The following is a 144179-nucleotide window of genomic DNA, read 5'->3' as shown; positions in this document are numbered from 1 at the left end:
CCCAACTCTGTCCTTGGCTGGTTGTGTGAATGTGAGTTTGGCTCCCGAGCTCTCCTCTCTCAGCTCCAGAGCTGAAGCTGTGCCCATAAGGACAATGCACCTCCTATTCATCGAGCAGGTGCCATGCAAGGCTGTGTGCTAAGCACTTGCTGTGCATTCTATTAATATCATGGAACCCAACCACTCTATGCATTGGGTATTATTATCCTCACCGATGAGAAAATCAAGGCTCAAAGAAGCTGAGTAACTCGCCCAAGGTCACATGGCCGGCACGTGCTGGAGCTCAGATTCTAACCCAGAACAGGAGTAAGGGACGTCTGCAGGTCCAGGCAGCAGAAACTAATGAAAAGTTCCTTCAGGGCATAGTACCAGATATGAATCAGCCCCAACTGATTTTTTTTAACTTTTACTTTTTTTTTTTTTTTTTGTATTTTTAAAATTTCGGTAAAATATACCATTTTAACCATTTTTAAACGTACAATTCAGTGGCATTAAGTACATTCACTATGTTGTACAACCATCACCACTACCCATTTCCAGAACTTTTTCATCCACCCAAACAGAAACTGTACTCATTAAAGGATAATTCCCTTTTCCCCGCTCCCCGCAAACCCCTGGTAACCACTCTTCCACTTTCTGTCCCTATGAATTTGACTATTCTGGATACCTCATATAGGTGGGATCATATACTATCTGTCCTTTTGTGTCTGGCTTATTTCACTGCTGACGGAAAAGAAGACAAACTCTGTAAAATAATTTAAGGAGGTTTATTCTGAGCCAAATTTGAGTTTTGAGGACCATGAACCCGAGCCACGCCCAAGAAGCCTTGAGCAAGTGGACTCACTGTGGCTGGGTTACAGTTTGGTTTTATACATCTCAGGGGACAGGAATTACAGGTAAAGTCATAAATCAATCCATGGAAGGCATACATTGGTTTGGCCCAAAAAGGTGGGGGCAAAGCAGGGGCTTACAAGTCATAGGTGGATTTAAGCGTTCTTTAGTTGATAATTGGCTGAGTTAGGCTTTGTCCAAAAGACTAGGAATCAGCGGGAAGGAACGCTTGACTTAAGATAAGGGTCTTTTATCTTTTATGTGATGCTATACTGGAATCCGGTTGGGAAGTAAACCACATCATAAAAACCTGTTTACTGAGATTTTATCATTTGTAGATGTGACTCACCAGACCCTCTTAAAAAGGAACTTTTTGGGGCAAAGAAAAAGATCAGAGTTCAGTCCTTATCACTTAGCATGTTTTTAAGGTTTACCCATGTTGTAGCATGCATCAGAATTTCATTGTTTTTTAAGGCTGAATAATGTTCTATTGTATGTATATAGCACACTTTGTTTATTCATTCAGTGGTTAATGAACATTTGGGTCACTCTCACCTTTTGGCTATTATGAATAATGCTGCTATGAACCTGGGTATACACATATCTGTTTAAATCCCTGCTTTCAAGTCTTTTGTGTACGTACCCTAGAAGTAGAATTGCTGGACCACGGTAAGCCCCAGTTGTTTTAAATTACTGTCTCTCTATGCAAAAGTCAAATTCTAGGAAGAGTGTCTGATTGGCTTTACTCAAGTCACATGACCACCCTTTGGCCCGGAAAGGGTGGGGCATGTTGGTGGATAACCCCACAGGATAATCCAATCGGGGAAGGGTGTTCCTCAAAGCAAAATTGGGGTGCTATCACCAGCAGAAGTGTTGGTTGTTGAGGGCAGCCTAAACCCACAGTTGTTACTACATCTGTGAAACTGGGAACAATAGCTAACTTCTCTGTGCCATGAGTTGTACAGTTCCCATGAAATTATGTATATGGTGAGACTTTGAAAAATGTGAGATACTTTTATATAGAAGGTTCTCATGAGACCACAGAACGTCCGCTAGAGAGAAAGGAGCTAGTCGTGGTGCCAGGATGCAGCTGGAGGAAGCTGCCACCTCTCAGATGTAATAACCAAGCCTCATGACCAGCTTCTCCCTTGGCCATGGTTGTTCAATCTACTAGTTCCGTCTCTGGACACCATCCCTAAGCCAGGTCTTTGAGTCTCCAGAATAAGACCGCTTTGCCTTCAAGAAGATAAATGAGTAATTATTTCTATAACAGTGAAGTGTGACGGCTTCTGGAACACAGGCAAGCACGAGGCATTCTGGTGCCGAAGAGGTGGGAGAAGGAGTCTTTGATCACTCATTTACTCAACAAGTGTTGAGGGAGGGACCACTATGTGCTTTGCACTGTTAGATGCAGGAGATGTACAGTGAACGACGCAGACACAATCTCTTCCTGCAGAGCTGGCCGTCTAACCTGAGCCTCCACCACCCTAACCAGGACTCTGCACCTTACTGTGAAAGTCCACGAAGCGCCACCTCCTTCATTAAGCCTGTTCTGGCTTCCCTTGCCCACACCGACCATTTTAAACCTCTAAAGCTGGGTTAGTCCAGGTCTCTGAGAAGTAAATACCAACTCAAGATTAAACGTGAGAGGATTTTATTAGGGAAAATGCCTACATGAGAGAAAAAGGAGAGGGAGCCAGAAAGACTGGGAGAGCCGTCAGACCGCCATGCAAGTCTGACCCCACATGAAGGACAGACGAAGGGCAGGTTGGGTGAAAGAATCCCAGGCTGCCATGCGGTTTAAGGGAGGTTAGGCAAGGCTGTTGGGGAGTCCACGGCCAAAGGCAGCTGTCAGAGGAGTTCACTGTCTCCCAGGCAGCAGCCTGCCCTAGTAACCCTGCTGAGCTCAGTCACAGGCTGGGGGGTAGCCTACGGGGAGTGTGGCTCAGCAGTGACGGATTTCAGAACACAGCAGATGGAGCCCATAGTTATTAATACTTACACTTCCTACTGCTTCCCCAAAGCACTGGACTCTACACATGATACCTTCAATTTGATGCTCATGCAAAGATTACTTTTTAAAAATTATTTATTTATTTTTAAAGAAAAAGTAGAAACAGGGTCTCACTCTGTTGCCCAGGCTGGTCTCAAACTTCTGGCCTCAAGTGATCCTCCTGCCTTGGTCTCTCAAAGTGCTGGGATTTTAGGCGTGAGCCACCGGGCCTGGTGGCAAAGATTGCTTTTCTGCACTCATGAATTTTTTTAGGTGTATCTTGACCTGTCACCTGGCCTGTGAGCTGCTCAAGGCAAGGGTGCCACCATAATCCCTCATCCATCCAACCACCTGCCTATCGATCCATCCATCCATTTATCTTCTTCTGGATGTATTTACTTGAGCACCTGCTGTCCTGGGCACTAGGGGCATGGAGTGAACGAGGTGACCCTCAGAGAGCTTGCGGCCCAGGGAGCAGAGAGGCACATAGTAAGCAATCATGCAGTAAACAGGGAGTTTCTAGGCAAAAGTCAAGTGAGTTTCTATTTCCCCTTCACACCACTTACACTTCTCCGCGCAGCAAGAGGGGGTTTTCTCTGAAAGGGCAGCCGTGTCCGGGGGACAGCTCCTGCCCTGTGGACGTGAGTCAGCCCGGGCTCGGGAAGAATACTCAGCCTCGAGGACTGGCAGCGATGACACAGCCCCTGGATTCTCCCGGGGACTACATGCCACTTCCCTGAGACAAGAGAACACACGGGCAGCCTCTCCGCAAAGGAGAAACGCCCTCAGCACTTCCCCACGGCCACCGTCAGCCGGGAGCACGCCTGAGCTCCTTCCTCCCCGGGCTTAGTGTGCTCCATGAAATGCTAAAAATCCAGTCGCTTTCAAGCGTGGTCTCCTCTGTCTCCCCACGGAGAAGTAAATTAAAATACGCAGAATGCGTGTTGGGCTGGTCACCAAGAGAAAGAAGGCAAACTGGGCAGCAATTAGGGTATCGTTTTCCTCTTCGCCAAGTTCAGCTCTGAGCCAAGCGCATTCCACGCAGACACAGTGGGTCCCCACCGCAGCCCAGTTACGATCCCCATTCTACAGAGGAGGAAACTGAGGCTCAGAGATGGAAAGGAACTTGCTCAAGGTCATACCACTGATAAGTGGTAGGGTGAGGACCTGACCCCCAAAACGTTTTGCCCCCAGAGCTTGTGCTCTTAACCCCCCACCAAACTGCCCATGAGTTGCCTCCGAGGGGGGCTTCTCTTTCTACTTTGCAGGTGGAGGGCGACCCCAGCTATGGGTGAGGAGTCAGGGCTTGTAACCAGGGTATAGAATCTGGGCCGGGCTCCTTGCCCACTGTCACGTGGAGGGTGGTCAGCTGGTCTTCACCCACAGCACTTCCTGGGTCCACAGCTGTGGAGCCAACGGCAGAATTGGGGTGCTGATACCAACAGAAGTTGTTAGGGCAAATGTGAGTTCAAAACCATGGAGAACTATTACCTCGTTTTATTTTAAAATCTGAGGGGCTAGAGAAGGACAAGAGAACAACCATCACTGCTGTGTCAAAAAGGAAACTGAGGCACAGAGAGTTTGGCTGGCTTGCCCAGGGCCACGCAATTTATCAGGCTCTGCAGCTGAGTTGATGGAGTTCTTTCCTGCTCTCCTGCGGACGCCCAGTGCTCTCTTGAAGAACCGGAAGTTCAGTAATACTAGCATGTTAATAACGATGATGAGAACTATTAAATACTTATTGCTTTTGTTATTAGCTAGCAAAGTATGAAATACTTATCATGGGCTGGCACAGCGTCGACACGTGCCCTGTGTAAGAGTTCACGGTGTTTCCTCTTCCAAGGGTGTATGGCATTAAAGGGGGTTCAAAGCCGTGGGAGCAGAAGTGCTCCAGTGGTAGAATTTCAGGCATTGGATGGGACGGGTGCTTTTACGCCACGGAGTCACCACCTTCTGTGACTATATCCAGGTCTCACAGCTCAGGCTCTGTCGGACAGACCCTCAGGAGAAATGTGAAGGAGGCTTTTGAGAAAGCTTGGCAGGGTCTGGCTTTCACGTAGTCATTCTGAGCAGCTTTTGTAAGCAAACCCACCTTCCGGTTGCTTTGGCTTCTGTCCTGTCCGTGGGCTTTCCTGATCCTTGAGTGAACGATCCCATTTCGGGCCACCAGCCGTGGGAGGCCTGGGTCAGCCTGCCGAGTCCCCCCTCCCGGCCTGGCTTCCGGAGAAGGCCCGTGTGCCCTGGCATGTGTTTACAACCCGCTGCCTCCGGCCCCTGGTTCCCGATTCTCACAGTGTGAGTGAGCTTAAGAGGAAAAGAAGAGGCCAGAAGATGGGCCCCAGAGACGGGGGGCAAGGAGCATTTGGGGATGAGAAGGACATGTGAGCACGGCAAGGACAAGGGAGCCTGGCGGGGCCAGACCCAAGCTGGGCCCTGCTGGGTCCATTAGTCTCAGGGCAGCCCAGGCCCGAGAGGCCAGGGCTCGGCTGCCAGCAGCCCCACGTGGACAGCCTCCTCTTGCTCACGACGTTCCTGGTGTTAGCCTAGCTCCACCCAGCCCACTCCCGCTCCCTCGGGCTCTGAGTTCAGTGGTGGTGCTATTCACGAGCAGACTTCTGTTTTCTTGTCAAAGCCAAAAAAAGACATCAGGCTGTCAGAGAGACTTTTCCAACACTCATTCTGGCTGGGTGGAGGGTGCCAGGAAGAGTATTTCATTTCTTTGCTCCACGAGGAACTGGCCAAACACAGGATTTTAATTCGTTTTGGGGGTGGGAAAATAGGGTCCTCTCTAAACGGGGGGCAGATCACCCACAAAGCCCCTACCCCATTGCCTCTAAAGAACAGGACAGCTTTGAGTCAGCTACCAACATGTCATTGTGCATCGAGCACCTGTGTGTGTGTGGCTGGGGTTGGAGCAGCAGGGATTCCACTAGCGACAGTAACTGACATTTATTAAGTGCTCATTGCCTCCTGGTCTGCTGCATCTTTACACAAATCACCTCATTTAATCCTCACCGCAGGAGGAAGGCAATGTCAGCATTCCCATTTTACAGATGGGGGAACCGGGCCGGTAAGCGGCGGAACTGGATTTGAATTCTGGTGTCACTTCGGAGTCTGAGCTCTTCGCCACAAACCAGCACCCTCACAGTGGAGTCCGGGAAGCAGCTGCCTAGGAATTTGCCAGGATGCTTGATAAAAATACAGCATCCGGGGCCTGCCCAGGCTTATAGAATCAGGACCTCACGGAATGGGGCCGGCAGCTGCCGCTGGCAATCTTTCCAGGTTCTTATGTACATAAAGTTTGAAATCCCCTGCACTGGGCTGCACTGTCCACTCGGAGGGGCGGGGGAAGGCATTGGGGGCTGCCGGTGGAGCGTGAGGTGAGGAAGGCCCCAGTGGCAGAGGGTCCTGCACGAGGCGCTAGGGGTTGGGGATTGCTTCAGTGAGGAGGGTGGCTCTGGGAGAGCTCCCCGAGCCCCTGGCAGCTGTCCTCACACTCTGCCTGCATTAGCTGTGGCCTAACCATGGAGCTACCCAGCCCCAGGCCTGAGCTGTCCAGGCCCAGAGGACAGTCCTCACAGGGACAATGTCTCTATTGCCAGGACTGCGGCCAACTCATCCTAAGGACAACTCGGCTTCCAAAGCTCCCTAGTCCCTCCTTTGAGAAGCTGCCCGCAGAAGCCTCCTTTCTCTCCCCTTGCTGTAGAATTCACCTTGACTTGTCCCAATTCCCCACACTGCCCTGCTTACCAGATGACTAGCCCTGAGATGACGCTTTAGTTGAGCTAGTGACGGTGACCTCCTGGCTGGAGGTGCTGGGTGGTACTGCCTTCTTCTGAGGCACAGTTAGAAACAGAGAAGGGTGGCGTGTGGCCAGGTGCCAAGCAACCCACAGCAAACCAGGCAGGCCTTTCTGACTCACTGAGGCAGCAGCAGGTGGCCTTTGAGACACAGTGAGGCTGAACGATACCTCTTGGCCTGGAAATGCCAGCAAGCGGGGGTGGGGGCAGGCTGCTGCTAAGATCCGGGTTTGTGTGACCCCTCCACAGACTCCACAACCTGCTCCTGCCCCAACAGCGCCCTGGGAAACATGGGGGATCCACTTACAACCCACACACCCTGAGTCCCTGTGACTCAAACTGGCCCCTGACAGCAGCCCTCGATACTATGTTTAACCTGACATCCCCTGATCGGGTTGGGATGGGGACCAGATTTGCCTGGACAACTCCACTAATAGGGCTGGTCCCAAGCAGGAAGGAGACAGATCCTCTTTCCAGCACCTCTAAGAGTCTCTTCCCTGTGTGAACCCGAGAGAAAGAGGCTGGGTCTGCCCACGACGTGAGTGCCTGGCAGGTCATCCTCAAGCTGATCCACATCGTCACCCCTTTTCCTGACTTCCCTGCCAGCCCTGTTTTGTCTCGGGATGGCCCCAGCACCCCACATTGATAACATCTCCAGGCCAGGAGGGAAGGTCTCCCCGAGCCTGCGGAAGCAGCCGCATCTCCTCCCACCGGCCAGCTGAAGTCTCCCCCACCTCCACCCATCAGCCACCTGCCCCTCATGCCCCCCAGGATGGGGGCGATGCAGACCCAAGAGCGCTGGATGTGTTGGGCGATGGCTGATCCAGACGGCAAGTCCTGTTCCTTCTCCATCTGGCTTTCTCAGTGAACTTTCCACTGAACTCCTTCCAGCCCTGCCGGCAGCGCTCCTACCAGGAGGACCCGGTGCCAGGGAGAACAGGATAATTGCCTCTCGTGTTGTGCATGCAGAGCCTTCATTAACATGTTCCCCCGAGTGGCATTTGCAGCCCTCTGTCACAGCAGCCCGCCATTGAAAAGCACGAAATGCATCACCCTCAGATTCTCCACTGTCTTGAAAGAGCCAATTAGCCCTGTGTTTTTTGGCTCATTCGGAAAGTCACATAGTTGGCACTGTTGATATTTACAGAGAAGAGATTTCTCTATCGATTTGCTCACTCAGTGGCACATATAAGTGGCCTGGCTCCATCATCCTCCAGTTTTATCCTCTCTTGGGCACAAGGAAGCATTGCCCCTTGTCCAAGGAGACACATACGGGACAGAGAGGGGCGTATGCAGAATCAGAAGACCTGGATTTTAGCAATGGCCCTGCCAAGGGTTAGGAGTGTGACCTTGGCAAATCTATATGTTTCCAAATGTGCTCACAAGCCTTAGAGCTCATCTAGTCTACTGGTCATCTCACAGATAAGTGAATGGAGGCCGGGGCGGCCACTGGACTCACCCAAGGTCATAGAGCAAGTAGTGTTAAGATGGGACTGAAGCTTTCAGACTTTCTGCCTCCTGGATTGGGTGGGATTGGATGAAGGAGGGAGGCATTTTAGGAGGGCCAAAACTCGGTGACGGGATCACGCTTTCTGCGCACACAGAGAACTACGCAGGGGTGGCTTCTTCGCATCAGAGAGTCCAGGGCTTGGAGTGGGACGATTTTGCCCTTTAGGGGACATCTTCATCTTCGGTTGTCACAACGGGGTGGGCAAGAGGGAGGAAGGGGAAAAATTTCTTCTGGCATCTAGCCGCAGGAGGCCAGGATGCACAAGGCACAGGGCAGCCCCCACGACGGAGAATGGTCCCGTCCTAAACGGCAACAGTGCTCCGTTGAGACCCCGGTTGGAACAGCCCCTCCTCTGCTGCCAGTTTGCCCTGGAAGGGTTTGGGGTTTTTTTTCCTGCCAAACACAATGTTTTTAGTGAGACTCCCCAGAGTTTTAAACATTCTTGCTTCCTTCCTTTCAGCCGTAAAAGAACTGTCTTTTTGCTGATTTTGTTATTGATGCTGGTTTTTAAAATATGATTTTTTTCATGAATATACAAATCATCTGGCTCATTTCAGAGAACTTAGAAAATTCAGAAAGGCACACACAAAGATCAACCAGCCATCATCCTGTGGTATCTGGTATTTTTTCCACATGACCTAAGATTCACTGAACAAATCTGCTTTCTCCTGTCTCGTGGCTTTTCTCAACAATTCTCTCTGCATCCTGCCCCCTTGACTACCCGTCAAAAGTTCACCCATGAACAGTTACGTCGAACAGCCCCTCCCCCACAAAGCAGCGCAGATCGTTCAGGACCCGAGCTGGAAGCGAACTTTCCTGTCTCTGTGTTCTCATAGCACTTCGTATCTCACAGATGTCGATTTTGACACTTTTTTTTTTTTGTATTCCAGTTATGTGTAAATTCCTTGAGGGTAGGGATTTTGGTCTGTTAGATGTGCAATTCCCCTCCCCTTCTCTCCTCTCACCCACACGTATTCACACACACTCCGCACACACTCACGCCTTGGTGCAAGCACAGCACCCAAGCCGGGCTCCGTCCTCTCCTCTCCTGACATCACCACACTTACTCCCGACTAAACAACCGTCCTTCAGTTCTTAGTCACAGAGAACATTTCAATCAGCAGTGGCTTTTGTTGTTCCATCATTTGCCATTATTCTAGAGGTCTGACTATGTGAATTTTGAGGACATTTACTATTATAATAAAAATGAAAAGTTTTAACTTAAAGGGCTTCTGTGATGTGTCAGGCATTATTGGGATAGATGCTTATGGCAATTTTTTTATCCAATCAAAACTATGGGCCGGGCGCGGTGGCTCACGCCTGAATCCTAGCACTCTGGGAGGCCGAGGTGGGCGGATCGTTTGAGCTCAGGAGTTCGAGACCAGCCTGAGCAAGAGTGAGACCCCACCTCTACTAAAAATAGAAAGAAATTATATGGACAGCTAAAAATATATATAGAAAAAATTAGCCGGGCATGGTGGCGCATGCCTGTAGTCCCAGCTACTCGGGAGGCTGAGACAGGAGGATCGCTTGAGCTCAAGAGTTTGAGGTTGCTGTGAGCTAGGCTGACGCCACGGCACTCACTCTAGCCTGGGCAACAGAGTGAGACTCTGTCTCAAAAAAAAAAAACAAAAAAAAAAACTATGAAAGAGTTATAACTGATGCCTTTTTATAAATGTGAACACTGGGGCTTAGCATGGCGACCTAACCCACCCAGGGTCGTCCAACTAATGAGAGGAGGCATGGGATTTAACCCAGGAGTGCCTGGCTCCAAGACTGTGCACCTTCTTGAAGTTTCTCCAGCCCTATGGAATCCACCTGTCCCTGCCTGCCTCTGTTTCTTCAAGGAGAGCCAGCAGGTAGGTGCATCAGCGCCTGTGATCTGGGTGGCCCAGGCCAGGAAAGGGAGGTAATAGAGCCCAGCCCAGGTCTTTGGTGTGGGAACCTCTGGCCGCCTGTGGGAGCCACTATGGAGCTTCACGGACAACGAGTGTGCAATCCAAGGCCCCAGGAGGCCGAGCTTTGCTTCCCAATGCCCTGTACTAAATGAGCCACACAGGAGGCTGGTGAGGAGTGGCTCACCCCAAAGACACCTGTCTACTGGAGGGCCAGCATCCTCCTTCTCGGTGGCAGTAAGCTGACCAAGAGCTGACTGGAGAAGGGCAGGTCTGGGCTGAGCTCTGCCAGAGGAGAGCACATCCCTCCTTCCCAGCCAGGCATGGCCCTGCTCTCCAAGGTTCTGAAGTCATTTCCGATACTTGCGAAGGGTTCTCCCTTCTTTTGCGGTATGGAAGACTGAGTATAGGCTCTGGTTCATGTATAGCTGTGTCTCAGCCAGTTCTGCCCATGAAGTGACCTTGAGTAAGTCACTTGCCTTCTTGGAGCCTCAGCGTCTCCATCTGTAAATCGGGAAGAATGACACCCAACCTCAAAGTGCTGGGGTGAGGATTCAGTGGATGATGGAGAGAAACTGACGTGTTGCAGGGGTTCAAAAATCTCTCTCCTCCTTTCCGGTAGACACGGGAAGATGGTGGGAGGGCAGTTGGAAAACACATGGGAGAGGAAAGGGAGTTGGATGGGGATGCTGGGAGGGCAGGCGAGGAGCCGCCTGCTTCCACCTGGGGGCTGGCGGAGGCTCCCTCGGCTGGTCTCAGGCAGCCTCACTCAAACACACTCATTTGTGCTGATTCACCCGGCTGTCCTACACCTCTGTGTGGGCACAGGGTCAGCTTCACTCCATTTCCATGAGGCAGCGGAACCCAGTGGTTGGGAGAACAGGCTCCACCACTGTGTGGCCTCGGGCAAGTCGCTCAATCTTAGAGCCTCAGTCTTCTCATCTGTAAAATGGGGATGTTGATCTCTTGCTGGGTTGCCTGGATGACTACATTAGATTCTGCATGGGCTGTGCTTGGCTCAGAGTCTGGCATATAGGACGTGCTTCATCCAGGCTAGCTGCTATTCATTGCTGTTGTTATTGCTGTTACCAGCATTCCAAGCCACAGATTGTGTTCTTAACCCAGGCCGCCTGTGTTGGGGATGTGCCCATTGGGAGAGTGTGGCTGGTCCACCAGGCGTCCCTGGCCCCACGCCTGGTGGCCACATCACCCACCATGTGAGCCAGCTGGGCCAGCCTCACGGCTGAGGAACAGTAGCCCAGGTGTCCGTGGAGGCTGCATTCCAGCGACATTCCTCCTTGGCAGAAACGTCAAAACCAGAGGGAGACATTACTCAGGCAGGCTAGGAAGCCACTCCAGGCTGTCAGACCGGGGGCTCAGCAGGCAAACTTAACCTGCCCATGACGCAGTGTGCCGAGAAGCACCAACCCTGTGTTCCTGCAACTGTGCTGGCGGAGGGCCGGCCCGAAGACAGAGGCTCCTTCCTCCAGAATGTCCCAGGAACAGCGGCCCCACCTGCTCTTCCTCCTCCTTATGGGTGGGGGTAGGGGCTCAGCTGAGAGCCTGGCATCTCTTGGTGGAATGAGGACGCCTGGAGCCTCCCAGTTGTGATGGAAAGGGGGACAGAGGCCTGATCCTTCAGTCAGGGGACTTCCAGTGGCCGCCACTGTGGACTGACCTCACAGTAGGTCTGCAGGTCCCAAGCTGGAAGGACCCTGGAGGGGTCTCGGTGTAAGGGGAGGGGAGGCAGGCCTGAAAACAAAGCAGACCAAGGCCATGAACTGGCAGAAGAGCATCATGCCTAGGAGCACAGAACCTCCCCAAGGTCTAAGAGTCCTGCCACCAAGTAGCTGTGTGATCACTGGCAAGTCACTTAACCTCTGTGTCTCAGCTTCCTTATCTGTAAAAGTTTGGATAATATACCTGCCTTGTAGGGTGATTTTGATTTTAGGGTGATTTTGATTTTAGGGTGAAGACTAAGTGTGTTTTTTTTTTTTTTTTTTTTTTTTTTTTTTTTTTGAGACAGAGTCTCACTCTGTTGCCCGGGCTAGAGTGAGTGCCGTGGCATCAGCCTAGCTCACAGCAACCTCAAACTCCTGGGCTCAAGCGATCCTCCTGTCTCAGCCTCCCGAGTAGCTGGGACTACAGGCATGCACCACCATGCCCGGCTAATTTTTTTTTTTTTCTATATATATTTTTTAGCTGTCCATATAATTTCTTTCTATTTTTAGTAGAGATGGGGTCTCGCTCTTGCTCAGGCTGGTCTCGAACTCCTGAGCTCAAACGATCCGCCCACCTCGGCCTCCCAGAGAGCTAGGATTACAGGCGTGAGCCACCGCGCCCAGCCAAGACTAAGTGTGTTAACATTCAACTACCAGCACGAAGTGCCCGAGGTGCCATGGAGATGGAGTCAGGTGACCAGGAAGGAACAAAAACAGGAGAGGTCAATGCTGAGGGGCTCGTTATGGTGGTCAGTAAAGGCTCCCAAACGAAGCGATGCTTCAACCAATCTTGACATCAGAGTTGTTGGCCGTGGGTTGGGGAACAAAGGCCAGGAGAAGAGACAAAGGCTGGTGCACAGGGACAACGGGGACATTTGGATTCACCAGAGCCCAAGAGTGAGATGAGGAGAGAGGAGTCAGTGGGGAGGGGCATGGGGTGGACCCCAAAGGGCCTCAAAGGGTAAGAGGTGCCCAGGAAGACGGCGTGGGTTGGGAGGGGGGCTGGCAGGGGGCCACGTTTGGACAGGGGGTGGTTGCCAGAGTCCAGACCAGAGACCAGCAATGACGAGGGCTGCCCAGGTGACAAAATGCACAGGCCTCCCTGGCAGCCGAACGTGACCGTGAGGAGGAGGGGAGGCCTCAGATTGCTGCTCAGTCTGGCTGGCAGGACCCAGAGGCTGAGCTCGTTGGTGTTGGAGCCCTGCCATGTGTCAAGCGCTATGCTAAGTCATGTTCACTTAACCCTCAACACGCCTCCCTCAGGTGGGTGTTAAATTCCCCCACAAACAGGAAACTGAGGCCCAGAGAGTGTCAGTGACTTGCCCAAGTTCATACGGCCCGGAAGCGTAGGCCCCGGATCTCTGCCTTTTAGGTCTTCTCTGAGCTGCCTGTTTATCGTCACCTGTCTTCAGGCAAACTGAACCCGTGGGAGGACAGCTCCGCGCCTTCCCCCCGTGAGCGGGGCCCGGCAGAAACTCCGCTGTTGAGTCAGACGATACAAACCATATAAACCGACACTGCCTCATGTGCCTTATAGATATTTTCGTTTTTGCTTCTTTAACTCAGCCAAGAACTTCAAAGGAGCATCATTCCTGGAGGATTTGTTCATCGACGTGCCGCGGTCTGGCTGTGGAGCCCGTGAGCAGGAAGGAAATGGGCAGGTTCAGAGACCAAAACAGCTGTCCCCTGTGCTACTTGTAAAGTGGGGAAGCTGGGACTCCTGGGACAGGGCTTCCCCCTGACGTGAAGGGTTTGGCCACCTCTGGAATGGGCTGGAGCCTAGACCACCGGGCTAATCCATTTGGGGTGGGAGAAGGTGCCAGCAGGTGGCATTTCCACGCTGGGAAGGTGCTTTAGCAGCTTGGCCCTATAGCAGGGCCAGTGGCTGCGTCCTATCCCAGCTTTTCTCGACACCCTGGGAGGAGGAGGACAGTCCATGTGCCTGCCAGGTGCCACACCGCTGACACCTCTGAGACATGTATGTCATTGTCCCTGTGAGGATGAGAACCAAGAGCTCACAGACGTTAAGTCGACTGGCCTAGGTCACGCAGTGAGGACAGCATTGGTCTGACATTCCAACAGGTGTCAGGAGCCCACCACGGCCTCGTTCCAGTCCCGAGGTCTGCACGTGTGGCTCTTGTAAAAGTCTTTATTTGTCTGAAGCCCAGTTCCTCTCAGGTGTTGCTTTTTTCTGTTTCTTTTCTTTTCTTAGGCCTTGGGGGTTGGCAGGGGGGAGACCAAAGGTGGAGTTGTGCTATTTTGCAAACCGACTTGCCTTGCACGTCATCCAAACACCAAGTTCCGCTCTCAGAGGAAGTGAGAGGTGTCCAACTCGGTCATGCAGAACGCAGCTGGGCTGCCCGAAACGAAACGCAGCGGCTCCTCCGACGGAGGTGTCGTCCCTGGGCCGGTCCGGGGTTGAGTCAGAGCGGACGCCATGCCCACGTCAAAAATACCGGGCCATTGTCCCACGGAGGTGGGCTGCTGCTCACTCGGGTCATTTCCACCCCACTCCCTGGAATCCACATTAAAGGGAAAAAGAGAGAAGGGAAGGGGAGGAACAGAAACCAGGATGGCTCCAAGGAGAGCTGCCCAGCCCGAGCAGAGCCCGTGGGGGCACCGGGTGTCCGATGGCCGCAGGCGCAGCCGGTGGTCGTGCCCACTGGGTCATCTTCACCTTGGTTACATCCAGGACCCAGGAGCAAACTCCATTGTGTTGGCTCCAAAGACTTACAATTTGGGGCACTCCTTGAAAAAAAGGATATAAAATTATGGAAACAAAATTAAGTACAAAAAAGAATATTTAGAGGGAGGAGGAAGAGAATGCCAGCAAATTGCTGACACCCTACAGACTCGTCTCTTTCTTCAGAGATCTCTGAGGGCAGTTTACCAGAAATGCATACACAGCTACGCTTCCTGTCTGCAACCCGGCTCCCCTTCCCTGTGTAGACGCTCCCAGCACATCTGACACAATCTCAGGGTCAACTTTCCTGAAAGCTGTGGGCTTGCAGACATCACCCAGGGCAAGTGTCCCTAACCCTCTTGGGGTCCTGGTCCCCTTCGGGAATTGAAATGAGAGCTACGCAACCTTTCTCAAGGTCTCCTCAAGGACTCGGATCCACCTCTGACTCCCTCCTCTCCTGCCTTGGGACAGCGTTGCCTTTGGCACTGGACAGTTAGGGCCCCTCAGACAGTCTTTCTTGTGTCTTCTGGTCTCTTTCCCAGACATATTCTTTGTCTAGTGTCACTCAGAGGGGGCAGGAATGATGGCATTTAAACACAAACACAGGAAAAAAGACTGCTGCAGCGTCTGAGTATAAATGCAATGAGAAATGCAAAGGGGAGAAAGAGAGAGAAAGCAAATAACGTGCAAATCTCCTGAGAGAGAACTCGGGCTGCTTTACTTGGTACCTGGAGACCTGGGCCTGGGGAGATCCCAGGAAGAGCCCCTCCCTGTCCACTCATCTGACTTTCTCCCTTCCTGCCCACCTCGGGCTGGAGGCCTCCTGGTGCCCCAAGCTGTGTGCCCTGCAGGTGTGGCTCCTCCTGCCCGCATGGCTTCCCCTCCCCCACAGCGCTGCACAGCTGCTTCAACACTTCCTCTGACCCCCAACTAACTTAGATCTCCCGGGACCTGCCCCCTTGGCACCTGGCTTTTCTTTCTTGTAGCATACAAAGTCATTTACAGTTTTGTATTTCTTTGTATGAGGTCCGTGTGCCCCTACTAGAGATTGGGCTCCATGTGAGCAGGGTCTGGGCCCTTGGTGCCTCTGGCCGGGCACGTGGAGGCCCTCCACACTCACTCGCTGATTTAAATGAACGGTGGTATCGCGGGGTTTGAACAGGGGCACCTGGAATAAGTGCCCGTTGGCAAGCTCATTCCTGACATCCTGGCCAGGCCTGAGCACAGCTGGGAGCTTGCTTAAGCCTTTAGCTCGTGGGCACTTAGCTTGTGGGCACGAAGGGAAGGTGAGCAGGTGCCAGCAGCGCCCTCCTCGGAGCAGAGCCACCAGCCAGGCGGGCGCTGACCTCCAAGCAGGCTCGGTGTATCTCTAAGGTGGGTTCCGGATGCTCCCTGCTTTTCTCTTGGAGCTGGGAGGGTCCCCCAGCCCCTGTTCAGCCAGCTCACCAGCAATCGTGCCGGGGCTGTCAGGGGCTGTCAGCTGAGGTTGTGAGCAGACGGCCTAGACGGGCGTCCCCGGGGGGCTGCGCACACCGGGAATGAATAAGAAGCTCAGAGACAGTTCCCTCTCCTGCCTTCAGGCCTCGCCGCCAGGTAATGGAGCCGTCTTGAGAGGGCAGCCTGTTGTTCATAGCCAGGTATTTTTTCTTTCATTCCATTTAGTTTGGGTGTATTTTTTTTTCAATTCAACACCCACGACTCCGTGACTGATGCTGTGTGTGACCTCCCCCTTCTCAAGGGCCAGGGCGCCCTGATCAAGGGTTCTTTCTTCTTCCTCTGTTTCTTTTCGATATTGGCTTGGTGGGGCGGGAGGGGAGGATTTATGTGACAACAAAGCACTGAGGTACAACCTGTTTTTCTCCTCCCAGGCTCCTGCCTGGGGAGCAGGGGTTGTGGGTGGACATTCCCCTGTCGCAGCCAGTCTCTCTCCCCCTCTGGTCTCCCTGCACTGGGGGCGTGGAGGGGCAGGGGCTAGGGACAGGTGAATTCGCCCCAGCAGGTGGGCGCCTGCTCCGGCTTCCTCTTAAACACACTCCAGCAGAGCAGCCTCCTTCCTTCCTCCGACCTCAGATGAAATAATCGGTATGAAATTTTTTTTGTCTCCCGACAAGACACCAGATGCTAAATTTTCTTGTACCAATCACCTTTGCAGGGGGATGGGAAATAAGCCATGCTGGGATCTGTAGGCAGCTGAGTATAGCTGACTGGTGCTGGTGGGGGTGCCTCGGGGGCGGGGGTGCAATCGCCGCCCATCCTTCTCCTCCCCAGTTAGTCACAACGTGGCTCTGAGAGCCCGGCAGCCTTAGTGGACGTGAGCTGTCCTCGCGGCCGGCTGACTCGTCTCTCTGAGCATCATGACAGGGCCCAGCAGCCCCCCTCCCCGCCTTACTCAACCGGTGACTGTGCCTGAGATCACTGCATCATGGCTTTAGCACTTTGTCTGTGTGCCGGAAAAGCCTTTGCTCTGTCATAGCTTCCCTGACCTCCCAAGGCCAGTGCATCAAAAGAGTCACCATCCTGCCAATAGCGTTTCTGCTCCCAGGTGAGCGACAGGCATCACACGAGGTGTGTGGGCTGTCTGGAAAACGGTCAGGAAATTCCTAAGCAGAAAGAAACAGTTGGCTCTTTTTCCAGCATCCAGCACCGGGCCTTCGCAGCAGCAGGGCTCCATACATTCTTGTCGAAGGGATTACCACACGCCCAGGGCTCCTAAGGGTGTGAGATGCACACAGCCTCCTTGCTAGCTGTGCAAGCTCCTGCAGGCTACTTGATCTCTCTGTGTCCCTCTTTCCTCACCTATAAAATGGAGATGATGATGATAATAATAGTAATAAAAAATTGTTATGTGTAAAGCAATTAAAACACTGCCGGGCAAATAATAAGCACCATGTAAGTGCTTGCTCTTAGTATTAAAACGAGAAACATTGTCACGCCAAGGAATGGAATATTACTTTTAACCAGCAGCTGTGAATTTCCTTATCTTGTAGGCATTTGCCCCTCCCACCCCACAAGCTCCTCCCTGACGCATGGAACCATCTATGCGGGGTTGGCAAGCTTTTCCTGTAGAGGGTCAGACAGCAAATATTTTAGACTTTGCAGGTCACACAGTTTCTATCACAACCACTCAGCTCTGCAGTTGTAGTGTGAAAGCAGCCATAGACAATATGCAAATAAATGAGCCAGGCTATGTTCCAATAAAACTTTTTTTTTACAAAAATAGGAGCTGGGCCAGATTTAGCCTGCAGGTTGTAGTTTGCCAATCCCTGATCTATTGCGATTCATTTTACAAAGCTCTGCTTAATTCTCACCTCTTCTAAGAAGCTCACCCAGATCCCTGCTATGAGATTTTACTTTCCTCTCCCTGAACTTCCAAAGCAGCAGGTTTGGAGGGAGCTTAGTATCATGGAAAGAATATGCAGGAAATTTAGGTTTAAGCTCTGGCCCTGATGCATGACTTTGAGCGAAGTACTTAAAATCTCTAGAGCCTCAGTTTACCTATCTGCAAAACAGGTTTAAATTATTTTTCCTTTTACGGTAGTTTGAAGATCAAATAGACTAATGCACATGGACGTGACTTGCAAACTTGAAGGCACTACACGATGGAAGTGGATCTTCATGGTGCCCGCACAGTGCTTGGCACTTGGTCAGTGTTGGCTGCACTGAATCCCAACGGTGACAGGAAGTACAGATCTTCGTATGAGACATATAGGTACGTGTCTATATGTGTATTTATCTTCTTGGCTGGATGGAGAACTCCAGGGACACAGGCTGAGGGGAGAAAGGACAGCACTTTCTGGGGCAGGTTCTGCAGAATGCTTGTCTGCCTGAGATGTAGGTCAGGTCACACTGCAGCGGATCTGTACTGCCAGGCGGCAGTGAGGTGTCTACAGGCAAATATGGCTATAAATCTGGATTTGTTTCTCAAGGCTGATGTCACAAATAACCACTGGTTATCTTAAAGCAACAGAAATCTATTCTCTCACAGTCCTGGAGGCCAGAAGTGTGCAATCCAGATGTCAGCATGGCCAGGCTCCCTCCAAACATTCTAGAGTAGAACCTGTTTCCTGCCTCTTCTGGCTTCGGGTGGTGGCCGGCATGCCTTGACTTGTAGCCACGCTGTTCCAATTTCTGCCTCTGTCTCCACATCGCCTTCTGCACTTCTTTGTGTCTTTTCCCCTTCTGTCTCTTATGGAAACATTTGTCATTTGATTCACCACCCACCTGGGTGATCTTAGCGCAAGATTCTTAATTACATCTGCAAAGACCCTTTTTCCAAATAAGGTCACCTTCCCAGGTTCCAAGGATTTAGACATAGACGTACCTTTTAGGTACCACTATTCAACCCACTACAGTATCGTTATTTTCATCTGTCTATCTAAAGTATTTCCTATGCCATTGAATAGTCTTCCCAAAACATTGTTTTTGACAGCTAATATTCTATATTGCAGATATATCATAATTATCTGGATTCATTTTCCTCCTTCTAGACAGATTGCTCGTGATTTTCCACTTTTACAATAAGGATGCCTTGCGGGGGCTCTGGAGTCAAATATTCCCAGATCAAATCCTGGCTCTGCCATTTACCAAGGACGTGACCAGAGTCAAGTTTCATAAACCTTTCTGAGCCTCAGTCTTCTCATTTGTAAAATGGGTATCATAATACTTACCTCATGGGGTGATTCAGAGGATCAGAGGAAAGAATATATGTAATGTGGCCTGTGACAGTGTTTGGCACATGTAAGTGCTTAGCAAATTGCAGCCGCTCTTGTTTTATTAATGCTGATGATATCTTAGTTAATTTCCTTAGGATGGATTTGTGGAAGTGCTATTCCAAGATCAAGGGGTGTGGACAGCTTTAAGGCTCTAGGTTTGTACTGTCAAATTGTGTTCCAGAAAAAGCATCGGCAGAGACACTCAACCTTACCTGATCCTACAGAGTTTGACTACTGTCCCTGAGCTCTGACGGCCACCTTAATCAAGGCACAAGGACTTCATGAGTTATGGGATCAGGGTTAGGCTTTGAAAAGCTTGTGGTCTACTTGGGGCAACCAAACCGCATGCGTGAAACAAGGCAAACAAAAATAAATGGAATTCATGAAATCAGCAAATGTTTATTGAGTACCTCCTACGTGCCAGCTACTGTCCTAGATGATAAATGTTATACATTGGTGAACAAAACAGCAATGGTCTTTGCCCTCATGCAGCTTATAATCTATGGGTGAGAACTAGGTTGCAGGGTTTCATTCCCTCAGTGGAATTCAGGGAGAAGAGAGACCCGTGGAGACTTCAAGCAGGAAGGGGACCCAGAAATGGCCTTGAAAAAGGAGCAAGGACTAGAGGAGAGTGAGTGAGTGGGTGGGCCTGGAGGCTGTGACTCACTGCCCTGATGGCACACAGAGGGCAGGAGTGGACGAAGGGCTGGGGGCTCCAGCCTGGATGGCTGGGACAGCCTGGAGCACCAGCCCGGCAGGGGAGGCCATCGTTGTTTTGCTTTAGAAAATCAGAGACTCATAAGAGTTTCCGAGCAGGGAAAGGCCCATGAAAAGCATTTGGGAAGAGTGGAAAGGGCTGGAGAGGTCAAGCCTGGAGTCAGAAGACCAGCCACGCTTGGAAACTGCAATGTTTGAAGCTGTAAACCTCATCCCATTTCACAAGCAAGGGCATGATAGCATGACTTGGTGGCAGGGCTTGTGCTACCTGGCACATGGAGTCCTGAGCCCCTGTCCCATGTCCCCCTCCACCCACCATTTCCTCCTGATGCCTGACACTGAGCCCTCAGCAAGCTCCAAGCTTCTTTGAGCATTTGCCATGGCTTCCTGGGGCCCTGAGGGTGAACGGATGCTAGTTGTTCTGGTCCTGGGATGCATTAACTGGGTGTTTTATTATTAACTGTCCAGGCCATAGGTGTCCCCAAGCCTGTGACTCTTCTAGGAGTTTCTTCTGTTCCACTACGATGGGATCCACCCAAGGGCTGGTGGATACCTAGTGACTGACCAGCTCTGTGTCCCCTTTGGTGATTCACGTGCTGCTCTGGGAGGGATAGGGGTGCAGAGAAGGAGCAGGTCTTCTCCCCATTCCCCTCTGACCACCCCAGCATATGCCACTCAGTGCTGATGAGAGCTGGAGGAGGGAAGAGAATATGAGGGACCCTGAAGGGACTATGGGGAGACTCTGTGTGCTCAGGGAGCCCCTCTCCCACCCCAACCAAGGGGCCCACTCCTGAGTCACAGCCCAGGAGGTGGAAGTGAGAAGTTGGCTCATCCAGGGTCTTCACGAAACACAGAGAAGCTCTTCTCTAATTTCCTCCCATTCCTGTAAACTGAAGCTCACAGTCCACCCCCTACCCAGACAGACATGATGACTGTCTTGTGCAGGGACACAGGAAAGCACACTGAGGCCGCCGCATGTGACCATGCCCTGGGGCTTTCCTGAGCTTAGCTGCAATGGGGAAGGGGTGACTTCCACTGACCCTAAGCTCAGGGGACTCAAGTGAGTTGTCAGAGTTAGAGAGCAGCTCGAGAGCACCTGACGTCAGTGGTGCTCATGGTCCAGAGAAGGCTGGGATGTGCCGGGCCGCCCGCCAGGGGCCGGGGTCGGAGCAGGCTCAGCACCCGGCCCCACTGAGCCCAGGCTGGAGTCCCTCCCACTACTCTGCCAGGCCTCTGAAAGTTGGTCTGTCCTTCCCGAAGGTGATTTTCACCCATGGAAGTGGTTAGGCTTGGCACATCCCTCTTTTGGTTTAAAAATAGCAAAGTTCCTGAATAGGTCAGAAAAATCGATGGATCCATTTAATCCTCAAACAAAAACAATTCAGGTAAAACCACAAGGGTTTAAAACCCTGGGAAGGCTGCTCTCCCTGTGTAAGTGCCGGCACTGAGATGCAAGAAAAAGAAACTGAGGAAGTTCTCACCAAATGAACTTTATTTTGAGGGAAGTGGAGGAAGGAGTTAAAACCACATAAGGGAACATATGAGATTAGAGCCAAAGCATGTGAAGGCAGAGCCAAGATAGAGAAACTGAGTCCTGGTGACATCATTTGAATATCTGAATCGAGTCATACCTAAAGACAGCCCTCCCCACATGGACTTCTAAGCTACAGGAGACAGTACATTTCCAGTTTCCCCCTACGTCAGTGCGAATTAGGTGTTCTCAATCTTCTGCGTATCAGAAGATTCCAGTAGAATCTGTCCCATTATTTTACAGTTGCACCTTATTATATCTGTATAACGCTTTCAACTTTTTTTTTTTTTTTTTTTTGAGATAGAGTCTCACTTTGTTGCCCAGGCTAGACTGCCGTGGCATCAGCCTAGCTCACAGCAACCTCAAACTCCTGGGCTCAAGCGATCCTCCTGCCTCAGCCTCCCAAGTTGCTGGGACTACAGGCATGCGCCACCATGCCCGGCTAATTTTTCTCTATATATTTTTAGCTGTCCATATAATTTCTTTCTATTTTTAGTAGAGACGGGGTCTCGCTCTTGCTCAGGCTGGTCTCAAAGTCCTGAGCTCAAATGATCCACCCGCCTCGGCCTCCCAGAGTGCTAGGATTACAGGCGTGAGCCACCGCGCCCGGCCACTTTCAACTTCTTAAAGCGCTTTGACAATGTGTTATTGCATTTTATCCAGACCATTCTTTATGGGAGTTTTCCACTTGACCCCCGCCCCTGCCTGTGGTAAGCAACTCTTCCAAGTGACGCAGTCGTAGACAGAAGAGCTCCCATTTCCCAGCAGGCACCGTGGAAGACCACACTCCCTTGTCCAAATGTTCAACTTCCTTGTCCAAATGTTTAACTCTTTTCTTTTCTCCAAAGAAAGAGTTAAACATTTTAAAGACTACCCCAGGAAACTCAGTCTAGAGAAAGATGATTGAAACAGAGAGGTTCTTGTTCACCACAGCCTCATTTATAATAGCCAAAAATTAGAAAAACATCTGAAAGTGTCCATCCATTGGAACCTGCATGCACTAGAGTAGTATGAAGCCTTTAGCAAGGCAGAGCTACGTGTCCTTGTACGGCGCAACTGCAAGAATTATTAAGTGAAAACCGACATTGTGTCTAACATGCTATTGCTTGAGGTTTTAAGAAAGAAAAAGGCTGTGTATCCATGTAAGCCTGCATGTGCATAGACTGGCACAAACTGGTGACAATGTTACCTCTGAAGACAGGGATGAGAGCAAAAGAGAATTTTTTTCCACCATGTACCCCTTTTTATCTTTTCAATTTTGTACAATGTACATGTTTTACCTATTTTACAAGCTGATTAATTTTTTAAAAAAGAAATACAACAACTAACAACCACCAAAACATACCCATTTTAGTGTGAAGGCCTCGCAGAGCCCAGCCTCTGGGCTTTTACCCAGAGCTGGTCTGTGACTTGGCTCCTTCCAGAAGCGGGAGCTGGGGCTTGTTCTACCTGGAAGCTGATTTTGGAGGAGGGGGTGCATATTAGGAGTCAATTTCCGGGGCTCCTAGAAGGAAAAAAGCCACACAAGCTGCTGGAGCAATTAGGCAAAATGTAAATGAAGCCTTTGCAGGGGGTGGGGGCGGGGCAGGACACTGAGAGATGTGGTTAAGGTGGGGCCACAGGGACCTGCAGCTGGGAAGGGAGAGGCCGCTGGTTATTTTCTGGAGGAAAAGGCAGCTCCTCCGTGCTCTGTCTGTGCTTCCATGCAAAGTCTTACCATTTCCACTGTGCGTCTTCTACCCAGTCTTCCATCTGGGCTATGTCTTTGGAGAACAGGGCCGTGACTGCCTCATTGTCTAATGCTTCTAGGGGACATTATTTTGGGTGAGTATGGGACTTGAAAATCCTAGGTGGCAAAAACCATTAAACATGTACTAAGCTCATGGGCAGGGCACAAAGGAATGAAAGACACAAGACCCTGAGGATCCCGAGCCTGAGGAGGTGTCATGAGAACACAGGTCCACAGCGGGGAACAGGGGCAGGGGCTGGAGAAGTACTTTGAGAAGAGCAGGCACCCAGCCCACCAGGAGCAGAAGGGGCCGTAAGACTCAACCTGAACGGTCACCGCTGGTTTGTGACCCAGCAGGCCAAATACGCTCGGCAGCCACAGCAACGGCTACAGCAATGACTAGGGGCAAGGCCGGCAGCAGAGACCCTCTCTCACCCTCCATGACATCTGGGCACCAAGCAGGGGCAGGCTCTGTAGACAGGAATAACTCCAGCAGTAGGAAGTCACTGAATTTATGGAGAATCTGTCCCTGAGATGTCCTCAGATCCCATGGGGAAGCTAGACAGGACCAACGATATCTAAAGCTGTGGCTTGATGGTCTTTACTGCTGTTTACTGGTCCGTAATGTGACTATGACAGCCTCTATCTATCTGGTCCACTATTGGTGGACATTTGCCTTGTTCCCACTTTGCAGCCGTCACAAATCATGCTGCGGTGAACGCTCCCGTCCTCATCTCTGGGGTCGTGCCCTCACTGCTGTTGGGTCCTGGGACCAGTCCTGTTTGTGGAATGACTGTTCCCAGGTTCAGCTTTTTATATTCAGTTTTAGCAGATGCTGCCAAAGAGTGAAACGGCTTCGACTGGTTTATTTCCCCACCAGCACTTCCGAGAGCTTCTCATGCTCAGTGTCCTCACCAACATTTGGGATCCTGAGACTTTTTAGTTTTTGTTGATCTGTTGGCTCTGTGGCTTTTGTTGTGGTTTTAATATTCATTTCCTTGGTGATCGTGAGGTTGGATCCTTCTCACCTGTTCATCGAGCAATGAGATTTCCTCATGCAAAGTTTCTGTTCATGTTTTTTTTTGCCCATTTTTATTTGAACTGATTCTTATAACTCCCTTGACAATTAGTATGTTGCAAAATTTTGTGGCTTATTTTGTCATCTGTGTGTATCTTTTCATTATTAGAATTTCTTGATTTTAATGTTATCTATTTTTATTGCTTTTCAAACTATCTGTGGGTGATGGACCCATTTTTCCATTGGTGGCGGACCGATGTGTTTTAAGATAAAATAAGATCATTAAATAAATTAAAAATTTTAAATATGCTAAGACAATTGTCAAGGAAATCTTGCCAGTCCTTTTCTGTGATTTTGGCTTCTAATATTCTATTAGCTTTTCTGCAAGTGAAGCACCTGTATTGAGCCAGACACATTTAGACATTCAACAGGTGCTTTAGAATCTAGAATGGAGCGGATATAGAAATCATATTGGCCTGAATGCTGAAAATGAAGCATGAAAGAAGAGAAAATTGAGCTACCAGACATGAAAAAGAGGAACACTAGAAAACTAGGATAATGACAAAATGTTCTCAAAACAGAAAAGTCTGAGAACAACCAGATTAAGACTGGAATACACTCTACCCTAGCACATTTCTTGCCATATGAAATGGTCTACCAGAATCACAAGCAGGGAACACAGTGATCTTATTCATTGACATGTCATTATCCAGAATGCTTTATGGGTTCATCATTTTGAGGAAGAACTCTGCCAGCGTCAGAGTTTGGAAATGAAAGCAAATTAATTTTAGATATGGCAAGATCATCTACTCCACTTATTCATTAGATTCTTCATTAAAGTTTTGGTTTCATATAATCCAACATCAGTTAATTTGCCCAGATGGTATCTGAAGTACTCTCTGAACCTTCAAGCGCTGTGGGCGTTAACTCAGGGTGGCGTATTTCCAACGGGTCTCTTTTAAAAGTCATAGTACATGTTAACTTTTTGTTGAGCTCATTTCTAAATGGGCCACCCCTCTGGGCCAGCTCTTCCATAATCAAAGACAGAGACAGTCAGAGACAGAGTGTCAGGGAGACATGGGGGTAGAAAAAGAGAGTACACCACGCCAATTGTGTCTTTGTAAGAATTACCTGTTTGTTTTTCTTCATCTTCTTTCCACCAGGCTCTGATCTGGCAGATAAGTGGCATAAAATCATAATGGAAAGTGGTGAATCTTCCCTGACTCACTTCAATTTTCCGTGCCGTCCAACTTTCAGTTTGCTGGGCAGTTAAGGCCAAGGCATGGGAAATAACTCAGTCCACTAGCATTAGGGATGTTCAGGTTGTGCCTGAATGTTTGCATGTGTTGAATGTATGAGTATTGAGTCTGTGTGTGTGCACATTTGTATTGAGTTGTGTGTCTGTTGGGTGTGTGTATTGAGCATGTGTGCTGAGTGTGCGTGTTGAGTGTGTAAGTATATTAAATGTCCTGGTGTTGAGTGAGTCTATTAAGTGTGCATACATGTTGAATGTGTGTGTTGTGTGCGTGTGTGTTGAGTATGTGTATATGTGCGTGGGTGCCTGCAAGTGTGCCTGTGGTAGGGATGTGTGTGGCAAGGACACCAGGGGATTAAACATGCCTGCCTTAAGTCACACGTGTTGCATCCAAAGGAATCCAAAGGGCTGCTTCCAGAGTCTGATTTCTTTTGTGTGGTTTGCAACTTGTACAGATGAAAGAGCAGAGACCAGCCATTTGGAGATTAGTTTGAGTAGACTGGAGAAGCAGAGAGGACCAGGGCTGGTGTCTGTCCCCAGCCCGCACTGTGATCTGATGGTTGCTATCTTCTTAGTCATGTCTTTCTTCACTGAGGCCCACAGACCACTTTTGTCCCCTTTCTAGTTAAAAAGTAAACCTTAATTACCCAGAGACAATGGCTGGATGGGCCACAATTCACCAAGAAGATGAGTAGGGTAGGGTGGGGGTGGTGACCACAAATTAACCATCAAGAAATCACAGGCTCCTTGTCCAGGTACCTATGGAATGTGTACGGCCCGCAACTAGATGGAAAGCTCTTTGAGGCCTGGGACTTTCTCTTTGTTTCCCTTACAGCTCCCTTCCCCCCTTCTCACACTTGGCACTGGTGAGCTCTTAGCAATAACAATGGGAATAACTAACATCGAGCACCTGCTTGTGCCAAGCCTGGTGCTGAAGCTTCCCACCAGTTGACTGGTGCCATGTGACGCCCCCCGACCCCTGCAGACCTCTGCCTCCCCAGCTCTGTGCTCTGGCCATACCAGCCTTACCTTCTGTTTCTTGAACCCACTAAACTTGTCCCCATCTCAGGGCCATCACACATGCAGTTCCTTCTGCCTCCGAATGAATGCTCTTGGCATGGTCAACTCTGTCAAATGCTGCTGAAAGGCCAACTAAGTTCAGAACAGAGAAGTAATCACCAGACTCGGGCAACTCAAATACTCTGGCCATCTTGAAAGGTGTGGTCTCAGCGGCTTAGTGGAGAAACAGCCCCCGCTGCAGAGGGTAGAGGGGAGAATATAGAGTGAAGAAGCAGAGACAGTAACTACAAGGATTTTGCTGTGAAGGGAAGCAGAAAAATAAGGTGACAGCAGGTGACAGATGTGGGATCAAGGAGGGTTTTTTGTTTGTTTCCTTCTAAGGTAAGAGATAAGAGAGCAGGTCTGCATGGATTGTCTTAGTCTGTTTTGTGTTGCTGTAACAGAATACCTGAGGCTGGGTAATTTATAAAGAACAGAGATTTGTTTCTGACAGTTCTGAAGGCTGGGAAGTCCAAGGTCACATCTGGCAAGGTCCTTCTTGCCGCGTCTTCCCAAGGCAGAGCAGAAAGGCCAGAGACGAAGAGGGGGCCAAACTCGCTTGTATAACAAGCCCCCCTCTCTCCATAATGAATCCATTCCCGCGATAATGACATGAATCCCATCACTTCTTACTGGGCTCCACCTCCCAACACCATTGCATTGGGCATTAAATTTCCAACACATGAACTTTGGGGAACACATTCAAACCATAGCAGGATGGAAATGACACAGGTCTCTGGCACAGGGCCCAGACGCAAAGGAGAGAGAGGATAATTGCTGGGAAGACTCATTTTAAGAGGAACAAAATGAAAACGGGATATGATAAGAAAGTGTTGCAGGTTTTCCAGGCAATATTGAGTTTGTTCAGTAAATTTAATGCTCACAAAATCCTCTAAGGTACATATTGTTATTCTCCTTATTTTATTTTTATTTATTTATTTATTTATTTTTGAGACAGTCTCACTCTGTTGCCCGGGCTAGAGTGCCGTGGCGTCAGCCTAGCTCAAAGCAACCTCAAACTCCTGGGCTCAAGTGATCCTTCTGCCTCAGCCTCCCAAGTAGCTGGGACTACAGGCATGCGCCACCAAGCCTGGCTATTTTATATGTATATATAGATATATACATATTATATCTATATATATATTTAGTTGTCCAGCTAATTTCTTTCTATTTTTAGTAGAGACGGGGGTCTCGCTCTTGCGCAGGCTGGTCTCAAACTCCTGACCTCAAGCGATCCTCCCGCCTCGGCCTCCCAGAGTGCTAGGATTACACTGTGCTGGCCTATTCTCCTTATTTTAAAGGCGAGAAACCTAGGGACCAGAAATGTTAAGTAACTTGTCCAAGGTCACCCTGCAGGCAAATGGAGGAGTTAAAGTTCCAAGAGAGGTTCTGACTCCTGGTAAATTCTCACAACAGAGCATAAGATTACAAAGGACGAAAAGTCAGCTCATTAAGTCAAAGCAAAGCCTAAGGGTGTCAGGGACACACCTAAAATCTACGGCTCCCAATTCAGGTGCTACAGACATGGAATAGCTCCAGCGGTTTGTAAAAGGGGAAAAGTTTCGAGATCTTCTTTAGTTGCCAGAAAGTACATCTGCTGGCAATGTTCTAGTTCTCAGCTGGGAGGTGGACACTTGGGTGTTTCCCTTGAGCAACATCACTGAGCTCCATTTCAGTTTTGTACACTTTTCCGTATGTATGTTATATTTCACAATAAACGGTTTAAAAATAAACCTGAGCTGCCTTATCGACGGTAGATGATATGTGACCACTTTCCTTCAAAATATGGCCCACCTTAGCAGTTCCCAAACCTGAGCTGGGGGAATTTCCAAAATGAAGATTCCCACCTAAGAGCCAGGCACTCAGAATTCCCTGGCGCAGGACCAAGGAACGTCTATCATCAGAAAGCTCCCTGTGACGAGTTTGGGAACTGCCAGCCTCAAGAACAGTTCAGTTAAAATGGATGTTTTCTGCAATGTTGTTTCCTATGGCCTGTGGGGATGCTCGGAAGATGCCTCACGCAAGACCGAAGGTGGCTCATTCCACAGGGCTGTGTGTTCTCTTTCCTACCCTGCACTCTGAACTTGACCTCTCCTTCCCCTTCTGATATCTCCATTGCTTCACACCATGGAAATAAAATGCAGGCAAATACCAAGTGTTGTAAGAAAAACCCTTTAACTTAAACACCAAATGACCATAAAGCTGATTTGCATCTCTTCCTTCCTGTTAGCGTTCCTCTCTCTTGACACCTGCTGAAGGAAGATCTCGTGCCAGCCTAGGCAGAGAGCTTTATAGGGAGGTCAGAGGTATAGGGACTCGCACCTACGTGGGAGGGGACCAGCCTCGTGCCTGAAAATAACTGTAGCAGCAGCCAGGCCATCTACCTGCTAAGAGGGCCACAGCAGGACACTGGTCAGGGAAGAAGTTCTCCACACTCATCTTTAATCTAGAGCCAGCTGAAAAGCCACAGCAACCACGGCCACTCCTGGAAATGAAAGGCACGGGGCTCAGTTGTGGGATGACGTTTCAGGAGACTGTGGGAGCTGAGGCAAAGCCAGCCTGTGGTGCCCACATAGCCTCCCAGGTCCCCTAAAGAAGCCAGCTCTGAGAGGACCACTTTCCCTCATTCTCTAACCTAGAAAGAACACAATCAAAACACAGTTCCATTTGCTACCCTTCCCCGGAGAAAAAAAAAGGAGCAGGAGTTCCGGACTTGCTTTGCAATGTGAATCTCAGGAATGCATAAGAAACAGCAGTCGCAGCCCCTGAGCAAAGACACTCTATTGAAATTTGACTCATCCTTGGCAGTTTATTGTGTTTTTCCTCCTCTCCTTCTTGTGACACAGAGGAGTGAGGTGAGTAATGCTCTGCGCAGGGAGAGGAAAATAGATCCCCAAATGCCTTCCATTATGCTCAAGGCCTGTGTCACCAGCTGTGGCAGCAGGGGTGTGGTCACCGTCCATTAGCAGGGGGAGATTCAGAACATCTGACTCCCTCCCTCCCAGGCTATTTGTGGTTTCAAAAGCGTGACAAGCAGGACTGAAAACTGATAAACACAGAGGATCTGAAAGCCCTACTGGGGGGTCTTGTGAGAGCCAGAATGGTCAAGAGCCCTTGTCTGCAGGAGGTCCCAGGGCCACACAAAAGGAAAACAGTCAGACCTCCTTTCTGCCACCTGACATTGCCCGCCCCTTCCCCACAGGCATAAGAACCACTTCTTCTACATATGAGTAAAAATAGCTAATATTTTTTGAGTGCCTGCTACATGCCAGGCACTGAGCAAAGCATTTTCCATGGGTTATGTCATCTAATTTACATGCACATATGTACACACACACATACACATAGGTGCACACACACACCTTGAGGGGGTACTACCAGTATCTCCTTTTACAGATGAGGAAACTGAGGCTCAGGAAGGTCACGTAACGTGCCCAGGGTTACCCGGTTAATGGAGGACACAGGTGCAGGCAGTCTTCAGAAGACAGCTCCAAATAAACCCAGTATTAGAATATCTGCTTGGCTAAATGCAGTTATTTGAACCATGAACAAGAGAAATACAGGAAAATTTTTCTGTTGCTTCATTTATTGTGCTTTCTAGACTATCCAGGTCTTATCCTAGAGACAGGACTACTGAGCGAGAACCCCAGACTTCCTAGAAGCATTTTTGGTTATTTTCTAAAAGGAGGAAACAGGGACGTGGTCATGGCTTGAGTTGGTTGTTAAGAAGGCAGCAGCAGGGACAAATCACAGGTAATCATTGCGATGAAGTTTCTCCCTCCCTTACAGAAACATTAAAAAAAAAACAACATTAAAAACCTCCATCTTCCCCGTATGCAGTTAAAAAAAAATATTGAGTCCCAATATATCAGAAACATATTTTCCCCTTCTGGAATTGACCACGTTACCCTCCTACCCAGCTGGAATCATGCTAGGGAGAAAAATAAATGTTTGTCTCAATGGCATTTTCTTATTCAGCTAATTGATTTTTTAAAATAACAATAATGCTTGAACATCCAGCCACCTAATTACCAGCAGCTTTTTATTTGCACTATCATTAACTTCACAGCTGCCTTGTTGTGACAAGTGGTACCACAGAGACGTCGGCCGCAACTGTTACTTTCTGAAAGGAGGAACATGAACGAGGCCTGGCTCCCCCTTGGCCAAGGTCAGCGCGGGTTTCAGGCTGGCTTCAACAATGCCAGCGCCCGATTCCTGGTGGTGGAAACTGCATGTCGGACCATGCTGGGTGGACAGGACGGTGGGGAGCGTCTGGCTCAATCCTCTCCATTTACGGGTAAGGAAACTTGAGGTCCAGAGAGGTTAAGTGATTTGCCTAGGATCACACAGCTAGTCACTTGCAATGCTGGAATTAAAGCCCAGGCCTCCTGGTTCTCTGGGAGGCCAAGACAGGAGGATTGCTTGAGGTCAGCAGTTCGAGATCAGCCTCAGCAAAAGCAAGACCCCCATCTCTACTAAAAAATAGAAAAGAAATTAACCAGACAACTAAAAATATATATAGAAGAAATTAGCCGGGCATGGTGGTGCATGCCTGTAGTCCCAGCTATTCTGGAGGTTGAGGCAGGAGGATCGCTTGCACCCAGGAGTTTGAGGTTGCTGTGAAGTAGCCTGACGCCATAGAACTGTAGCCCAAGCAACAGAGCAAGACTCTATCTTAAAAAATAAAAATTAAAAAAAAAAATCTCAGATTTAACTTCCACTGGACCAACTTGGATCTTCTGCTGCCCACCCCTCCAACCAATCACTGTGTCTAGAGGGATGGAATATGCTAATTTGCCCAGCCAAGCCACTTGCCCACTCCTAGATGGGAGAGCGTGGTTGGGAGTTGGTTCAACTGAACCACATGGTTAAAGAGCAGAGGAGGGTGGTCCCCTAAAGAAAACTGCAGTGCTATTACTAGGCTAAGAGATGGAAGTTGGGGGAGAAAAAAGTTTATTCCAATTATCTATTTGTTTCGGGGAACGGAAGCATATTACTGAAACTTTTGCTGTAATTTTAGAGCTTAAGGATGAAAAATGGTTTGACTGCTCCCATCTCACAGCTCAGCCTAGTGACCTTATTCACCCATTGAACATTTATACAGCACCGACTGAGTATCATATCTCACACGGTCTGTAGGACACCTCCTATTCTGGGGGTCACCCTTTATCAGTTTCCTTTCTGTCATCTGGTACTGAGTGTTATTACTAAGGCTTGACTTCAGGATCTTAAAGCCAAAGTCCTGATCTCTTATTTCTCTGGTGTCCAGGCTTTAAGGTCCTGAGCATCTCCCTAGGTTTAGAGGTTTACCTTTGCCTGGCAACATTGTTAATCTTCCTGATTTTGCCCCATACTTCATTTTGCTGGATTACTCCCCTTCCTAGCCCACCGCTTGAAATTTGCTCTCTGGCCAGCCCCACTGAATCACCAGACCTGTTGCTACCCAGAGCCTGCCTTCATTGCAGTCATTCACTTGCCCAGTGACTCCTTCCTTACCCCCGTGATGAATGTACCCACCCTAGTTCGTGTTCACCTCCCTAGAGAAGTTATGGGATCATCCTATCACTTGTGCAAAGAATACATCTAAGGCAGCCTTAAAAGAGAGCCTATCCTATGCAAAAAATCTAACTAAGAAAGGCTATTCCCCAATTTAAGCTGGCACTGGACAATCTTTTTTTTTTTTTTTTTTCTTGAGACAGGATCTCGCTCTGTTGCCCAGACTGGAGTGCAGTGGCACCATCATAGCTCACTGCAGCCTTGTACTCCTGGGCTCAAGCAATCCTCCTGCCTCAACCTCCCAAAGTGCTGGGATTATTACAGGCATAAGCCACCATGCCTGCCTGCCACTGGACAATCTCTAAGTTGATGGCATCCTCCCTTTGCCTGATTTCATACAGACAGAAGACCTAGAGGATAAGCTGATTGCTACCTTTCGTGATTACCTTGCACAGACTCAGATATTGACATTCAGCAAGTCATCAGTTTCCCCTTCTTGCAATTTCATTCATTTATTAAAATCAAGTGTTCCTAATCCTTTTAGATTGGTACTCTTCACTTGGTCCTCTGTAATCACTTGTCTCATGTTCTGGGGCTGAGATCTGGGAGCGAGAGCACTGTAGTTTTCCCTCTGAGTCATAAACATGGGGACAAAGTATTCTTCATGATCCCACTTGTTATTTCCTTTTTCTCTAACTGCAGAAAGTCAGTCTGGTGGTCAGGTGAATTCCTAAGCAGTGCTCCTTTGGCACAAGTGTTCCCATTCTGAGCACTTACGTTGGTTGAACCTCTCTATTTGCATAAGTAGAAACATAAAGCTTCTTTCTCTAGAGCAGCTGCTAACCTGACCCACAGTGCAGTTTTATTCCCACCAGAATATAAGATCCATGAGGAAAGGGGCTCTGTTTAGCTACTACTTTATCTCCAGTACTCAGTATATCTAGGCACTCAAAGACTATGAATTTATCCATTCAACAAATGCTTATCGAAGCATTTACTACAGAGGTCATTGTGTCAGGTGATACTTGAGAGAGAAGGAATTAAAAACAAATGTAGCCAGGAGAATGTTTCAGCCAGAAGAAACAGAGCTGCCTTAAACGATCTGCCAGTGCCCGTAAGTAGAATTCCAAATTGAGATCAGCTCAGGTTTGCTCGATTGACCATCAAGGACCCAGGTTTTTTTCACAGCATCATCCTAAGACCTGTTCCCTCTGGGGAAGGGGGAGAGAGGAGGAAGAGACAGAGATCACTGAGTGGCTGTCACCAACAACAGGGGTAATGACAGGAGACAGTGAAGCTTCCTGCAAAAGCGAATAAGACCCTTCCTGGAAGACCGCAGCACTCCTCTTGGGTCTCTATGGCCAGAACTGGGTCACACACCCATTCCTGAATCACGGATTTAGCCTCAGACCAATCAGACCCTCACCTGACACTGAGGGTGAGGTTGGTTCCCCCTAAAGCAAAGGGGCTGTATGGAGAAGGGGCGGCCCTCTGAACAGAACCCCTGAGAAAGGGAGTAGGAGCTAGGGGCTGGGGTGGGGGTGCGGGGCGGCCATAGCATTCACCACAAACAGCAACTAGCCTTTGTCAGGAAAGGCAAATGCGATATGTGAACTCAGTTAATCCTTCCGGTGACAGTAAAGCAGTGGTTCTCCATCCAGGGGCAAGTCAGAGTCACCTCAGGAGTGATTCTGATCCCAAAGGCCTGGGGCAGTTCTCAAATGCCCATGGCTGACTGTGGCGCTCAGCCTACCCTGCCCACCGGGGCTGTGGGCCAAGCAGCGCCATCCCACAGGTGTGCAAAGAAGGATTCAGCACAGTCCCCGCTCTGGAAACTCTACACTAAATGTCAACGTTGTCAAGGTTAAGAGATTTTGACATACAAGCCAGAGGAGTTCGGGGGAAGAAAAGCCCCCCACAGGCAAGAATTTTGGGGAAGGAAGGTTACTAGGAGAGAGTGGGACCCCCAAAGACAAATAAGACTTGAGTGGGGAACCGGGAACAGCAACGCAGCCAGAAGGGCACAGCACGAGCCAGGTGGAGAAGGGTGGGACGCTTGCCAGATTCATGCGTCGCCTTTGTCGGAGGATGGGCTGATCTCTGGTCGTTACCGTGTTAGTTCACGGGAAAGAGAAGTTTTCTCATCATGAACTGACGACGGGAGAAACTAAGGTTTGTTTCCAGAAGTTGGTGAATCAGTGCTATCTGATATTCCTGATACTTTGCCGAAACTATTCACCAAGCTTCCTCTTTGAGCACAAAGGGGAATTTAAGAGGCAACATTGGGGCTTTCACATATTTATGTTTTTAAAATCAGATACACTGGGTGGAAAAACCCTGTGAGATCACCTCTGTGCTCTACCCAAGCCGTGCAAGGGATACACAATCATCTTGTTAGAGAAGGAGGCATTTCAATTCCTCATCAAAGCAAACAAAGATAAACCTGATTCAATCCAGCCAGGCTGCAAAAGTGATTAGGAGGAAGACTGGAAACAACCTGGAGAATATGGAGGACGTTTGTAAATTGGCCGGCAATTGTATTACATTTAAAGATTCAATTAGTGACAGATTCAGAATAGAGCTTCCTTTAGTGAGTCTGGTAACAACCAGGCAGAGGCTCGGTGGTTTGCTGATGGCATAGAAAGTGAGTCACCCGGCATTGGCTTGCTCAGCTGGGCTGGGACAAATGTCACCCACTCACTTTGATGGATACACCCCATGCATAGAAATATGTGGATAGGTATTGATTTTTTTGAACTCTACTCACTATTCTTGACAACTTGTTTTCCTCCTTTGGTTTACCTTGGGGTGCTATTTCTTCTGCTTCTAAATTGCTTAAAAAGCAATTCACTAAAAGTGAACTCTGAAGGTTCTGCCTCATGCTAAAGAAGTTTCTCAGGGGTGGAAAGAGAGTTGGCAACAGACATTCAATGTGTGGGCTGGGCTGGACACTGGAGGAATATTCCTCCCAGGTTTCAAGAGGGCTTGCCTATGTGATCTGTTAAGTGGATTCAGGTTGAGAACTCTGGGCTAGTCAAGAGGCACCTACAGAGAGCACTAGTGCAGTAGTTAGCTGCAGGAATGGAAATAAAATTTGTGCATACCTTTCAAGTAGGGGTCATAATGTAACCTTTATAAGAGAAGTGTTATCGAGACCATAGAAAAGATAGAAAGCAAAACACCAGGCCACAGAGGGGAGGACTAGCATAAGCCAGTGAGGGCAGAGGCAAGAGCCGGCTTGCCCAGTCTCCACCCCTGTGCTCAACCAGCCTCGGACGACAGAAGAGGGAGAGGAAGCCCGAGCAGGAATGTGCAAGAGGGCAGCTGATATGGGTGTGACATTGCGGCAGAGGCCTTCCTGCAAAGTTAAAGGTGACTTACATATGTTTGGCTGGGAGAACCAGAGCTTTCTGGTGGTCACATCTTTCCTGGTTTGAGCTGATCTCTAAGTTCATTGAGAATCATTTTTGTAGTGTCAACTCTGTAGTCTTCGCTTCAGGGTAGACCTGAAATCAATGATGCTGATGAGCTGCTTAAGAACCCTAGGGAATGAATGGTGGGCATGAGTACCATTCCACAAAAAAGGGGTATAAAAAGCAAAGAAGGGTAGTCTATTGCCTATAGCTGAGAGGAGGGCAAAACCAGCTTCACAGACAAAGATCACTCTCCCGGTTTAAGCTAGCTGTTGGTCTACTCATGCCCTAATGACCATACAAGGTTAGGGAGGTGAATCATTTAGTCCAACTCAACCCCTTGGTGGGAAAATAAGCCCAGCTGCCTCACAGCCTTTGGATCCCCTTACCTAAGCATGTATACAAAGTTCCTCTCCTTGGGCCTTTGCCTCAGGTTCTTTTCTGATGTTCTCACCTAGATATTTTTATTTGGAGAAGGTTTATGATGGCAAAAGAACTTGGTGGCTAAGAAATAGATAGGCTCTATATAGGTAATCAATTCAAACTCTGTTTCACTCAGGTGTTGCCGTGTTCTGGAGATCTACAGATGAATAAGACCTGATCCTAAAGGAAAATCAATGATGAGAGTACAGTGGAACACCAGATAGTAATATAATAGAGGCAAGTACACACAGGACACCACAGCACCACAAGGCAGGAGTGCAGGGGACATCCACTTCCATTGGGGAAAGGGGCCAGGGAAGTTTTCCAAGAGGAGGTAATGCTTGAGTTGAGAATGAAAGGATGAGTGCAGATTAGCCAGGGAAACAAGACAAGAGGAACCTTCCACAAAAAAAGATCAATATTGGCAAAGCCATGGTGGTGTGATACCTTGGAAACCTGCAAATAATTTGATATAACTCAGGCTGGACATGTTGGAAGGACCTGGATCTGGAGGGACCTTTTAGGTCAAGCTAAGGTGCACAACGTTAATTCCAAAGGGATAGAAAACCACTGGAAGATTTTAAATTGGGAAGTGACACAAATTGGGCTTAAAATAACCATTCTGGCAGCTGAAAGAGAAGAGAGCAGGATGATGGTCTAGGAGACTCGCAGGCTATAAATGAGCAGGGACTGAACTAAGACAGCAGCTGGGCGAGGGGAGAAGGGATTTGAGCTACATGATGGTATAAGAGATGGAGTCAGTGCCCCACTGAGGTAGCAAAGAAAGGAGAAGAATTAATTCAGAGGGATCTCAGGCTTCTCTCTTGTAGGAGAATGTGGCAGGTGGCATCATTCCTTGAAAAAGGAAATATAAGAGGAGGAGCAACTTTGAAGGGAAGAGGATAAATTCCACTTTGGATATGTGTGTGAAGTGCCTGTGGCTTCTTTTACGTTTAGCAGTTTGAATAAAATGTGTCCACGTATGGTTTCCTTTGTTTTTATCCTGCTTGGGATTTACTAAGATTCTTGAATCTGTAATTTTATGTCTTTCACCAAATTTAGAAAAGTTTTGGCTACTATTTTCTAAAAAATTTTCTGTATTATTTTCTCTTCATTGGGGATTACAAGTATATCTGTTAGAATTTTTGATGTTGACCCAGAGGTCAATGAGGCTTTATTAATTTTTCTGCAATCTTTTTTCTCCCTTATCTTCATTTCTGATCATTTCTATTGACTTATCTTCAAGTTCACTGACTTTTCATCTGCCATCTTCAATCTTCTGTTAAACTCACTGAGTGAATTGTTAATTTTAGATATTGTATTTTTTACTTCTAGAATTTTCTTTGAGTTCCTTTTTGTAGTTTCTTTTCCGAGGTATCCTCTGTTCATTCATTATGGGCATATTTTTATTTATTTCCTTGGGCAGAATTACAATGGCTAGTTTAAAATAATTGTATCTTAATTCCAATTTTTGCATCATCTTAGGTTTAATCTCTATTGATTGCCTTTTCTCTTGAATATGGGTCACATTTTTCTGATTGTACAGTAATTTTGAATTGTGACCTACAAATTATGAGTGATACATTGCAGATACTGGTTTCTATTATGTTCCTCTGAAAAGTTTTTAATTTTTTGTTTTACTGACCAGTTAACATAGCTAGACTAAAACTGTAAACGCTTTCTCCCATATGGTGTTAAGATATTGAAAATTCTGCTCACTTCTTTTATCATTAGCTAGGCTTCTTGACATCTGCCCCATATCTGCATAATTCAGAGGTCAGCTAGAGATTTGGAGAAAGTTTACACCCAGAGTTTGGGGCTTCTCTTCTGTGGTTCTCTCGTTTCTAGGATACCCACCACCACAACCATTTTCCAGTTGTGATAGCTGTGATAGCCTCAAGCTCTGTCTTTTAAGTCCTCAAATCAATTAATCAAAATTATGGATTTCTGTCCAAATTCTAACTATCCTAGCTTGGAGCTGACTGGGGCCTGCCCTCAGGCAAAAAGTCATTAAAAAACAAACAAACCAGGAAACTCATCCAGTGTTTGCTCCCTCTTCCACATGTCAACTCTTCTCTAGTTTCTAGTTTGGTCACTCTTCAATGCCTTTAGGTCATTTTTGTAATTTTAATTTTCATAATTGTCATTTGCAGAAGAGTTAATCCAATATGAACTACTCTGCTATTAACAGAGATGAAATTTCAGGTGCTCAATAAATATTTGTTGAATAAATTCAAGTACCCACTTTATATCTCTATGTTCATCTCTAATAGATACCATACACTTAATTTTCCCAACTGCCTTGACAGTTCCACTTCTATGCATAAAAGGCACTTCAAACTCAACATATCCAAATGGGAACACTCCTAACCTCAGAGTCTTTGTACTTTTGTTTCCTCTGCACGAAATGATCTTCCACCAGATATCTACGTGGTTCACAATTCTTACTCCCTCCAGGTCTCAGCCCCAGAGTCAACTTCAACGAGACTTTTCTGACCATTTGCTATAAAATGAATCCATGCCTTCCTTTTGCACTACTGCTCTCCCCTTGCTGTCCTTTATTCTTCCCCATGGTACTTATCACCATATAACTATTACAGATCTGATTTTTAAATTGTTGCTGTCTCCCTTTACTATAGCATAAGCTCCACGAGAGCAAGGCCTTTTCACTGCTTTATCTCTAGAAGTGAGAAAAGAGCCTCGCATGGAGTAGGTGTTCAATAAATTTTTGTTAAATGAATGTTGAAGCTACTTGAATCAAAAAGAGTGAGAAAACCTGGGTAAGGAAGAATCACTAACAATCACAGGCAGTGTGGTCGAACAAGAGCCTGTAAAATAGACAAAGGTCCCAGCGGCCAAAGGGAGAAAATCCAGGAGAGAATAATGTCACAGAAGCCACAAGAGGAGTTTCCATAGGGAAAATGTCAAATACTGCAAAGATCAGGTGAAGTGAGAACTGCAGAGTGGTTTTTCTGCTGTTAGGAGTTAGGAGGGTCTTGATGGCTTTGTGTGTGACAGTCATCTCTGTGATGACTGTCATCACAGTAGATGAGGAAGCCAGACCACAGTGAGATATGGAGTAGCAGCAAGTAGAAACACGGGTCAAAGGCTGGGAGAAAGGGCTAGAAGGGAAGCAAGGCTGAAGCTGCAGGAATGAGGGAATAAGGAGAGAGGAGTGTGGAGGAGATGAACTCAGCCCAGCTGGAGGGGTTTGCCTTAGGCACGAGGAAGGAGACTTCACTCTGACTCTGAGAGGCAAGAAAGGAGGGGATGAAAGCATTTGTTTGATGTACAGAATCAGGGCTGCTACAGATGGTTGCATTGGTTATGTCTTCTTGTGGACCGAACCCTGGCTGAGAGGGGCATTCTGCTCTCCAAGTCATAGCCCTGATGTGGGACTGTGTCCACCTGGAGGAAGAGGTACATTTTTACTACTGTAGCATCTAAGCCATGCCTTTGTGGCATCCCATTTGCTGAAGGGAGCAAGTGTCTTTTTCTACGATTTACAAAAGCGGCCTGTATAAAACTTACATATTTTTCAACAAATATACGGAGGATTCTTAGGGGATTTTGTTTTTCTCTTCCTCTTTTTAAACATATTAAACACTACATGTTCAAGAAATAAATATCATAGACACAGTGAAAAACCTGCTATAGCACCACCATTTGATCCCAGTGCCCTCTTTCTTCCCCAAAGATAACCACTGTCCTGAATGTGGTATTTTTCATTCCCATGCAGTCTTATACTTTTGCTACAACTATGTTCCCATAAACAATATAAAGTATAATATTTTTACATGACTTAAAAATTTATATAAATGGTCTCCTGCAGATATTACCCTGCAATTTACTTTTTTTTGCTTAACATTGTTTTTGAAATTTATCCATATTGATACATGTACCTCTAGTTCATTCATTTTCACTCATTTCATGAATATTTATTCAACATTCTATTGAACAAATATACCATACTTTTCCCTACATTTTCCTGTTGATGAACATGCAGACTGTTGTTTTAAAGCTTTTATTTTTAAAGTCAAAGCTGTGGCCTGGTGCTGTGGCTCATGCCTGTAATCCCAGCACTTTGGGAAGCCCAGACAGGAGGATCACTTGAGCCCAGGAGTTCAAGACCAGCCTGGGCAGCATAGTGAGACCCTCATCTCTACAAAAAGTTTAAAAATTAGCCGGGCATGGTGGCTCATGCCTATTGTCCCAGCTACTCGGGAGGCTGAGGCAGGAGGATCACTTGAGCCCAGGAGTTCAAGGCTACTATGAGTTATGATCACACCACTGTATTCCAGCCTGGGCAACAGAGGGAGACCTTGTCTCAAAAAATAAATAAATAAGTGGAAAAAAATTTTAAATAAAATCAAAGCTGTAAAAAGTTTTTATGTGTATCTTCATTACATATACAAGAACTTCTCTCAGAGTGGAATTGCTGGCTCCCAGGGTTACCCACCTTCAACCTGACTAGATAATGCCAACTGGCCCTCCAAAGTGGATGTAACATGTACTCCCATTAGTTGTGTATGAGTATTACCACTTTCTGATTTTATTTTCAGACTTTTAAATTTTATCCCGTCTGAGGGGCTTTAGTTTTTGTTGGTACATCCCCAATTATTCATAAGCTTGAGTATTTGTCTTTTTTTTTTTTGGCCATTTGGGGTTCTTTCTTTTGTAAATTTTTTGTTCATCTAACTACTTCTCTTCCTCTTTCTTCTACTTTTCATTTTTCCTTTGGGCCATTTGTCTGTTTTCTTAATGGTACATAGGGTTTTAAAAATTATTATGGTTACTAATTCTTTATTGTAAATATCTTTGATTTGTGGCTTGTCTTTAAATTTTTAATGATGTCTTTGGTTGTATACCTGATTTAAATTTTAATATATTTAATAGTTATACTTTTCAATTTTTTCAAGGATGAATCAGTTTTAGGTGTATGTGCTGGAGGCGGGGAAGGTTATGTAAGGAAATTCTTGCCAAATGACCTTCCTTTTCTTTGTAAAGTAAAAGGGGAACACAACTCTTACAGATTGCTGTAGAGTTCCTGAGCAACTTCCTCCTTCAGTCAACTTGCATTAACTGAGTCCACACCAAATGCCTAGACCTGGGATTTGGCTGGGGTGTGTTGGGGAGGGGGACGAGATAGGATTTAATACATGGAACCCTGCCTTACTAGAACTTAGCATCAGGAGACTAATAAGGGTTAGACTGTGTAACCCTGATACACTACAGTAGAAACTCAGAGGAAGGAGAGATCTGGGTAGGATTGAGTGATTATCTGTGGACTGGATTCTTCAGGTAAGACTGTTATGTCAACTTTCTTTACTTCCTATAAATTTAAGAATCACAGAGTCTTTAGTGCTACAAACAAATAAGGAAATGGAGGCCCACTGAAGCTAAGCTTTCACAGCTAGTGAGAGGCAGAATCCACACTAGAACTACAAATTCCCATCCAGTGTGCTGTCCTACCTGCCAAGAAAGAATATTGACATGTCTCCCTTTGATCATAAAATAGAGATCTGAGAGTGTATGAAAGAAAAACAGGTAAGTCAAAACAGAGTATCAACAACTCAAAAGAGCCCATGACCATTTAATCTGGGCTCACAAACTGTTAGAAGCAGTTAATACAGTCAAATCACTTTGTTTGTCTTATAAAGATACAGAGCAATATGTTACCTTCTATTTTTTCCTTCCAGATAAGACACGAAGAAGTAAAGTGACTTAGCCCAGGTCACTTTACAAGTCACAGCAAAAGAAAGTAAATTAACATGAGTTCTGTGCTCAATACCTTTATGACAAAAACCACAGATCAATGGCCACATATGTCTATACATCAATGCCACTTTCTTGTCTCGGTTATACGAATTTTGTTCTACTGATTGTCAGGTTAATTGACTCTACTTCATTTTGCCTGTGCAGAAAGCATCAAATTTAGGCAGCCACTCAGTAACACTGAAAAAATAAACCAGAGATACATTGATTAAATTGCTTATAATCAAGCTGCTATTACAGTCTTCATTTTTCCTATTTATATCCTTACCAGCACACGAGTGTAAAAATCACTTCCAACTGCCTGCAAGAGACATGCTGTAATTAGGATTAATCAAAAGTTCTTTCCAGTATGAAAATCCCAAAAACATTACCTCCTTATATCTTACTATAGTAATAAACTTACGAAGAAATTGATATCATATGCCCAAGTGTGAGAGAAATAACACTAATTGTAAGAAAGCTTTAGAATATTCACCAAAGTCAAATATAATGTTCACTGATGTTGAAAATCTGCTTCCTCTGTGTTTTCAAGGAGACCAAATTTAGTCCAACTCAACAGTCACATTATCAAGTATCTACTAGTGCCAGACACGTCTTGCCAGGTGTTGAAGATGCAAAGAAGAATAAAATGTGATTGTCACCCATTGGATATAATCCCTAGAAGAGCCCAGTTACAAACACCAATAGTCTAGTCCAACTCAACAGTCACATTATCAAGTATCTACTAGTGCCAGACACGTCTTGCCAGGTGTTGAAGATGCAAAGAAGAATAAAATGTGATTGTCACCCATTGGATATAATCCCTAGAAGAGCCCAGTTACAAACACCAATAGTCCAGGTTGCTCTTAATAGATGTAAAAACACTAAGGGAACAGAAGAGGGAAGCAAGGAGCTCTACCTGTGAGAGCTGGTAAGCTGACACCAATGCCCATATGAATGTGGTCTTTAAAGACATTCTTCCAGGTAGGGAAGTGGGAAAAGCATGTGATGTAGAGCAGATACTAGGAGCAAAGGCAGTGAGGCAGGTTTGTGTTTGGAGCGTGTAGCCAGTGCTAAGGCTGTGGCCATATCACCAATGGCCTCATGTGGTGGGCCAACAAGTTGGGATTTTAATATGTAGGTGTGGGCATGCTTAGATTGCTGTTTCCAGAAGATCAATCAGACAGCTGAGAGTTGAGGACACATCTCAGGAAAGGAATCCCATTCTTAGGCTATTGCATTAGGCCAAGTGAGGAATGATGACAGGCTGGTCTGCAGTACAGAAGATGAAGGAGAGGAAATATATCCAAAAGACTAGGGGGGATTTACAGTTACTTAAATGACTATACGGGAGGAAAGTGATTTCTTCAGCTGCAACTAGAAAAACAAATTAGGAAGAGCATCAGGGTCACAGAATACAAAAGAAGCCAAGGTCAGGCAAAAATATAAGTTAAAAATCTTTATAGTCAATCAGACATTTACTAACTGCAAAGAGGCTATTTTCAGGAAATATCATTTATTCCTCCTTTTCCCTCCCTTTTTATAAAATTCACTCTAATTCCTTTTGATGTATCAGAGTAAACTATCACCCATTGTGCCAAAAAATTCTGGAGTATTTTTCAACAAAGGAAATGTTTATTCTTTGTACCTAAGATGCTTCTACATACACAATCTCTCCTAGAGCATGAAATATATATATATCAGAAATCAATTTCAAACAAACATGATATCATCTGCAGGAAGTGCTGGGCATTTTTCCATTATTAAAACTAATGGAAGAAAATAAGATGAGAAGGTGATGTTTCACGGTTTCTAATATGGGTAGCTTCTGCAAGAGAGGAAGTGTCAGAGATACCAAAAACAGGGGTGACACCTGAGGCCTTCTTCCCTACTGTAGTGGCTGCTGGGGTGCTTTGCCCAGATTCCCCCTTTAGGACTGAGGTGCTCACTCTCATCAGGTGGGACTGCTGATGGCTGAATTGCTTTCAGCTGAATTGCTCTCAGCCCCTTTCACAAGGGCACCTCCCACCTATTGGCTGACCAATTGAAGATGGGTGAGTATAAAGCCCTGGCCCCTTGACTTGGCAACCCCAGCTGCAGAACGGCCATCCCAGCTCCAGAGCTCCTACAGGACTGACTGAGTCCGTGCTGCAACTGTGTGGCAGCTCACCTCCTGCCCTGTCCTGCCCGTCACCTCTCACAGGTAATGTTCCCAAGGGCACTCTCCAAAAAACCTCTTGCACAGAAACCTCAGAGTCCTTCCCCCAGGAAACCCAAACTACATAAACCTTCCAGGACCATAAAGAACCTTTCTTGAGCAGTAATTACAGAGGATGAGGGTGTCACTATAAAAGTACCTATTAACATATCTGGGTCTTGAACAAAATCAGCTACATTTTGTTCCTGCTTTTATGTTCCAAAACTAAAAACAAGAGATGCTGCAAACAGTACACAAGTGGTCTTCTAAAAGGCTTTGGACATAAAAGAATTTATAAAATTTATTAAAGAATCACAGCAAGGCCAGATAAAAACGTGTATATTAGAACCAAAACGGAAGCTGAGTTCAGGTAACTAACTTGTGGTTCTTCATTTGGATGCTGCAAGCCATAGCTTCTTTTGGTTATTTATTTTTCCGTATCTCTCCCCACCCTCATCCTCACACTCCTCCCAGTAGCTACTTAGCAATGTTCCTTCAATCTAAGGGTCCACCACTGGGGTAAAAACAAAAAAGAAAAATCAGACATCAAAAGATGCCTGTATCCTGACTGCCACCTAATGGAATCTTTGAGCATTAAACTTGTGTAGTTTTTTTTGGTTTTTATTTTGAACTGCTGACATTATATAAACAAAATGGCTAAAAGTGACCATATCCAGCTATGGGCCACTAGTCTTGACAGGGCAAAACTCTGGGGCTCATTTAGGTTCTGAAAAACAAGTTAATTGTCTCCTTTTTTTCCTCTCTATATTTGGGAACGTATATCCCCTGCCACCCATGCTTGTTTGGTTTACATAACCTTCAAAAAGAATGTTCTGTTACCCACTGTGCAATAAATTAACATGGAATATCTCACCCTTTTCTTCCTTTTTCTAAGATAAATAAGCTTTAGGCGACATGAATTTGGGAGTAGGAAATACTCAGATAAGGAGGGTATTTTCGGAGGCTGTGATGCAGATGAATCCAATTAACTCCAGCTTTAAACGGCTATCTTAAGTCCAATGCTGAAAGCCAAAAAGGGCCAAAGAATGAAAAAAAGGGCCTATCACCACATCAGAAGGCAAGGCCCAGTGGACTCTCTCCTGCTTGTGGGGAAGTCAAAGTAATTCTTTCACATGTTAATCATGCTTTCCTTCCTGGCCTTCAAAGAGTTCTTGGTGACTGCTTCAGCCTCCACTGCCCACATCTTTTCTGCTAAGACTTGATCCATCTGGCTTCCTACTGTTTTTGTTGTTGCTGTTGTTGTTTTTTTCTGACAATGCTTTTGTAATCTTCTATATTACTTCTGAGGTTGTTAAGCTACTGCTAACTCCTAGAGTTCCCTTCAACTATTGGTTGATCTTTCCCAAACACACACTCCTAAAACTATTCTAAAAGGTGTTCTAGCCAGTTTATGAATACATTGTATTATGAAAAATTTGAAACATAGAGAAGTTGAAAGCCTAGTACAATGAACACATTCTCCACCTGGATTCAATGATTTATCATTTTGTTGCCACATTTTTATTTTTCTAATGTATACATACGTAATTCATATATACATATATTAATATATGTGAATTTTGTAAAATTTTACATAATTTTTTTGGCCAAAAGCTTTGAAGGTAAGTTACAGATGTTATGGTACTTCGCCCTTGTAAATACTTGACCATAGGACATTCTCCTAAGTAACCATAAATAATTTTCACACCAATTAAAATTAATAAAACTCAGTATCATCTAATATCAAGTCCATATTCAAATTTCCCAGTGTCTCCCATTTTTTATAGCTTTATTTTTCTAAACCAGGATCCAATCACGATTTACCCATTGCACTTGACTGTGATATCTTCTTGTCTCTTAAGTCTAGAATAGTCTCCCACTCTTTTTAATGACACTGACCTTTTGAAAAATTTAGGCCAGTTTCTTTATAGAATGTCCCACATTCTGGACCTGATTCTTCGCTCACAGTCCTTTTACCTTTTCCTCTATGCCTGTATTTCCTGTATACTGGAAGGTGGGTCAAAAGGCTTGATTATATTCGGGTTAAGCATTTTTGGCAGGGTTCCTTCACAGGTGATGCTGTTAGTACTTCATGTTGCATCAAATCAAGAGGCATACAAAATCAGGTTGTTCCACAATTGGTGATGCTAAATTTGTTCCCTGGGTTAAGTTGGTGACTGATGAATTTCTTCATAGTAAGGCATAGTTTCCCTTTGTATTTATTAATCTGTGGTGTGTGATACTTTGTACGTATGTGTGACACTGACACTATGCAAACATTCTCCCTTTCCCTCCTCCTTCCTTTTACCAGATGAGTTCTAGCTTCTATTGATGATCCTTGTCTGAATCACTGGGGATTGATTACAAATGGTGATTTTTCTAATTTTATCATTCCATCTACATTTATTGGCTGGCATTCTCCTACAAAGAAAAACTCCCTTTTCCCACTCTGAGTTTGACTCTGGACTTAAAAATCTAAAAAAAACGCTTTGATAATCTATTATAGCTATTATTCTCTTTAGTGGCTAGTGGAGTACCCTCAGACTGGGTTCTGTGGGCTTTTCACTTGACCTTATTAATTTAGGGGAACTTCCTTGCTTTCTGGCAAGGTGTTTCAAGCTCAACTTTGTTCTTTTGTACTTTTTGGGCCTGAGACCCCAAATCAGCCATTTCTCAAAGAAATATCATTTCTTTTAGTGGGAAATGGTATTTAGATATCAAGATGTGGGCACCCTCTAGTGGGGTGACATTACTTCTAAGAAAGACATATATGAAAAATTCTAATTCAAATTTAACACCAGAGGGTTTCCCCCCATAACTTTTTATATTTGAATTTCTTTCCTTAGAGTTTCTACCGACAAATATACTTTTTTTAACCTATAATCTACCTGAGAGTTCAAAAACTACATTGCCAATAGCAGTACTAGCAATGTATCTGCGACATTTGAGGGGTTTTGTTTGCTTGCTTGTTTGTGTTCTTTTTTCCCCCCCCAGAATATATACCACTAAGAATGTATGGTTAGAGTACTATTAAGCACTTCTGAATACCTCTAAAGCACTATCATTTCTGATCTTTGCGTGTTAAGCCTTAGATTATAATCTTTTTCAAACTGAAGGAATTCTTGTTTTCTGCTTTCAGTGGTATGTTTTCTATTCTTTAGTGATACAGTTTCTGTTTTTTAGTGGTAAATGTAAAACACAAAATAGCTAAAAATGCACATCCTAAGACTTAGCAAGGCAATACAAATTTAAATAAACATGCATTTAAGACTGTTTTTCCATCAACTAAGCATCATCCCAGGATATATGTATTCAATGCACTGTATCCAGTACATTGAGATGAATGTCTCAATAAGCACAAAAAAAGCAAGTAGCTTGCTCTGTAGCAAATCTCCAGGCACCTAGTGTGACTAAAGAAAGTCAACAATTATTATGACTACACATCTCTAATTCATCACCTTAGGCATTTGTCGAGATAGAAAAAAAAGTGGGCAAATCTGGGGCTATTTATAATTGGGAAAGGATACAAGAAAAGCTAATCTAAAGAATTCAGTCTCCCAATTGACCAACGTGTATTAGTTTTATTGCATACTCTTGTGCTCTGCAGTGGGTTAACACATTTCCAAAGGCAGGAGCTATACTTCAGCTTTCTTTAGTAGTGAAAGGAAATAGCTGTATATTCTGATGACAATTTGGAGTCTTTAAATTTTATTCACTTAATGGGTTTAAATAAATATATACCAGTTTAAAGAACTACATGTTTTCGACACTGTTGTTTTTGGAGAATAAACATGATTAAGTTGGGATGCAAATGTTTCAAGAAAAATCAGACACTGAAAGTGGATTTTTGGCACTTCAAAAGAGGTAGTAAGTCAGAAAGCCTATATGAAGTATCACTCTTAATCAAAGCTTATAATTGTTTCAGTTTTGTCTTTAATGTCACATAAACTCATTGTGAAAATTAAATGAATATGTATAAAGTGCTTAGAATGGTTATCTGGCACATATAACTGTTATCTGTGAGAATTAAAATTCAATATAGCTTTTCTTTATAAATCAATGTTGCACAGAGATTAAAAACCTGAAAACAGAACTATCAAGATGGTATAGAAGTCAATACTGGAACTTATAATAAATATTTCCCTGTTTTCTGATCTATGGGGTTCAGGAAGAGTTCTCATTTGAGATTTTTACATAACTCTGAAGTTTACTTTATATTCAAGGAAGATCCTCCAGGCATCAGTTCTTAAAATACACAATTAGAATAAGAGCAGTTATCAAAAACTACATTTTATTTTAAACAAGTCTCTACTTTAAGGAAAAGTACATTCTTTCTGGTTTGTCTTCCCTCTTAATTCTGGCTACACACTGCTGCCCTCTGCAGCATTTTCAATCCTTGCAAGTTGACTGCCATCGGAATCACAGTCACAAACCTGACCTCGTTTCCACCTCTATAGGTAATGTGACCCACCATGAGAGCGATGTGTGTGTATGTAAAGAATGAAAGGGAAGGCTCCTTCAAAAGAAAACAAGAAATAAATAAAGCAAGATGTTGGCACAGTTCAAAAGAACCCATCTGAGAAGGCGGCCTTCTTATGGGTCCACCAACAAACCCTCAATCCCCCTGGGAGGGTTCCTTCCTGGCATTTTATATAGCCTCTTTGTATCTTAGGATTTTATTTTTCATAACAACACATGTAAAAAATTTTTAAAAACTGTAATAAAATTATATATAAAAAACAAAAAGGGTAAATCGTAAAAAGGGTAATCAATGAAAACATTTGGCTTCTACTTCAAACCTCTAGACAGATTTGTGTATCCGTCCAGAACTCGCTTATATTAGTACACACACTTAATGTGTGTAATACTTCAACATAAATAGAGGTATTCATACTACTCTGCTAATCATTCAAGACTGTAACTTGGAGATTGTTCCCTATCAGACGAGATTAGCCTAATTAACTTAATTAAAACCAAGTAGTTTTAACAAAATAGTTTTATTTATTTATTTTTTGGAGACACAGAGTCTCGCTCTGTTGCCCTGGCTAGAGTGCCGTGGCTACAAAAGTTTTAAATAAACCTCTCCAATAGGTTGTTTCTGCTACAATTTAATTAGATTCCTGTTGCTACTAAAGTTTTTAATTAATATGTAAAGCGGCAGTTCTCAAACTTGAGCGGACATCGGTTATCACCTGGAAAGCTTGTGGAAACAGATTGTTGAGCCCACTCCCGGAGTTTCTGGATTTAGAAGATCTGGGGCAGGGCTTGAGAATTGCATTTCCAATAAATTCCCAGGTGATGCTGAGGGTTCAGGGACCACACTTTGATAACCAACCACCGGTATAAAGGCTGCATTAAGCCCCGTTCCTCCCACCTCCCAGCAATGCTCGCCTAAGAAGGCACAAGCGACTAGTCGTCTGGAAACCTCAGGAAGGACCCAAAAGAAACGGCTCCTCGATGCAACCCGGAACCGAGGTAAAACGAACCTATGTTCCGCGCCCGACGCAGCCCGCCTACGCCACTTCCCTCCGACTACACCCGCCTTTTCCTCGTCCCCAACGTGAGTTAGGCGGACAGCTTAGAGGGCGCGAGGAATCACGTGAGTTTAGCGACATCTCGCGAGTATTTGTGTCTCTCGCGAGACTTCACCCACCTCTGTCTTTTCCTCCTTCCAGCGCCCGGCTTTCCTCCCCTCCCCCTCACCGCCGACCGAGTTTTTCCTTTTCAGACCGAGTCGCCTTGTTGTCGCGGAGGTTTTTTTTTTTTTTTTTTTACTGCTGCTGTTGCTGCTATCCACCGCCACCCCTGGGCTCTTGCCCTGACCCTTTCCCGCCGCCCTGCCCCCGACCCCACACAAGGTAACAAACCCCGTGGGGGAGAGAGTAAGGCCTCGCCGTGCCTCGGTCTCTCCCGAATTGAAGCCGAGGCCTGAGGCCGATTGGCCAGCCTCGTCGGAGAAGTCTGGGCGTCGGCAATAGAGTTAGGAGCCACCGTTTCCTCTCCCACCCAGAGTTGAGCCTTGGGGGGGGCCCCAGAGCCGTGGCAGCGAACTAGGCCAACCAGGGAATCCGTCGGGTGGGGTTGGGACACCCGCGGCGGTTCGGGGAAGAGCTAACTTGAGGGTTGTGGGGCTCCGGCAGTTTCCCTGGCAACTGATGTTTGAATTTCGAGGTCTGAAATAATTGTGCGAGTAGTGACGGGCTTTGAGGTGTTGGGGAACTGGAAGGAGGCAGGTTGGCTTGCTTTAACCCTTTGAGACCTTTCCAGATTCCAGGCTTTCGTTGAACGGAAATTTTAAGAAAGATAAGGATCCTCGGAAATCTTGTATGTTTGCTTATAAGTCATCAAAAAAGAGTTCGTATCTTATTTTCAGGAAAACTAGTGAGCTGGATTTGGCAAAAGGCATGTTCCTTTCTCAAATCGGAGCGTATTTGTGCTTGTTTTCTTTTACTGAAGAAACATGCATCGACAACTATTTAGGCGACTGGGTGAAAAATTTTTGTTCTGGAGAACTAAATGCGCTCTTAATTGAATAGTTCGAGTAGAGTTATGTAGTTAATTAAAAAAAATTCTCATTTGGCTTTTGGAAGTATGTGCTTAAAAATAAGATTTCCCCCCCCCCCCCAAAAGATTCAACTCTTAAAATAGACCAGTGCCTTTTAAAAAGAAGATATAACAGCCTTGATTATTGAGCCAAACACAGTGCCTTCCCTATAATAGGAGTTTAAAGAAAATTAGAAATTTCCCTTTCCCTCTTATCTCCTTTTCTGCTTTTCTCTTTATGTGGAATTTATCTCGCATGTTTATAATCCTCAGAATCAATCTATCATCTTGAAGTTTGTGGTTTAGCTCAAGTCTGAACTAAGAGTAAGGGTAATGGTGATCAATGAAACTGCAGTGTTAGGGATTGGAAGCAAAAATTAGTTAATTCAGGCAGATAGGGAAATTAGTTTTTATGGTTTGATTTTTGGTCCAGTTTTCATGGTCTTAACTCTTTTTATTTTCCCTAGATGTCAGAAGATTTAGCAAAGCAGCTAGCAAGCTACAAAGCTCAACTCCAGCAAGTTGAAGCAGCATTATCTGGAAATGGAGAAAATGAAGATTTGCTAAAATTGAAGAAAGATTTACAAGTAGGTATAGGTGGACAATTGTAGTTTTTCTGTGTTTTTTAAATGATTTATTGCATAGAATCTAGGCACCAAAGCACCATTTGGAGAGGGTACCCCTCCTGTGTGTGTGTTGCGTGCATGTGTCTGTTTTAGTGTTGTATGTGTATGCACATAGGCACTGTGGCTTGTAGGAGGATTGCTTCCTCTATGTATCATAAATGAGTGACACATTATAGAAGCACCCAAGATTTATATAAAGAATAATTTTAAAAATAAGAATTGGTTTTGGAAGTCTCTGTCAAATTCTCAAGAGAAGTACATACAACTCTACAATGAAAAGTGCTTTTATTTTGTAAGACCTGGCAAGAGAAATTTAGTTCAAAAGATATTACAACTAAGATTAAAAAAGAAAAGTATAACCATATTAAGATTCTTCTTAATGCCACAAGATTCTTTGAAAATGAAAATGTGGCTTTTCTTCCCAGAGTTGTGCCTTACACCTTGTATTGAAAAACATATTTCAGCAAATAAGAGGGCCAAGTTTAAAAAACAAACAAACAAACAAAAATCATAAAAATACCTTAAGAGGTACATGTTCTCTGCATAGATGTTTGAAGTTAAGGTTAGATTTTACTGTGTAGTTGTTGACAATTGTTGATGTGGTGAAAAGGAGATCTTAATTTGTCTGTCATGGGAGAGTTAGGTAGATATGAAATCTTTTTTTTAAAACCTGCACTGGAATTTCAAGACAAAAGCAGTGATAGTAAATATCTGTTGTTTCTTAGGATACCAAGTTTATTAAGAAAAACAGCATATATAATTTGTACATATTAATACATGGGACTTTTCATCTTAAGAACCTCCTTTAATTTCTGAGCCTGATTTTTTAAAAAGTTTTAAGGGTATTTTGATGATCTCTTTACTGATTTAGTATGAAACTCAAATCTGTGTTCTATCTAAATCCTTTCCCTCCCTTTATCATCCTGTTGTCCGTTAAAACTGTTAATATTTTAGGGATATTAGAACTGCAGACAAATGGAACTTAACTGAAATGGGGTCCAGATTTAGGATTCTGAAACTGCTTACCTGGGCATAATTAAGATGAGTTGAATATTTTCAAATTCTAGATTTAGGATAATATATTTTTTTTTTTTTTTTTTTTTTTTTTGAGACAGAGTCTCACTCTGTTGCCCAGGCTAGAGTGAGTGCCGTGGCGTCAGCCTAGCTCACAGCAACCTCAAACTCCTGAGCTCAAGCGATCCTCCTGTCTCAGCCTCCCAAGTAGCTGGGACTACAGGCATGCGCCACCATGCCCGGCTAATTTTTTCTATATATATTTTTAGCTGTCCATATGATTTCTTTCTATTTTTAGTAGAGATGGGGTCTCGCTCTTGCTCAGGCTGGTCTCGAACTCCTGAGCTCAAACGATCCGCCCACCTCGGCCTCCCAGAGTGCTAGGATTACAGGCGTGAGCCACCGCGCCCGGCCTAGGATAATATATTTTTAAAAACAAACTATCTGGGATAATTTCAATATGAGCAGGACCCCGTCTTCGATGTATAGAAGCTAGGTCTGTGGATTTCAGGGTGTCAGTCAATAAGAAAAAGGTGTTTGGGGGCAATTTCTCTCACAGGCCCTTCAGTAAAAATAACCCTATGGTTTGCTATCTGCCCGTTCATTTGATTTGCTTGTATGTTGTGAGTATACATTGAACGTGAGGCAATAGAGGCAAACTGACCTCTTCTATACTTATACTCTGTGAAATACTAACTTTCTGTTTGCCCCAACGAGAGATGTCCAGTCTACTTTTACCAACCTAAAAGCAGTCATTTTTTTCTTTGAAGAAAAGAAAAACATTGTGTGCCGATGTTCTGTATATTGCTTCCTGGGCAGTATATGTGGAACTGGTCGAGGCGGAATTGGGAGTGGAGTTTGAAATATTATCATCAGGTTTTTTTGATATTTCTAGAATAAATTGTCATTAGAGTCTGGGTAGAACTGCTTCACTGTTACATGATCTATACTGTGTGGAGAAACCGTCGTGGTAGACATTATAGTAAGCACCTAAAAGGCTTACCTTGTGTTCAGTTAATAATGACCTGGGAATCATGTAAAATGTCCTCTTTTCTATAACCATTTAGAACAGCACTATCAGATAGAACTTTCTGTGATGCTAGAAATGTTCTGTATCTGCTGTTCAGTACCATAGCCACAAGCCACATGTGGCTATTCAACACTTGAAATACAGGTCAGGTTACTGAGGAGCCGAGTTTTTAATTTGTTTAAATAACTATATGTGATGACCATGTTGGGTGCCAAAGATTTAGAAGGTTAAGTTCTAATACCTCTGGTAGTAATAATAACAGTGCCTTTCCTGACCACTTTTGATCAGTTTCTCTCCCTCTTATTCTATCATGAGGGAAAAAAAGTTTAATTTTGGTTACTAGGTTAGGTCCCCTTTGAACTGAAAACTACTCAAAGATGGAAGGCATCTTTTAAGATTAAGTAACATTCTGAAAAGTATTTGGCTGCATGCTTCCATTTAGTAATTGTCTCCGTTGAGGCTACAGTTAAAACTTCTATTTTGCTGTGGGTTTTTCCCTCCCTCCTTTTTTCTTCTCTGCTTTCTGGGAAGTATCTCATGCCATTGGTTTTTAATTCTGTCTGTCATGTTTAGTGAGAAGTCTGTTCAGCCTGATTGAGTTTGTGGCTTCCTCATTTTCATATTTTTGAACTATCATATGGTTCCTAATTCCTTGTGTTCTTTTGGAATTATATCCTTAACCTGGTTATTAATTTGTTTGCCATTTGATTTATGACAAAACGCTCTTTCTGTATTTTTTTCAATGACTTCATTTTGCCACTAAGGTTTCCATGTTTATTTCTTTTATGTACTGTTTTTCATATAGACTAAAGTTACTCAGCAGGCAGCAAATTAATCTACTGAAGTCCTAACTGCCTTTCTTTTTTCACTTAAAAAGTGGGTGTAGTAAAATCCAGGCTAGCTAGCTAACTAGCTCCCAGGGTAGTCTATGATAATCACAGAAATAGTGAATTTATTAGGCTGTTTTGCTGAATAAACTGGTTCTAAAGGAGGCAGGGGTCAAGTCACTTGTCTCATATATTACAGTGGCTCTCTGCATCCCCGAAACGCCTTCCTTCAGTAAGCAGAGTGCTTGAGTGCACCCCCTTTGACCTGCTGATATGTAGATCACAACACCTGATGCTTCCTGGAATTGCCGATTACTGTAACTGCTGCCCATCTGTCGATGAAGGAGCAGTTTCAGAACTCAGACTTGAGGGAGGAAAAGTAATTAATGGTATGTACCTTCAAGAAACCCCCTCATACATAAAATAGTTTTTCTAATACTTTGGTCCATGTGCACATGTGAAGAAAAAAAAAATTAGAAGGTTCTTCATAGTTTGGATAGTGGATGTAAAACTATAGTAAAGTTAAAGGATGCTAGGAGTAAATGGTCTGGACTTTTTTTTAAAGGGTCATGTCAACGCGGGGCTCTGAAAATTGTTTATAATATGCACAGCTTTTCAGGATTTTTTTTTTTTTTGATGAAAATGTATTTCCTTATGAAAATACAGTGGGAAAATGTTGTGTCCTAAAAGAAACAGAGTTCTGAATTTGAGACCTACAAATGCAGAATTCATGTTTGTGCTTTAATAGTTAAATGATCCCTAGGAAGATGAGGAAGTATTTAATGATAGGGATTGCGTGGGTTCTTGAGTCAAGCTTACTGGATTATATTCCTGGCCCTAAAAGTGATTAACTGAAAACAAGACTGGATAATTTACTCCTCTTCTCTGTATATTATGTAATGTATTTATGTGAAAGGTTCTTAGCTTTATTTGCAAAGGACTATCTAAAAAGTATTTAAATGGCTTACTTGGCAACTAATAAAACTTAGAGATGTTATTTCTACTGAATTTTTAACTCGAATCTGAGTCTTGTAGTACTTACCTTTCTCTAAGAGCTTATATTCCTTTTTTTAAGGCTCAGATACTAGTTTTTCAGAAGTAGCTAGGAAGATTTAGAATCTTTAGGAGAGAGGTAATATTTACTGGCTACTGAATCAGAACTACTATTAGAAAACTTGAGTGGGAACCAAAAGAATCTCAGTACACAGTTTAACTTTGCTAATTTTTCTCCCTAAACAGACAGTATGATGTTTTAAATGCAACAGTGGGGGAATAGGTATGCAAGATGTTAAATCAGATAAGATGAACTATAACATGGATCTTCGTTAGAGTAAAAAATACAGCAGATAGGTAGCAGAATCTATCTATGTACTATTTCTCTAATTTTTAAACCATCCCTATACCAAACATCTTTGAATGAAGCCAATTAAATATAAGCCTGAATTACAAAAAATATCTGCCACACAGAGGCATTGCCTGTCTGTGTTTTTTATTTTATTTTTTCCTTCTAAATGAAGCCTCATGTGCTTAATGTTAAGGTATGGTATATTTTAAATCTAACCTGGTAATTTTACCCAGATGGGGGGTGAGTTTTATAATGAATGACTAGGATGACTACTGGTTTCTTTTATATATATCTATAGTATTTTAGTAGAAATATGTATAAGTAGTAACATTTTTATTACTAATAGGGCTGCTTCAAGTGTTTTAAAAATGACGGAGTGGCCAGGCAGTTACTACTACTGCCAGGTAATTTCCTATGAAACAGTACAGTTGCGTAAAATATACATGACAATGATGAGAATAAAAGTGATCTCAAATCTAATTTAGTCCCTCATACTTGACTTTATTTCTTATCTTTAAAGAGATCTAGTCAGCTAAAATAGTTACTTAGAAATAATGCATGGTGTTGAAGCTCAAGTCTACTCTATTTCCATTAGTATTTGTGGTTAAGCTGAAAGGCAACTATATGGGCTTACATCACAGCTCTACCACTTACTAGTATAAAAGGTTGTATCTCGGTTTCTACATGGGGATAATCACAGTACTCTCTTAATTGTATTATGAACAGCAGATATATGTAGAGTACTTATGTGCTGTACAGTGTAAGAGCTGTTGTCATCAATAACAAAGAGTAGTTCACAATGTGAATTATAAAAATAATGTTCTGGTTTTTGTTTTTCATTTTTTAGGAAGTCATAGAACTAACCAAAGACCTTCTGTCAACTCAACCTTCTGAAACTCTTGCAAGTTCAGACAGTTTTGCTTCTACTCAGCCCACTCATTCATGGAAAGTAGGAGACAAGTGTATGGCAATCTGGAGTGAAGATGGACAGTAAGTGTAGAAAAAAAACTCTAACTATAACATGAAATAATAAAATACAATGGTAAGAAGTTTTTATTCAGTTTGAACTACTCTGTTTTAATCTTTCTACATAGGCAATATGATTTAGAGAGCCAGTTTGATTCTTGGATGGTTGCCATTGATACAATTTAGTTTGGCTTTAGATTAAGTTTAGAGGGAGAATAATGGCTTGGATACTAGAGGAAAGAAAAATGAAAGCAGAGGAAAATGAATGGTTATTTCTAAAATAATCTTAATTCTTTTCAAATTAAAAATTGAGTGGTTGATTATCTCAGATTTCTGTATCTTGCACACACTGAAATCATTCTTATAAGAAATAATCTTTTCTCAAAGAGATTAAAGAACATTGAGCAGATACATATGTAAGAGACTTTCTAACAATATTTTGATTAGAACTTCCTTTTTTGATAGCAGATGGCTAACTTCACTCCTTGTATTATCTTTGCCAAAAAGGCCATTTGATTATAGAAGTTTCATTTTAGACACATGTAATGATTGTATCACTACAGTATAAGTCTTGTAGGCTGAGTACTAAACCTTTACTCACCTGCTTACAGCCATGATATCTTTACAGGTGTTATGAAGCGGAGATTGAGGAGATAGATGAAGAAAATGGCACCGCTGCAATCACCTTTGCTGGTTATGGCAATGCTGAAGTGACTCCATTGTTGAACCTCAAGCCTGTAGAAGAAGGAAGGAAGGCAAAAGAGGATAGTGGCAACAAACCCATGTCAAAGTAAGTAACTGACTTTATTAGTATTTTAGGTGTGATCTTCCCCATTTGGGCACTTGAGATAGTCTGCAGAGAGAATCTAAGTAGGCTAGATTGAGGTGAGAAAGTTATAATACTGATTACCATTGTTGTGAAGATTAGTGATGATAGGGTTAACATTGTATGTGTATGCCTAGGTAAAGTGAAGACATTTTGGTTCACTCTTGGGGATTCAGTAAATATTAAGAGGATACTAAAAACATATTCCCAATATATTTTTATAAGCCAGGTGCTAGGGCTTACACCACAGTGAAGAAGACCAACTTGGGCCTTGTCCCAACTGAGTTTATTAAACATCTAGGGCAGAAAAGGCATCATTAAACAAGAGCTTTAATAATAAAGTATAAAAGTTAGGAAGGGGGGGGGTATATAATAGGTGCTTTAAGGGAACAAAGAAGGGGTACCGAAACTATATACTTTCATTATCAGGGTAGGTTTCTTTGAGAAAATGACAGTAAACTGAGATTTGAAAAGAATAGGAGTTAGCCAGGGTTAAAAACAATTAGAAGGCTTTGTGACATTGAGTGTTGTGTATATATATATATATATCTGGGTTTGCATCCTATCTTTATTATTAAAAAGCCTGTGACCTTGGACAAGCTGCTTCACATCTGTTTCCTTCTCTGTAGAATAAGGGGCAGTAGTTATGTACATTAACTAGGTTGTGAGGATTAAAGTGATAACATTAATAAAGCACATACACAGTTCTTGACATGTAGTAAAGGTTTAGTAAATACTGACTTTTTAGAAGGAGGAGGCATAAAAGTAACAGAAATCCCTGTGGTAAAAACTTGGGGGGCTGGAAGGTGGGTGGTTTGAGAAAGGCCAGAGAGGTAGAGTCCAGATTATAAGGAGCTGGTAAGCCACTGATAGCATTTTAAGTTGAAGGGATATGATGTGATCAGATTTGAGCTTTAGAATGATAGCTGACAAAAGAGAAGGCAGCTACTGGTATGATCCAGGTATACAATGATGGCAGCCTGAACTCAGGGAGTATCAGTGGGAATGGAGAAGTGTATGGTTTCGAATGGTTTTTAACAGGCCAAATTAACAGTATTTTTAGTCTTTGACTTCTGTGTAAAAAGCCATGCTTAGCTTCATGGTGGTGATATGGTACTGGGAGTCTAGATTTTGCCTTTCTTCAAGATCTCTTTTTTTTCCATCCTTCATTTGGTTAAAAGTCAGTGCTGAGCAGAAATTGAGAGTTTTATTTAGAATTTTTTGGAAACGTTTGGTTTTTTTGTTTTTATAAGAATTGTTAGCAATGATTTCCTTTTTTGCTGCTGTATTGCTCTAGGTGAAATAGTTTTATCTGCATTGAATCTCTTCATACACTGTTTCTAAACGCTGTACCTGCTAACTATATCTATTTGGAAATTGATAAAGGTTTAGATGTCCATCAATATTGAAATTCAGTTTATTCCTAAAACACAACCGGCAAAATCTATATAAAAGTCAAATAAAAATTTACATGGAAATATTTGACTTACATGTGTAATAGATTATAGTTATGTTTAAAAGCTTCCAATGATGCTACATATTTTCAAAAAGACATATTTTCTTAGTACTACATATTTTCTTAGTAGTGCTAGGTGATTGGCATTGATTTTAATGAGTTAGTACTTTTTATTCATGGAGAAAAATATGTTTATGGGGTTTTTTTTGTTTTTTTTTGTTTTTGTTTTTTTTTTTTTGGCACTTCTAATGTCTACAAAGAAGTCATCTTTTAAGTCTTAACAGTCGACATTTAGCTCTGTTTTTTGCACGCAGAAAAGAAATGATGGCTCAGCAACGGGAATATAAAAAGAAGAAGGCTTTGAAAAAAGCGCAGAGAATAAAAGAACTTGAGCAGGAAAGAGAGGACCAGAAGGTGAAATGGCAACAGTTCAACAACAGAGCCTATTCTAAAAACAAAAAAGGCCAGGTTGGTAAATCTTTTAATCACACTTTGTAAATTTGAAAAGTGCGACTGTCATTAAAATAACTTTAATATGAAAGGAGAAGTATACGGATTTTTAGAAGTACATGCTTAACCATATCTTAAATTCAGAATCGTCAATCCTCAATTTGGCTTATTAAAAAATAACCTGTTAGCCACTGTCTCTGCAATAAAAAATATGAATTGAGTTTATATCGGGAATTATAAAAAGTCTATGTTCTTCCTTCTACAAACTAAAATTCGAAAAATTATTTGCTACCTTACCACTTACAGGCAGTCTGCTGAACTCTACCTGCTTTATTAACATGCTTTTATGCTGGGCATCACTGGTAGATGTTATTTAAAAGAGCATTCAAGTTCCCTTGATACATTTATCTTTCTAAGCGTGTGTGTGTGTGTGTGTGTGTGTGTGTGGAGAGGGGATAGGTAGAAGATAACCGTAGCATTCATATAGGAAGTTCAGAATAAGGATAACTTGGATTTCAGCCGTATTTTAGTTTTCATTGCTGTCGAGATAGTTCCTAGAGTGGTGGACAAGACTTCTGGAAAGTAGCACTTCCTTTTCATAAAGATGTTTATTTTGTGACTAACAAGGGCCAACAGACAATTTAGGCATCATAACAGGCCCTATAGTAAACATCAATACAGCCAGGGTTTTAGGCATGCTAAAGTGGATAGCTTATAGCTAGATTTAGGATTGGAGTCTGCAAAACTAAAATTTTTAAGACACCTGAAGGCAAGTGAGGTTAATAGCATGTAGTGGTATTTTCCAGAACTTATAAGTTGGAGTAAATGGCTTCCAGCATGAGATCATTTCAGTAACCATTTTGACACTAAACAAACAAAGGCAGTGTGCTTTTCTTTTGTAAAATACTGAAACCAGAACATATTTTAACATAAAATTTGAAACTTTTACTTTTTCCAAAACTTAATCAGGAATGGTTTCTGTTTTCTTTCCTGTAGGTAAAGAGGAGTATTTTTGCTTCACCTGAGAGTGTAACGGGCAAAGTTGGAGTAGGAACTTGTGGAATTGCTGATAAACCTATGACACAATATCAGGATACTTCTAAATACAATGTTAGGCATTTGATGCCTCAATAATCAGAAAAACTGTTGGATTTCATCTCTGCAGGGCTTTACATTTACCTTTTTATCCTTATATTTTTCTAAAGGTAAATTATTTGTTAGGTGAGTAAGGAAGACACCGTTGTCATTGTTTGACTTCAATAGAATGAAACTTGAAGAAATTGAATTTGATAACTGCTATTCATTTAACTTTTTTCATTACTACTACCACAGTTCCCTCAAAGTTTGTTGAATAAAGCAACTTTTCTAAATGCTGCTTAGTACAGCACTTAGATGAATTGTTGATCTTCCTATTATCAGGCCCCCACTTAATCTATGGTATGTACCTTTTGTAAGTCATAACTTGGAATTTTCAGATGCTTTGAACTTGATACATATTCTAGCAATTCATTGAAACATCAAGGCAAAACAACAACCTGCTAAAGAGAGATCTTTACCTTTTTTTTTAATCTTCAACTGTAAAACCTAGCTTTTGTCCAGTTCAGCCTAAATATAGGTTAATTGGTAAATGGCAACGTTTGTTTTGAGGTTTTTCCTTCAATACTTTGTTTCCTAGGCCTATTATGCCATCGCTAAAGTTGATCCAGCTTTTATTTTTATTCAAGTTTTAGTTTTATGTAAGAAACCATGTTTAGGATGAGCTACCTTTTCGAAGGTATTTTTGTTTTCTGTATGTTTACTTTTTTCCTGTGTTGATTTTTCACTTAGTTGTGGTACCATGTGGATGTGTAATGTTTATATGGGAAGACAAAAAGCTGATGTATAGCCCTGTATACAGTGTAGATACTATTTTTGTAAAAAAAAACAAGGCTAAATTAATGAACAAGAGTACTGAATGTTTCATCATTAAAATTTCCTGTATTTCTTGTGCATTAATCTGACCATAATTTTCCTGTATATTATGTTCATGTAGCTGAGTTTATAATTTTTTAACTAGATCAAGTCAGCATTTGTTGGTATAAGTGAACATCACAGTTACTGTCAGTTGAGTTTAAGCCAAATACATGCATAGAAAAGGGTCTTCCTATTAATGGAAGAAGATGATTTTTAGGATGTATGTTAATTTCAGTTTTTGTATGTTTAACTTTTATTAAATAAAGTGTTTTTAAAATCTCCAGGGTGTGTTAACAAAAGGATGATGTCTTTAGCTGCCAGCGTTGGTATAGCGATTAAGCCTTTGAAGTACTTGCACACAGCATTGCCGTGGAAGAGAATATTCAGTATGTGATAAAGATTTCAATAAATCCTTAAGTATTCTTTCCATTAGATAAAAAATTGGATCCTAAAGTACAAGCCAGTCTTATTTTAAGGGCTTGTGCTAGGTATCGGGGTGTTTGTAAATTTTTGGTGGAAGGGGAAAATGAGTTTTTATTTCATGAATGTTAATTTTTTGATGAATTGAAACTTAGGAGGATAGTGATGAGTAGTAGAATTCTTCATCTCTCCTTTCTACATTCAGTCCCCTTTCAATCCAGGAGGTCACTGTTTTTTTCCTATAACCTATGGCCACAGGGTAGAACATAAAGGACAGAAAGAAAAGCACAAGTTGCAGTAGAAAAAAGGCTACAAAAAGCCTGAAAAATTCTAAATAAAATGTTAATACTCATTTTGTTACCATTGTAACAAACATCTTAAGAGCGTACTAATAAGGGTAGGCATGAAAGATTGCGAGAGAATCCTTTGAATTAAAAAAACTGGAAAGAAATTTGGTGTAATGATGTGACCTTAGAAAATGGTTTTTGTTGGGATTACCTTGGTGTGTTTGTTGGAATAGTAAGTTCACCTGGTATTTGTGTAGGCAGGACTGTTGTTAACAGACTTGTCCCTCCTTTGACCCTATGATTTGCCTTTTCTGCATGTTAACTTCCCCCGGAGGCTTTGTAGGAGAGAGAGAGAGAGAGAGAGAGAGAGAGAGAAAAGGAAACAAAAGTAACCCTATCCTAAAAAAACCTTTGTTTTGAAAACGGGATGCGTGTAGGTAAGGAAATAAGAAAGAAACCTTTGTGTCAAAAGGACCTACGTTGTGGCCCTTTGGAAATTCCTGGTGTCAGAATGATGTTGGTGTTTCTGGACTAAAGTAAAAGTTAGGACTCCGGGGGAGACAGAGTACCTGTCACACAGATGTGATGCTGAATTTGGGAAGATGGTTAACGAGATACCACCAACAATATTGTACAAATGAAGATAGTTAAACTCTATCTTCTTAAACCAAATATGAAACTTGGCCTCATGAAGCTTTGTTATAAAATTTAGTGTAGAATTTTCTTTCTCGTCAAGAAAAGAGACTTGAAGTTCTGAAACTGACAGACTAAAATGTTAAATATTGATTTATGGCTCCTAAGTAGGAATGATTGCATGTAACTTCTCAAAGCTTGACATTTGTTGACCATTTCAAGGAAAGAACACTAACACCTCAAAAACTAGTAACCAAAATTTTTAATTTTATTAGTAACCACAGGTGACAAATGCTGTTTGACTTATGTAGAAGAGGCTATGGAACATACTGAAAGAGTAAGGACCCTAGGACCAGACTGCTGTCTGTATCCTGGCTCCCCATTTATTACTATGTGTATTAGTTCTGCTACTGTGCATTTCTCAGCTGTAGAATGAAAATACCTGTTTTATTCGGTTTTAAAGATTGAGTTAGTATGTGTAAAGAGCTTGATAGAATATCTGGCATGTGGTAAGCACTACAGAAGGGTCTGCTCTTACTGTGTAGAGTGGCAATGGTGATCACTTGATCTGTTTTCCTTAACTTGAAGAATAATGATACACATTACAATGGATAACAATACCCACTGCTTATGACTTGAAGCCCCAAATTATAACTGTATTACTGAAATGTTATCAAATTACCGAATTTATAAGATACATTAGGTAAATTCTAGTAAAGGTTTAAATTAGTTTTTATACCAGGGCATGTTTCTTAGTGGGAAAGGGGTGAAGGTTCTAATAAAAATCACCCCTAATGTTTGTTTAAAATTAAAGGGGAATTCTTCGGTCTGAGTCTTACGCCAGACTTAATCCAGGCCAAGGTGTCTGTCTGACAAACACCACAGGTGATTCTGATGTGCATCTCTGGCTACAACCGTGTTTGGGGTTAAATGTAAAAGCAGTTTTACATTTTTACTTTTGAAATGAAGAAAAATTACCTAATTTAGTGGCAAATTTATTAGCCTAATTATAAAGACCAGGCATCAAACCAAAATGAAATGCGTGTTAATATAGCAACACATTTTAAAAACTTGTCTGTCACAATGAAAGGGGTGTGTGTGTTTCCAGTATGATGTATTTTTAATGCTGAGTGTGTCTGCCGTGAAAATAGCAAGGGAAACCATCAAGTAATATAAAGGGAATTCGTATTAGATCAGTAAGTATGAAATGTCCGATTTCCTTAAGTACTATAAATTTGACAGTTGATACCTCTGACATTTCACTTTGATACTTTTGTGAAGGTACATCCTCATTCTTTCAAACATGTGGTTTGGCTTGTGATTATCTGTAAAATTTTTTTTAGAGCAAGTTTTGTTAAAACCATGGGTAAGTCCAGAATTCATGTTATTTTTGAGTATGAATTCCATCATGGAACCAATGCTGCATAGACAGCTCAAAATATCAATGAAGTGTTTGGGAAGGATGTGGCTAGTGAGTGCATAGTCCATCTATAGTTTGAGAAGTTCCATTCTGGTTGTTTTAATCTTGAAAATGATCCACGTGGGCTACCAGAGACCAAGGTGGATAATGATGAGCTGATAGCTATTGTGGAAGCGAATCCCTCTCAACCTACACCTGAATTAGCAAGGTTTGACATTACTATTCCAACAACATTGGACCATTTGAAACAAATCTGCAAGTTAAAGAAGCTGGATAGATGGGTTCCACGTGAACTAAAGTGTCAGAAGAGAAATTGTCTTGAAGCTTGCCTTTCTCTGCTGTCACGACATAAAGGCAAACCATTTCTATACCATATTGTTATGTGTGATGAAAAATGGATTCTTTTGGACAATTGCAAATGTATGGCACAATGATTGGATAAAGATGAAGTGCTGAAAGGGAGTCCAAAACCAAATATTCATCAGAAAGAGCTAATGTCTGTTTGGTGGTCCAGCACTGGTGTTATCCACTGCAGCTTCATGAAACCTGGTCAATTGATTACAGCAGATGTCTGCTGCAACCAATTGGGCAAAATGAGGACGTGATTAAGCAGCTGAGATTGGTCAACAGAGACAGGCCAATGCTTTTGCAAGACAATGCTCGACCACATGTTGCACAAACAACGCTGCTCAAACTACAGAGGCTGGACTGGGAAACTCTGTCATCCACTGTATTCACCAGACCTTGTACCAACTGACTACCACTTCTTCCAGGCTTTGGACCACTTCTTGCAAGGAAAAATTCAATTGTCAACAAGCTGTGAAACACTTTTCGAGATTTCATCGTCCATCACTTGCTCTCCAGGCTTCTTCACTGCTGGCATAAACAGGCTACTGTTAGATGGCAAACTGGGCTGGGTGTGGTGGCTCACACCTGTGATCCTAGCACTCTGGGAGGCTGAGGTGGGAGGATTGCTTGAGCTCAGGAGTTCAAGACCAGCTTGAGCAAGAGCGAGACCCCATCTCTTGTTAAAAAGTTAAATATCAAGATGGCAAAACTGTGTCGACAGTTCAGGAACATTCTTTGATTAATTGTACTGCTTCTTGTTTGAGATATAATAAACTAAATTTTTACTTGAAATTGGACACTTCATATTTAATGACCTAATAGTTTTGTGACTTGTATCTATAGACTGTAGTTTTATAATTATATCTTTTATAAGGTGAAAAATACTAGTTGTAAATTCAGCCAAAAAATAAACTTAAATCTTTGATTTGACTTTTTGCCTTAACTTGGGTATTGAGTAAAATTATAAAAGGAGGAAAATCTATTAAAACCAGCAAGGTTTTGTATTTGTTAAAATCTTGACAGGGTTCAATAAATAACCTGCTGAAATGTATTAAGTATTTGTATTCACTGTGAAGCAATCAATTAGTATAAATGGCAATTTACATGTTCAACGGTAAATGTAAACATTCTTTATATCTAGGATTTTTGAATTGCACGTTAAACTGAATTTTTACTGCAGTGGAGAGGAAGAGCATAGCAGGCAAAATAGCAGGTAATACTGTAGTTTAAACAAACTGGAAAACGCAAGTAATTGAATCCCTTTATCCTATCAATTTTTAAAAGGCATATATATGTGCATAGTTGTGTTCTTAAGAGGTTCACAAACCAATATTATAGATGGGGCATTCTAAGATTTTGTTTTGGCCTAGCCAAAAAAGTAAGTAAAAGAAAACATATGATGTCAGATTTCTGTGAGGTTTCTCAAATGCCTTCTTTGCTTTTCCGATTTATGTATATAATAGTTGTTCTTTTGTGCCCTTGAGTGGGGTAAAGCAGATCTGAGAATAACACTGGGTTTGTGGTAGTACTTGGGGCCCAAAGTCATGGTTATTATTTTGCTGGTTTAGGATTTCTTTCTTGGTGAAAGTGATGTGCTTTTGTTTTTTTCCCCTTTCAAGCCCTGTACTTAATATAGCAAGATCCAGTGAATTTCTGACCAAACAAAAGAATTCAGGCTTGGAGGAAACACTTGACTCCATATCCTGGGAAAACTAGAGTTGAAGCCTGAGATCTGCAGCTAGGCTAGTCTTTAATAGATGGTAATTGTCCAGTTGTTCATTTCTCAGAAGTAGCAGGAAGGAGTAAGTATCCCTTTGGTTGTTTTGCCTGGAATTTTTCCCTCCAAAAGTGCTCTCAGGTTTAGTTGACCTAGCTTTCAGAGTAAGTGTGATGAAACTACTAATTGAGAAACCACTGATCTCTTGAATTTATATTCTTTTTATAATTTTAAAGATGTTATGGATTTTGTTGTATATTTACAATGCTATTCTGTGACCCGGTGTGGACATTTAAAATAAATATCCCAGTTATTGTCCTACTAATAATAAAGACTTTAACCGTTTCCTATGGCAAAGTGCTAAGAGCCTAAGGATGTGGGGAAAATTTCACAATTACAAACAAGTTAGTTGGCAGTATTTCCCTGAATATATTATGACTGTATAGAAAGGTAAAACAGAACCAGGAAGTGAAGTTGTCAGCCAGTACATTTATTTTGAACCACAATGCCTATTTAAAAGAATGAGATATTCCACGAGTTTCCTATTAAATCTGGTAGATGGGTCAAGAAGATAGCCGATTCTTTTCTTGGCAAGGTCAGCACTAAATACCAACTAGGGCACTCAGTTATCGGTGTATAAATATGCTCAACCTCAGGTTAGTCCTTACGAAAGACCAGATGATTACTAAAACCAGTGCTATGTTAATCTTATAAAGCCTTTATTTTAAAAATTCTATCGGACATCAAAATTGATTTTTTTTCTCCCCCCCCACAAGGTCTTCCTGTGTTGCCCTGGCCAGAGTGCAGTGGTGTGATGTGATTATAGCTCACTGCAGCCTCGAACAGCTGGGCTCAAGCAATTCTCAAGTCTCAGCCTCCCAAGTAGCTGGGATTATAGGAGCATGCCACCATGCCTGGCTAATTTTTTTTGTAGAGACAGAGTCTTGCTGTTGCCCAGACTAGTCTCGAACTCCTGGCCTCAAGCAATCCTCCTGCCTCAGCCTCCCAAAGTGTTGGGATTACAGGCATGAGCCAATGCATCTGGCCAAAATCAAACCAATATTTGGAAGTAGTCTTTTTCTGTAGGTCCTAGAGTTGAAATTAACTAAAATTCAAAATTAAGGATGAAAAAATTAGGGGTTGCATTCATCAGAGAAACTAGAGAAGTATGTATCTCTTTCCTTATTGGTGCTACTTCTTCATAGATTTAGGGATTTGAGGGGGAGTTAGAGCTGATTTAAATGTATCACTTTAACTCCTTAAAACCTTTCGAGATAGCGGTAGTAGTATAACTTTTCAAGAGGAAACAGGCTCCATGATGAGCAAATGCTTGGAACTGGGATTAAAATATACTTAAAATAGCTTTTCCTACAATATGCTGTTTTTGGTAGGTGTGTTGGGAATCTCTGACTTTGGTTATGAGCTTTGCCTCAACAATCCTTGATGCCTTTTATTTATTTATTTTTTTTTTGGAGACAGAGTCTCACTTTGTTGCCCGGGCTAGAGTGCCGTGGCGTCAGCCTAACTCACAGCAACTTCAAACTCCTGGGCTCAAACAATCCTCCTGCCTCAGCCTCCTGCATAGCTGGGACTACAGGTACGCACCACCATGCCTGGCTAATTTTTTTTTTTTTTCCTGTTTTTAGTTGTTTGGCTTTCTTTCTATTTTTAGTAAAGACGGGGTCTCGCTCTTGCTCAGGCTGGTCTCAAAGCCCTGAGCTGAAGCGATCCACCCGCCTCAGCCTCCCAGAGTGCTAGGATTTACAGGTGTGAGCCATCGTGCCTGGCCCTTGATGCCTTTTAAAATCCCTTCATAATGCTAAAAGCAGTCATTGTCATGGGAACTAGAAAAGTCATTTCTATAGTTCTGGTACCTAACCAGAAACTAGAGTCACAATGACCATCAGTAATCCTTTGGTAATATGCACTGGAAAGGTTTCACCTCTTAATATCACTCACAGGTATTTTACAAACAGGTTACCTTAAATAATGTTAGTGGGGACTAAACGGGAACTTCCAGACTTGTTTTCAATTTGACTAAAGGTGTAGCTAAAAGAATTCCCTAAAAAAAGTTAACAGAACAGATAATGAGAATGACAAATGGCTTTGTGTCCTATCTGAAGCAGTTAAGATTACTGGGTACATTAAACCATGTGCAGTTACGTTATATGGAGTTATCAGATAAGCACCTGTTTGAATTGTAGTTGCTATTCCTGTTGTACAATTCAAACTCCATTAATTGCAGAGTTACCAATGTAGTATCAACACAGACATTTAGGAGATAGTTCCCTCTTAAGGTGTGGATACTAATCCATATTTTTGCCTTCATAGAGAAGGGTGGTACAAAAATAACTCGGGTATTCTTTGTTCACAGTTTTTATTTCTTGCAATTAACTTTTGTGTCTTCAAAGTTGATTTATCTTTTTAAAAAAGTAATACTTCTTACCCCTTGTACACCTGCCCCAAGGAAAACAAACCCAGGGAAGGAATAATTTAGGGGGGGCAGTTGAAATATGTACTTCAGGTTTGTAACAAAGGCTTCCCAGCCCATCATATTGTACATATACAATAAAATGGCAGCACCTCAAATTCACCTGAATGAAGTCCCAAATTCCAGCCCCAGGCCAAATGATGCAAGTGAATACCATAAGAATAACAAAGTGGAAGCTTAGTTATTGGTTTCCATTTACTTTCCATGGTAGTTAGCACTGTCTTTACACTGTCTCAATTGGGAAAGTCAAAAATAAGCAAATATGTAGAAAGCAACATCTTGACCTAGGCAGGAGTAATTATAAATGAAACTAGAAATAATTTACCTGGGCCATAGAACAATTTGTTTTGTCATGTTTTTCATTAAGTCCCCAGCACCTGAAATGTAGCAAGTTCTAACATTGGGCTTCTAAAGGCATGCAGTTTTTCAGACACATCTACTTCAAAGAATTTTTCACTCAAACATAGCACAATCAAGGAAAACTTTTGGAGGCACAGGAAGAACACAAGAACAAAGTAAATATATGCTGAGGCCTAACATGCCCAAGATGGTACACTTCATATATAGAAGCAGTGAATGCTGTTAAAGTGCTACTCACAAAGGATGGTCTAACATTAACACACAACTCAACTGCACTGCTAAATATGGTTGTCTTTATTTTTTTTCCTTGCCCAGCCCTATCTAAACATAAAATAAAACTACAGGACTGAAATTAACAACCCATTAAAATCAGCAATAAGTTATGAAAATCATAAAGCTTTTTTTTAAGTAATTAAGGGTAGTTAAATTATTCAACGTATACAAAGTCCAAACAGCCAGGGGTAAGGTCTCCCAGAAGGCTTCCCAGGGTAAGAGAAAGGGCCAGAAGGGAACCTTGGAGTTTGAAAAACAAAGGGAACATGACATCAAAGTGCAGGCTAGAAATTTCACTTAGAAGAAAATTACATTTCTGAAAATATTTGCAAGAGCAACAATAGCACCTGCACAGTGGGACTGTGAGGAAGGAGAGAGACCGCCTGTAGGAATGGAAGCAAATCTTTACATTAAAATGAGACAAGTGCTGAACTTAACTATGTTAACTACGATAGTTTCTACTATAGATATCAGATGGTTAAAAGCTGGTAAAAGCTAATGATTCTAAAAGAAAACAAAAACAGCATTGACCTTTTTTCTTCCTAGCCCAGACCTCATTCATTTTGTGCACAATACAGAGTGAGGTGTGAGGTGTTTTATCATTATCAAATGCTGCATCAAAATAGATGATTTTTTTCCCATGTGTTTTTCCACTATAAAAGACATCTATTTTTTTTTTTTTTATGGACAAGCTTTAAAAAGATGTCATTTTGGTTTTAAACACATATAAACAGTTATCAAAATCTGAAATAAAAATGCTGCCGTGGCTCAGACCTTGGCCTGCTAAGCTGCGCGCACAACTCTTCTGACCCACGCAGACACAGAGGCACGTGGAGCTTTTTCCTTCTGGCCCCCCAATCCACATGTATAGGCCTTGTGTGACAGAGGCTGTCATGCATGGACTGCCCCCAGGCGGCCTGGGGCGGCCGGGCTGGAGAGCTGAGCTGGCGGTTGGGTGCCCTAGTGCTAACAATGCAGGATAAGGTTAGCTTACTTAGCATGGAATCCAACAGAAAGCTGAGCTGCATGATGATCCCTTTCAAAACGCTTCATGGGAGTCTCTCCATTTGCAGAGCATGAAATGAGCTTTTTATGTTTTTTTTTAAATACAGAAGTGATCATCCACAGGCTTCATGATAAGCTATCCCAGGCTAAGTTTTAATAGCTCTTTAGCTATCCAAGATTAATGCCTGATTATCTTGTCTTTTCATTAGTATGGGTTTGATTTTGTTTTTAGGACCATAAAGCTCAGGAAGGGTTCATAACCCCCTCCTGAAACATGTCTACTGAATGTAGTATGAGCAAACTAGAAAAGAAAAGAGGATAGAATCTTCAAGGTCCTCTTTTAAATCAACTCAATCAAATCAAGAAAATTTCAAACAAGTTTTCTGTCGCTGTTAGAAATTGTGATTTTTTCCAATATGAGTATTTGTTCTGCTGGGGAGGCTCTGCTCCACTTTTGCTAAAGTATTTGCTTAAATACAGGTCTTTTGACCCTTTTGTTCAAGTATAGTTGTGTTTTTAGTTTTAAAGAGGAGACTGCATCATGAACCCAATTTAAGAGATTGTTTGTATTGAATTGGCCCAGTGAATATTTTGCCCTGCACTGTTATGTCATGCTGGGTTCTAGGAAGTGAACGAAAGTTTGACACTGGCACTGGAGTAACCCTCATCACTCCCAATACTCTGCAGGCTGCTGTGGTCATCAATGTCACTGATGCTGGTGGTGCTTATATTGTCCACTTCTCCATGGGAGAACTCTGTGCTTTCAACATCCACTTCAATCTCCTCTGCCAAAGGGAAGAAAAGAAGAAAAACATTAATAAGCTAGTATATGTGCCCCTTCAAAAACTAACAGGGCATGAGGAAAAGTGGTATAAGCAGCTTGTTGTATGACATTCTTTTATCAGTGGACTCTGGAGAACAGAGGTATTGAAGGTGAACAGACACAGGAATATTTTTTGCCAAGGGGAATGTCTGGTATACAGTGGTGGTCTTAATTTAGGCAGCAAGTTTACTAAACCCTTTGACGCCAGTCCGTCTGGACCTCCTACTAAAAGCACTTGGCCTATTTGGGAATTAGTGCTTAATATTAAAAGATCTCAACCCCAAGTGGTTTAAACAACATCTGTTTTGCATTAAACCAAAAACTAATTCTCAGTGTTGTTTATTAATCAGGTTTGCCTTAAAGGGGGAAGAAAACACATAAACTGAATAGGCAAACTAGAAAATGTATCCATCCAGGCCTTTGGTGGTACCATTCTACAGACAGTTTGACAGGCTTCTAGGATTCATCATAAAGATCTTTGACTATTCAGTAACTAAAATAAACCAATCATAAAGTAGACTTTGAGGGATTTGTCTTCAATTTAATTTTCTTCCTCAAATGTAGCTTGAAGTAAGGGTCTGAGGCTTAAAAGTCTCTGGATCATAGTGAGATCTATAGTAAAGATTATAGTAAAGGCATTTTGGTAGTGGTTTACAGCTTCAAAAATCAAATATTTTTTTAAAATCCCTAAATACATATAAGATCTAGCTATCAACAGATACTTGAATTGTTAAATACTGCATATACAATCACCAGTTATATATAGAAAGCAATACACACTTCAAAAACAAAAGGGGGTTAAAAAATTGTTTCTTCCACTAAGAGCTAAAGTGAAACCTAGGATTTTTCAATTCTCTTAAAACAGACAAACTTAAACCTTAACATTTCACATTTGGCACTGACTTTAAGGGTTCACACTGATAACAGCTGCTTTAGGAAAAGTGCATTCTTGCTGAGGCCAAAAAGACAGAGTGAAGTTATTCCAAAGAGTACTTTTCAAAAGGGCTTGTTGCTTCAAAAGTTTTAAAGAATTGTTTTTAAAATGCAGGCAGCTGTCCAAACAAGCTGTTCAAATAATGTATGAATTCATAACTATTTGCTTCACATGCAAAATGCTTCAGAAGCCATTCAGTGTTTCCCAGCATCACAGAACACTCATCAAACCTACAACTGGGAAATAATATCAAAGCACCTTATATCCAACATGGCATGCTGAACTCAGTCAAAGTAAAATGAGAAACTTCTCTAGCAAAATGGACCAGAGATGTTACTATCAATAAAAGCCCCTAACACTGGGAATGGGGGGTTGCCAGCTCAGGATAAGAATCTTATTTGGTAAGGTACAAGGCACTGAGAGCACTAAAAAAAAAATGAGAACTATAATGATGGAGATACACCCTCTGTGAAATTTAGAGGTAGAAGGATTGGATACTAAGAGGAGGGAATAAGAGAGCAGCTAAAGCCTGAAGACCCGACAAGGTCACACTAGCAGTAGAGGAAAGACTAGGACCAAGGTCAGCCTCCTAATTCAGGGTTATTTTTGCTACATCTCACTGTCACTCACAAATGTAGCATGTCCTTGAAGTTCTTGCTACTGCCTCTGGTGTACTTTTCTTCAAAACTGAGTGCCACATAAAAAATAATCTTTTACGTAGAAAAACAAAAAATAAGGACTCCTAGAGTTATATTAAAAAGGATCAAAAACCAATCTAAAAGGCTCTTCCTGACCAAATAGGGGACAATTTGACCATTTAAAAGAATTAAAAAGAATGACTGCAAGGGATTCGAACACATTCAATACATAAGAGTTTATAGATAAAATCAAAAAAACAGCAAAACAAAACTTGTCACTGCTGGAAGCTGCCATGGCACTGACTCTATTTGGAAAATTGATAAAACAACAAAAAAAATAAGCATTTATCCCACCTTCTCTGTATGAACTTTATTTCAGAGTAACTAAAAAGTTGAGGAAATGTTCTTTATAGAAGAAAAACAATAAGTACATGAGGAATGACCAAATTAGAAAATCTAACATCTCTAAAAGTGAGACAACTAGACACAATATTGATGCAACAGGAAGTACAAAAGTACTGCCTATGAAATAATCTTGCATCTATCAACCAGTTTACAGCAAATATGAGAGACATGTTAAAAGACACCATGAGGATTCCATTAGCCAAATATAGAATGTGGGAAATTCTATAAGAAAAATGGTCCAGTTTCTTATTAAAAGAATATGTATTTATGTATGTTCTTACGCACACACAAACACGTATATTCATTCATGTTTCTTTTGCAAAGAAGTCTTTTTGAGATGTTAGTTATAAATCAGTTTTCTGTTTCTACCAAAATGGTATGAAAAAACAAGCAGGAGAGGGAAAACTATGATAGATTAAAAGTATCCTAAAAGGCACACACTAAAATGCAATGTGGATTTTGGATCCTGATTCAAACATATATATTAATGGTTAAATACCATTTTTGAGACAACTGGAGAAAATTGATCACAGACTGGGTATTAGATGACATTTAGATTATCTGATTTTATTTTGTATATTAGTATTATAACTACATTTTTTAAAGTCCTATTTATTCAAGATACATACTGAAATTTAGTGGCAAAATGATGTTATCTGGGATCTGATTTAAAACATTCCAGAAAAAATATTGAGGGTGAGGGTGGTATAGAATAGATGAAACAGGAATGACAGAATGTCGACAGCAGTTCAAACTGGATGGTAAGTATATTGGGAGTTCATTATTCTATTCTCTCTACTTTTGAGTACGTTTGAAGATTTCCATTACAAAAAGTGAAAACAAAAATTTAAAAAATCAGTCTTAAAAAGAAAAAGAAAAAAAAAAAAAAACAGCTGTCACTGTCTAATGTTTTAGAATCCTCAAGATCTCATGAGCTCTATTTTCCCAAATGTAAGACTTAAAATCACCAGTTTACCTCTGAGACCTTTTTAATTGTGGTGTGAGGCCTGACATGGTGGGAACTATACATGAACAGATTAGTATAATTCAGACCATTTCTTTTTTGGTTGATTTCTATTCTTTAATTCTGTTAAAGACAAATATTCTAGGAAAGATGGAAAGAGAAATGAAGTGTGTGGTACTTTAAACATACATATAAGAATTATCATCACCAGTAATAAAACATATCAACATCATATCTTCCTGACACAATGAATTGAGAAGGGCACAGTATCACTTCTGTGATATTCCTTGCCCTAAATGTATACCCTCAATCTAACCATTTGAAAAGATCAGACAAACCCAAATTGAGGGACACTGTAATTGGCCAATATTCTTCAAAAGTGTTATTGTCATGAAAGAAAGACCAATGACTATCTAATGTGGGCTCCTGCCTAGGATCCTGAAAAAGACAAAGGACATTAGTGGGAAACTGGTAAAATTTGAATAAAGTCTATAGATTACTTAGTAGTATTATTATAAGTGTTAATTTCCTGCTTTCAATAATTGTATTATGGTTATATAAGATGTTAACATTAGGGGAAGCTGAGTGAAGGGTACATGAGAACACTATAATTTTCTACAGAAATCTTAAAATTTTCTGTAAGTCTAAAATTATTTCAAAATCGAAAGTTAAAAACGTATACATATATATTCAAGACAAAACAAAGTTCTGGCTGGGCACAGTGGCTCACACCTGTAATCCTAGCACTCTGGGCGGCCGAGGCGGGTGGATCGGGCTCGAGGTCAGGAGTTCAAGACCAGCCTGAGCAAGAGCGAGACCCCATCTCTACTAAAAAACAGAAAGACATTAACTGGACAACTAAAAATATATATATAGAAAAAATTAGCTGGGCATGGTGGCACATGCCTGTAGTCCCAGCTACTCGGGAGGCTGAGGTAGTAGGATTGCTTGAGCCCAGGAGTTTGAGGTTGCTGTGAGCTAGGCTGATGCCATGGCACTCTAGCCCGGGCAACAGAGTGAGACTCTGTCTCAAAAAAAAAAAAAAAAAAAAAAAAAAAAAATTAACAAAGTTCTATACTTCACACAGGCACTGCTAGATATTATGACATAAAATCTAAAATGTTACAGTGTTGGCTAAAAAGAAGGCAAATATAGTGCCAGCCAACATGGCCTCCCTAAATCCAGACACAGACATGCTTAGTATTTCATTAGAGAAGAGGCATACTGCCTACCTCGCTCTGAATCAGAACGATCTGAAGAAATAGTCGATCCAATGCTGTCCATTCGTATTCGTTCCATCTCCTGAGGACCCTGCAGCTGTTCCAGTCGCCTCTTTAAAAATCTCTGTTCTCGTTCCAAATTCTCGAGCTGGTGCTGGCTCTTCCTTTCAGCTTCTTCAAGTTTCTAAAACGATGAAATGATGCTTGTATATAGTCCAGTACAAACAATAAAACTGATTTCTACTAACATCTTAAAAGATTTTTTCTTTGGCATAGAAAGCATGACTCAATATACATGTGTGTGCACGTAAAATATACAGAAATACATATTTTTTAAGTATCTAAAATAGTTCTGTCTTTACTTGTGTGTGTATGTGTGTAACGAATGCTATGTTACTTGAACAAGATGGAATTCTACAAGTCAGTGATCACAGAGAAACTTCCTCTGTAGTGTGGTATTTGATGGAAAAATACTGAGGAACACAGCCTAATGAAGTCATCTCCACCAGAGGGCGCAACTGCTTCCTTCTGAGTATTAGGAGGGTAATTGTTATTTTCCTAGGGTTCCTAGTTCTTCAAATGGCCACGCTGTTAAAACAATTTAGTTTAAACAAGTTATGTTGCTCCCATCAGATTAGCTGGTAAATTTTTAGAAAGATTTCTCTTGAGGACAGTTGTTAAGGAGGGCATAGTGAGTTAGCTGATGTATATGAATAGAAATCACTGCCAATAATTAAATCAGAACTGAGAGAATTGTGCAAATCTGAAAGTATAAGTTCTCACCTTGATGTGTGCTTTGGCTTTGTTGAGCAAACCAAGTGTTGTATGCCTGGTACAGTCTGGTCCTAGTGGAATCAGAACTTTTAAGCGTTCTAAACACAGGCGCAGATGAGCTCGTCTAAGAAAGACAAAAAGTCAAATCAGCATAGCCTAGATATTCCACTAGAAACATCATAAAACCTATTTTAAGACAAGTAATAATTTGCAATCATTCAGCCCTTAGGATAGATGTTACACTCCTAATGCTTCAGTTTTAAAGTATCTGCAAGTGCAGGGATACCTGCATTTCGGTCTCTGCCATTTCTGTCATACTCTGTAGACACAAATGACTTCAGATTATTATGCCCAATGGTAATCTCTATCAGAGATGGTTGATTTTTTAGCCCACCCATAAACTGTCTCAACTGTATTAATATGGAAATATGAAAACATACCAGGGCAATTTTATTTGATATTGAATGCCTAAAAAGGCTAGAATAGGGGTTTTCAGGTGTGGTACCCCAAGGGGATATAAAATGCTCACAAGTTTCCATTTCCTTCCTTCCACCTTCTACTTACACATTCACACACACACACACACACACACCCCCTGCAACTGTAGCCATCCTACAGTGTGTTACATGTTGTTATATATTAGGTTAAACCATATGAACATATATTAGGTTGAACCATTTCTGACATTCAACCATTTTTCACTTACTTTGCCAATTTCTTGTGATCCAACACAAATCAAACAGCAAAATTCTGTGACCAGCTAGGTGGTGGACAAAATATATATCCTGGGGCCAATTCTAACCGCTGAAACAACAACCCATAAAATAGTCCCCTGCTTCCCATCCAAGTGTACCAGCTCATTAGCTTAATTTTTATTTCTTTTCCTCTCTTCCTCTCCCCCTCCCTCCCTTTCTCTCTCTTCTCTCTCTCACTACCTGCCTTCAATTTTCTACACAAGGTGACAAAGTCTTTACTGAAAGTCATTGCATTCTCTGATCCACCCATCCTGTGGGAAAGTTTGGGGAAATTTCTCCTGAAAATGCTAACAGAGAGCCCCATGGATTTACCTTCCCTGGGCTCTAAAAGGAACTATGATCATGGTAATAAGAATGAGTTCTAAGTATATAATTTCATCCTAAAAAAATACTAGTCCATATCTTTGGTCCCATGCCTCATAAGGCATAACATAATTCAGCAGTTAACAGTATATCTGAAAAGAAAATCCACAAATGTTCACCCCTACTCTTTAAAAGCAGCTAAAACTGAACTTTTAGCAACTGTCTCAACTCATCAGAACAAAACACACTTAACATTTTCTTTTCAAAAAGGACCAAAATGGTTTTTTTTTTTTTTTTTTTTTTGAGACAGAGTCTCACTCTGTTGCCCAGGCTAGAGTGAGTGCCGTGGCGTCAGCCTAGCTCACAGCAACCTCAAACTCCTGAGCTCAAGCGATCCTCCTGTCTCAGCCTCCCGAGTAGCTGGGACTACAGGCATGCGCCACCATGCCCGGCTAATTTTTTCTATATATATTTTTAGCTGTCCATATAATTTCTTTCTATTTTTAGTAGAGGTGGGGTCTCGCTCTTGCTCAGGCTGGTCTCGAACTCCTGAGCTCAAACGATCCGCCCACCTCGGCCTCCCAGAGTGCTAGGATTACAGGCGTGAGCCACCGCGCCCGGCCTCAAAATGGTTTTAACTAACTCACCCACCAAACAATGCTTACTGTTTTAATATACAAAAAATGTCAAATGAAATTCTCAAATGCTAAGAATTTGACAGAGAAGGCGATAAGCAGCCAATTATGTCACTGACAAGCAAGGATGATTAAGGGTAGTGAGGTCAGAGGTTTGGCTGATGAATTGTCAAGATTCTTTTAGCACCTACTAGCCCAGCTATAGCTAAAGGTCTGTTAGTATGTCCATTCCAAATCTCTTTATTGAGTTCAATACCCCAAGTCTAATAATTGGCTCCAGGCTGAAATCTGATATACCCGACATGGATAAAGGAATGCTTTCATTTTCCCTAAATAAAGGTATATCAATGGATTCCCCCTTAATAATATTTAACAATTTCAAAGCCACTCTCCTCCCTCCAAATTCATAGAACCTTTAGCAGAATTTTCATTTTTCACTGGAAAATCTCTTAGGTGAGGAATCTCACGTGATTATAGAGTGCTCTTGTTAGGCAGACAAAAAAAAAAAAAAAAAGAAAGAACAGGGTAAAAGGTGCCTTCAAACTGCTCATTAGGATTATTATGACATATGCCTAACAACTGCACTCATATGATATGACTGGAGGTTGGAGAGACACACACCAGCAGTTCTCTTAGAGGTTCTGGTTCTGAATTCAGTCTTCTAAAAAAGTTAACAAAGCAAGTAGTAAAGTTAACGAGTATATTACCTCAAGAATAACTTGTCAATTTTGTTACTTAACCCCAGAATTTCAGTATATATAGGAATTATTTTTTACTTTTCAGTTTAAGAAACTTCAAAATGATTCCTTACTGTAGTTTCACACCAAAGAAAAAAGGGCAGGTCGATTTTCTATTTTGTGAGACTTACTAAAACCTAGGCTGAAAATAACTAACATAATATTAAAATGTCTTTTTTCTCTTTTTAATCACTCAGTCATATTTATTATATGACTTTTGTGGACTCAGCACTGTTCCAGATACTTGCAGAAAAAGTAAAAAAGAAATGTAAACTTTAAGAGTTTGTAAACTTCAGAACGAAACATAACTATTTTGTCTCATTTGGTTCATACTGAAATGAGTCATCAGATATCAAGGGAAACAGAAACTGAATAAATAGAGAGATAATAATTGGAGGAGGTATAGACTTGTAAAAGAGGTTGAAACTTAACTTTGGACTTGAGGGATACTGAATCTATCTACGAAGAAGCAAAGATTTTCCAGATAATTAAAAGAGTAAAGGAACTAACTTTATAGACTAAGACTAAGTTTAAACCTAAAATTAAAAATACCTCAGGTCGGGTGTGGTGGCCCATGCCTGTAATCCTATCACTCTGGGAGGCTGAGGCGGGAGGATCTCTTGAGGTCAGGAGTTCGAGACCAGCCTGAGCAAGAGCGAGACCCCATCTCTATTAAAAATACAAAAAATTAGCCGGGCATGGTGGCAGGCGCCTGTAATCCCAGCTACTCAGGAGGCTGAGGCAGGAGAATCACTTAAGCCCAGGAGTTTCAGGTTGCTGTGAGCTAGGCTGACGTCACTGCACTCTAGCCCAGGTGACAGAGCAAGACTCTGTCTCAAAAATAAATGAATAAAATAAATAAAAATACCTCAGTTTCTTTCACTTAAGGGAAAACAACCGACTTGGAATTCTGTAAGAATATACCAGCTAAGGGCAGCAGTCTGGGTATCTGCAATAGCACTGTTAAATCAGGGGCTACCTAGATGGAAGTCTGAATAATGCCTAAACAAACAGGGAAGGCAGAATGCCCTCTAAAATATTTTTTTATCAGCCACTACGACACATTTCTTCAGTCAGGTAATTATGAATCTCTTCCGACATACAGCTTACACCAAGAAAACATACCCCGAGGTGTCATGTCTCAGAAAGGCCAGTGATCCCATTCTCCATGTTTTGTAAATACAGTCCTCCAAAATAGACACTAACAAGGGATGAACAATGAATGGGTATCATCTGCTCTCCTGTGGGGAGAGGTGTGTCTGTGGGAGCTCAATGTCATTTCCTCTAGTTTTTGTACTTGTAAATGAACAGGCATTTGGAGAGTGGAATAACAAAGATCTAATGATAGTTGAAGGACAGCAGCTGACCAACAGGGAGCCACACTTTTCAGAGTCCATCCAGATAATGCACGTATAGTTAACCACATGTGCATATACGCCACTTAGGTAAATGCACCCTTCCAAGAGCAATGGGTACCCTGTGACTAAAAACTGGAAAGGGTTAAATCAGAAAACCCATTCTCTTCCACGTATAAGTTTTTTCTCTCCAGCAAATTCTTGGAACAAGAATTGTATGGCAAAATTATTCTTCCCTTACAATGGTGCTGCTCTCCACCCTTTCCCTCTCAGTCTCCCTGTTGGTAACCAGACTGCAAGCTTAACCACCAGTGACCTAGAAAGGCATATCTTTTGATGCCATCTGGTCCTTTCTTTTCTTGCCTTCACTCTCACGTGACTGGTAGCTCAGAAGCCTCTTGCATGGGGTTGCCAAATCATGGGCACTATAAGACTTTGGGGGAAGGTAAGAGGACAAGAGACAGAAGAAAAAGGCTTAGTTTAATCTGAAAATCTGTATTCACAGAGAAAAAAATAACAAATATCATACGCTATTTTTCAAGTCTCTGAGGAGTGGAAGAGCTAACATGGAGAATAAAGATTCACGAAAGGTATGGTTCTGCACCTCTAGTCAAAGTAGGGAAAGAAGGATGGGGAAAGTTAATGGTGCTATTCCGAATATTACGATGAACACTAGACAAACAGCAAGTAGAAAAAAAAAAAAAAAACATTGTAAACTTTATAGAACTAGACTTGGTGAAAAATGATTAAAAAAAAAAATTAAGCCCCCTGGTTGGCATTTACTTGACTTTTATTAACACATAAATACTTTTTAAAAATAAAATGGGTAACTCAATGAAAGCTCTAAACCTGAAACGTTTCCTAATTTAGCATGAGTGACAGCAAAGCAAAGTTAGAATTAGACATTGCAGCAGGAGGTACCTTGTGAAAAAACTGTAGTCTCCTTGCTGAGAGGGAGGGGGTCAGAGAATGGAGAGATACCAAGGTACTTTTATTTTCAAAGACACTTACAGGTCTGTTTTAAAATGAAATTTGAAAATGGGTTTTGCCCAGGGGAAAAGGCAATTCCCAGCCACTAACCCTGTTAGAGAGAAGAGTCCTATCAAAATTAACCACACCTTCAAAAAGGGCAAGCCCCCTGTGGGAAAAAGAACAATTAGAGTCTGTTTGGCTTTTATTTTGGTACACTGGGATCATTTTTCCATGAAGGAACTTATGCTTTTGATTTCAAACCCTGTAAACTCTACTGCCAAACTGACATACCCCAGAACATGAAGGGAAATGATTTTGTTATAAAATGGCCTTTCCTAGTAGCTGTGACATTTTAAAGCACAGGTATGTCAACTAAAAGCAGCACACACTGTTGTGGGAGGAGAGAGGAAAGAATTCCCTTTCAGAAAAAAATTGCAAGTATCATCTGATGATGTTTTTCATGTAAGTCTCTCGAAACTCTAATCCACCTGGCCCAACAATAAGAAATCTAACCCCCATCTGGCCCCACAAACTATCCACTGGCTGATGCCCTTAGAGGCATGGTCCTTCACTGCAACTTGCTTGTCTTTCATTCCTCCGCTACAGGATACCAAGACTTTGCCAAGTAACTAAATCAAAATGGAAAACAAGTCAAGTGATAGGGACAGTGCTTATATTTTCCTCTCTGCTGAATGTTACGCAACGGGCTGCGAGTCCTCCCATGAGCCACATTCTTCAAAGCTGTGGTGGCTTGTGGCCAAGTTTCCCAACTCCCCACACTCTCCTGCACATGACAGCAGCTAGCTGCTTGTCCTACACATTCTATATACCAACGTTTCTCTAAAATTTAATGTGTTGAGAATTTTCTAAAAACCTCCAAAGTTACAAAAAAAAAAATCTGCCTGCCTACTTTTCTTATGAAAAATGATATGAAAAATGGATCCTGAGATATCAAAAGCACACTGCTCCTCATGAATTTTATTTACTAAAACATATATGATCATATTCTGCTGTTCAGCTTATTGTGTTTATGAAATAAGAAACCTAGACAAGCTAGTTCTATAAAATGGCATTTTATAATTATATGTTTCATCTACAACACATATATTATCCACTTCACAAAAAATAAACAGGCTATTAACTCCCAGGTAGTAACTTGGCAAGTGGCATTTCCCTAGCGTCGATCTGACTGTGGTAGTCATGGGACACAACGACAACAGAAGCAAAACCTTAGGAGACTAGCTGGGACCCTATCTATTCTCACTTTTCAGAAAGAAGTTGCTTTTACTTAATATACTTCTTGTTATCTTATAGAATAACCAAACAGAAATATCAAGTATTATAATGAAGTTGCAAATTATACAAGTTATATATTATATATAACATATATATTACATAATATAAATTATTCTACTGTCACATTATCAACTATATACAAATGAGAATTAAAATCAGTTGAGATACATGTTATTTATTTTTAGAAGACTTTTAAAAACCACTTTCTCCCTATAAAACCTAAGTAGTTCTTAGGGAAGGCTATGTATATAGCCCTAGAGGTATTCAATACTGAGCCAGAGGGTAGCTGAAGCCACTAGGTTAAATATAGTATTCCTTTCATAAGTCATAATTTTCTCAAAGATTGGAAGAAAAACATTATTTTTATATAAAAACATGCACAGATAATATAAAATGTACCTACAAAATAAAAGAAGTCTTCAAATAAATTTCACATTATTTCATACAGGTTGAGTATCCCTTACCTGAAATGCTTGGGACCAGAAGTGTTTTAGATTTTGGATTTTGGCATATTTGCATTACACCCAGCTGAACATTCCCAATCCAAAAATCCAAAGTACTCCAGTGAGCATTTCCTTTGAGCATCATGTCTGCACCCAAAAGTTTTGAATTTTGGACCATTTCAGATTTCCAGATTTGGAATGCTCAACCTGTACTACATCCTGGGACCTCCAGGAATCTGTGTTCAAACTGCTAGGACAAATTACTACAGATCACTATGAGAGCTTTGGACTTCAGAACACCATTTCTGATTCATGGCTGGGATTATGTCTCAAAGGTTTAGAGAGGGAAGGAGAAGGGACAGGAGAGATGGCAGAGGGGATATGGGAGGAGAGAGATGTAAGTAAATTAAAGATGACAAAATAGTATATTCTCAAACTACGCAGATTCCATGTAGGCTAAACTTTTATTTAGTTTTTACAACTCAAGGGATATGAAGTGCCACTCAGTCAACAACAATTATCATCAGTAAACAATGAGTCCCACCCTATTATACCACTAAGCTAGATGCTATAAAGATTTTAAAAGTTGCCAGTAGTAATTTTTATCTCATTGAAGACTATAATTTAGTTCTCTGCCTACCACCTTTCTAGCCTCACATCCCATTACTCATACTCTTACAAACCTCTTCCACAACCAAATGTGTTTTTTTACTTGCCGATTTCCCTACCTGGAATGCCCTTCTCTCCAACTGTTCACTTGGCATCCAACTCACTTTTCAGCCCACAGCCAAATTATTGTTTCTTCCATGAGATCTTCCTTGCCACACTCCCCTTCCTTGAATGATTAATACTTGATTTTTACACTAATCACATTGTATTTTAATTGAGATTGAATGCATACTATCAATCATTTCTGTTTTTCCAATACCAAACACACTGTGGGGAAGAGAGATATTAATACACACACACACACACACACACACACACACACACCCCCCATGTAATTTCTAATGGATGTTTCTGGGACTCTCTAAAACTCACCAAAGTTGAAGTAACAATTAATACTGGGGCCTTCAAATAGTATAACCAGATGCCAGGGTAGCATTCGTAAAAGATCTGCTTATGAATGCCAGAACTCTTAACACTTATTTGTTTGTTTGTATTTGGTGCAGCTGAAGTTACCAGTGAATGTTAGGGTGTGCTCCACCAAAAGATCTACATTTCGGGTAACCAACAATCTCCAACCTTTTTTTTTTTTCCTTTGAGATAGAGTCTCATTGTGTTGCCCTGACTAGAGTGCAGTGGTGTCATCATAGCTCATTGCAACCTCAAACTCCTGGGCTCAAATGATCTTCCTGCCTCAACCTCCCAGATAGCTGAGACTACAGGTACATGCCACCACACCTGGCTAAGTTTTCTATTTTTTGTAGAGATGGGGTCTCGCTCTTGCTCAGGCTGGTCTCAAACTCCTCAAGTGATCCTCCCACCTCAGCCTCCCAGAGTGCTGGGATTACAGGCATAAATCCAACCTAACTCTTGATTAGAGTCAACATCTCTTTTAATAGTGAAGCAGAGGGCTTAAGAATTGCATTACAACAGAATGACTTTATCAAAGTTTTTACAGTGATGGAGGACTTGGACAACAATGTCAAATGAAATTCAGAGAAAATTTTTTTAAATCCAATTTTTTGTCACCAATTTCAACTTTTTGACCTTATTTAACAGGCCTCCTAGCAAGTGGGAAATTTGACCTAACTTCAATTTAAGTTTGACCTTTGTTCCAGCTGTTGTTCAAGAAATAGTAATTAGAGAAAGATATGCCATGGTAAAAAAAAAAAACCACAAACAAAAAACCAAAACCAGAATGAAATAGTGATAATAACAAGTATAATGGGAGGAAGGCAATCACTAAAGAGAAAATAGAAAAGAAACAGCTAAGAAAACCCAGGTAGGAGAGGGTAAAGCCTAAAAAGAAATATGGACAATGCAAGGAAGAAAAAAATTAAATCGACAGTTTTTGTCCCATTTGATAAATGAGAAACTGATGTATACATAGGTTTGCAAGATCCATGGATTGCTGACTGAAGACTATAGAGCAGAACACATAAACAATTGTTTTTTATTGTCCTGCATCCATTTCTAAGGAAGACTTCACTTTTGACAGCCTTGTTTGGGGGGAAAAAAAAAAATTAAAATCTTGTTCCAGAGGCATTTGTCTTTACTAGAACTCCCACAAGGAACCCAATCTCCAAAGTGATTTAAAAGAAATTCCTCACTTGATATCCATTCTGTGCTAAATTTAGTTTCTATCTATATATCCCCTCTCTTATCTGTTTATAAAGATTTGGTTAAAAAGAAAAACTTGATCATTCATTCACCTTTTTTCTTCTTTGGTCACACAAGAACTTTCTGTATTCCAAGTTTCAAAGTCTGGGAAATAGGGCTACATCACTGGAGAAAACAGTGGCAATTTGTTCTAAATACAAAATAGCTTATTTTCCTTTGGCAACTCTCCAGGGGTTTGGGTGGAGGGAAAGGATACTTCTCTCTGAAGAGATCAGGCTCTGAACCTGGACTACTGTCAAAACTTAGCTGTGGGTGGGAGAGAATTTTTTAAAATTATTTATCTTTCACATCAATCTGGAAACTGATTAAAGATTTTTGCCTAACAGTGTTTCTACTCTCTGGCCTTTTGTTGGTGTTCATCCCTATTCTGGCAGCCCCCATTGGCTGATTTAATGGTACCAAGGGGCTGAGAAGTGTTGCTGTCCAAAAGAAAAAGCATTCTCTCACAGGGACTGGGAAGGCAATCTGCAATCACAACAGTAGCTACTTGTTAATTTTCTATTTGAAACACAGTGATGTCAATAGTATTGTACCCTGCCAGCCACCATGGGGTAAAGTACATTTTGAAACCAAAACAAACTTCCTACGTGCTCGCAAGTCAGATTTGAGACACAGTGATACCGTTCCATAAGACATTGCCTTAGTTTTATACACAAAATGCATACAACAAAAATTAAGTCTACTCTTCTACAAAAGTTTAAGTCTAACTTTTACAGCTCCACTCCTACTCAGAGCCCAGTATAACTGTTTAATTACATCAAATTATTGTCCAGGATGGCAGAGAGAAATGAAGAAATACTATTACTGATCTCTAATAATAAATGGTGATCCTACACAGCACACCTGAAGAAGGCTTTGTAATGTAGCTCTTCATATCAGAAGCATAAAATGAAAATAGTAAAGTGACTTTAAAAATGGCCCCACTGATAAGATGTGATTAGTGTAATAGCTCATTTTAAGGCAAATGGTCCCCAACCTTTTTGGCACCAGGGACCAGTTTCATGGAAGACAGATTTTCCACGGACAGGGTGGGAGGTGGAGCTCAGGTGGTGATGCGCACACACTCGCAATGGGAGCAGCTGTAAATACAGATGAAGCTTTGCTTGCTCACCTCCTGCCATTCATTTCCTGCTGTGCGGGCCCCCCCCCCCAACTTTCATGGAAGATAATTTTTCCACGGACTGGGGTGGGGGCAGGGGAATAGCCTGGCCCCTAACAGGTGGTTGGGGACCACAGTTTTAAGGGGATATATTCACTTAGGAGGAAAGACACATTTTATTAAATGAAACAGGAACACTCTGGCCTAAGAATTACTGTATCACTGGAAGGTGAATAGTCACAATTTATATCGAATATGAGTCACCTGAAATAGAGAGCTAAATGATTAAAAGTGGTAACCATGCTTACTACTGGCAGATGGCAAATGGTTTGGCATTGCTGGACATCTGCCAATTCAGTCATTTTTAAACTTTATTTTAGCACAGTTTTCCCAAAGTCAAAATGCAGTTTGTTTGTTTTTTGGTGAAGAGGGGATAACATTTGGAGTAGGGAAAGGGTACAAAGAGCAATTGTTGGCTGATGTGTTTGTGTAGTTTGCTGTTGTTGTTTAATAACCCTGGGGCATTCACAGGCTATTTGGAACCTCTGAAAAACTAAAAGTCATAGACGTTAAAATTTGCCATAGTCCTGATAATGAAAGAGAATTAATGTTTTGTTATATCTTTTTAGTTCTAAATTGCTTAACTGCTCTGAGCTTTCTCTTTCACTATACCATATCACATTTTTTTTCTGACCACAAAGGGCCCAACTTAAGAGTAGTTTTGAGAGTTACTTTTGGAGGCAGCCTAGCATAACACAACACCTGGCACCAATCCTAGGCATGCTCTCCTCTGATAAGGCGCTAATTTTTTCAGTGTCGTATTAGGGCACTGACAGAAGAGCACTTTTAGGCAGGTACACAGTGAACATGTCTTGAAAACTATTCAATTTTTCAAAAACCCTCTGAAAAGGGAAAGGTGTTCAGAAGATTAACAACAATTACAACAATCTCCTAAATGGTGAACTTTTATCAAGTGAAAGACTGGGTTTAAGTTATGGCTAGGTTGCAACACTACACTGTGTGACTTGCTTCTATTTATATTTGTCTAAATCTTTGTTTGACTCTTCTCTGGAAAAGCCAAGGAAAAGATTAAATGAGAGAAGAATAAGAGCTGTAGGATTTATTTTATGTGATTCCAGCCTCAGCTCAATACTATCAGAGTTTTCTGTTCCAAGGACAGCTATACAAGTGCTATTACACTTTCTTCTTTGTATTTCTTTATTCTTTTAATTGACAAATAATAATTACACACTTTGATTTCATCAATAGCTCAGGAGAGCAGCCCTGAAAAATCTATACAGTTCCATGGATTTGGGACACGAAGGAAGAGCCAGGCTGAGGGAAAATGTTTCATTTTGTTACCACTGCCAGTCAGAATCCTGGATGTTCATCATTACAGGCTGTGTGGCTCTCTTGCCTAAGAATACATTCCAACAATAAGAACATAAAGACTATTACTCCAACTAATGAAGCTGGTAGAGTATGGAGGTTTAAGTTTATCAAACTTGGCTACATTTCCTTTTAGATACTGCAGGATGAAAGGCCTAAAACATCTCTGAGGATCAACAATATCTCCCATCCCACAGAACAAAATGTGTATCAAGGATCCTTTGAAATGGTGAAAAATAAAACCCAGTATTTTTTCAGTATTTTCAAAAATACCAGTATTTCTTGAACACTGCAAGCCCATATAGCCATGCTCTCTCATTCATCTGTCTCAATACACACAGCAGTAAATTCCAACTATTTTCAAGGAAGTTCTAAGAGTCCAGTATCATCAAATTGCTGTTTAGGAAAAGCCTTCTCCATTACAAAAATAGCAGTCTGGCAAAATCATTCAGCTCTATCTAAATTGTGTTATATTTACAAATGTTTTAACTGCAAAGATGGAATTTCTAATTGAAAAAGAACCTTATTTAGAAGAGACTGGATTTTTGTACAGCTTTGCCAAATACAAGCTGTTCTGTAAAGGAATAATTGTGAATCAGGCTGGAATAAAGTGAATCAAGATAGGAAAACCACACAAACATTACAATTCCAAAGAAAAATGCAACACTGGTCACACCAATGGTCCAAATGCCAAAGAGTTTTTGTCAGTGTCACCAACGGATGGCCAAGGGAAAACTGTGACAGTTGTCCTCCGTGACAATGACCTACATATTATAGAAACATAACCCTGATATCATTTTACCAAAGCCCAATAGCAATATTTTATCAAAGAACTGATCTAAACTTAGTTTCATTTTATTTTCATTTTCTAGTTGTCCCTATATAGTTACCACGCATTGTATTAAATAGGAATGTCTTTTTTTTTTTAATCTGAAATTTCTTCCTTTGAGATTCAAAGCCGGTACACTCCCTAATTTTAGTCATTATGATTTTGGTGAAGGAATCTAAGTGTATTCTTTCCTAATTTCCAGATTTTTTCCTTATACTAATTTAGCCATTACACTTCCAGATTAGAAAGCTCGTATCTTTCACATTTAATTTTAGATTATTTTAAAGGGCCAGCGTTTCTCTGATTACTTCAGATAAAAGTATTGGAAAATAAAGAGAAAACCATTTTTTTTGTAATAGCATAAAATCTCATATCAACCTCAGTTTTTAGGCAAGCTTTAAAAAGACAGGTTGTGGGTTAAGATTTTTAAAAACCAATAATCTAGGATGATGTACTAGCCCAGGCAGAAAGTTTAAAAGGGCACAGGATTTCCCACACAAACATCTTTTGGGGGGTTCTCTATTAAAGGATACATTGAGAAGCACTCAGATAAAATATAAGGTACAAGAGGAAATATATGATCTCAAAAGTTAATAGACTCTTCATCATATAGGGTTTATGAAAATAAAACTAACATCTTCAACAGTACTCCAAAACAATGGCATCCAAGAGATTCTGAAGGGCTAAGGAAGTGAGTGTTCAGTTATCCTTATTTACTCAGAGGTATAGCAGATTTATGTATCCCAGCTGAAGCTTTTGGTTGTTTTTAGAAGATACTGGGCACTCACCAATATTGCCACTACAAAAAGAGCATGGAGCATGGTAGATACCCTTTCATAGGGAAAACACAGCCATTAAAAATGACACTGTATTTTAGCTGTCATTAGAGACATACCAGGAAAGCAACTATAAATTAAGAGAATTAAGAAGGCTATAACACATTGTCTAAATTTACTCTTAGGCCCATATCTATCCTTTTTTTTAAACTTCAGAATATTATGAGGGTATAAATGTTTAGGTAACATATATTGCCTTTGCCCCGCCCGAGTCAGAGCTACAAGCGCGTGGGAAAAGAACCCTTATTCAATATATGGTGCTGGGAATATTGGATAGCCACATACAGAAGACTGAAACAGGATCCACACCTTTCACCTCTTACAAAAATCAACTCACAATGGATAACAGACTTAAACCTAAGGCATAAAACTAAGAATTCTAGAGGAAAATGTTGGAAAAACTCTTATAGACATCAACCTAGGGAAAGAATTTATGAAGAAGGCCCCAAAGGCAATCACAGGAACAACATAAATAAATAAATGGCACCTGATCAAATTAAAAAGCTTCTGCACAGCCAAGGAAACTATCACAAGAGCAAAAAGATGACTATAGAATGGGAGAAAATATTCGCATGCTACACATCTGATAAAGGGCTGATAACTAGAATCTATACAGAACTCAGGAAAATCAGCAAGAAAAAAATCAAACCACCCCATTAAAAAGTGGGCAAAGCAGTGAGATTGGCCTCTATCAAAAAATCCCAAAACAACAAATGCTGGCAAGGATGTGGAGAGATGGGATCACTCTTAACACTGTTGGTGGGACTGCAAATTAATGCAACCTCTGTGGAAAAGAATTTGGAGATACCTCAAAGAGCCAAAAATAGAAATACCATTCGATCCAGCAATAGCACTGTTAGGCATCTACCCCAAAGAGGAAAAGACATTCTATAATAAAGACATCTGCACCCAAGTGTTTATGGCAGCACAATTCTCTATTGCAAAGATGTGGAAACAACCCAAGTGTCTGTCGATTCATGAGGGGATTATTAAAATTTGGTAGATGTATACAATGGAATATTACTCAATTATAAGAAACGACAGTGATCTAGCATCTTATATTTTCCTGGATAGAGCTTGAGCCCATTATCCGAAGTGAGGTATCACAAGATCAGAAGAATAGGCTCCACATGTACTCGCCATCAAATTGGCACTGACTGATCAACACTATGGTGCTCACACGGTAGTAATATTCTCCAGGGATTATGGGGTTGGGGGAGGCGTAAACTCACAACTAATGGACGCAGTGAGCATTGTAAAGGGGAAGGGCATGCCTCTAATCCTCGCTTGGGTGAGGCAAAGACATAAAATGTAACCAAAATGTTTGTACCCTCATAATATCCTGGGGAGGAAAAAGTGGGCAAAGGACATTAACATAGCTATCTTATCCATGCTGAATAGCTGCAAATCCACTTTCACCCCAGAGTAAGTGGCAAACTATACTTTAATAATTAGAAGACAGAGCAAAAAAGACTCAGACACAGCATTTCTCCTGAAAGCACTTTCAAATGTGCTGAAAACATGATAAAACCAATTTCAGCACACTCCTGGACAGAACCATGCACGTCCCAGGAATAATCACTCATGACTAAGCTGTTCATACTAGCTTCAGCCCATGACAACCCCCTGCTTGAGTTTACTTCAACTCCTATCTGGGACCCACCACAACTTAGCACTTAACTATATACTTCTTATAGGCGCTTTATAATAATATCTTTTGTCTTCTACCTAGTTAGACAAATCCTCAAGAGCAGGGCCCAGGATTTCTACTTCTTTTATCCCATCCCTGGTACCTAGCACACAGTCAATGCCTAATAAAAGTGCTTGTCAGTGACTTGTAATTATCTTTAGGGGTCATTTATCAGTGCCAGGAACTAAGCCGCTTGAAATGAATTCCCATTTCCACCAAAAATTTCAAATTAGAAAACACAATCCTGGGGTGGTTAATGGCATATAAGACTGTTAATAGACATTAGCATAGATATCTGACCACTACCCACAACTTATAACTCATCCTAGATTGATAAACAAAGGAAGTTCAATACAAACCCTAAATTTTCAAGATCAAGTAATCAAGGAAGTTTGAAACAAACTTCTAAATTTTCAACATTCTTCCTCATTATCTCACCTAAAAGTGCCAAGTGTAGGGAGGGGAGAGTTGGAGGAAGAGGCCAAATGGTACTTTAGTAAAAACAGTAAAACTGCTGCTAAAAGATAATCCTTTTTGTTTTTAATTTTTTTTTTAGTGACAGGACCTCATTATGTTGCCCAGGCTGGCCTCGAACTCCTGAGCTCAAGAGATCTTCCTGCCTCAGCCTTCTGAGTAGCTGGGATTACAGGTGCATGCCACCACATCCAGTTTCAAAGATTTATAATTCTTAACTATTCTTTATTCCTAACCACTGATAGGCCTGTACTAACATCAAACCGCTCTGTACTCAAAGCTCTACCAAAAATGTTGAGAAACCTCAGATTAACCTTCACTTGCCAAGAAAGATTGGGTCCATTTTGCAAATTGAAAGTGCCAAGTTCAAATATGTTTGAGTTCCAGCTTTCCAAATCCAAACTAAAAAATCCTAAACAGAAGGAGAATACAGTTCTTTATACTACTTCCAAAAATGTTTCTCCATTAGAGAACCGCCATTTGAAAAAAAAGAAGTATTTTAAAATTAAAGCACTAACCCTCAAGCTAGTATTTAAAAAATCATTTTTTCTATTCCATTCAAATATTACTAAACATTGTTGACCATAAGACCACAGTTTTTAAATAAATGGAATTTTATTATAGCAAATTCTAGGCCAATTAAAATTTAGAAAATGATAGGTGAATGCCTAATTAATTTTATCATGAGTAACTTACTCCATATGAGGAATCTTTATCTGGATGAAAATTTAAAATTTATGACCTCAAACCGTTAATATCTTTCCTTCTAATCACATATCACAAGGTGCTAAACAAAACTATTTTTTAAATTTCTAGTAAGAAGTACAACAGAGCAAGAACAAGCTTCAATATACCCTATTTGAAACTCACTAAAATAGTTACAGATCACTTCCTATTTAATAACCTCTTGCTGTCTCTATTTTAATCACTTCACAGCTTTCAAATGAGCCAAACTCAGAACGGATATATATGTAACTCTTATATATCTTTGTAAAAAAACATGTGTATCTCTCTCTCTCTCCCACACACACACACTTTTTGATTGTAATAACATAAGAGTGGCTCTATATGAACATCTATAAGCACCAACTGGCCATTTCAATAACAATCTCTGTGGCTAGCAGCATTTATGGAAATTCACAGCATCCTATATTTTCCTAAAGCTATTAATTCTAAACTAAGAAAGACATTAGCTTTTCAAAAAGGAGTAAGTCTTCCCAAGGCCCCACCCAAGAACACTGCTCCAGCTGATCATGGAAACTTCCATGAAAAAAATCTATTCGTTTAAATAATTCTACAGGCTTTTTTTTTTTTTTTTTTTTTTTTTTGAGACAGAGTCTCTCTCTGTTGCCCAGGCTAGAGTGAGTGCCGTGGTGTCAGCCTAGCTCACAGCAACCTCAAACTTCTGAGCTCAAGCGATCCTCCTGTCTCAGCCTCCCGAGTAGCTGGGACTACAGGCATGTGCCACTATGCCCGGCTAATTTTTTCTATATATATTTTTAGCTGTCCATATAATTTCTTTCTATTTTTAGTAGAGATGGGGTCTCGCTCTTGCTCAGGCTGGTCTCGAACTCCTGAGCTCAAACGATCCGCCCACCTCGGCCTCCCAGAGTGCTAGGATTACAGGCGTGAGCCACCACGCCCGGCCTACAGGCTTTTAATGATGTCGAATTAAATAACTATGAGAATAAACCAAATTCTAAAAAATCAGATGCAAAACAGGATTAACACAACTGCAGATGAAAATCATAGAAAAGAGCCTATATCAAAAAAATCAAGTGGAAATTTAATAAGATACTAATACCCAATTATAGAGCTATGTAGACAGAAGAGGGTGACAAAGCATCAAGGGCAAGATACTTGTATAAATTCCAAATATTTTGAGGAAATGTTTTCATAACAAAAAAAGACCTGTCACAGCTTCTACACTATTTATAGTAAAACTTTAAATCACAATCGAGTTTCTTGATCTGCTGTACCAATTCAAACAGAGAAAGAAATGTACTTTCATCTGTAAAACCGTAACACTCAAGACGCATTTTTCCATGGAACAACTTTAGCAGAGATGTCCCATTATAAAGCACAATCACCACATATTTCCTAAGTGGGTCATATTACCTAGAATATCCTATGGGGACAAACTGTTATCTCTGAAACAGGAGTGGAGAACAAAACTATTTTTCTTGGAAAGGGAAAATATTTGCGGGGTAGCAAATATCTCACTAAGTGCCTTACTAAAATATTTTCTATCTTGAAACGGCAGGTTTCACAAAAAACAACAACAACAACAACAACAAAAAACACAAACACACACAAAAAAAACCCACACATAAAACCAAACCCCAAAACCAAAACCAACAACAACAAAAAAAAACACAGCTATTTATTTGACTTGGCATTTGACTTTTTTCTCTTAGTCTAAGAAAAGGTGTAGAGCCTGCTACAAAAATGTCTGTTACTAATTCACTTAGTATCTGTTACTCAAAGTACCCAGTACCTTGAGTACTAAGTAAAAGGCATTATGTCAGATACAAAGAAGAGCAAGTAACGACCTCTGCCCTCATGGAATGTATATAATCTAGAAAGAATATACATGATCTAGATAGGGGAGAAATTACAATATAAAGCAGTATGGGTTAAAATTCATATAAGTGATACCAACAGTGAACCTCAGCAATTTAGAGGAGAGATCACTTTGGATAATCAGGAAAGGCTTTGTGAAAAATATCCAATGTGCCTTGAAGCTAGTGTGAAAAGCTCTGGTATGGTAATCAGAAAACCTAGGTTCTCACCCTGACTTTGTCATTAACCAGCTTGGTGCAGCATATTATAATTTACAGGGACTTAGATTTTGAGTACTAGACTAGATAATTTTCTGAGGTACTGTTCAGCTTTATTATTTATTGACATGTACAGATAGGTTACATATATTGCCTCTTTAAAAATATCTTTTTTAAGTTCGTAAGTAATGCACTCTTGGTACATGATAGTTTCCCCTTGAATCTTGCTCCCTTCCCCCAAGGTAACAAGTGTATCATTTTGACATTTCTCTTTTTTGACAGGTGCCTTTTCCAATACCTTTACATACACATATATGTACATACAGAAATATACTCCTCCCTCAGTATCTGTGGGGAATTGGTTCTAGGACCTCCCTCAAATACTAAAATCCACAAATGCTCCAGTCCCTGATATAAAATGGTGCAGTATTTGCATATAACCTATGCACATCCTCCCATATATGTTAAATCATCTCTAGATTATTTATGATACTTAATACAAAGTGAATACCGTGTAAATAGTTATACTGTACTGTAGAGAGAATAATGACAAGGGAAAAAAAGTCTGTACATGTTCAATACAGACCCAATTTTTTTTTTTTTTTTTTTGAGACAGAGTCTCGCTCTGTTGTCCAGGCTAGAGTGCCGTGGCGTCAGCCTAGCTCAAAGCAACCTCAAACTCCTGGGCTCAAGTGATTCTTCTGCCTCAGCATCCTGAGTAGCTGGGACTACAGGCATGTGCTACCATGCCCAGCTAATTTTTTTATATATATATATATATATATTTTTAGTTGGTCTGCTAATTTCTTTCTATTTTTAGTAGAGATGGGGTCTCGCTCTTGCTCAGGCTGGTCTCGAACTCCTGACTTTGAGCGATCCTCCCGCCTCAGCCTCCCAGAGTGCTAGGATTACAGGCGTGAGCCACCGTGACCGACCAGATCCAATTTTTTTTCCCAAATATTTTCAATTCACAGTTGGTAGAATCTATAGATGCAGAACCCACAGGTACGGAGGGCCAACTATATATGATTTTGCTTTATTAATTTTTAACATAAATGAAATCATATTGAAATACTATTTTGCAATTTGCTTTTTTCATTTATGTCTTGGAAATATCTTCACATAATGCACATGCAGGTCTACATCATTCTTTTTACTTGCTGCAAGGTATGGACATACCATTTATTTAGCCATTCCCCTATTAACAGAAATCCAGGTTACTTCTAATTTCTGGTTATTATAAACACTTGTTATTCTTGTTCATGTCTCTCGAGGCATGTGTATAAGTTCAAAGGGGTGAGAGTACAGTCAATGAATCTGAGCCAAAAATCAAAAATATAGGGGAAAATGAAGAAGCTCAAACCAGGCATCCATATTTTCAGCAAAGGAAGAAATAAAGAGTGGGAGATACCAATCCTAGTCCTCGGTGCAAAAACTAGATCTGAGGGTAAGAAGTGGGATTGGGTACTTGAAATCTCAGGATTTTTTTAAGACTAAAAGATCATTCAATTGTACTGCCTAACTTTAGAGGAACAAAAGCCCCATCTGTAAATTAGAATATGATTTGATGACCTCTGGCTTTGTGGTTTTGCCCCACATTCTATTGGCGGGGTAAAATAACACAAGGGTTTCAATAGTCACTATGATAAATGCTATAGGGAGACAAGAAGAAGAATGCCCAATCCACAAGGAGATTGCAATTAAAGACAGCATAAATTTCTAATGGATCCAGTCAGCACATCTCTGATTTCCAGCAACTCTTACCAACTCTGAAAGCAAAAAAAAAAAATAAACAAACAGAGATGTCTCTGAATTAGGAACGGGGCTTGGCAGACTATCAAAGCAGTGAGGACATGACTGAAAAGCTACTTTTATTGTCTAAATGGTAAGGAAGAAAGATTACAATATACTGACCTGCAGCTTACTTTCTTTTACAGATTTATAGACAAATATTTTAGATGCGCTAAGTTGTCCTTCCTTGTTTTGTGTAACAGCAGTGTGCTTTTTCCTCCTGGTATGGCACACCTCATCTAGTGATCACTGGGGCCTATTAAAGTGACTGATTAGATACAGCAATACAATATAGTTACAATCACAAAACTGGATTTCTGGAGCCTGAGCAAATATAAACTTGTCAGAGACTACAAAAAAAAGTGACTAGGAGTCACAGCACAATAATGTTTACAGATTAACTTGTTACATTTCCTTAGAAGTCAGTTTTTCAAAAGGGACAAGGTTCTGAATATTTGTGAGCATTTAAATCTCAGAATTCAAATCTATATCTACCCATATTTATGTATATATGCAGCTTTGAGGAATGAATTTATAGCACACACACAAATATATTTCTTGGTGCAAATTCTAGTTTTATATAAATATTTACTACTTATCAAAGTACTTCATTATAAAACAAGACCTTATCATTATAGCTACAGCAATATGTATTATAATAATCTTTAGATATTTTACAAAGTACCAAATTTTAAATGAAGTGATGTTCTAAGCTGATTTTTCCCACTGGCCTTTCATTTTGTATGTGTGTGTGGGGGGGCAGGTATATACATATGTACATATGTATTATATTAAGGAAAATGCTTCAGCAACAGCACAGTAACAATTAAGTTTCTAATATACCTATAATTACTGAAGTTAAAAATTCACAGAACTATAAAATTTTTCACGTAGGGAGGGATTTCAGAGATCATCTCAGTCTCTTCCTTTGACAGCCAAGAAAAGCAAGACTCCAGGAAGTTATACAACATCCACAGCCTATCAGTGGTAGAGATGAAAGGAAAAATTATATCTCCTGACTCCTGGTACAATTCTCACGTCAATGCATTATATATCCCCAAGAAAAGCCATCTGTGTTGGATTCAGGGTATCCTTCTTGACAATTTGGCTCCCAAACCACATTTAGTATTAAAAAATCTGGCTTTCCCCAAAAAACAAACAAAACAAGGAAGTCATGTATTTATAAGTTAAGCTCCAACTTTTCTTGATTCTGAAGATATCAGTATAAGCAATATGTCGTGTGCGTCCCAGTGCTGAATTAATTCTTTTCCAAGAAAATTTGTTTTCAAGAACAGGGTAGTAAGTAATCAGATTAAGAAAATCTGTTCTCATTAATGAATCCTCATTTAGATCTGAATTTTTCACTACTAACATTTATGGGATTTTCAAATACATTATTCACCAGAATAAGTATAAAAAGCAAGTACAAAATAATTATTGTTTTCCTCACAACAGCTAAAATATATCAAAAGAATCTGCCTCTCTTAATTTTTAGAAAATAAATATAAGATACTAACAGTCTGTCATCTAATAAAAAGATTTTACTTATATGCCTCTTAGCATGCCTTAATTGACAAAATTTGTAACAGAATAGAAATTTCTTTAAATAAAGAAGACATTAGTTTGAGAAAAAGTATTTGAATGTGCTTATTACTAAACTTTCAATATTTATCAGAGCATTTATACTGTATTAATTCCTTCACTATATGTAACAAAATAATTTAGGAAAATAGTATATTGCTTAAAATCTAGTAGAATTCTGTTGTATAATTATTACAAGCATCAGTACTACAGGTACAGTTTTATGGATCAAACGCAGTCCTCAAAGTTGCATATAAAATAAAGTGTATACTGCATCATCTAAAATATCTCAGGAAAATCCATTAAACTCTTCCTGTTTTTTTTTTTTCAATTACAGATTCATAGTTTTGAAAAGTGTTTTCCTAAATAAGCTACAGCTTCACTGAGAGACGCTCTGTAATCACTTGGATTAAAAGCTACCACACCTTTGATACAATATTTGCCATGTCAATTATTCAAGGTGTGACTTAATTTGTTTGTTTCTAGATAAAATTTTAGAATCTAAGTTTCAAGTTATATTTCTGAGTTATTTTTTTAAAACCTAATAATCTCATCTGTTCCCAAATATCTGTTGTAGAATGATTTAAACATTAGTAATTGGATAGCTGAAGTACTGAGAACACTTGGTTTCTAGAATGCAGTCCTTATCTCTCTCTCTCTGAGTCAGCTTGTCACCTTGCAGTCTGTGTAGCCTAGGTCAGGGAGTAGAAAGCTTAGTCTTAATGAGCTATTTCTGACAAAGGTCAATATAGAAACTGTGAATCTATCTAGACACAAGTGCAATGACTTCATTGCATAGACTGCATTTTAGATGTGTAATTTTATCCTGGCGCTATTTCCTCTATTAACCATAAATTTTATCTCTAAAACCTGCACATTACTTCATCTTTATCTCATATAACATTCAATTCTAATGCTAACAGGTGCCCATCTCTGCACTTCTGACGACTATTTATAGTTGTTCTACAGTTCTCAGCATTCCTATCCCTATAAAAATACAGTTAAACTATTTACTTGCATACAAAAATAAATACATCAATTATATGTCTCTCTGAGACATGATGATGCTATGCTTCATACTGTTTGATAATGTTAACTGACATATTTATCTGGTTCTACAGCTTCATGAGAAAATTCTACTAAATGAATGTCCCCCACTTTCCAAAACATACATACTTTTTTAATGTTCTATAGTGATCCTCTACAATTCTGTACTGTAACTGAATTCCTACTGCCTAAAAAAGTACAAAGAGTGTAATTATCTCCTTCAGGACTTTTATGTGAATTAAAAGTAGTGGTATCAGTTTTCCACAAAGGGAAGTAACCAACATTTTTATTTGCTGAGTCAGAAAACTGGATCTGTAGCTGCTTCCTCGTCACTGGACAATGCTGTTTCTCCTTCCCTCCACAACTGTACCTTTGAATTCTGTTGTTCAAGGCATAACAAATACAATCAAGTTATATTTTATTATACCTTAAATGAAATTAATAAAATTACTACAGTCTTTCGATCTCTGGGTCTTCATTTTGTTAGAATTCATTGTTAATTAGAAGTTCTTCAAAATCTACAAACGTACTGTTTTTATATGCTATATAGAGCCCAATCTTTTCCCATTATTAAATACTTATACCACATTAGGCACTGGTACTACATAATATATTGGAAACTTATCTGTGGTTAATTACAGGTCTTAAGTAATTAGAAAGTGTTGAGTCATTTGTGCAGTGCCATCAACTGATGATGACATCAGCAGTTTTTAAGTGCCAAACTCCAAGATCAATGGACTCTTCAGGACCTTTCCCCTCATCAGTGGGCTAGTATGATGAATGGATGATCACACAGGTGGTGACCGACTCTAGTTAATCATCTTAGTAGATGTGAAATGGTATCTTGTAGTTGTGATTTGCATTTTCCTAAAGATTACTAATGTTAAGCATCTTTTCATGTGTTTACTGGCCATTTGCACATCCTCTTTGGAAAAATGTCTATTAAAATTCTTTGCCCATTTTTAGATTGGGTTATTTGCCTTTGTATTATTTAGTTATAAGAGTTCTTTATATATTCTGGACCCAATTCTCTTATCAGATATCTTCTGCAAATATGTTCCTCCACTCTGAGAGCCGTCTTTTCACCTCTTGATGGTGTCTTTTGAAGCACAAATGTTTTTAATTTTCATAAAGTCTAATGCTTCTATTTTTTCTTTTGATTGTGCTTTTGATGTTTAATGTAAGAAACCATTTCTTAACCCAAGGTCATAAAGATTTCCTCTTATGTTTTCTTCTAAGAATTTTATGGTTTTAGCTCTTAAATTCAGGTCAATAATCCATTTCGAGTTGATTTTGTGCATGGTGTGAGGTAGGGATCTAACTTCATTATTTTGTATGTAGGTATCCAGTTGTATAAGCACTGTTGAAAAGACACTGGTCTTTGGACCCTTGTCAAAAATTAGTTAACCACAAATGTGAGGGATCATCTCTAGATCTCGACTCTATTCCACTGATCTGTAAGTCTGTTTTTTGATCAGTACCACACTGTCTTGATTAGTGTAGCTTTGCAGTAAGATCTGAAGTCAGGAAGTGTGAGTCCTCCAACTTTATTCTTTTCAAGATTGTTTTTGGCTATTCTGGGTACCTTGCATTTCGATATAAACGTTAGGATCAGCTTGTCAATTTCTGTAAAAAGGAAAGCTGGTACTTTCAAAAGGCCTGTGTTGAATCTGTAGATCAATTTGAGGACTACTGCCAACTTAACAACATTAAGTCTTCCAATCCATAAACATGAGATGTCTTTCCTTCTATTTAGGTCTTCTTTAATTTTTTTCAACAGTGTTTTGTAGTTTTCAGTGTACAAGTCTTTCATCTTCTTGGTTAAATTTATTCTTAGGTATTTTATTCTTTTGGGTGCTATCATAAATAAAGTTGTTTTCTTAAATTCATTTTTGGATTGCTCATTGCTGGTGTACAGAAACACACCTGGGTTTTGTATATCAATATTATACCCTGCAACTTTGCTAAATTCATTTATAAGCTCTAGCAGTTTTTTTGCTTAGGATTTTCTACATAGATGTACTTTAAAGATATTGACATTCTGTAACCATTCAAGTTTGACTATGAGACTGCAGCAATTCAGTCCCATCTTCAGGTTCCACTTCTAATTCTCTTGCTATTTCTGCCACATCTACAGTTACTTCCTTCACTGAAGTCCAGAACCCCTACAAATTATCCATGAGGGTTGGAATCAACTTCTTTCAAATTCCTGTTAATGTCAGTATTTTAACCTCCTCCCATGAAGCACTACTGTTCTTAATGACATCTAGACTGGTGAATCTTTTCCAGAAAGTTTTCAATTTACTTTGCCCAGATCCATCAGAAGAATCACTATGTATGGCAGCTATAGCCTTACAAAACGTATTCCTTACATAAGAAAACTTGAAAGTCGAAACTACTTCTTGGTCCATAGGCTTCAGAATAAATGTTTCTGGTAGCAGGCAGGAAAACCACATTGATCTCCTTGTACATCTCCATCAGAGCTCTTGGGTGAACAGGTGCATTGTCAATGAGCAGTAACATTGTGAAAAGAATCTTTCTGTCTGAGTAGTAGATCTCAACAGTGGGTTTAAAATATTCAGTAAACCATGCTGTAAATAGATGTGCTGTCATCCAGGCTTTGTTGTTGCATTTATAGAGCACAGGCAGAGTACATTTAGCATCATTCTAAAGGGCCCTAAAATTTTCAGAATGGTAAATGAGCACTGGCTTCAACTTTAAGTCACTAGCTGCATTAGCCCCTAACAAGAAAGTCATCCTGGTCTTTGAAGCTTTGGAGTCAGGCATTGACTTCCCTCCTGTATGAATTCTCCTCTGCTATGAACGTCCTACATGGCATCTGCTTCCAATAGAAGGCTGTTTCATCTACACTGAAAATCTGTTGTTTAGTGTAGCTACCTTCATCGATTATCGTAGCTAGATCTTCTGGATAACTTGTTGCAGCTTCTGTACCAACACTTGGTGCTCCACCTTGCACTTTTGTGTTATGGAGATGGCTTCTTTCCTTAAACCTAAGGAACCAACTTCTGCTAGCTTCCAACTTTTCTTCTGCAGGTTTCTCACCTCTCTCAGCCTTCACTGAATCGAAGACAGTTAGGGCCTTGCTATGGATTAGGCTTTGGCTTCAGGAAATGTTGTGGCTATTTTTGTCTTCTAACCAGATCACTAAAACCTTTTCCATAACAGCAATAAGGCTGTTTTGTATTCTTATAATTTGTATGTTTACCAGAGTAGCAGCTTTAATTTCGTTCAAGAAATTTTCCTTTGTATTCACAATTTAACTGTTTTGCACAAGAGACCTAGCTTTTAGCCTATCTCAGCTTTTGACATGCCTTCCTCACTAAGCTTAATCATTTCTAGCTTTTGATTTAAAGTGAGAAACATGCGACTCTTCACTTGAATACTTAAAGGCCATTGTAGGGCTACTAAATGGCTTCATTTCAATATTGTTGTGTCTCAGGGAACAGGGAGGCTCAAGGAGAGGAAGAGAGACAGAGAATGGTAGGTTAGTGGAGTAGTCAGAACATTCAACATTTATCGATTAAGTTTGCCATCTTATATGGGCACGGTTCATGGTGTCCCAAAATAATTACAACAGTAACATCAAAGATCACTGATAACAGATCATCATAACAGATATAACAGTAATGAAAAAGTTTGAAATATTGTGAGAATTACCAAAATGTGACACAGAGATAGGAGGTACTGTTGGAAAAATGGGACTGGCAGACTTGCTTGATGTAGGGTTGCCACAAACCCTCAATTTGTAAAAAATGCAATAACTGCAAAGTGCAGTAAAATGAAGTATGCCTATGCATAAGATTATGAGAGCTTCAAATAGAAATGGTTTTACTTCTTCCTGTCCAATCTGGAAGCATTTTCTTTCTTTTTTTGTCTAATTGCCCTGGATAGAACCTCCACTACAACGTTGAGTATAAGCCATGAAAGCTGACATCCCTGTCTTATTTCTGATCTTAGAGGGAAAACATTCAGTTTTTCACCACTGCATATCAGCTGTAGGTTTTTCATAAGTGCTCTTTATTAGGCTGAGGAAGTTACTCTAAGGTATTTTCATATTGAGACATGCTAATACCCTTTGTGTCTTAGTAATAAAACAAGGCTAAGAGCTTCTGACTAAACTTCTCATATGAAATCATAGGACCCAATCCAAAACTCTAGACTTTAAATCCAGCTTCAGTTATAGGTTAATTCGAAACCTACAATAAAGGTTTGGTTTCCCTAACTCCATAACTTGTCTATAATGTAAGCAAATACCCTTTCAGTGCTGCTAGATAAGAGTTGTAATGAAAGTTCTGCCAAACCAATCTTGTTTTTTCCTCCTAACAAAACAAAATACATCTAAAGGTATTCTGCTTCCCCTCCACCTCCTGAATCTGAATTTAGGTAGTATCAGTCCTGAAACTACCTAAAGCTCCCTAACAGGCTGCAGGCATCCTGGGGTAATTGTGGGTCCAAGCAAACTACTCTGGGCCTGCTATACCTCAAATCTCCACCCTTAGGATTCCCTTTGAGATCTGGAAGTACCAACCTCAACATTTGTGGGCTATTATCTCCTCAAGGCCAGACCCCAGGGCTTCAACGATCCTAGGGCTTTATTTAAGACAGCATCTGGAATTACTCTGCACTCACTAACAATTTAAAATCACCTACTTTAATTCTCACTGCATTTGCCCCGGTAAAAAACACCAACTCAGAGGAACTCAGAGGAGCTTTATATGCAAGATTTTAGAACCAAGCTAAAAAGGAAAAAAGCAATTTCTGACATGAATATGTTATATATACAGTGGCAAAATTTAAAGAATATGAATTACTTCAGAAATGTCTTTTCAGAATGAAGACAAAATTAAATTACCCTTTTGATAATGAGTTACTTTCTTCATATAAGATCACACTCAGAGGCAGATGAAAGGTAAAGCCAAAATTCTATTTATACTATAGGATCCCAAAGCTAGGTTAACTTTTTTTTTCTTTAAAAAATCAAATAAAAATGTTGCCTTGGTAAAAAGGACTGGGTGGGGGTCTAAAAAATGCAGTAACAATATAGGCTTAAATTTTAAAAATATTCCTATGCTGCCTTCTTACTATTTGGCTAAAACATCTTCCCACCCCCTTTAAATCTTCTTGTGTACCAAAATTTTTGTTTTTTCCAGATAACAGCTGGTAACTTTTCAGAGTAGGGTATGGGTTATTAAATTTGATTTTTCCTCTGGCACTAACCCTCCAACATACGCTACTAGAGTTTTATTAATGTTGATAAAACCCCTTTTAAAAACAAGTATCTCTTGGAAAAGTTAATTGTATATCAACTTTCAGTGAATCCTCAGGGAAGTGAGGGTGAGAGGGAGAAAAAGGGGAGAGAGAGAGAAAGAAATAATTTAAGTAATAAAGAATGTCTATTAGCCCTTCTAGGGCTATCAGACGAGTATGAGGTGACCATGCCTTAAGTGAAGTAGGGAAGGAAACTAGTCAGAAAGTCTTAGATTTAAGTAAATAAAATAGGAACAAAAGACCTTTACTGGAGATTACATTCAGCCCAGGTAATAAAACCCACATACATGTGTTATACCTGTGCCACAGTCAGATACTAGATTAAACAACTTATAGCGCATATCAAAGTAATACTATGGGTGACACACATAACACCTCTGTGAGGTTTTTTTAAAAAGTTATCAGTAAGTCAGAAATGAATGTGCAGAATGCACGAAACAAAATATAATCAAAGATTTCAAAGCTCCATTCCAAATAATTACTAAAAAAAGTCTCTTTATTCCAATGTTAAAGGTTTTTGTCAGGTTTCCAAAGGGGGTCTCTCAGGGAGCACATCCAGTGGGTGAAATAATTATAAAAGCCACATATTTATCAGCATTTAACTCAGGTGGCCCAAAATATACTCTATGCTCTAATTTAGAGTAAACTCCAATATAAGGGTTTACTTTTAGAATCCTCAGAGCTGTCATTTCTTAGTCTTTTTTGCTATGTTTAACTAGTCAGATACTTCTTTTAATCCCTTCAGATCTTTAATATACCAGAAGTATAAGGCAGAAAAAAGAGTCTTTAAAATGGAAGATCTCCTGCTGAACTGCTTTGCCACTAACTAACAAAATCTTTGACTAGACCACTGGACTGTGAGCTCCAGTTTTATCCTTCATTCAATATTAAAGCCATCATCTACTGTACATGCACCAAATGCTAGGCACTGGGGATAAAAAATTGAACCAAAAAGTATTCTTGCAGTCACAGTCATTTGGCAGAAAGAGACATATGAACAGATAATTACAATGTTACCTAATCGGTCTTACAACAGGAGATATGAACAGAGCATTGTGCAAACAAAGTGGTAAAAGCCACTAAGTCTGCCTGAAAGACTATGCTAAGCCCTTTCAAGAGGATGACATTTAAACTCATCTGCAATGAGGCAGTTGGGCTAGTCAATCTATTAAAAAAAAAAAAAAGCTGAAGATCATGAGATCTCAGTTTGTGAAAAATAGCTGGTGCAGACAATTCCAGTTTGTTGGTTATAAATCTAATCTCTGTATCAGAAAGAGAATATTTTACTCCTACGATTCTCATGTTCTCTCCCAATCTTGTTCTATATTCCTTTTCTCAGTAAATGGTAATACCATCTAAAACTTAACTATCTACAGCCAACTAATACCCAATTTCTATTGATTCTATTCCATACTCTTTGTCTAATTCTGTCTCTACAGCCACCATCATCACATACCCAGATTACTGCAATAGCCTCAGAAGGATTTTCATGCCTCTGGTATCCCTCGTCCCAACCAACCAATTCTTCACATTGTAAGCAAAGTGACCTTTCCAAAATACAAAGCTGATCACATGAAAACCCATCTTAAAATCATTCCATTGTTCCCTATGAGTTTCAGGAAAAGTTCAAACTCTTCAGCAAAATTGACAAGACTCTTCAACATCTGGCCTGGCTTACTTAATGCTACAATCTTTTATACTCATACTGACCATCCTGTAGTTTCCCTGGCATACAGTGCTCACTCACCATCCTCTGCAGAGCCTTCCAAGATTCCCTTCAAAGGGGAATCAGGTGACCTTCCAAAATAATCTTTCAGTATCCTCTAGTACCCTCTGCTTCTCCATTACCATACTTACACATTATACAGTAGTTTAATTACCTGCATAACTCCGAGTTCCTCAAGGACAGAAACTATTTTACACACTCCTATATTTCCCATGTAAAGCATTCTGTCTGCCTAGCACTGACATATAGTTCATGCTTAATAAATATTTGTTGAATGCATGAATGAATGAATGAATGATAATTACAAAGAAAGAAAAATTCAATGCCCTCCCATTTGTCACGTTTATTACCTACTCTTCAAAAACCTTATCCTTTAACAAGACCATATGTAAACCATAAGCCTATCACAATTTAACCTGTTTTCAGGGACAGAAATAAAGGCAGCTATACCTAAACTCAAAATTCAAATAAGCTTTAAAAATATATTTACTTCTTCCCGTTTAGATAGTATAAGTTTACCGTTTAAGTCATATTTTGGAGCAAATACATACATATCAGAATCATGATAGGGCTACAAATCTGAAAAATAAAATTACAACTACATATGCACTAGTACATTGTTTTCACTGGTAAAATAATGAGTTTGCTTTTTATATGAATTATTTTAACGATGGAAAGGCCTTGGAGTTCTAGCCCACATGGCTAGTCTCTATGCAGAGACCTAGAGAGGGCCAGTGATTTGCCCAAGGCCCCACAGCTGATTTACAAACACAGGCAGGACTTAAGCTCAGATGTCCCAATCTGGAGGCCGGTGCTTGTACTACGAAATCATGGTACTTTCCAATCATCATTCATGAATGAATTCTAGAACAAGCCTGGCACATAGTAGGCTCCCAATAAACGTTTGTTGAATGACAATCATACACAGAACATTGAAAATATGCCTGGAACTATGTTAGACATTTTCATATTTATTAGCAAATGTTATCCTCCCAATATTTTTATGTGGTAGAACATACACTCTTCATTTTACAGACTAAGAAACCAAGGTTCCAAAAAATTAATGGCTTACACAATAAACAAGCTTATTGAGTGATAAAGCCAGGTCAAAACCCAAATTTTCAGAACATCTAACTAAACATAATTGAAAGCTGCACCTCATCACTGACTCACCGATTCTTTTCCAGCTCATTGTGTGTAGATCTAAAAAGGAAAAAAAAAAAAGAGCATTAGCCATGCTTTGTTGCTAAGGTTATAGAAAGGGGGATTAGTTTAGTTACTACTATACCACACTCTGTAAATTTATTTAACAATGCAATATATGGTCACACTTTGACGATCTCACTCATCAAGAGGAAACAGTCTACATTCATCAGGATTGTTCATTCAGATATGGTGTTTTCAGTTAACAATGGGAGTTCATTGTTATTTTATTAAAATTAATACTGGTACATTTGCTCCTGCCTACTTCTAGCATCCTACATTTTGTTGATCTATAGACATCATATCAGAAGTTTTACTTAAACATAATCCCATTTTTGTTTAAAAAGAAAAGAAAAAGGTATGTGTACGTCTATGTCCTCCTCTATCTCCACTTACCCATTCCTAAACACAGAAAAAAAAACTTTGGCTAGCACAGACGCTAAAACAGCCTTGCCTTAACCGCTAAGTGACACACGCAAATCCAAGCCTGCCTGCCTTTTGTGTGACATATATAATAACAAGAAGCAGCTACGCAAGGAAGAAAATATATGAATATAAATAAAGAAAAGAAGATACATTAGTAAGATCAAGAAACAAGATTTACAAGACTGGACAATATAGAAATGGTTGTTTTCTTTTGATGACATTTTTTGTTTTGCTTTTCAGGTTTTTTGGGGTTTTTTTGTTTGTTTGTTTTGAGATAGAGTCTCGCTCTGCTGCCCTGAGTAGAGTGCCGTGGCATCATCATTAGCTCACTGCAACCTCAAACTCCTGAGCTCAAGCGATCCTCCCACCTCAGCCTCCCTAATAGCTGGAACTACAGGCATGTGCCACCAAGTCCAGCTAATTTTTCTATTTTTAGTAGCTACAGGGTCTCGCTCTTGCTCAGGCTGGTCTCAAACTCCTGGCCTCAGGTAATCCGCTTGCCTCGGCCTCCCAAAGTGCTAGGATTACAGGCATGAGTCACCTCGCCCAGCCACTTTTCAGTATTTGTTATAATACTTCCACCTACTGAGTAAGTACAGTGCCTGCTAAACAGTGGGCTAAGCAGTTAACATATATTATATCATTTTATCCCTAAAACAACCTTTGTTTTATAAACAAGAATACTGATGCTCAGAGAGGTCAAGAGACATACTCTTGTCCTGAGAGTGTAAGCAGTAGTCATAATTTAAGCCCAGATCTATGTTACAACTCCAAATTCTTAACCACATGGTCAGAAGCAATACTGAAAATAGGTTAAGAACACAGACTCTAAGTCCAGACTGACTAGATTCAAATACTGTGTGGCCTTGGTAAAGTCCCTTCATTTCTCCAAGCTCGTTTTCCTCTTCTATGAAATAGGAAAAATAACAGTACTTGCCTTGTATGATTTCTATAATCACTTAACAGCAAAATATAATAAACTCTACATAAAGTTAGCTACTACTAGATACTAGGGTATCCTAGTTCCCTTGAATGAATACATATTACTTTTGCTATAATTTAGCATTTACAACAACAGGAATTTTATAAGGGAGAATTTAAGTTTCTGTCACAAGAACTAAAACTTTAATCATTTTATATATTCTGGTTAACATCAAATACCTTCAGAATATTATATCACTGATTTGCTTTAACCTGACATATTATTCCAATGGATATTTAATAACCAGATTCCCAAACCTAGACAATAGGAATATTTTTGCCAGCCTCATAATTTGGAGAAATTTTACCCACTATCCTAGTTCCAGAGCCAAAGACTTGAGTTACTGTCTCCTGTCCATTTCTTGCTTTATTATCAGTTCCATAAAATCCAAGTGACATGGGATGAAAAAGACTGATGTTCATTTTAAAGAGATTATCTTAATAAAAGGACTTCTCCCTCAAAGGAGGTAAAAAGAGTCTTAGGATGTTTCAAGAGTTCAGCCAAATTAACAGCAAATTTATGTACAATTCAGATGGAAGAAACTATGAAAACACAGAACTTGTATTTTAACAGAGACTCAGCTCAAAACTCAATAAATAAATGACAATAAAACCTCTATCACCATATAAGTATTTATTAGAAGTTTTGATTGTTAAATTTTTTTTGTTTGAATAAAGTGTTAAAGTAAATCAGTAAGTTAGAGGAGAGAAAAGGCATATTTTAAGAGATTTAAAAGAAAAAGTATTATTCAAAATTTAAATGGGTAATCAATAATGAGATTTCCCACCCCCTCTTGGTTGAACAAGTTTTAGTTTAATTGTCTTACTGAAAACTAAGGATAACAAAAACAAAAGACAATGCACATATAAAATACTAGAGTAAGTAATAAAGGGACACATTATATTTAGAGAAGAGCAGACTGTTTACCATAAACTTATTCTAAACAGTCTGGCAATCCCACCAATAGCCATAAATGCAAGAGATAACATACCCAACAATAACCAATTGTTGAATTCCAATATTATATTGAGTCTATTATCAAAGCTAGCTCCAAAAGAACAAGATCTGACCCACTGCTGTGAACAAAATTAAAACAGCAGGTTCTTCCTATCTCTGTCAAACAGACTTTTCTTTATTATTTATCTTTAAAAAAAAAAAACAGATAGCTAAGAATATAAACCTCACTAAACCAGGAAATGCATGCCACATTTAGTTATACCACCAGCAAAATTTAACATTTCCAAATAACAAGACACAAAAATGATCAGAAATATACTAATCATTACCATCTTGCCATGTTCTTCCAATCTTTTAAATGCATGAATAGTGTTTACTCCTATTTTGATGAGTTTTTGCCTAGAATGTCAAATCAACAAACACTGAGAGTACCTTCAATGTTCAAGCCTTTCTTAGGCTACAGGAAATCAAAGACAGTCTCCAGTTGGTAAATGAAGACATGTATAGGAGTAATCATAACTCAAGGCAAAATAAATACACAAAGAAAGGTATAAAGTGTTGTGGGAGTTCAAAGGAGGCAGAGTTTACTTCCAAACGGAGCTATAAGGAAAATTTTAGAAAAAGGTAGCATTTCGTCTGGGGCTTAAGTGACAGATTCTGGAACTGCTAAAGAGATGCCATTCCAAGTGAAAGAAATCTAAACAAGCAGAGTTGTGAAGTCCAAAGCAAAATCACAGAAAAATGTATACAGAGCTTAAAAACCCATAGCGTTAGAGGGAAAAAGTCCTGAGTTTAATATTAACTCTGTCATTCACACTAGCTGTGTAACATTAGGACATACTATTTAATACCTCTCTGATTCAGTTTCCTCATTTGTAAAACTGGCATATTACACTATACTTTGGTTGCATTACTGAGAGAATTAGAGAAAAATATGAAAAAGCATCTAACATGTAAGTATTCAATAAATGTTAGCTACTGCTAGTATTTTTACTATTTTTTACAAGACTAAAAATATACTACCCAGAACATTATTAAGTATACTACATGGGACAACAACTTGATAGGTTCTCACTAACACTTAGAATTAGCCTGGAAGTAGCCTGAGCACAGTGGCTCACACCTGTAATCCTAGCACTCTGAAAGGCTGAGGCAAGAGGATCACTTAAGCTCAGGAGCTGGAGGTTGCAGTGAGCTATGATGATGCCACGGTACTCCACCCAGGGCAACAGAGCGAGACTCTGTCTCAAAAAAAAAAAAATTAGTCTGGAAATGAACAAGCAAACAACCAACCATAATGCTGAAAAGAGAAAATGAAAGAAAAGACAGGTGACTGAAGCCACATCATTTAGTCAGCTATGAGGACAATACAGGGTTTAGGACTATGACAGAGAGAAAGATGCCTAATTATATATGTATACAGAGAAAATAATAATCCAAACAGTGCTGGCAATAAACAAGTAATTGAACATATCGCACACTCAGAAACAACCCCTTTGCTTCTCTGAGCCTTTGAGTCCAACTAAGCCCTTCCAATAAGGCACCATTGAAATATTCAATTATGATAAACTCCCTGTAAGGTTGAGATGTTCTGAATAATCCATCTGGTTAGCCCACTTTACTTCTCCAAATAAAATGCACCTCTGAGAGCAAACACTAATGAACTGACTTCCTTTCAGACATCCTTATTCTGAATGCCTAACAACTTCCAAGGACAGAGAGAAAGACTTTTCTATCAATTTATCATTGAATCACAGGTAATCTTTTTCACAAATAACATCCCCTTAAGAGAGACATCCTAATGTATTCCCTATTTGAATGGGAGTCATTATCTCAACCACATATGTGACTTTTCATTGACTACAACATAGGTCTAACACATAACTTCTAATTCTTTAGGGTGTAGTTTGGTGGCCGTCAATGAAATGAAGCATAGAATTGAAACTGCACAAAATGGTACAGTTTGGGTCAAGAGTAGTGCTGCTGTGGAAGGAAAATAAAAGCCACCATTCTTAGAATTAATACTTTCTTCTAAAGAAAAGACCCTATCTTTGCTGAATTAATGAGCCAACCTCCAATTGGTTGACATTTTCATTTCAGTTAGTTTCTAATCCTAAAGTGTCTCACGGATGCTGTCCTCCACACAATGAAAGGAACACATTCTATGAAGCTAAATGAATATCTTCTAACTGGTATCCTAAAGCTTACAATATACTCAAAGCACAAGAAAAAAAGAAAAATTTCAGCTATAGTACAGCAGTGGTCTTTCAAGTATATACCTAAAAGAGATTGAGAAAGAAATCTACTAGAATTACAACAGTAAAACTTCTATTTATATTTATTATTAGTCTTTCGAAATGGTAGTTTTGTACATTTGTTTCCATCAAAAGGTACACCTCATTTAAAAAAAAAACATTAAAGACGGTAAAATTTGGAATACTACAAAGTTTTAGGAAAAATACCTCATAATAAACGTATTGCTTCTACCTTAACAGTGACAAAAACATAACCACCACAATAACTAAGCCCATAAAAAGTATCCAAAAAGGATATATGACAGTAACTACAATCAACAATCTTTTTCCTTAAAATGCACATATCAAAGTTGAATATACACATACCTTATGACTCAGCATTTCTACTCATAGGCATATACCAAAATAATATATACCAAACTATCATGCAAAAACATGGATTCATCTCCATAATTTCAACATAATGTTGAATGAAAAAAGCCAGATGCATACAAAAGAGTAAATACTGCATAACTCCATTCATAAAAGGTCAAAACTGGCAAAACTGATTTATGGTATAAAAAGTTAGAATAGCGGTTACCTCAGGGAGGGGGTGACAGTGACTGGAAAAGAGGAGAGAGGCTTCTGAGAAGAGTTTATGATATTCTATTTCTTCACTTTTGTGAAAATTCATTAAGCCGTACACAGGATTTGTATACTTTTTTGTATGTACATTTTACTTCAATAAACAAAAAAATATAAACTGAATTATGCGAAATCAATTCATACTTCAAATATGGCAAACACCCTGACTTAAGTTTCTGACAAATTTTATGACATACTACATAAATACCTCTAAGATATGCACTTTGCAAAGAATAGCTTTTAATAAATTTAAAAGTAATTAAATCACAACAGTAAGTTCTCTAACCACAATGGAATTAAATTAGAAGTCAATAACAGTAAGATAATTAGAAAAATTCCAATATTTGGAACATAAACCACAAATCAAAGAACATTATTGCAGAGAAATGAGAAAATATTCTGAACTGAATAAAAACACAACACATCAAAATTTACTGGATGTAGCTAAAGCATCCTTAGAGAGAAATGTTTAGCTTTAAATACTTATACTAGAGAAAAAGGGGTCAAAAATCAATAGTCTTTCTCCTTAAGAAGCTAGAAAAAGAGGAGCTTAACCCCAAAAGAGGAAGGAAATAATGTCATCATAAGTCAAAGAACAAATCACAAATAAGTTAGAAACTATTTTCAAATGAATGATAAACACAACATAAAAAAATTCGTTAGCTATGGCTACAGCAGTGCTTAGAGAAAAGTGTTTAAATTGAAGTTCTTATGTTTGGGGGTGGAGGGTCAAAAATCATTGATCTGAGATTCTACCTTAAGAAGCTAGAAAAAGGAACAAACAAAACTGAAGTTGTTGAGCAATGGTTCTCAACTGTGGGCAAAGTGCCCACCAAGAAACATTTGGCAATGTCTGAAGACATTTTTGGTTATCACTTCTAGGCGAAGCTACTAGCATTCTGTAAGGAGATGCCAAGGATGCTGCCAAACATCCTATATGCACAAAACAGATTTATTTAACTCAAAATGTCATTAGTATTGAGGTTCAGAAACTCTATAGGAAAAAAGTAACAAAACCAAGGATACAAATTTTAAAAACAGAAAAAGGGAAACAACAGTGAATATTAATGAAACTGAACAGTGACTTTATTTAAAAAAAAAAATCAATAACATTGATAGACTACTTCTAAGGCTGATGAAAAAAACAAAAAATATAACAGAAAAAAAACAGTATTAGTAATTAAAGACTGTATTATGCATCGCTACAGATCCTACACATATCAAAAGGATGAGAATATTATGAACAACTTTATGCCAATATTTATCCATATCATCTAAATGCGATGACTTAGATGATACGGACAAATTTCTTGAAAGATACACATTACCAAAACTGACTAAAGAAGAAAAAGAAACTATGAATAGCCTTGCGTCTATTAAAGAAAGTGAATTCGTAATTCTTAAAAAACCTTCCCACAGGCCAGGCACGGTGGCTCACACCTATAATCCTAGCACGCTGGGAGGCCAAGGTGGGTGGATCGTTTGAGCTCAGGAGTTTGAGACCAGCCTGAGCAAGAGCGAGACCCCGTCTCTACTAAAAATAGAAAGAAATTAGCTGGACAACTAAAATATATACAAAAAACTAGCCAGGCATGGTGGCACATGCCTATAGTCCCAGCTATTTGGGAGGCATGAGGCAGAAGGATCACTTGAGCCCAGGAGTTTGAGCTAGGCTGATGCCATGGCACTCTAGCCTGGGGAACAGCGTGAAACTCTGTCTCAAAAAAAAAAAAAAATAACAAAACAAAAAAACCTTCCCACAAAAATACCTCAAAACCCATAAGTCTTCATTAACAAATTTTACCAAGCATTTAAGGAATAAAACCAATCCTACAAAAATCTTTCCAAAAACAGAAGAAGAGGGAACACTCCCAACTCATTTTATGAGGCCAGTATTAGCCTGATACCAAAACCTGACAAAGAAATTATATGGAAAAACAAACAAAAAAGTAGACTAATCTCTGATAAACACAGATACAAAAATTCTTAACAAAGTATTACCAAATCAAACCCAACAACATATAGAAAATATCCTAGTTCCTGGGAAAGAGCTTCTGAAACCTTGGAATTTCCCAAGTAGTTAGGAGTGTCTTAGTTATTCATGGTGGGCCCTTGGACCAAATGTTAAGTTTATGCTAACATGGCCTAGAGTGGGCGTTGGTCATGCCAGAAAGACCAACCATGTGATTAGAGGGTTGGGCTTTGAGTCACTGAGACTGGCCCAACCTCTAGAAGTGAAGAGGTGCTAGTGGCTGACAATTTTATGGCCAATGATTCAATGATTCCTACCTGTGTAATAATATCCCAGTAAAAACTCCGGAAGCTGACACTCGGGTAAGCTTCCTGGTTGGTGAACATAGTGATGTGCTAGAAGGGTAATGCATCCTGATTCCATGGAGAGAGAGTACAGACGCTCCATGTCCAGGACCCTCCCAGACCTCACCCTATGTGTCTCTTCATTTGGCTGGTCCTGATCTGTATCATTTATAAAAAAACATAAGTACAGCACTTTCCTGAGTTCTACAAGTAGTTCTAGTGAATTATTCAACCTTAGGGGGATGTGGGAACCTCTGAATTTATAGCCAGTTGGTCAGAAGTGAGGGGGGCCTGAGGACTCTTACACTGTGGCTGGCATTTGTGGTAAGGACAGACATGTTAGAAACTAAACTATTAAACCTGTAGAGTCTGTGTTAACTGTGGGTTGTTAGCATCAGTATAGCAGTAGTACAAAATACAACATGACCAAGTGGGTTTATTCCAGTAATGCAAGGTTGATTTGAGCTTCAAAAATCAATCAATGTGAAAGGAGGGGTTAAAAACCTAGCTATTGGGTACAATGAACACTATTCTGGTAATGGGCACACTAAAAGCTCCATCTTAAGCATTATAAAAGGTATCCATGTAACAAAAACATTTGTACCCCCTTAATATTTTGATATAAAAAAATCAATGTAATCCTCCATATTAACAGAATAAAAAAGAAAATCCACAGTATTATCTCAACAGATGTGGAAAAAGCACTTGATAAAATTTAGCAACTATTCATGATAAAAACTCTTAGCAAATTAGGAAAGAAAGGAATTTCCTCAACCTAAAAGCTATCTAGGAAAAACTACAGTTATCATACTCCATGGTAAAAGAATAGATTTTTTTTTTCCAAGATCAGTACACAAAGGCAAGGATGTCCACTCTCAGCACTTCTATTCAGCACTGTACTACAGGTTAGAGGTCCCAGCCAGTGAAATAATATAAGAAAAATAAATATCATACAGAATGGGAAGGAAGAAGTAAAGAAGGTCTTTATTTGCAAACATCATTATTGTCTATTTGGAACATCCTAAGGTATATACAAATTACTGGAGTGAGTTTAGCAAAGTCAGTTTATAAGATAAACATGCCAAATTCAACTGCCATTTACAGTAGCATCAAAGAACACTAAAGGATAAATTGAACAAAGTATGTGCATGACCCACACTCTAAAAACCCACAAGATTTTGCTGAAAATTCAAAACCCCTAAATAATTACAGAAACATACCATGTTCATGAATTAAAAGATTCAATAGTTAAGATGTGTCAAGTCTTCCTAAATTAATGTATAGATCCAATGCAATCCCAATCAAAATTACAATAGGCTTTGTTGTAGCAATTGACAAGCTGATTCTAAAATTTATGTAAAAATGCAAAAGACCTAGAATAACCAAAGGAACTTTTGAAAAAGAAGGACCAAGTTGGAAGACATTCACTACCTGATTTCATGACTTATTAGAAAAACTACAGTAATTACGACAGTATGGTATTAGAGTAAGGATGAATATTTAGATCAAGGGAACAGAACAGAGAATCCAGAAATAGACTCACACATCTGTGGCTAACTGATTTTTTACAAAGGTGTCAAGGAAATTTAATGTAGAAAGTATATATACTTTTCAACAAATAGTGCTGGAACAACTGGATGTTCATCGGCAAAAAAAAATTAACTTCAACCCTTATTTCACACTCTCTACAAAAATTAACTCTAAATCAATTTTCAATCTAAATGTAAAACCTAATACTATAAAACTATTAGAAGAAAACATGAGAGAAAATTTTTGTGATCTTGAATTATGCAAAGATTTCCTAAGACATAGACGCATGAACCATAAAAAACAAACATGATAAACTGGAATTCATCAAAACAAAAACCTTTGCTATTCAAAAGACAGTTAAGAAAATGACAAAGGCAAACTAATGAGGAGAAAAATATTTACAAAACACATATGTAATAAAGACTTGTATCAAGAATTTACAAAGAACTCTTACAACTCAATAACAACTCAGTAAAAAAAAAAAAGAAAATAGGCAAAAGATTTGAACAGACACTCTACCAAAAAAGATGTATCAGTAGCAAACAAGTACATAAAAAGATGCTCAGGGTCATTAGTCACATCAGGAAAATGCAAATTAAAACACAGTGAGATACTATGACATACTTATTAGAATAGCTAAAATTAAGAAGACTGACAATATCCAATGCTATCCAGGATATGTCTCACCAACTGCTAGTCAGAAAGTAAAATGAGGCCAAGTGTGGTGGTTCACACATGTAATCCCAGCACTCTGGGAGGCAAAGGCAGGAAGACTGCTTGAGGCCAGGAGTTCGAGACCAGCCTAGGCAATAGAGCAAGACCCGATTTCTACAAAAAATGTAAAAATTAACCTGGTGAGGTGGCACGGAGGCCGAGACAGGAGGGTTGCTTGAGTTCATGAGTTTAAGATTACAGTGAGTCACTGCACTCTACCCTGGGTGACAGCGTAATGCCCTGTCTCTAAAAAATAAATAAATATATATATATATATATATTTTTTTTTTTTTTAAAGAATGTAAAATAGTATGGCCACCATGTAAACCAGTTTGACAATTTCTTTATAAAGTTATATATACACTTAACCAGCAATTACGCTTTAGGTACTTACCTAAGAGAAATGAAAACACATCCACAAAAAGACCTGTTCATGACAGTTCATAACATCTTTGTCATAGCTAAAAAATAATAAGCAACCTAAATGTCTACAAACCAATGAATGGATAAAAAATTATGATAGAGCCATACAGTGGAATATTACTCAGCAATAAAAAGGACTGAACTACTGATACTGAACATGAATGAACCTCAAGACATTATACTAAATGGAAGAATACACAAGAGTATACAGATATGACTCGACTTATATAAAATTCTAAAAATGGCAAAATTGCACTAACAGAAAAGAGATGAGAGGTTGCCAGGGACCAGAGGTGAAGAGAGGAAAGGCAGTAAAGGGTCACGAGATAACGTATTGGGTGACAGAGACTGTCTATATAACAACTGTGTTGATGGTTGCATGACTGTGTACACATCACGTCCGTGAATTACACACTAAAAATTTGGGAATTTTGTTGTATGGAAATACTTCAATAAAGCTTACTTTTTAAAAAAGGGTAATTAAGCCTTATCATGAAATTGAGGCAATAATCTACCACAAAGTACTCAGGGATGAGAGTAAAACATCAATTCCTTATTGTAGGAGACTAATACTATAAATTACTAAGAAGTGTATAATTTGAAAACATCATTCCTTTGGGGAATATTTGCTCTCATCTACTTTATTTAGAAATGTGAGGCAAACAGCAGAAGAAACTGCTAAAATATTAGAAGTGGTAACCTCTAAGAAGCAAAAATTGGATGAGGAGAGATAGTACAGGGGGATTGTTATATTCCTTTATAAGCTAGTTGCAATTGACTTTTAAAATTATGTACATATATTACTTTTTTAAAATGTTAAGAATGAATTTAAAATAACTATTTCACTTTCTATTCCTTGCACCACCAGAAATTAAGAAGCATCTTATACATACTAAAGTTATGCATTATTTGTGAAATAATCAACTACAGAGAATCCTGAAGGTTAATGATTGCTCTTAAACATATTTTCGAAAGTTAAAAAAGGACATTTATGATAAACTACTAATTATTCAGATTACCTCATCAGTTTATAACACATTCTATTACAGAACAATACTCTATAAACCTTTTAAAATGGAAAAAATATCAGCGATTTCCTAAATTATAATTCGGTGTCTTAGGAAAGAGTCAGGCATGAAATAAACATTCAGTAAATACTTGCTGGGGGGGAAAAAAAAAAGAATGGCACTATAATTAACAGCATTACCAATAAATATAAAGCTCATTTTTTGAAGCTGCTCCTAATTTTTGTTAATATATTCAGTTCCTCCCTATAGAGACATTATGCATCTATTAATATTTCAAAGAATGTAATTGTCTCTAAGGGACGTATACCACACAAAAAGGGGGTTCTCAAAGGGAATATGGGAGGAGAGGCTAGCAGGATGACTGAGTCTCCTTGCTCTGGGAGCTGTGCAGGAGTGGAAGTGCCATATTCCAACTGGCTACACTCCTCCTCCTCATCCCTTATTGGTTTATTTCAAGTCTCAAAGGAATCACTGGATAATATTTATTCACCCAGTCTACCTTCAGTTCTTCTTAGCATGTGTCACATGTTCAAGACTTTCCATAAACTTACTGCAAACAATAGGCAATCTTTTTTTAAATAGTTTATTGAGATATAATTTACATATTATATAATTCATTCATTTTCAGTGTACAGTTCAATGACCTCTGGGAAACTTATACAGCTGTGTACCCCTTACCACAATCCATTTTAGAACACTCTGTCACCCCAAAAGTTTCTTCCTGTCTACATGCAGTCAATCGCTACTACCATCCCTCAGGCCACCATTGATCTGTTTTCTTTCTCTGCAGTTTTGCCTTATCTATAAATTTTCTATAATGGAATCATACAGTATGTACTCTTATGTGTCTGACTTCATTTCATATACTGTTTTTGTGGTTCATTCATTTTGTTGTACGTATGAATAGTTTATTTCTTTTTATTGCTGGGTGGTATTCCAGGGTATGAATATACCACATTTTATTTATTCATTCATCAGCTGATGGACATTTTGACTGTTTCCAGCTTTAGTGATTATGAATAACGTTACTATGACCATTCCTGTGCAAGTCTTTGTGCAAACATGTAGAATAGATCTTCATCTTAAAGGACTGTGCCTCACACTTCTTATACTTTACCATTATCATCCAAGTTACTTTTCACACTTATAAAAATGGCCAACAGTATGAAGCACTAGTATAAGCACATACTAGTACTTAATAAATAAATTTATCTCCAAAGACTGTACCTGCTACAAATAAAATGACAATGAGAATAAAGATATTAAACATTCCTAGATCAGTTTCATACAAAGCAATCAAATGAGCCTAAATTTCTTCAAAATTCTTATCAAAGATATGTCAACATTTCATAAAAAAATATAATGCCTTCAGATCTCCATGATCTTGCTCAAAGTGTTCAGCCATTCATTCATGTAGTAGGTACTTACTAAGTACCTACACTGGGAATATAAATACTCTAAAATTACAATATACTTGCCCTCATGGAGCTCACATTCTATCACCCACTTTTTGCAAAAAATAAATAAATGAGGCAGGACTCATTAAGAAAATAATTACTATATGCCATACACTATGGCAATATATTCTTACATTATTAGATAACTACCATATAATTCCATTTAATTTATATGTATCTAAAAGTATTTATATTTCATACAGATAAATCATTTTTTCTTTAAATAGTGGATTATGATGTTTATGATATATTCTATAAAAAAAATTGGACTTCGAACTTTTGATAATAGTAACCCCCTAATCAACAATGATTCTACAGAAAGATGAAATTCAAGTATTTCTTTTTGACATACGGTGCTATTTCCAGGAATGTAACCTGCTTTACAAAGGACAACCGATTGGATAATAATATGCAGATGTTAAAGTGATAATATTAAGAATACTAAATGGCTTTGGTAAAGCCATACCTAGAATTCTAAGTTTTAAAATAGTAACTTATGTGCACTGTTACCTACAAAGATTACCGAAACCAATCCTAACAGACTCAGTATTAATGGCAATATATTGTCTAGAGTTTTTATGGAGACTGAAGATCACTTTAGTTCTGCTATTCATATAGAAGATATACACTATCACACAAGACTATGGTGGAATCAAAATTAAATACCTGAAAATTCACATGTCTTCTAATACCAAGGCAAACTTACTATACACTACCCTCTAGTCTCTTTTATTACATAAAAGGAAAAGTTTTTTACAGTTTCTCAAACAATGAGAATCCTAAATTGTCCCTGCCTAATTAATCAAAATCAGAGTAAAAGAAAATCAGTTGCTTTATCAAAATATATGACTTGATAAAGACTAAAATTATGTCCCTCTACAATTGAGAACTGCCCATTTCAAATGGCTTCAAGACTGGCCACTGAGCCTCCAAAAATATATTTACATGGTATTCTCAAAAGACTATCAAAAATATTTCCCCTGATAAACAAAGGCAAGGAAATAAGCACCACATGGAAACCCTTTAATCCAATGTCATAAAACTAAATAAAATCTATAACACATTCCCTGAAATGTATGCAGTAACATTAATAACAGAATTATCTACTGAACCAAATATTTTGTCTTATAAGAAGTCAGTTCCTCAGACAACATATAAGGAATTTAGTGCTAACACCAAATGATGAAAGCCCTGTATCTCCCTGAATGCATGCTGAAGTTAATCAATGGTCAAGTGTATATCGTGAATCTATAGCATTCCTACAGTAACATATTGTAATCTTTTTCTATAAATTTAAACAATTCACTCTCTGTACTTTGCATCTGACACAAAAATGGCCCTGTTTATAGCATCTTACTGCCTTTCATTATTTACTATTTTATTATATGTAGATAATCTATTTCCAAATATACCATAAGTTCCTCAGGGAGCTCATGCCTCATGGCAGGGAATCAGGTATAGCAACAGTTCTATGTAAATTCAATAAATTTGGTTACTAATTACCTTCAAGAGAGCAGTTTCAATAGCTGGTGAAAAAGGAAGCAAACCACAGAGGGTTAAAAAATAGCATTTCAGGCATTTGACAGAGCAGAAAAGCAAAGCACTAACACACAAAATTTCAAGTTACAGTCACTGAGTCTTAGTTTTTAAGTAAATTATTACTAAAGGCTGTTTGCTGATGCTGGAGAAGCAAATCCCAGGGATCTGTCTCATCTTCTAGTTCTACCTGTGGAAATTAACTGGCACAGCAGTCTAGTTTCCTCATCAAAAAAAACGGGGAAAATAGTTCCACTTTACTTCACAGAACTGTCCTGAAATCTAAATGAGATGATAATGTATGTTAAAGGACTTTATATACAAGTAGTATATTAAATGCAAGGTGTTACAATTATTATTATTGCCATCAGTGAAGATGGAATCTACCCTTTGACCCAACAATTCTAATTCTTCGTATTTACCCTAAGGATCTAGGTGGATAAATACAAACGTATCTGCAGAAAGATATTCATAACAGCCCTGTTTGGAATGACAAAAAAATCTGAAAATAACTTAAATCTCAATGAATGACTGGCTTAATAAATTATGGTACATACATGAAGTAGAATATCACATAATAATTAAAAATAATGTCCACAGATATGTAACTATGCACATAAAGAAATGTTCAAGGTAAGTGAAAGCAAAAGACTGCAGAATGTTCAACCTGAAGAAGCCTTCCCTCATCCATCAGACTTGATCCCGATAGTAGATAGTAGAAAGAAACTTCATAAAACTAAGGCTTCATTTAATTCTTCTGTGAACAGGTACATTAAACGGATAAAAACAGAAGATATTATAAACCATCTCAAATTACTACTGGGAAAAAATCCTCTATTAACTATCCTATAACCAAAAAAACCTAAAAATCCACAAAGACAACAGCCAGAAAGGATATAAAGCTGAAAATATAATACAATAATTCCCTGTGAAATATAAGACTGAAACATTTCTTTACTCTGTAGTTTAAGAAAAGTTAAACTAAAGCCTTATAAGCAACAGGAAAATTATTTGTGTTTTAATGCCCTCAATCTTCGTAGATAGAACTGAACCACCACTGTTGTGAGATTTAGTATCCATAAGACACTACAAAGAAATTACATATCAACTTGAAATTCAAGCATAAATTGGTTACTTACAACTTTCCAGGTCACCTTAAGACAATGCAATTACTATGTGTGTCATAGACTCATACCAATATTTACTGACAATATATGATAGACTTTTGGATCGTTGAATATACAAGTTTTGGTATCATTTTATCATGACATAAGATGACAATAAATGTTCTTTAAAATTAAGTGTAGTATTCTGCAGCCTACTATAATATACTTGTTTAAAAGAACTGACAGTTTGGAGATTTTAATTCTTCAAATACTACATATTTTTTTCCTTTCCAAATGTATTATCAATCAACATCCCTTAGAATAAAAGTAATTAGTGTTTGCCAAAGCAGGAGTTGCATACTATTCCATCAGTTCTCCTTCCAGTCTAGTATGGTACTTAGCAAAAAAAAGAAACTCAGTTTCTATATAAGACAGTCTACCTGGAGTTCGAAAACCTATTCTTTAAGACAGGGGTCCCCAACCTACGGTGAGCTATATAATTATTTCATTATATGTTACAATGTAATAATAAAAGTAAAGTGCACAATAAACGTAACATACTTGAACCATCCTGAAACCATCCCCCCCAGTCTGTGAAAAAATTGTCTTCCACCATGAAAACGGTCCCTGGTGCCAAAAAGGTTGGGGACCACTACTTTAAGAAACACCTGCTGTGTACAGGGCACTGTGATAGGTATTGGGGATAAATGTTTAAGCAGAAGGGACTCAATCCCTGCCCTCACGGAGGATGGGACACAAATTTAAGAAACATCCTATTGTAAAAAGAAAAAAAAAGAAAAGAAAAGAAAAGAAACATCCTATTGTAGAAACTGTATTTCTACAAACATGATGAACACTATGAAGGAAAAGTAGAGGTGCCATGAAGTATGTGAAGGCCTGATCTACTATGGCAGAAGAAGAAAGGCTTCGCTGAGGAAGTTATAATTGAGCTGAAGTTACAGTGTTACTATATAGAGATAACTTGGCAAAGGGAGAGGAAAAATGATTCCCAGTGGGGAACAGAACATGTGCAAAGACCCTGGGGTAGAAGGAAACATAGTATATTGAAGGAAGTGAAAGAAGACCAGCCAATTCATGAGAATTATGGTTGCAGGGACACCAGGTAGAAGGTTACTGTAGTTGTCCAGGTAAGAGATGATAGTATCTGAGATTAGAAGGACAGCAATGAAGGTAAGAGAAAAGAAGGCAGATCCAAGAGACATTTAGGAAGAAATCAGTGTTACACTGAAGTCATGGCTCATTTAGTAGAGTTTTAAAGATGACAGACCTTGAGGTTTTCCAGTTGTGAGACCGAATAGTAAAGTAGAGAATTTTAGCTTATCTGATGCTCCCCAATGAGCCAGATAGCTATTGCAGCCAGGTCCTCTAATAGCAGTAACAGCTTAGCAAGATTAATTTTAGGAAGTGTGCCAGAAGGCTGTGACCAAGACCACAGTAATATCAAGCATGTGTTTAAAAAATAATTATGCATCATAGGTCACCTCCCAACTGTCAGAAGGATCCCAAATGATAAAATTATTGGTATTTGCAAGGTACATACTTGTAATATCATGTATCATTTATTTTCTCTCTTTTGTACTTCTGTGAAAATAAGATTTCAAGGATTAGGGGAAAGGGGATATAGGAACTTATAATATTATGAGTCAACTCTCAGCATAAATTTATAAAATAATATTTTTTCAGGAATATCACGTTATACCTGAGAATATTAGGGGGGAAGTCAACTACCATTGTATCTTAAAGATGCTACAATGGTCAGGAAAACAAATGTCATTTTATGACATATATCAACGATCAATGCTTAAGATGTATAGCAGGAACAGCAACTTCCACAAAGGTAGCTTTTTGATTGGGAAAAAATAAGACACATACATTCATTAACTCTATTCCTTTCCTTGTTTCAGATGATGAAAAAATGGAAATTTCTATAAATCTTCTTTCTGCTTTATGTAACCAGTATAATAAAATCTTTATTAAATCCAAAAGTAAGCTTAAAGTTAAGAGGAAGCCCACAGGGTCCCCTTACAAATGGATTAACACTATTTCCCAAATACCCTAGTATTGGAATTTGATCTTCAGCTCCCGTATACTTCCATGAGGCAGAAATTTTAAGTAAGTGGCTAAGGAGAAATAATTTCTAGTGTTTCACTTTAATATACTAGTTTCTTGCTCTTTTGCTACAAGGGATCTGGCCATTATCTGTGGCATATATACCTTGCTCTGTAAACCTATATCTTGCTCTATAATCCTATCTTGCTCCCCCTCAATAAATTTCACCTGGTGCTTGCCTTGAACTACACACACTCGTACACACATTTTTCTCATATGCCCCAGCCTAAACCCACACATGGAAGGACTTTGAGATATTATGTTCTAAAATCTATTTCTTTCTCTCTTTTTATTTCTTTCTTAATACTTATATTCCCATGAAAAAGTACTTTCCTTAGCCCTAGGTAGTCCAATGTACATGGATTCTTCCTTGGGTACCTATCAGAACAACATGGCATGCTTGTAGTTTTACAAATTTTCTAACACGCTGTGCTAAAACACAGTAATTAGCAGTATGATCCCACACACAAGAGTAGAATCCTAACACAACACCACCATGAAAGACAAACATCACTTAATCAAAACCCCAAGCTGAGCAAAATATAAGACAACAGAGACAAAGACTTTCTTATTAATGACCTGTAACATAATTGCTAAAATCTAGAAATGTACATCTTATTTATGCCTCTATAATCTTTGGGTTGTTAGTAAAAATGTCACATCTGCAATGATGGGGAGATATACTGAACTACTAATATAGTACTTGATCTCTAAAACTGTCACTAAATCAGAGTCATAGAACTTCAGGGAAAGAAGGGACCTTGGTAAATACCTAATAAATCCCATCATTTTACAGATGAAAACGGTAAAGAGCATAAAGGAAATATAATGAGATCATATACCTAATTTCTACAAAATAGGAAAGACTTAAATACTTGTAGCATGACAGAACCTAGGTCTGGTTTCCTATCTGGTACTCTTTCCATATCTCCAGGTTAAAAAAAAATTGTTTAATCTACATATGGACTGAAAAATACACAAAAATGTAGCATATTAAGCTTAAGACTATTTTTATAATTTAAGAAATAAAGCTTAATACAGAATAGTCTTAATGGAGAAGCCAAAAGAAAAAAAAATAGTAATAAAATAAAACACACAGCTCTAAAGATAAGTCAAAGGGAGAAGAGTGAATGCTTTGCCTCAGTGATGTCTGAAATACAGAGGACAAACCAACCTCATGTGCTCTAAATTTTTATCTATGGGCGCCTCAGGTTTTCTGCATCAAGAGCCCTAATCCTTTTCCCTCCCTAATCTGCCTCCCCAGATGACTGACCAACCACTTGTACCCAAGGATCGCTCCTCCCAGCCCCCCTCCCCATAAATGTTTATTATATTCTCTAGACAAAGCTTTGGCAATCAGAAATAAAGGTCTAATTTAATCTCATCAATGGAAAAAGCAGCCATCTGTTGATCTTCTTTTAAGAAAAGCCTTTTGAAAACGGCGTATGAGATGAATCCTTGGAATTCACTGGCTCCCTGGAATAAAAACACTAAAGAGACAGCCAGATACTACCCAAAGTTTTAAAAAATGGAAGTCAGCTATGTCTGAGTACATCCAGACAAGCATATTCTAAAGGATCTGTTCTGCTTGAAGGACAAACATCTTTTTTTCAATTTTTGCTTAAAGCCCGCTTACCAATCCAATCTCATCAAATAAGAGGCAGAACTTCCGTAATGTGGTCTTCCCCTTACTCCTTAAACAACAAATCGACATGCCCACTAACTTCCTACTTTACCTAAATGCTTGTATTCTTTTAACAAAGTCCTTGATTCTGCTCTATACCCCGCCAGAGCTATTTCTGATTTTTAAAAATTCTCTTCGGACTATCTTAAACTTGGACAGAACAATGAAAGCTGGTCCAAGATTACTTTCAGCGCGACTGCAGGCATGGACACATGCTGCCAAGTCTCTCAACTTACTGTCCTCTCAGTCATAGACCTCCCCATCTTAATAATCCCAGCAAGAACCTCTTTGGTTGTCTCTCCAGATCCTATTCCTTCCCTTCCACACAAAGCCAGGTTATGATTCCTAGACTTGATTACTTTAAAAGGGCCAAATCCCCAGGGTGGTGGTAAAGAAACCCATAGCATTGCTCCAGAGTTAGGATTAGAGGAGAAATTTAGGTCCACAGGTCAGGCACTTCTGCTTGAGTTTGCGCCCCTTCCCTGCATTTCCCCTTTCTAAACTTCCCCAGCTCCGTACCTGTTGGCAGTGCTGGTGTTGCTGCTCCCGCTGCTGTGTTTCTGGGCCCGGCTCAACCTCCGTGGGGGCTTTGAATGCTGCAGTCGGGGGCTTGGCATGGAGGGGAACGACGAGGCGTAGCCATGTTCACACTCTGAGAGCAAGAAAAAAAGATGTAAGAAGAACGTAAATACCCAAATCCATGGACCCACAAATCCGAAGTTCTTACAGTAACAGGTTTTTGAAAGAAAGAAAATGTTTTCACTCTTTTTAGTTGGAAGATAAAAATGCCAGTCCTTGCCTAGACATCCATCTTGAGACCTGTACAGACCCAACCCACCGCCTGGAAAGAGGATACTTCCTCTAAACCAAATAATTTCTCCTTCCTCTCCAAAATCCTTTCTCCAAGAATTCTTTTGGACATAAATACTCTAATTTCTGAGAACAGTTAACCATTCCCTCAATGATTTCACTTGTGTCAAAATTACCCTTTTCCTTTAACTCTCTCCATTCTAGAGTGTCTCTCTGAGCCCCACGTTTCTGTGTACATCAAGTAACTCAATCGCCTGGTCTTAAAGGACCGTCTCTCTCCTGACACCACAGTTCCCAGAGTTCTCGCTCTCCACAGCTCCTTTGGTGGCCACCCCTGAAGGGACCCCATCTCAGCGCAGTCAGATCACCAGGAGGCCCTTCCTTCCCCGCCTTTCCCACAGCCTCGCCCGTCCACTCGGACCTGCCCGGCTCCCTCCCCGACCCCACACCGGCCCCCAGAGCCACCCGCCCTCGCCCCCTCCGGGTCCCCGCGCCCCTCCAGCCCAGGCTGCTCCCCTTGCAGCCCCCATGCTGCCAGCGCGAACATACCCCCACTCACACGAGCACCTCCTCTCACACCTGTGTGCCTCACGCACACTCCACCTACAAACTCACGTGCGCCTCTCTTCACACAAACCTGCGCGAGCGCGCGCACCTCATTTGACACGCGCGCGCAACTCGTCTTGCACCACACGCGCACACCTCCCTTCACCCGCGCGCACCCCGTCTCACGCTGCACAGGCGCATACGCGCGCCCTCTCTCACCCGTCGCACCGCACTCCCCGCGCGGGCTCAAGCGGCGGAGGCGGGGGAACCCAGCCGTTACCTCGCTCCCGCCGCTCCAAAAACTCGGCTGCCTCCAGCAGACGCTGCACGTTGATCATCCGCACCCGCTCCATGAACACTGCGGGTGGCGACCGGGGCCTCCCCGCACTCCTTTCCCCGGCCGAGAGGAGGCGCCGCAGGCGGCTACAGTCCGACACCGCCCCCGGACATGTGCGACGGGCGAGCGGGCCAGCCTGGCAGCGGCTCTGCGCGCTCTCCGCCGCGCCCGCCGAGCTGCCAGCAGCCCGCGCGCGGTTTGTTTACCTCCCGGCGCGAGCACGGGGTAGGGGCGGGAGCAGCGCCGCGGCCCGCCCCCGCCCGTCCCTTCCTCTGCCCCCTGGGGAGCGTAGACCCGCCTCCGCCCACTGCACGCTGGGAATCGTAGTACACACGCAGCTTCAGTGCGCCTGCGTCCGGCAGGATTCCGCAGTGGCACCTGGGAAGTGTAGTCGCGCTGGGCTTCCTTTTTTCTCTAGGGTGGAAGACTAAGAAGTTGCCGCCTCTTGCTTGAGCGAGGGAAGGATTTGAGCCGGCTTAACCCCACTCCCAGGAAGCTTATTTCTCAATGACTCCCTCCTTGCGAGTGCCCAGGAGCCAAGGCATTCCTTATTTGAAGTGCCATGTTCCAGTCCTCTACCACTACTTTCTCATGTAACTTAGGTGCCTCAGTTTCCTCATCAGCAAAATGAGGAAAGTAATACACCTGCACGGACAGCACACACAGAAACACCTGAAAAGCCAAAATCGCTGTTCAAAAACAAGGGACTATTTCACCAGGGCTTCCATGAGGCTCTGCTTCCACACAGACAGGTTTTTGGTTTTGTTTTGTTTTTTAATCTTATTTTTTAAAACTTTCTCCCTCTGTCCCTCGCTAGTGCCTTCCAGAAAAACCTCTCTGGTGCTGCAAGGGAAGGATATGATTCAGTAGGTAAGTGATTTGGCGCTGGAGTTACACAGGGTTCTGCTTACACTTGCTGTGTGGACTTCAAGCCTCATTTTCCTCATGTAGTAAATGGATATAATTGCTTCATTTGCACAGTACACAGTAATTATAGAAACAGACTCGGACCCTGCTCTCAAGGAATAACTCCAGCATTCAGTATACACTAGGCACTCAATAAGTGCAGGCTGTGAGTATAAGTGTTTCCTCTAATGCTCTCCGTGTAGAGAGGTAACTGAAAGCCATGGCTAAATAAAGGGTGCCTCTGGCTACTCTCACTGCCACTCTCTTTCCAAGTCCTCAAAGTCTAGGCCAGGGTTCCTCAACCTTGGCATCATTGACATTTGGGGCTAGTTAATTCCTTCTTGGAGCAGGGGCTCTGAACTGTGCATTGTAGAATGTTTAGTAGCACACCACCATCTCTCAGGTGTGACAACCAAAAATGCCTCCAGGCATTGCCCAATGTCTCCTGGGGCCCAAAATCCTCCCCGCCCTCACTGCTGCCCCCAGTTGAGAGTAACTGATCTAGGGAGAGGAAAGACAAGAGGATCTTAACTATTGAAGGCTCCAAGAGCAAGCTGGGAACTATGTAAACAAATCCATAACTTTTTCCCCCGCCCTGATTATTTTAACCTGCTGGTTGACATCCAAAATAACAGGAAGCTCCTAGTGAGGGGAGAATTTCCCTTTGCCTGTGGTCACTCCATTGGCTACTACAGAAAATACTGTCTTGGGATGGAAATCTTACCCTCTCAAAAATGTTATGGACTTCATGCTGCATTTTAACACCCCCTCTCTTGTACTTTTTTGTTTTTTGTAAAGTGAACGAAATCTCCAGTGAGGTCACAAGCTGTAAAATTCTGCCAGCTCTTTTAAATACTACAGCTGGCACCACACTTCAGAACCAAATAGATGTTCCATCAAATGTAAGGAGACCCAAAATGAGAGGTATTCGTAAGCCACAGGAGAATTTATTTTATTTAATTTATTTATTTATTTTGTAAAGGCTTTGAAAAAGAAAGTTTTTTCAGCTGTTGGCTAGATTGTTGCAGTTCTGGGTTTTCCCATTGGGTGTTGATAGCAATCACCCTCCACCCTTAACAAGGGACGTGTTGGGTAGGGGTGGGATGCAATTATTTACAAGAGAATACCATTCATTCAGCACATCTGTTAGCTGAGGGTAGACATTATCAGGTTGGAAGTCAGTTTCCACCACTTGCAGAACACCTTTAAGCTTTAGGTCTCAAATTGCCAAGGGCTATCCCAGGAACTTAAAAGAGGCAGTTTATGACAAATACAAGTCTACTTTGCCCAATGACCGGTAAACCCATGTGACAAGAAAAGTAGTACAAACTGAAAATATACGTAAATTCAAGATGGCTTTAATTCTGCAGGTCATACAGCCATAGCAGATTAGTAAAAGGCTAAATAGATGCTTGGGGCCCATGCCTGGCCTTTCATAGTTAATCTCCAAGTGAATTAACCAGTCCTTCTAGAGGGCCAAGACAGAGATGAGGAAATGGAAAGTACAGCAAGAGTCACCGAAAGGCCACCTGCTAATACTGAAGAAGAGAGGCAATGGTGATGGTGATTATGGGCAGTGGCTAGTGTTAAGGGCTGGTTTATGTACAGAAATCTCCAGCCTTTTCTAAAAGCAATTGAGGTGCCACTTCCTTCTCCCTGCTCTGGCTGCCTACTGAAGTCCTGGCTTGGACATTGGCCACACCAGCCTCCTGCAGCACAAACCTTAGGGCTCCATCCTCAGGAAAGCGATGCTACCCACAAACCATCCCTCAGCAACAGTCTCAGCCTGGAGAAACCCAGAGGCAGCCATGGCCTTTCTTTTGCTCAGATGCATCTAGTTTGTACTACAAATACAGATGGGGAAACAGGAAAAGCAAGGCTTCCAAAGTCTACTGACAAAAGAACCAGGAATCCTACCCATAGTTTCTGGTTCTGTCCTCTCCCTAAAGTACCTCTCTGGGTGTGGGGTGTGGGGGGTAGTCTCATTTGAAAATGGAGAATGTCCCCCAGAGTTCCCCAGGCATAACAATCACAGCCTGGATGGGGGCACTCTGCCTTCTGAAGGAAGCAGGGAATGCTTTCAATTTTCAGGGGTCCTTTTCCAGCACAGTTTACTAAGTGCAGATTTCCAAGTGATTTATTGCAGATTCATAAACAATAGAAGCTGGTATGTTATATCTTTTCTGCAGAGAGGCGAGATGGAGCAAGGTGAAGAGGCCATGATGCTAAGTTACAAGTCCCACGTCACTGTGTTGGTGACACCTGGTGCTTACAACTTCCTCGAAACTGCAAAGTGCTTACTGTGTAAGGCATTGTTTTCTGCAGTTATCTTTAAGGATGGGGGTTTTCAAATAATCAAAGTTGGGGACAAGGGAGAGTGAGCTCTGAGCTCTGAACCGTAACAGTTGTATATTTTTCCATCCCCCACCCCAAAATGAAGACCGCAGCCCTCCTCCCCACCTCTCTCTTCAGAGCCCAGAAACGTGAACAGCAGCAGAAAACCTTTCCCTCTGCCCAGTGAGTCAGCCTTGCCTAACTTCATGCGTAAGCTCTCCTCAAGTCAGCGGCAGCTCAGAGCTGCGGGTCTGTGTGCAGCCGAGATAAATTTGGGTCTAGAAGGGATGACGTAATGCTAAACCCAGAGGTAGCTGCCGCCTCCCAGGGCTCCAGTCACCAGGGCTGCAGGCTGACATCCCAACCACACAGAAAGGCACCAAGCCACCAGGTGTCCGAGCTGGGGAGAAAGGGAAAGGACATGAGGTGGGGGGAACAGCAGGGGGAGGCAGTGTTAATCTGAGATGGCTGAATCTAGAAGTTTGTTGTTTTTTAATTCCAGTTTTTCTGGTGAGATCAGACCACTGGCAAAGACTCAAACAGCTACACTTGACTTCCACCCTGACCCATCTCTTCCCTGCTAGAAAAGGGCTTCTTACACTTTATTAAATGGCCCTTATTACAGCAGCCTATTTCAGTGATTATAATGGATGTGTTAATCTCTCCAATGTCCTTTTCCTTCTTTTTTGCATGAACCTGGATCCAAGAAGAAATCTGCATTGCAGGACTGAATTAATATGCTCACCTAAGTGGCTTGCTTACTCTGGAGCACCCTACTTGGGTGCTCCTCAGGAGCAACTGATAAGATATTTGGGAGGATTTTGCTAGGGCCACACCAAGTGAATGTTTCTCTAAAGAACATTTCATGGTTTATGTCATAGAAATTTATGTTATTAAGCTTATTTCTCAATAAGTCTCCATTTTTCAGTTGAGAAAATTGAAGCTCAGAGAGGTGTAGTCATTTGCCCAAGGCCACACAGCTGTCTACCAAACTGATGGAGCAAGGGTTGAACTCAGGCCTGCAGTCCTGTGCTCTCTTCTCATCTCTACAATTCTCTTTCTGGTTGATTCATGTTTAAAGAAAAAAAAAACAAAAAACAAAGTGGAGTAAGTTTTCTGATCTTTTAAACCTATGGGGCCCCAATCCTTTAAATGTCAGGATCAAGTTACATGCCCAAAGGATCCCAATGTTGTTTTTTTCTGTTCATGGTTCATTCTTCCCTAAAGAGAGGTTGCCCTCAGAGTCAACTCTTTTTCTGTTGGTGATGACTGCAAGCCCTGAGCCCAAACTCACTCTTTCACTGTAATTAAAAGACCACCACTGGTAAACAATCTTTGTTGTATGGAAGTAGTTTCCTTCATGAGAAATGCCTCCCAAATACTTTTTTCAAATGACTTTTCATCATTTGTTTTTGTAGTCACGTGTTATTCTCCATATTTTGTGGCTGTAATCATTTATACTGGTAGATTTCATGACTTTCAGCCATATAACCTGGTCAGCCATGGTATGTTATTCTTTTGAAGCACTGCTCAATTCCATGAGTTAATATTTTTGTTTAGAATTTTTGCATCTATATTCAAAAGCAAGAATAGTTTTCTTTTTTGTTGCATTTATGGGTTTTGGTATTGCAATGATCTATTCTTTCAAAGTTAGATGCAACTTTATTTAAAAGCCTTTAAAAAAAAAAAAAAAGGCTGCCAGAGGCCTTCTCCTGCTGCTAAGAGGATGCCCCACATTCTTGCCACAGCCCTGGGTAACCCTCCCTCCCCTGCCAGGAGCTGCCCTAGAGTTGCCCTGCCCCCACCCCCTGGCATCACCACCAGCCTCCAGGCAGCAGAGGTCACTGTTATGCCCAGCCAAGCCTAGACACTAAACCACACATTCAGCTCCTGCTGCCTTGTGTCTGAGTTCTCTCAGCTTCAGGTGCAGCATTTATAATAAAAACACCAGGCTCTTGCCTGTCTGAAGACATAGGTGATCTCACCATCTCTTCTAGCTCTAGCATTCTGATTCTAGGATGCTGGGATTCCCCATAGATCCTAGAACAATGTGCATCCATTTGCCCACTAGCTGCCATGTAACAAGAGCTGACTACATGCACAGAACTGCTGCTGCAGTCAGTTCATTTAATCCTCAGCACACCTCTGAGATTCCTGTTTTACAGATGAGGACCGGAAAGGTTAAGTGATTTGCCCAAGATCACACAGGCAGTGGTCAGATTCAAACCTAGACTTTCTGACTCTTGGACTCCACAGCATACATCCATGTTAGGTTCAATCAGATAATGTCAAACAGAATTGGTTAGGGCAATGGTCTCAACCAAGGGCAATCCCATCCCTCTAGGAGGCTTCAGAAACGTGTAGGAGGGTCTTTTTGAATGTCACAATGACTGGGGGTGGGGGTTCCAGTGGCATTTAGTGAGGGGAACCAAGGATTTTAAATCCAGCAGTATTCCAGACTAATCTGCACAAGAACTGTCCCACCAATAGCTCCTTTGTTGAGAAACACTAGGTCAGAAAGTTAAGACAGAAAAGTCATCTATTCAATAAATATTCCTTAAGCATCTATTATGTGCTGGGCCCTAAGCTAGATGCTGAGGACAGAATAAGGAACAAAACTACTTATGGTCTCTGTCCTCAAGGTGCTTGCATTCTAGCTGGACAGACTGATGGTAAGCAAGTAACATAATTGTAAATTGTGATACATAGGATAAGGGATAAATGATAAAAGAGTAGGAAGGTTTACAGTGGGTTAGGTAGGGGGAGCTGGGAAAATCACAAAGGCTGTCTAGGACATTTTCCCAAACTTTAAAGAGCACCCAAATCACCTGAAAATTGTGGCAAATTGAGGTTCTGCTTCAGAAGGCCTGTGGTGAGGCCTGGCAGTCTCATTTCTAACAAGCTCCCAGAGGAAGCCAAGGTGGCCCATCCTCGAACTATACTCCCTCTGAACAGCAGGGGTGAAGGCCATGGCAAGAAGTTTGGATTTTTATTCTAAGTGAAACAGGAAAGAAACTACTGAAGGGCTTTGGCCAGGTGTGGTGGCTCACACCTATTGTCCCAGCACTTTGGGAGGCTGAGGCAGGAGGATCACTTGAGCCGAGGTGTTCAAGGCTGCAGTGAGCTATGATTGTGCCACTGTACTCCAGCCTAGGTGACAGAGCGAGGCCTTTAATCAAATGAGTAACATGAACTCAGTTATATTTAGGATCATTCTTGTTTCCTAGATCTGAATCTGGGAGAGGAGGAGGTTGGGCCTACGTCGTTTGACCAGAACCAGCTGGCGCACACTGCTACGGTGGCAGCCAGGGCCTAAAGCTCATCTCTGCAGCTCACACTTGCCTCTCTCTTCTGGCTTCTCTGGCAGAAGCCCTTGGCTCCACATACAGGCCAGCCCAGTTGCCCTACAAGCTCGAGGCCTTCAGGAAGCCTAGTATAGCCTGACAGGGTGTGGGCTCACACTTCTGACACCCTAGCTTGCAGAGCCACAGGAGCCACAGGTTGGGTGAGTTCCCCAGGGCCTGCTGGGCAAGGTAGCATTGCGCGTGCAGGCGGCAATACTCTAGACCATTGCCCTCTAGACAAAGGGGCCTACGTGGCTCCAGTGTCAATGCCCAAAGAGCCCTGGAAGGTTTTGGCTAATCTCTCTCTGTCCTCAGATGAGTGGGGAGAAAAGGAAGCCACCCAGGGGGAATCCCCAAAGGGACCCTTGGCCTGGACTTAAAACATTAAAGATTCAAATTCTTGCCTCTTGCTAACTTCTTGCTCCATGAAGGTTCTGCCAGAGTCCTAAGATCTCTCTAGGAAGAAAGAAAAACCTGGGTTTGCGTCTCTGCTCCACTTTTTGTGAGCATGTAGCTTTGGGAAAGTCAGCCTTGCCAAGGACAAGGCTTTCCCCATTTATAAAATGAAGGTAATTAGAGCACCCACCCATTGGACGTTTGTGAGGATTAATATAAAGTGCTTAGCATGGTGCTGGCACACAGTAAATGCTCAGTAAATGGAGGCCATTATCACTATTCCTTTGGAAAACAGAGAAGGCATTGCACTAGTCAGCAGCCCTCTTGGGAACAGGTTATTACACTACCAGGAGACAGACAAGAATTGTTGATTGGTTTCTATTTGTCTGTCATTTGAACTGAAGTATAGAACTGGAACTGAAGACCATACATGCTTCACTTTGGAAGCACGATGCATGGTGCTTGGTGCCTGGCAGGTTTTAGAAATGTGTTGAACTGAGCTGAATTTTACAGCTGGTAGAAAGAATGAAAGAAAGTTGTACACAAGACACTCAGAGTCTTCGGAGTCAAGAAATATGGTAGGATGTCCAGGCTGTGGTGGAGGTAAGAGGGAGATAAAACAGGCGTGCCATACGGTAGTTCTGGGCCCCTGTAGAAATAAAAACAAAGGCCATACCAGCTCCCACTTGCCACCCATGGCCAGAAACAGAGCAGCCCTGCGCATGCTCTCCATTCTAATACAATAGCCTACCTAGTCCCAGATCATCTTTATTCAAGTATCCTTGCTAATGGCAATGAAGACACAGAGTATGATATTTCAAATAGTAGGTAATCCAAATCCCTGTTTATTAGCTTTAGTTTTTTTTTTTTTTTTTTTTTTTGAGACAGAGTCTCACTCTGTTGCCCAGGCTAGAGTGAGTGCCGTGGCGTCAGCCTAGCTCACAGCAACCTCAAACTCCTGAGCTCAAGGGATCCTCCTGTCTCAGCCTCCCGAGTAGCTGGGACTACAAGCATGCACCACCATGCCCGGCTAATTTTTTCTATATATATTTTTAGCTGTCCATATAATTTCTTTCTATTTTTAGTAGAGATGGGGTCTCGCTCTTGCTCAGGCTGGTCTCGAACTCCTGAGCTCAAACGATCCGCCCACCTCGGCCTCCCAGAGTGCTAGGATTACAGGCGTGAGCCACCGCGCCCGGCCTAGCTTTAGTTTTAATTTCCCAATCTCCTTTCCCCTCAGGACAGTGTGTTTATCTTTCTAATTTTGCTGTGTTTAAATTTCCATAGCAGACACTGGAGTTGGATATTTGAAGTATGTGCCAAGGGCATGTTACATGTATGGGAGAGTGGGCTTGGTAGGCACACTGGTGTGGACAACCCTCCAAGTGTAGAAGGTCCGTATCTGTAAAGAACTGAAGGTGGATTTGTTTATCTACAAAGTTACTTACATGGTACTTGGTTTCCTAAGCTCAGGCAGTTAAGAAAAAGAAGAAGAAAAAAAAGTCAGCTATGTAGAAATTATAAGGACAAACACAAAAACACAAAGGATTTTAAACATGGAGCGGGCAAGCAGGGAACGAAAGAACTATTCCTTTTAGATACCCAGGATAAATTATTATTCTGTCTGTAATCATGGCTAGAAATAAAGACACAAAGCCCAAGTCAAATGCCATCTCACATTTTTGGAGTTTACTTTAAGACAACTGAATTTCCAAAACCTGGCATTGCAATAGAGTATACACTCCATGAGGCCAGGTACTATACCTTCAGGACCTAGCATAGAGCCTGACATAAAGCACGTATGTGCTCCTCAAGTCCCAGTGTAATGAATAAACAAACGAACAAACTCAGAAAACAAATTTAGAATTACTGGCACACAACATAATCCCACATCTTACCAAAGCATTAATATTTGCTGCAAGGGCCTGTTCAAGAGAATTTCTCTAGTCTAAATTTTTAAAAGGGGGATTCTGTTTATATATATTTCCTGGAGACTTATTGCTCAAAGCAGGGGTTACCTGAACTTTCAAAACGTTTCACAAACAAGGGGCCCAGCACACACTGTGCCAAGATGAGGAAGCAAAGAAGTAGCCTCCTGCTGGGCATGATGGTAGTAAATGCCCATTATGTTTGGCTGGAGAGATCAAGCCAGCTGTTGACAGCTTTAACACCTCTGGCCAGGCCACTCAGGTACCATGATAAGACAATTGCTTCCTTTAAGTTTAGCAGAAGTGCCAGAGGGCAGAAGTCTATCCCTGGGGAATCAAAACCTGCCTGGTGTGCGTGTGTGTGTGTGTGTGTGTGTGTGTCTCACCCCAAAAAGGAGCTCCCCCACCAAGACATGGATTTCTCCTCCTCAGTTAAATCTTGCGCTCATCTTTGTCACCACATTCTAGCTCCTCCCTCCCTCCTCCTACCCCTCAAATGTAAAAGAAAATACTTTTCTAAGTATGGCAAATTCAAATTAGCTTCATTTTGAAAGACGATTGAGAATGTTGCAATGACCTTTGTAATAACTGGACACACCCTGGGATCAGTAAACCAGGTTTGAGAATTGCTGACTTTATAAACACTAGACGTGTAAAACAAAAGCCTAGTTTGGGGCTCAGCCTGGGACCCATTCTCATATCAGGCAAGAGGGAACCCAGCCCAGAAAGACTTGGTTCTGCCTCTGCTGTGTCATCTTGAGCAAGCCACTGTCCCTCTCTGGGCCTCAGTCTCCACGTCTGTATAGTGAGGATGACAGATGCTCTGTGACCCCTGAGGCTCCTGCTGGCCCTAATGCTCTGTTTTACCCCCTGCCTCCTTTAAAAACAAAACCCAAAATGGAGGAGAAGGGAAAAGAATGGTTCTGTAGGCCAGACCTCCAGCAATCTCCCCCCATTTCTGCCTGCTGAAAATTGCTTTCCTCATTCTGCAAGAAGATTCCCATTTCTTGCTGGGTTGTTGCTTTTTTATTTCTCTCTCTCTCTCTCTCTCTTTCTCTCTTTTTTTAACTCAAAAGCCACAAAACCACAGAATTCACCTCCCCCAAACGGGTCATCTGGAAGCCAGAGCTGTTGGGGGTTAGGTGTGTTAGGCTCGACATACTGGTGGTATCTAAGCGAAGACCAGGCCAGGGCAAGCATGTGCTTCTCCTCCAGAAACCCAGTTTAAATCAATATTTATCCAACTGTATTTATAGAAAGTGGTGGTGGTAGGGAGGAGGGGGTGGGTAGGGAGGCAGGGGGATCTAAAACAGAACAAGCCACAATGACTGATGCAAATCTTTGTGGCCAATTCACTTCTGCAGGCTGGGCTTTTTCTTAAAAGGCAAAAGACCCGGCTTTTGATGAACCTGCTGTTGGCCCCAGTACCATAGCAACAGCCCCAAGTCCTCTAATATGCCCAGAGGATAGACTTGGGAAAGGCAGCAGGAGGGGGGTGGTGTTTCCTAGGAACCCTAAACTTGAGTTAGGGCCAGCAGAGTTGAACAACTCTGAAAAACAAAAATCCTCTCTGGCTGGCTATTCTGTCTTCAGCCTCACTTCTAACCCTTTTCTAAGCAAGGTGTGTGCAGGAAGACCTTGCTTGGATAATCAACAAGGTGTTTCAAATATCAGCTCTGCTTCAGGTTGCTGGGTGACCTTGAGCAAGTCATTTCACCTCTTTGGACTTCATTCCTTGGCTACAAAATCAGTACATGTGTATACAGTTAAGACTGGTGAAGACCGCAGGCTCAGCTGTGGCACTTAGTGATCATGAGACCTTTGGACAAGTTACCTGGTATCCGTGCTCCTTGTTTACCCTCTCTGTAAAATGGGATAATAAAATTGCATCTGTCATAGGGTTGCTGTGAAGATTGGGGTGGATAATGCATGGACAGTCCCACACTCAGTATGTGGCCAGTACTCAATAAGTGATAGCAGGGATTGATCTTATGTGATACAATTAGTGGCTCTGTAGCTGCATGGTGGCACCCTCTGCATTTCCCTCAGTTTCACCTCTAGACTTTTGCCCAGCTATCCCCAGATGAAAATCCCCATGTCTGGGTGTGTCCATGGGGAAGTATTTTGGTCACAGACAAAAGATGAGTGAACAGCTGCTGTTTTGCCTTGATAGCCAATGGAGCCTCCTCTTACCTCCCAAACCAGGAATGGCACGATTCAGCTTCACTAACTTTCTAAGTCCCTTTCCCCAGATCGCCTTCCCCAGGCATCCTGTCCCGGGGAACCCTGGGACTCTGAAAGTCACAATAATATCCTCAAAAAAGTCGTCTTCTGGCATTTACCAGAGATCATATTTAAAACTGGGGGGAAAAAAGCTGAATCGGGGAACATAATATAGGATGCAGAGGAAATAGGGCCTGATTTAAGAATGCTCTTCACACAATTCCACTAAAAACAATTACCCGACTCCACTCACACCACAAATCAACCTACAGGGTTTTCAGAAAAAAAGCAATTACACATAGTAGTTGCTCAATACAAATTTGTGGAATGAATGAATTCATCATAAGATGGCTGCCCGGCAGAAATGTGGCCAGCTGGAACATTAGTTGCCATCAAAGTCTTCAATTTTAGCACAAGTTGCCCTAGTCCCCTACTTTCTAAGCCAGTAACTATTTCATTCTTAGGGTCACAGCTGTTGACATGATGCAGTTTCAGCTCTCCAGGCCTGACCTATCATCTTGTAGGCCTTGGTCTTACCACCCAAGGACGGTCAGAGATCAGTATTTCCTACTCTTCTCCGGGTCTTGAGAAAGGCTATCATGTGTTCCCTGGCCTCTAAACCCAATCCCTGTACCATAGCCAGTAAATGACAAATCCAACCAATTAAGAAATTTATATTGTCTTCCATATGCCAGTGCTATGCTATATGCAATGGTGACATATACTGAATACTGTAGGTGATCTTTTCCCTTACGATGCTAATAATCTCCCTGTGAAGATAAAGCTAATACACAGGAAGCAAGTAGAGAATTGCATGGTTATCAAAGTTCAGAGAAGTTATTATTTATTGAGCACCTATTATATTCCAAGTACTTGAAATATTTAGGTACAGTACCTTATGCAGTTGTTTGGCAATGATGTGAGGGTGGTGCTATTTCATTATCCCCATTTTACAAAAAAGAAATGGAACTTCAGAGAGGCTAAGTAACTTGTGTCCAAGGTCACACAGCCAGTAAGCAGAGTGTTAAGTTGGACTCTGCTCCATTTGTCTGCAAAGTTTTCATTCTCTCAACTACTCCGACTTAAGAAATAGAACCAAGTAGGCAGAAATAGCCAGGGGAGGCTTCCTGGAGGAGGCAGGAACTGACCTAAGTCTTGAGAGGAGGGCATTCTAGACAGAGGGAAGAGCCTGAGTCAAGCACAGTGGCTTGACTGTGAAGCTTACTTGCTGGTGGACCTGCTGGACAGGAGCAGAGATTTCATGGCGGGGCAGAGGAGATTGTCAGGAAGACAGGGTGGGGCCAAATGACACCACACAACAGCCCCTCCCTCCACCAAGAGGAAGAGGCTGCTACTTGGCCTGTCCATGCCCCATAGGAAAGCGCCCCACCCTGAAAACCAGGTTATCCACTCGAGGAGGCAACCCAAGGCTTTCTACTCCCGTGTAATCATTCTTCCCTATCTTAAGTGTTGCCTAGACTGGGAGACACTGGGAAGCCCATTTCTCTCCTCCAGACCTTACCTGCTTCTTCCACTTATCTGCCAACCAGCTTTTATGCACCTAACATCCATTTGTGAATCTTTTTCTCTTTGAGTTTTAACCTTTTCCAAAACAAGGACTAAATCTTTTTCTACTTATTAGTCTTTAATTGCCACCCCTCCACTGGACTTGAACTGCATACAGGTGATGCCAGCGGTTTTTTACATATAACTTCTGAATTTATGATAACAGGGCCACAGTCTTCAAGATTAATAAATTTCTGGAGGACTTCAATTTGAGATTCATAGGGATACACATGAGTTGGAATTTCAGGAGAATATGTACCTGCATTTCCTAGGGATTCTCTTGCCTTGCAAACAGCAGACGGTCAAAACAGGTGACCGAATTTGAACTCTTCCCCTAGGAACACTCACCCTATCTACTGGAAATAATTCAACACTGTGGCCACAACTTAGTGAGCACTCCTACTACGGAAACCTCAACGAGGCAATGAAAAGCAGTTCTGGCTACAATGGAAAATAAGGCAAGTTCCTGCTAAGCAAGTGCTTTGCAAACAACAGTAAAAACGGAACAAGTGAACGCGTGACTATAGGGTCTATCGTGCATCTCAGGAAGGTCTCACCAAATCTGAAATGTAAAATCGAGGCTGACGTTCATCTCTAGGGAGAATTGCGTCCCTTTAAGAAGAGACTGGACCAGCTGGCCACACTACAGCTCCCAGAGATTTCCTGGCTTGCATCCTGGCCCCACCCCCCAGCCTCCAGCCTCAGCAACGCGTGACGTCAGAGGAGGCTGACGCTGCCGATTGGCTGAACGACGCAGCTAGGTCAAGTCCAGTCGGAGGAAAGAAGTTTGTCTCCATGTGGAAACCATGTGTCTCTAGCAGGGAGGGGGAGGAGGAGGAGGCGGAGAAACCGAGATCAAGTGATTACTGGGGAACTCGCTGAAATGAAGGCAGGGAGGTTGTGCACCTGAGCCGGCCAGCAATACCCTTTGCAGTAGTGACCTAATAAAAAAGACTTGCACAACAAACAAAACCTGACCCGCCCCCCACCCCATCATAGTAATAACTAAAAAGCTAGGGTCCTTGCTTCCTTCCAAAAACCTGGGACCTGGGAAATGCTGGAATCCTATCGGAACGCCCAGATCCCTCTCCCTCCCCCAACGACTGAATGATGTAAGCGTTTCGGAAAGCAGAGCTCTGGAGCAAAACAAGCCCCGCGCGCGCAGAGCAACCCGCAGTGCCCGAGCCCGGCGCACGCACGACCCGCCCCCCGACTCGCGTTATTGCTGTGCACACGCGGACCACCGTGACGCGCGGGCATTGTGTGCAGCGAGCAGAAAACAACGGCTAGCGCCGCCAGCGCAAAGAAGCGCCCCTAATAAAACGAGACAGATGTAGGGCCCGCCGTTTTCCGTACCAGGAGACGCAGACCGAACCGGGAGGAGGGAAGGAGAGTTGGGAGGATAAAGTGGGCCCCGTGGGCCGCTCCTGCTTGCCGGGGGCATAATAGAGGGCCTGTCGGTTGGTCGCACGGAGTTTGCTGGAGGTCACCCCAGCCTGCGTGAGCTGTTGAGGAGGAGGCGAGAGCCTGGAGCGGGGTCTCTGCAGCCGCGCTGGCCATGGCGCAGCGCCCCAAGCTCTCGGGGAAATCTGGGGGCCGCTGGCATCACGTCATTTAGAGCCAAACAGCGGCGGCGAAAAGAGGCGAGAGAGCTAAAAATACTCCCGCGGGGAGCCGGCCGGAGGAGGGGGGGTTGCGGGGCCGAGGGACTTATTACGCACACGAAGTTGACTTTGACTGGGGCCCTAAGGCTCCAGAGCCCCTCTCGGGGGCTGGCAGGTTTGCAACGCAGATCCCTCGGGAGAGGGACCGGGAGGAAGCCCCTCGGCTTCACCAGCCTCTGGAGCCCCGCTCGGGGCAGCCCGAGTCCGGCGCGCCTGGCTCTCTGCTTACGTGACTAGTGGCCACGCCGGAGCCCCGGCACGGGGTAAACAAGGAGTTGGAGGCTGCCAGGGCGGCGGGGGTGGGGTGGGGCGGGGGGAGGTCTCCGATTGTCTGCGGGTGCAAAGGGGGGGGGTGGGACGCTGAGGAGGCTCCGGCCGCCTCCTTAATGCATTCGCTGGGGAGTGGGGCAAATCAGGTTTGCCACACACTGCCAAGGTGCCCTCTTTGGGTGCACCCCTAGTTCAGAGCTGACGCCACGGGACAGACTCCGGAGAACTGGGGACCCAGACGGGGGTAACTAAAGAAATCACGCCCCCCCCCCCGCAACAAAAGCAAACACACCAAACAAAACCACGTCTTCACCCCACTCCCACCCCCAGCTCTGGCTTTTCAAAAACTACCCTCCAGACGAATACACACGCTGTCCCCCACCATCACCCCCCGTCCCCCGCATGAATAATCGCGAAGCGATTCGGCTACACAGCCTGCGATGCGCCTCGCTCGCAACCCAGGCACTCCGGGAAAACAAGCGAGAAGAGAAAGAAAAGAACGCACCACCGACATCCCAACACAAATCCTTGTTTTGGCCTTACAGCGTCTGCACGATTGCGCTGCCAACACACGGTTACTTTAACCCTGAAGGCCTGGGGTGTCAGTCAGCGACGGTGTTTTTGTGTTTGGGGTTTGTTGTGTTGGGTGGGGGGAAGCTTGCAAGATCTGACACGTTGCAATCGGACCTTTCTCTCTCTTCCCCCACCCCCTCTCTTTCTCGCCTCATTGATCTTTCTACTTGTTCGGACAGATTAAACCTCCCGGTTTCCTCCCGTCTGTCGGTCTATCTGCCTCGTCCCCTTCCTTCTCGCAGCTATTATTCTGAGGACTGTGCTGGAGACGCCGCACACGCGTGCCCCCGTTAGGGCGCTGAGTTGACTGCCTGGGGACGGCTAGGGGACCTGGCTGGCAGTGGCAAAAATGAAACAAACAAGGAAGAGGCCAGGCCGGGGTGGGGTTCTCAGCACCCCCACCTCCCCCACCGCATCGCTCTCCACCTGAATCTGGAGGTTGGCGGGGGGACGGTAGAAATCCACCAGGAAGGCGTTTGCCTTCCTCGCCCTGCGCGCTCGCTCAGGAGCCGCGAGCCGTCTCCCGGAAAATAAAGAAACCGCACACAACAGCCCACACCTTCTTCCCCAACTATTGTTTCTGCAAGATCCCAAAGTTTCCTTCTAGTCGCCTCCCCACGGCCAAGTTTCCCCGGCATAGCACGGCGGGTCTAGGGCGAGCTGTTGGCACTGCCTGGCCCGCTGGCCTCTTTCGGGGGTGGGGGGTGGCACCCCCGGGCAACGGCGGCGCAGGGGGACTATGTGCGTGGACGCGATGGCCTGAGCCCAGTCCTGCCGCGAGAGGGGAGAAGGCGAAGTAGACAGGAGGCAGAGACAGCCCGAGCCCACGCCGCGGAGAGCTGTGTGGTTGTTATTGTTGTAATGTCTGTTTTCTTTCTGGAGCCTCTGCGCTCTGCCTATGGTTTCCAACTTTCGGCTTCTAATCCTCACCCCACCCAGGAACGAGAGACAAAAAAACAACACTTGTCTGCCCGAGAAGACTCGGGGGTTGAGGGGGGAGGGTGGAATAAAAAGGAAGAAAGGCGACCTCGAAGAGAAGAGCTCTCAGTTGTCAGCAAACAACATCACTCCCCCGCTCCTCGGCCGGGCCATCCGCTCAGCCCTCCCGAGACAGACAGACCGACGCACCGACAGGCCCCCCTCTCCCCGTCGCTCGTCTTTGTTACATCTTTAGCAGCTTTGTGCGTGCGTGTCCTTTCTCCGGTGTCATCGGCTTTACTGCCGAGGGTTGGATGTGTGTGTTGGGGGGTGGGGGTGGGGGTCGCGGGCCGAGCTGGCGACGGGGGTCGCCCAAGTGGGTGAGAAGGAAAGAGCCAGGAGCCGAGGAGGAGCCGGGGCCCCAAAACTTACTTTTGTTTTCTTTCTCGATCTGCTCCAGGTAGCTGGCGGCCTCGAGCAGAATCTGCACGTTCTGCAGAAAAGTGTTGATGTGCTTCTCCATCGAGTTCTCGCTGGTGTTGAAAATGTCCGAGAAGGGGCATCTGGGTTTGGCTCCCGCAGGCTCTTCGGGCTGGGCCGGGGGCTGGGGCGCGGCCGCGGCCGGGGGCACAGCCGGGGGCGCGGCCGGGGCCAGCCCCGCGCCCTCGCAGCGCGCCTCCTTGCGCGGCCGCCCGCGTTTGCCCATGGAGGAGCGGGGGTCCGCCGAGCTCGTCCTCTTTCGGGGCTGCGCTGCCCGGGCGAGCTCCGGGCCCCCGGGGAGACCCAGCCGGCTGGAGCGGAGAAGGCGCCGGGCGAGGAGCCGGCCTGACTTCCCGAGCCTGGCTGCGTGCAGTTGTGTGTGTGCGTGTGTGTGAGTGTGTGTCGGTCTCGCTGTGGGTCTGTGTGTATGGGAGATTGAATGAACCTACAGGACAGACGGAGGCGCTCTGGCGCCTGGGTCCTAGTGCGAGCCTGTCGCCAGCGGACCGGTCAAAATAAAAGGTGGAGACTAGCGAGGCAGGGCCCGCCCCCTGGCTGTCCCCGCACCCTTCCCCGCCTCTCCCCAAATCCTACCACTGTGTAGAGCACTGTATTTTCACCGGAGTGGAAAAAATACTCGATATCTCTCAGTGCA

General features: G+C 41.4%; 2 protein-coding genes across 4 annotated transcripts; one reads left to right on the top strand and one right to left on the bottom strand.

Annotated features, from left to right (window-relative positions):
- Positions 1-49434: 49434 nt before the first annotated feature.
- Positions 49435-60717, top strand: SMNDC1 (survival motor neuron domain containing 1). The gene is made up of 6 exons (XM_069460549.1): positions 49435-49595; positions 50748-50867; positions 55970-56112; positions 56717-56878; positions 58685-58838; positions 59817-60717. The coding sequence occupies exons 2-6, from the start codon at positions 50748-50750 to the stop codon at positions 59952-59954; spliced, it is 717 nt and encodes a 238-aa protein (XP_069316650.1). The 5' UTR covers positions 49435-49595; the 3' UTR covers positions 59955-60717.
- Positions 60718-67958: 7241 nt separating this feature from the next.
- On the bottom strand, positions 67959-143953 carry MXI1 (MAX interactor 1, dimerization protein). Of its 3 annotated transcripts, none has more exons than XM_069460060.1 (6): positions 143477-143953; positions 125749-125881; positions 106032-106061; positions 75495-75609; positions 74724-74895; positions 67959-70512 (listed from the first exon to the last, which is right to left on the bottom strand). In XM_069460060.1, the coding sequence occupies exons 1-6, from the start codon at positions 143748-143750 to the stop codon at positions 70349-70351; spliced, it is 888 nt and encodes a 295-aa protein (XP_069316161.1). In that variant the 5' UTR covers positions 143751-143953; the 3' UTR covers positions 67959-70348. The 3 variants fall into 3 exon arrangements, with proteins under 3 accessions (XP_069316161.1, XP_069316163.1, XP_069316162.1); XM_069460061.1 differs by lacking the exon at positions 143477-143953 and adding an exon at positions 126866-127069 and having other exon boundaries at positions 68314-70512; XM_069460062.1 differs by lacking the exons at positions 106032-106061; positions 143477-143953 and adding an exon at positions 141341-141424.
- Between the last annotated feature and the right edge of the window lie 226 nt (positions 143954-144179).

This window comes from Eulemur rufifrons, chromosome 28, assembly GCF_041146395.1.
Source record: "Eulemur rufifrons isolate Redbay chromosome 28, OSU_ERuf_1, whole genome shotgun sequence".
Classification (NCBI taxonomy): Eukaryota; Metazoa; Chordata; class Mammalia; order Primates; family Lemuridae; genus Eulemur; species Eulemur rufifrons.
This window is presented reverse-complemented; position numbering and strand designations above follow the sequence as displayed.

Bases quoted from the DNA above. Each gene is read 5' to 3' on its own strand.
- SMNDC1 (XM_069460549.1), top strand. From the start codon at position 50,748: ATGTCAGAAGATTTAGCAAAGCAGCTAGCAAGCTACAAAGCTCAACTC. The intron at 50,868-55,969 runs GTAGGTATAGGT...TTCATTTTTTAG, and splicing joins AATTGAAGAAAGATTTACAA to GAAGTCATAGAACTAACCAA. The intron at 56,113-56,716 runs GTAAGTGTAGAA...ATATCTTTACAG, and splicing joins ATCTGGAGTGAAGATGGACA to GTGTTATGAAGCGGAGATTG.
- MXI1 (XM_069460060.1), bottom strand. From the start codon at position 143,750: ATGGGCAAACGCGGGCGGCCGCGCAAGGAGGCGCGCTGCGAGGGCGCG. The intron at 125,882-143,476 runs GTAAGTTTTGGG...TCTTGCTCTCAG, and splicing joins GATCGAGAAAGAAAACAAAA to AGTGTGAACATGGCTACGCC. The intron at 106,062-125,748 runs GTACGGAGCTGG...TTTCCTTTTTAG, and splicing joins AACACCAGCACTGCCAACAG to ATCTACACACAATGAGCTGG.